Source organism: Rissa tridactyla, chromosome W, assembly GCF_028500815.1.
Source record: "Rissa tridactyla isolate bRisTri1 chromosome W, bRisTri1.patW.cur.20221130, whole genome shotgun sequence".
Lineage (NCBI taxonomy): Eukaryota > Metazoa > Chordata > Aves > Charadriiformes > Laridae > Rissa > Rissa tridactyla.
Genome location: NC_071496.1, coordinates 29,609,953 through 29,740,256, shown reverse-complemented (window position 1 = coordinate 29,740,256; position 130,304 = coordinate 29,609,953). Strand labels below are relative to the sequence as shown.

At 42.7% G+C, this 130,304-nt stretch overlaps 1 protein-coding gene and 1 non-coding gene across 3 annotated transcripts; both read right to left on the bottom strand.

Annotated features, from left to right (window-relative positions):
- Positions 1–48,713: 48,713 nt before the first annotated feature.
- On the bottom strand, positions 48,714–123,535 carry LOC128902071 (zinc finger RNA-binding protein-like). Of its 2 annotated transcripts, none has more exons than XM_054184418.1 (20): positions 123,439–123,535; positions 123,087–123,171; positions 90,329–90,611; positions 87,784–87,922; positions 86,806–87,024; positions 85,248–85,492; positions 84,051–84,242; positions 77,030–77,333; positions 75,865–76,058; positions 74,772–74,891; positions 73,657–73,802; positions 73,098–73,260; positions 71,264–71,469; positions 70,868–71,018; positions 69,262–69,403; positions 64,156–64,253; positions 63,236–63,331; positions 52,152–52,263; positions 51,960–52,057; positions 48,714–51,216 (listed from the first exon to the last, which is right to left on the bottom strand). In XM_054184418.1, exons 1-20 carry the CDS (start codon positions 123,473–123,475, stop codon positions 51,037–51,039), a joined length of 3,210 nt encoding a protein of 1,069 aa, XP_054040393.1. In that variant the 5' UTR covers positions 123,476–123,535; the 3' UTR covers positions 48,714–51,036. The 2 variants fall into 2 exon arrangements, with proteins under 2 accessions (XP_054040393.1, XP_054040394.1); XM_054184419.1 differs by having other exon boundaries at positions 77,042–77,333.
- Positions 96,238–96,374, bottom strand: LOC128902139 (small nucleolar RNA SNORA66). The gene has a single exon (XR_008463645.1). It is a non-coding gene; the product is annotated as a small nucleolar RNA SNORA66 (small nucleolar RNA).
- Positions 123,536–130,304: the final 6,769 nt, after the last annotated feature.

Sequence of the window (130,304 nt, the reverse complement as noted above, 5' to 3'; positions counted from 1 at the left end):
TTTTTAGCTACAAGACCGTGTCTGATTGCTAGTGCAGCCCCCCAGGAATATATCTTCATATATATAATCATTTACTAAGCTCAGGTGAGCATATGAGCTCTTAACAGTCTTGACTTTAAACTGAGTAAATGGAATCCCTCGGCTCTGCTGTCGATCTTTTCAAACCTTCACTCTGTCCCGGTTCTGGCGAGGATAGGGTTAATTTTCACAAGGAACTGGGATGGGACACATCCCTGTCGGCTGACCCAAACGGGTATTCGATACCACGTGACTCCAGTATTACTGTTGTTTTCCTGTTCCCTTTGCTGTTCCATTAAACTGCCTTTATTCTCAACCCACGAGTTATGCCTTTTTCTTCCGATTCTCCCCTATCCCGCTGCTGGGGAGGTGGGTGGGCGCGCACGAAAGACCGCATGGTTCTTTGTTGTCGGCTGGGGCTAAAGCACAAGCCCTTTTGAGCGTGGCATGCCAAAAAACTCAAAACTAATTATCAAGGCTAAATCCCAGAGGATCTGAATCACTCACACAAGTGTTTGCCAATTGTACCTCTTCTGTTTTGAGGCTTGCCAATTTATTCAGTCCACTGTGTGACATTCTGGGGTTTTTTGTCTTTCTATTTTTTTTTAATTAAAATGTTTTGCTGTACCAGCTTAAAAGTAACAGTGATGTTATATCCTTATCAAAGAAGCATTTGCATGAAGAAGAAATACCACAATAGCATTACAAGATCTGTTTTCTGGAAATGTATTTTCTGAGTAGTAATTATACTCAAATCTTTATTAATTTAGTCTTATACTCAGATGTTTTGCTGAGAATTATGATCAAGATGACAGGCATGTAATTAACCTGATGTCATAGTTTAACCCCAGCCAGCAACTAAGCACCACACAGCTGCTCACTCACTCCCCCCTGGTGGGATGGGGGAAAGGATCAGAAGAGTAAAAGTGAGAAAACACAGGGGTTGAGATAAAGAAAATTCAATAAGTGAAGTGAAAGCCACATACGCAAGCAAAACAAGGAATTTATTCACTACTTCCCATCAACAGGCAGGTGTTCAGCCATCTCCAGGAAAGCAGGGCTCCATCGCACCTATAACAGTTACTTGGGAAAACAACTGCCATAACTCCAGATATCTCCCCCTTCCTGCCTTCTTCCTCCAGCTTTATATGCTGAGCATGACATCATACCATATGGAATAGCCCTTTGGTCAGTTGGGGTCAGCTGTCTCAGCTGTGTCCCCTCCCAACTTCTTGTGCACCCCCAGCCTACTCGCTGGTGAGGCAGTGTGAGAAGCAGAAAAGGCTTTGATGCTGTGTAAGCACTGCTCAGCTGTAACTAAAACATCCCTGTTATAGTTAAATTTAAAATAAATCGAGTCCAAATTAGATTCAATAAATATTTATTGAGGTAGGAAGGCAAAAGCAGTGCTGGGTGGCCGGGGAGTCGCAGCTCCACCAAAGGCTCGCAAATTCAAGCAAGCTGAGCAGCTCTTTTTATCTTCACGGAGGTCATCTGTCTGTCAGATGACAGATCTGTCAGATGACAGATCTGTCTGTCAGATACTGAATATCTGTCACGGAGGACATCTTCGGTACGCCCCTCTGTAGCTTCTTGCTTGAGGTAGTTTAGATAAAATGTTGGTCACAGAATCAGCTCAAAACAATACATTCCGATAACATTGTGGTTAAGCTTTTTGTCAAACAGGAGTTCCCATGTTGGTGTAGCAAGATAACATTGTGGACATGTCTCTTCTGGTTAAACAGGGAGTTCTCAAGACTGCCACAATGGGTTCGTTCCTCTTGCTTAACTTGTTCGATCAGCAAATCACCTTTAGTTACTTATTACAATCCCCCCCTTCTTTTATTTATAAGTGATTTGCTGATCAGACCTAGACAATACCTCACAAGCTGCATCTAATTCAGGATTTTCGTTCGGTATAATTTTCATTGCCAGTTCTGATTGCTTCATCACCATTAGCTGCACTTTTTCTAACCTGCTTTCAACAAAGGTTACAAATTTATTAATGAAACAGGGTCCAAAAGTCAGAGCCAATAGCAACACCATGAGGGGTCCCGCCAAAGTAGAAATTAAGGTAGTCAGCCATGGTGACTGATTAAACCAAGATTCATTTTCTAAAGTCATGGTAATCAATACCATTAATAGGATGCCAGCTTTCATTTCCCCACTGTTTAGTACCTCTCTGCCTTCCTCGTCTACTCCTTTGCAGAGAGCAACGGGATATCAAGGTCTTCTCGGCAGCAGCAGATAGTCTTCAGGGGAATTTTGCTGTTATCCTGTCAATAATTTCCAAGGTCTAAAGAGTTAGTTATCTCTCAAATATATTTCCACCTATGTGGTTGTTGTGCCCGTTTCCAGGCGAATCTTATAGCACACTGTCTTAAAACTCTATACCAGTCTGTTTCATGTACTTCCCAAAGTTCAGGTACTGACAGTTCCCACCCACAAAATAATTTACGAATTTCCACTGGATCCTCTGGTCCCCTGGCACGTATCAAATCATTGCGACATTTCATACAGTAGGGTTGTCTCTTAAATGAAACACAGGACCAATCTCTATTACAATTTAGACATCGGCAAACAACCCAACATAAATGTCCGGAAGTAGGGTGTTTTAAGCAGGGTATTCCCCAGAGATCTCCTATTCCGGGTGATTCGGGTATCTCCGTCTCTGTTTCGCAACAAAATGGAAAAACCTGGGGAGTTCCTGTTAGTTTGTATAATCCACCCCCCCGTTTGGTCCGGTATCCTTTCTTCACTCCAAGGTGCAAAATATACCTTTCGTAGAGTATTTCCTGGTGGTATTCGGAACCATCGATATAAACTATCTCTTACTTCCCTTCTGGAGTGGTTCATTTACCGGTCTCGCTTTTCCTTATCTTTATTCTGTGATTCTGTGATTCTATTCGAAGATCTCCTGGTTCCAACGTCACAGTCCACTTCTCTGGGAAGATAGGTCCCTTAATTCTACTAGCGTGAGTCCATCCTTTTTCTGCTGTCCGTACAGCCGTATCTGTGGTAAGTAAAACAACAAAGGGTCCTTCCCAACGGGGTGTTAGGGAGGTTTCTTTCCAGGTTTTGATTAGTACCTGGTCTCCGGGCTGGATTCGGTGTATGGAAATGTCCAAGGGAGGTCTTTGTACTACCAAGCCCTTCTTTCTTAGTTCCTGTCTTCTTTTTGTAAGTTCTAAAATATATTCTGTTCAAAGTTTATCCTCGACTTTTGGGTGTTCCACTAATAACCCAAAGTCATAAGGCATTCCATACAACATTTCAAAGGGGGATATACCAGTATCTGTTCTTGGCTGAGTTCTAACGTAAAGCAAAGCCAATGGTAAACATTTAACCCAATTCATTTTTGTTTCCACCATAAGTTTGGTTAGGTGTTTCTTTATCTCCCCATTCATTCTTTCTACTTTCCCAGAACTCTGTGGGTGCCAGGGAGTATGGTATTCCCATTTTGTACCGAACAATTCAGTTGTCTCTTTAATTACTTTGGATGTGAAATGTGGACCTCGGTCTGAGTCAATTACCACAATAGTCCCATATCTTGGAATAATTTCTTCCAAGAGAATCTTAATAACTGTCTTTGCAGTAGCTCTTACCACCGGAAAGGCTTCTACAAAGTGCGTAAGGTGATCAACCAAGACCAATAAATACTGATATCTCCCCACCTTTGGCAATTCGGTAAAATCCACCTGTATTTTCTCAAAGGGTCTTTTAGCCAATTCACGACCTCCTTGAACCTTTTCCCTAAGTTGTCGTTTATTCACTTTGTGACAGGTTAAACATCCCTCTAAAATCCTTTTAGCTAGACCGTATATTCCGACACAGGCATAGTTTGTCTCAAACTGATCCACTAAAGCTTGAATTCCCCAATGAGTTTTATGGTGTAATTTATTCAGTATTCCCCGAGCTAATCCTTTTGGAAGAATTTCCCTGCCGTCTGGTAGCAGCCATTTATCGCCGTCTCTTTTTGCTCCAATTTGTTTTAGCTTATCCAATTCTTGGAGAGTGAAAGTTTTATCTAATTTTAGCCTTTCAGGTTCCTCTCTCAAGGTCTGAACCATTAATAATGCAGCCCGTTTTGCCTCCGCGTCGGCTAGATTGTTTCCTCTTACAGTATGGGTTAGTCCCTTCTGATGTCCTTTTACATGGACTATGGCTATCTTTAGTGGACCTCTTAATGCCTTTAAAACTTCTAAGATTAGCTTTTCATGGACTAATCCTTTTCCCTGGGTGTTAAGTAAGCCTCTCTCTTCCCAAATTTTTCCAAAAGTATGTACCACCCCAAAGGTATACTTTGAATCTGTATAAATAGTTCCAACTTTATTTTCTAAGAGCTTTAATGCCCTTAGCATAGCATATAACTCACACGCTTGTGCGGACCAGGCTTTACTTAATGGTCCTGATTCTTTTATCTTAAAAGTATACCCATCCACAATAGCATATCCTGATTTCCGTTGTCCTTCAACCACTCGTGAGGAGCCGTCCACAAATAATTTTTCTCCTTCGTCTAATTCATCGTCTTCTAAGTCCTCCCTTATTTTAGTCTGCAAATTTATTAGTTGGAGGCAGTCATGTGTCAAATCTTCTTTAGGTTCTCCGTATAAAAATTGGGCAGGATTCTGAATAGAAGTGGTTTCCATTTCTAGTCGAGGGGAGTTAATTAAAATTCCCTCATATTTTAGCAGTCGACTATCTGTAAGCCACTTATCAGCCCGTTGTTGCAATACTCCTCGAATGTTATGGGGGGTGTATACTTTTAGTTCACCTCCCAAGGTGACTTTTCCAACTTCTTCCACTACTAATGCAGTGGCCACTATTGCTTGCAAGCAGGTGGGCCACCCGCGGCTTACAGGATCCAGTACTTTAGAATAATATCTTACAGGCTTTCTCTGCCCTGCCCATCCTTGGGTCAGAACCCCATAAGCTGTCCCGTTATCTACATTGATAAAGAGTTGAAAGGGTTTACGGATATCGGGTAAACTGAGGACAGGTGCTTCTACCAGATCTCTTTTTATATTTTCCCAACGATTCTCATCTTCAGGGGACCATTTTACCAACCGTTTTTAGTTAATTTTTTCGTACAAGAATTTTACTTTACTGCTGTAATTTTCTATCCACTGTCGACAATACCCTAATAATCCCAATAACTGTCTTATCTGTCTTTTATTAGTGGGCGCTGTTAGAGACAAAATTCCTTTTACTCTTTCGGGATCTAATTTCTTGTGTCCCTTTATGAGCCAATGCCCCAAATATTTTACCTCTTCTTCAGTAAACTGTAATTTGGACTTAGAAACCTTTAATCCCTTGATGCCTAAAAAGTTCAATAATTTGATGCTCTCATTTCTGACTCCTTCTTGAGTTTTTCCAGCGATCAATAAATCATCCACGTATTGTATTAGAATTAGTCCCTGACGTAATTCATAAGATTCCAGTAACTGTTCCAGAGCTTGTCCAAACAAGTTCGGAGACTCTGTAAATCCCTGGGGCAAAACGGTCCACCGTAATTGTTGTTTTCTATGGGTCTTGGGGTTCTCCCACTCGAAAGCAAAATAGTCCCTACATTTTCCTTCTAAGGGACAAGCCCAAAAAGCATCTTTTAAATCTATAACACTATACCATTTATAATCTGGACTTAACTGATTAAGTATAGTGTGCGGGTCAGCCACCACAGGGAACCGGGTAATGGTTCGTTCATTTACGGCTCTCAGATCTTGTACTAAACGATAGGACCCATCCGGCTTCTTTACGGGCAATATGGGAGTATTGTGGGGAGACATACAGGGTTCCAAAAGCCCTTGGGCCAAAAGTCTCTCAATTACTGGCTGCAACCCTTCTCTCCCCTCTCTAGAGATGGGATACTGTTTTATCCTAATTGGCTGGTCTGGGTCTTTTATGGAGACCGTGATCGGTTTGATATTTAATTTTCCCACTGACCCTGTGCTATACCAAGTTTCTGGATTAATCTTGGCTTCATCTTCCGCAGTTAATAAGCATAATCTTACTTTTAATTTCTCTTGCTCTACTTCCAAATTGATTCCTAATTCCACCATCAGGTCTCGTCCCAAGAGGTTATACTCAGCTTCTGGGACCAATAAAAATGTTCCCACTCCATATTTATTTGGGGCTTCTATTGTTACATTCCTTATCAGGGGCACCTTAAAAGGTTCCCCCTTTGCACCAACTACTTGGAGTTTATCCTTTGATTCAACACATCCAGATGGTAACTTTTGGACTGTTGATCTTTCGGCACCCGAGTCCACAAGGAACTCAAACACTTCATGCTGAGGACCCAATTTCAATTTTATCAAGAGCTCGGTAACCTTAGGGGTCCCCAGCAAATAGAGCCCCTGACCCCCCTAATCTTCCTTAAAAATCTCCTCATCCTGCCTTCTTTTCCGACAATTTCTCTGTAGACGTCCCTTCTTGCGACAATAAAAACATTCTATGTCCTGCGAACTAAATCTTCTTCTTCTCGGTTCTACTGGGCCCTTCCGGGGACTTTCTCCTCTCCTGCCCTGATTTTGTCCTTCCCTCACAGCTGCCATCAGGATTCTGGCTTGTTTCTTCTGATTTTCTTCTTCCCTTCTCACATACACCTTCTGAGCTTCTCGTAATAATTCATCTAACCCCCTTCCCTGCCAGTCTTCTACTTTCTCTAACTTTTTCCTTATATCTGTCCAAGATTTTAGCTACAAATTGAGTTTTCAGCAGGGCTTGACCCACTTGGCTATCGGGGTCTAACCCAGAATATAGCTGTAAACTTTTTCTCAATCTTTCCAGCCATTCGGTGGGGGTTTCATCTTTCTTTTGTTGTTCATTAAAGGCCTTATTAATATTTTGCCCTCTGGGTACAGAATCTCTAATCCCCTGAATTATCATATCCCGGAGATCAATCATGTTATTTCTATGTGCGGGGTCTTGATTGTCCCAATTGGGCCGCTGTAAGGGCCATTTTACATCTCCGGCGGGACCATGCTGATGCCTCTGATCCCAATGCCTCATGCCTGCCGTTCTGATCATTCCTCGTTCTTCGTTTGTGAACAAGATCTTTAAAATAGACTCCATCTCGTCCCAAGTATAAATGTTAGGCCTGAGGAATTGATCAAAACGTTCTGCTACCCCTAATGGGTCCTCTAACAAGTGTCCCATTTCTTTCTTAAATTCCCTCACATCCCCGGAGCTGAGGGGTACAGATACAAATCCAACTCCGGGTTGTGGTCCCCCCATAGCAGTCTCCCTTAAGGGATACAATAAATTTCCTCCCTCCTTTCTCTAGTTTGACTTCTAGTTATTCTTCGATTAGAAGGAGGAGCCTCTTCCCCAGGTTCTGTGGGGGCTGTTGGAGGGAGATCTTGCTCAGGACCTTGCGGAGGGGGGACATAGGGTGGGGGAGACACTGGAGGTTCGTCTACATCCCACCTTTTCTTTCTATCATTTTTCTTTTCTTTTAATGGAAACAAATTAGCGGCCTGAGCCGTGCCCAGGATCCATAAAAAGGCGTATTCACTCTCCTCCTTATTAAATGGTCGTTTGTTGTTACCATATATGTTTAATTGTTGGCATATCCAATCCTCTAAGGATCCATGAATTGGCCAATATAAATCTTTTCTTATCTGTTTTCTTCCCCATACCTCCATACAATAATAGACCAATTTCTCCTTGGACTTCCCTTTTCGAGAAGGGGAACTATCCCAATATCTAATCATTAGGCCTAACGGGCTATCTTGGGGAATATCGGGGAGCCCACCCCCACCCCGTATCTCCTGCATGGAACCAGAAGTCCTACTTTTCTTCTGTCCCATCTTCCGAAAGTGCCTTCTTTCACTCAAAATTCACTCACTTCCCTCCGTTCGTGGCCTACGCCCTCGCGGACAATGGGAACCGCACTATTAGGAGGTCCACACTCACTTCGTCCGGTGGGCTACTAAGCCCAGTGGACGTCTCAGTCACTCGCACCCGGGTACCCAATCCCCGACCGAACGGAACCGCAATATACTTACTCACTCCCGAGTCTTCGTCCGGATCTTCGTGCACAAAAATTATGGGGAACTGCAGTATCTCCTTTCTCTTTTCTTTTTGCTTTCCTATCTCAGTTCGGAAAATCCAGGTGAGCTAAGTCGGAATCTCCTCCGGGACCATCCGAAGACGGGGCGCCCTCCCAGAGTTGAATTCCGAGTCGGCTGTCTGGATCTGAGTCACGGCACCAAATTTGTTATAGTTAAATTTAAAATAAATCGAGTCCAAATTAGATTCAATAGATATTTATTGAGGTAGGAAGGCAAAAGCAGCGCTGGGCGGCCGGGGAGTCGCAGCTCCACCAAAGGCTCGCAAATTCAAGCAAGCTGAGCAGCTCTTTTTATCTTCACGGAGGTCGGTTTCGACATCTTCCGTACGCCCCTCTGTAGCTTCTTGCTTGAGGTAGTTTAGATAAAATGTTGGTCACAGAATCAGCTCAAAGCAATACATTCTGATAACATTGTGGTTAAGCTTTTTGTCAAACAGGAGTTCCCATGTTGGTGTAGCAAGATAACATTGTGGACATGTCTCTTCTGGTTAAACAGGGAGTTCTCAAGACTGCCACAATGGGTTCGTTCCTCTTGCTTAACTTGTTCGATCAGCAAATCACCTTTAGTTACTTATTACAATCCCTATGTTACGAACACTGTTTTCAGCACAAACCCAAAACATAGCCCTGTGCTAGATACTGTGAGAAATGCTCCTTATCCAATAACCACGGCTCAGGCAGTGATTGATACGAAGCACGTTTTATTTAAACATTCTTGCAAGAAGGGGTGACCTAGCAGGTAGGCACACCTGAGGTCCCAAAGTAACTTCTTTTTATTCCCTATCCCCGGCCGAAGTTTCCCTCCCCTGTTTCCCCACTGGCTAGGTACTCCAGGGTTTACAGCCTATCCGATTCGCCTAAAACTACTCCCGTTCGCTCCGCCTCTGTTTACTTCTCCCCATCACCCCTCCTAAACCCCTTACTTCACCTGTTTCTTTCTTCCCTGTTTTGGTATTATTGCCCATGGTTGCTGGTCTCAGTTAAACGTTCATCCTCCCGTTAAACCACCGATCTGGCACGGACTGGTTTCTCCTTTGTCTAAGGGATGAGCATTCTTGCATGTCTCCTGATAAGCCTTTGTGTTGTTAATCATTCTCTAGCTACATCATTGCAGACTGGCCAAGTTGTTCCTCTGCAAAAACAATACTTAGATTTTTCTTACAATACTATGAAGAAGTTTAACTCTATCCCAGACAAAACCAGCACAGACTGCTCACTCAGCAACAGAGTACTCCTCCAGGCACTACTATTTTTGTTATGACCTGTATTCAGGTGCCTCCCTTGACTGCAAAGCAGAAAGCTTGAGAATATTGTCCTGTGAATATTTTCCCCTAGAGTTAAAACAAGCCAAATGTGGATTGATTTTCTTTGGGTTAATTCTGCACTGGATTATATCTGTGCAACACCATTTATGTTCAGTATTATAAAATTATATTATCTCTGGATCATTTCTATGTGATGGCTTTTTAAGAGACCTCACTGGCTATCACTTTACCATCCGTGCAAACATTTATTAATACATTTGATGCTAAAGAGCTGCTATTCAAACAGAAAGCTCTTCACAGGGGATTTGAAGGAAATCTACACTGCAGACCACGTTCTTAGTTCAAATTAAAGTAATAATTTGAATTGTTGGAACAAAGGACACTTAGGACATGTTACCTGCATAGCACAGATTGACAAGCATTTGAGCATCAAACACAACAGTCTCTGAGGCTAGCCAGTTATTTAAAAACATGTTGCTGTCCAGCTGAATAAGTATGTTTTCATAAGTACCGATTGCATTGTTAGGAGTTCATTAATGATCTATAAATATGTAAGAACTCCTTTTTAGCACCAAGCACAAGACTACCTGCACATGACTAAGTAAAGATGCACAATATCTAACTATGAGACACAAGGGTGTGTGACTATAGAGTGTCTCCAGTTTTTTAATACTAGTATTTGTAGTAACCACACAGTGAATTCAAACAGAGCAGAAACCTGACTAATAAAGAACTATCTGAAAACTCACAGCAAAGCAATAAATTTACAGTGAGCCTTGTACATCTACAGCACGCTCATGTTTTTGCCTTTTAGTGGCTTTATTTTTTCCTCCTTGAAAACTAAATTGAGGAAGAAGAAAGGTGATTTGGGGCTTCATTCATGAAGACAAAAAGAGCTAAAAAACAGCACCAGAAATACAGAGTATAGCTGGAAATGTTATATGTCTTTTTTCCTAGGAATCCTAGAATGGGGACAGGGGACTCACTAGACGAAAGCCTCACTGACTCCAGAGTCAACCGGCAGCTGAATACATTTTGCTGCATGCCCACACATAGACTCATAGAATATCTTGAGTTGGGAAGGACCCATAAGAATCATCCAGTCCAACTCCCTGCTCCTCGCAGGACTATCTAACACTAAACCATATGACTAAGAGCATCATCCAGACGCTCCTTGAACTCTGACAGGCTTAGTGCTGTGACCACTTCCCTGGGGAGCCTGTTCCAGTAACCGACCACCCTCTCAGTGAAGAACCTTTTCCTAATGTCCAATCTGAACTTCCCCTGACACAGCTTCATTCCATTTCCTCGTGTCCTGTTGCTGGTCACCAGAGAGGAGATCAGCACCTCCCCCTCTGCTGCCCCCATTGAGGAAGTTGTAGACTGCCATGAGGTCACCCCTCAGCCTTCTCTTCTCCAAGCTGAAGCAGCCAAGTGACTTCAGTCACTCCTCTTAAGTCTTGCCCTCGAGACCTTTCACCATCTTGGTCACCCTCCCCTGGGCACACTCTAATAGTTTGATGTCCTTCTTATATTGAGGCACCCAAAACCGCACACAGTACTCGAGGTGGGGCCACACCAGTGCAGTGTAGAGTGGGACAATCACCTCCCTCAACCAGCTAGCTATGCTGTGCTTGATGCACCCCAGGACACAGTTGGCCCTTTTTGCTGCCAGGGCACACTGCTAACTCATATTCAACTTGCCATCAACCCAGACCCCCAGATCTCTTTCCATGGGGCTGCTCTCCAGCCTCTTGTCCCCCAGTTTGTACGTATAACCAGGATTACCCCGTCCCAGGTGGAGAATCCAGCACTCGCTCTTGTTAAATTTCATACGGTTGGTGATTGCCCAGCTCTCCAGTCTATCCAGATCTCTCTGTAAGGCCTCTCTACCCTCGAGGGAGGCCACAGCTCCTCCTAATTTAGTACCATCAGCAAACTTAATTAATGTACATTTGATTCCTGCATCCAGATCATTTATAAAAACATTAAAGAGCACTGGCCCTAAAATTGAGCCCTGGGGAACCCCACTGGTGACTAGCTGCCAGCCTGATGTAACCCCATTTACTATAACTCGGAGCCCTACCCATCAGCCAATTGCTCACCCATCATATTATGGACTTGTCGAGCTGTGTGCTTGTTGTAGTAAAATTGATATTAACTATAAAAATGAAATGTAACGTGTAATCGAAGCAACCAAGGGAACCTGCTGCTGCTGCTAAAAGTCCTCTATACGGCCTCATCCCTATTTGATCATTTATAGAGAAATAGTTACTAGACATGATTTATCTAAGATTAGATTAAGCAACTAACTACTAGACAATGTAGCTTTGTTAATAAGCAGGATATTTCTATCAAGAGAGTGATGAACTGTAGGCCTGGTCAGCAAACCGAAAAAACCACCTGGAACTGCCCAGATTAGAGGAGAAGTAGGTAAAAGGTAATTTCGGCAGGGGGAGATCGCGACCACGGACTCATTGACCACCTACCCAAATGATACCACCTACTCAAAAGAGAACAATGGAAGAAGAAAACAGAGTCTGCGCGCTAATTTACATAGGAAGCAAAGAAATCTTGACCAATCATTGAAGAGAATAACAATGAATATGTATTAATTGTTAGAATATGTAATAATCAGTGTATAAAAAGGGAAATTTTTGAAACACACTGTTGACTCATGTTCAACTTGCCATCAACCCAAACCCCCAGATCTCTTTCTGTGGGGCTGCTCTCCAGCCTCTCATACCCCAGTTTGTATGTATAACCATGATTACCCCAGCAGCACTAGGAAAAAGCCAGTGAGTGACAAAAATAGTGCCCAAAAACCTGGCATGAGAAAAGCTCCCCAAAATACTTTTTTATACCTGGGAGGAAAAGGAAAGAAAGCGTAAAAGAGTGCTTGCTTTGCTTGTTCAATTATATAAACTGCTGTCTTGCTGGTGGCCACTTAATTTTGCATAATTATCTTTCTTTTTAAAGGTACTAAATTTTTGCAAAAGTTAGCTTTGAACAGAGCAGAAGCATCTTTCCTTTTCTCTTGAATCCATCTACCATTAGTTAAATTATAATTTTAAGCCAGGACATTGATACCTGTCTGCCTCAAAGCCTCATGCTAGTATAGTAACAGCAATGCATGGCAAATGACCATCAGATTGCTTTCCCGTGCTGATGCAGGTAATTGCAGGACTATCTACAAAACACAGCCTCCCTTTTGGGCCTCCCAAAAATCTGCCTCCAGCAGCTGATGGAAGTAGTTTGATGCTCACAATGATAAGCTTTGTCACTGAAGCCAGGATTAAAACTTCAGGACTCCAATAACTTCCCCAGGGAGGAGAGAGAAAAAGGGATTAGCAGCTAACGTATTGCCAGTCTCAAATTAAAATGGAAGTTAGAAACAAAAACTTAGTGGAGAAACCCAGCTGATAACTGTTAGTAGAAATAAATCCGGCAGCATAAGAGGGTGGCCCTGACATAGTCCAGGAATCTCCAATCAACACTGATGCATCTGCAAGGGAGGTCCTTGGCTACAGTGAGGAATGAGAGAAGTTGCATACCATATCAATATTTTCTCATGCATAGACAGTAAGTCAAGATCTGGTGTCCCTCAGGGGTCAATACTTGGACCAATTTTGTTCAATATATTCATTAATGACCTAGATGAGGGGACAGAGTGTATCCTCAGCAAGTTTGCTGATGATACCAAGCTGGGAGGGGTGGCCGACACTCCAGAGGGCCGTGCTGCCATCCAGCGTGACCTGGACAGGCTGGAGAGCTGGGCAAAGAAGAACCTAATGAGGTTCAACAAAAGCAAGTGTAAGGTCCTCCACCTGGGGAGGAAGAATGCCAAGCACCAGTATAGGTTAGGGGCGGACATGCTGGGAAGCAGCTCTGAGGAGAAGGACCTGGGGGTCCTGGTAGACAGCAAATTATCCATGAGCCAGCAGTGTGCCCTTGTTGCCAAGAAGGCCAATGGCATCCTGGGCTGCATAGGGAAGACTGTGGCCAGTAGGTCGAGGGAGGTCATTCTTCCCTTCTACTCTGCACTGGTGAGGCCACAACTGGAGTACTGTGTCCAGTTTTGGGCTTCCCAGTTCAAGAGGGACAGGGAACTACTGGAGCGAGTCCAGCGTAGGGCAACCAAGATGATTGTGGGACTGGAGCACCTCCCTTATGAGGAAAGGCTGAGAGAGCTGGGACTCTTTAGCCTGGAGAAGAGAAGGTTGAGGGGGGACCTGATTAATGTTTACAAGTATCTAAAGGGTGGGTTTAAGGAGGACGGAGCCAGGCTCTTTTCAATGGTTCCCAGCGACAGGACAAGGGGCAATGGGCACAAGCTAGAACATAGGAAGTTCCGTTCAAATACAGGGAAAAACTTCTTTACGGTGAGGGTGACAGAGCACTGGAACAGGCTGCCCAGGGAGGTTGTGGAGTCCCCTTCTCTGGAGATTTTCAAGACCCGCCTGGATGCAGCCCTGAGGGATGTGCTTTAGGCAACCCTGCTCTGGCAGGGGAGTTGGACTAGATGATCTCTAGAGGTCCCTTCCAACTCTGAAGATTCCGTGATTCCGTGATCTGTCTGGTTTATAAGTCATCTTTGGAAGATAAAATAAAACTCTTTCTGCTCTTGCTGAAATACAACAAATGACATCTAAGCTTTCCATATTTACACAGAATGTCATACTGATGAGTTGGCTATCTGTGTCAAGGTGCCCTACTTTGGTATGCATGGTCTTTTCTCACTAAATGTTTTCCCTAATGTTTACTTAGGTATCAGCTTAATTCTCTTTGCCAAAGGATAAAACAATGATTTTACTTAACAGCTACTATTTACAGTAGTAAATATTTACAGTAAATCCTTCACAGAGAAATTAAAGAAATTAAAAAATCCTTAAAAAAATCCCCCAAAACTTAAACTAGTCTCATTGTTCATATCCTACATTATGGAGCAGCAAATGCAACTCTTGTGCTTCTGCAGAACAAACATATGAGCAAAAGACACTTAAGCTTTTACTGGCCTTAAGCATCAAAACACACCTGTAGTTGAAATCCAGGGAGGTAATCTCTCACTGCTTACAGTAGGAGAGCAGGACCAGGCACTACGCCAAAGCAAAGAAAGCACTCCCTATCCTGGAAACATGGTCCCACTCTGAAACACAGCTCTGTAAAAAAAAAAATAAAAAAATAGGACTTTCCCCCTTCTTAAAATCAAATGGGCTCTGTTTCCCTAGCTGCAAACTCAGCCTGGAACTGGAGAACCAACTTGGCACTTCACCATCAGTCATAAACATCCTGCAGCCAAACCCAAAGCATTACTTACATCTGCACAACCCCCAGATTGTAAATTGGCCTCAACGATAAACATTATGTTTGAATACATGTTCACTAATCATTGTTAATATAAGGTTAATACAAGGTGCTAAAGTGTTTTTAACATCCTGTTTTCTGACAGAAGTTATTTCTGATGCTTCAAAAGGCCACATTGCTCTCAGCTATACTACTGCAACTGAACTAAAAACTTCAGCAAATAATTTTTGTGAAGGTGTACTCACAGCTGACAGTAGCAGGGACTTAATTTTGCCATTAATATCAGGAAATATGGCATGGAATATACAGGAGGACCAAAGCTGTATAGAAAGAAGATACCATTTTTACCACCTTCCATTAGTGAGACCATATTTGAAAAATTCTGTAGCACAGAAATAATTCTCAAATTTGAAAATACATAGATAGATAAAACTACTTCAAAGTAGACTTTTTTACTATGTCTCTTCATCACAGCTGATGAAAATAAAAAAACAATTAAAATTCCTAATTCTGCTCCATCTGCTGGTTTCCCTTCCACAGGGAGAGATCATTCTTGATTTGGGCAGTTGGCCAGCTCAGTCCAATACGTTACTCCAGTAAGGAATAAAGCATCTTTGATGCAGTTTGGTTTATTTACAAAATTATACAGCCCTGTTTCTTTGAGCACAGTATAAATGAAACAGCTGGAGACAGTTTCTTTAAACACAGCTCTTTCAGCCAGCACCCACAAGCCCTTTTGCAAGGCTTCTCCTACCATTTCTCCATAGAGTATTAAATAAGTATTAAATAAGTATTTTTATAATACTCAAATGAGTATTAAATAAGTAGAATGTGTTAAAAAGGGGGGGGGGGAGTAACCAATCAGTTTAGCAATGTGTGGCTGAAGCTTAGAAGAGAAAAGCAGGAATGCATCAGGAATCCAAAAATCATTTTCTGAGCAACAGTTGTTTTCAGATTACAAGTCAGAACATGATTTTTGTTTTTCAACAGCTGCACTCAATCAACTGCTTAATCACAGCCCAGGCAGCATGATGGTATTTAAAAACACTGCCAGTCCAAACCAAAGCACAGCTTAAGGAACAGCAGGCTTAAAGAGCATCAAAGTGTATTTGATGCTCATAGATTGGATGAGCTGTTTTTGTTTACTGTACCTTCTTACTATAGCAAACAGGTCAGTTCCAACGCAACTTTTCTTTAATCACCCTGTAAGGCTTCTATAGGCAACCTCAAACTAAAGCTGTTTTTTCTTTGGTTTGTTTTTTTTTTCTTTTTTCCCCACTCAAAAGCATTAAATAGCTGGAGTTAGCTGTGCATGTTATTTACAACGTTTCAGTTAGCTGCACATTAGATGTGGTTCCTAGGATTTATCTCTTTTTCAGCAACACGGCAGAGAGCTAGAGTTACTGCAGTTTCCACCTTTCACCTCATCTGCTGTAACTGAGGGTTGCCTATTGAAAAAGGCATCCTCAAATAATCTGCTCCTGTTGTTTCCCTTGCACCCCCATGGGGTGATTTGGATCAACAAGCTGATCTGATTAAAAACTAATCAACAAAAGCAAAATTGTGTATTTCTATAAAATCAGCTGACAGCTACATATGACTAATGGCAAAGATGGTGGGAGCATACTGCTGGGCAGTGCACAGCAGGACCCCCTTTGGTAGCCATTTGCAGTTGCCCCACATAGGATGTAACCCAAACCCTGCTGGCAGAACAGACCATCATTCTTTAGTTGCTCGTGACTCTTCAGTGCAGGCATCAGTACAGCAAAGTACTGAAAGATACAGGAGAGACCTTGCATTAGAAAATACAGTTTTGGATTATCACCCTGCTTTTTTTTTGATGCAGGTATCATTCATGAAAAATGCTGCACAATAGGCTTTTATTTATTCTATTATTACATGACAACTACCAGAGCTGCAATGCTCCATATTGACAGGGAAGTGAGGGACCTTGTACTTTGAAAAGCCCCATCCAACCTGGCCTTGAACACTTCCAGGGAAGGGGCATCCACAACTTCCCTGGGCAACCTGGGCCAGTGCCTCACCACTCTCATTGTAAAGAATGTCTTCCTAATATCTCATCTAAATCTCCCCTCTTTCAGTTTAAACCCATTACCCCTTGTCCTATCACTACACTCCCTGAGACAGAGCCCCTCCCCATCTCTCCTGTAGGCCCCCTTCAGGTACTGGAAGGCCGCTATAAGGTCTCCCCGGAGCCTTCTCTTCCCCAGGCTGAATAACCCCAACTCTCTCAGCCTGTCCTCATAGCAGAGGGGCTCCAGCCCTCTGATCATCTTCGTGGCCCTCCGCTGGACCCACTCCAACAGGTCCATGTCCTTCTTGTGCTGAGGACTCCAGAGCTGGGCACAGTACTCCAGATGGGGTCTCACCAGAGCAGAGTAGAGGGGGAGAATCACCTCCCTCGACCTGCTGGCCATGCTTCTTTTGATGCAGCCCAGGATGCTGTTGGCTTTCTGGGCTGCAAGCGCACGTTGCCTGCTCATGTTGAGTTTCTCATCCACCAGCACCCCCAAGTCCTTCTCCTCAGGGCTGCTCTCAAGCCATTCTCTGCCCAGCCTGTATTTGTGCCTGGGATTGCCCTGACCCAAATGCAGGACCTTGCACTTGGCCTGGTTGAACTTCATGAGGTTTGCACAGATCCACCTCTCAAGCCTGTCCAGGTCCCTCTGGATGGCATCCCATCCCTCGGGCATGTTGACTGCACCACACAGCTTGGTGTTATCGGCAAACTGACGGTGCACTCAATCTTACTGTCCATGTCGCTGACAAAGATGTTGAACAGCACTGGTCCCAATACCGACTCTTGAGGAACACCATGATACCCTTGTACTGTTAGATAACTAGTCCTGTTTCCATGCCTTGTAAGTAGTTCGCATCACAATTCAAGGATGTCATTTAATAAATCATGAATTTCCAGTATCAGCCCACACTATTTATGTTTAAAGCCCACAGAAGCAACAATGGTAAGTACTTAACCACAGTTTGGATCTCTCAATACAGAGTTCTAGAATAAATAGTTAAGATTTAGCTCTTTGAAAACTGGTGTTTGTTTCCCAGGCTACCTGTCTTTGCTTCCACCCTCTATAGGCCTTTTTGCTTTTGAGCTTGTCCAGGAGCTCCTTGATCATCCATGCAGGCCTCCTGGCATTTTTACCTGATGACTTCTTTCTTGGGATGCACTGCTCCTGGGCTTGGAGGAGGTGATCCTTGAATACTAACCAGCTCTCTTGGGCCTCTCTTCCCTCCAGTACTTTTTCCCACGGTACTCTGTGAAGCAGATCCCTCAAGAAGTCAGTTTGCTCTCCTGAAGTCCAGGGTAGTGAGCTTCATGATCACTGCAGCCAAGGCTACCCTTGAGATTGACATTCCCCACCAGCCCCTCCTTGTTGGTCAGGACAAGGTCCAGCATAGTTCCTCTCCTCGTTGGCTCCTCTACCATTTGAAGAAGAAAGTTGTCATCGACACATTCCAAGAACTTCCTGGATTTCTTATGCCCTGCTGTGTTGTCCTTCCAGCAGATATCGGGGTGGTTGAAGTCCCCCATGAGGACCAGGGTCTGCAAATGTGATGCTGCTCCTATCTGTCTGTGGAGGGCCTCATCTGCTCCGTCGTCCTGGTCAGGTGGCCTGTAGCAGACCCCTGCTGTAATGTCCCCTGCCCCTGTGTTCCCTTTAATCTTGACCCATAAGCTCTCCATTGGGTCTGCATCCATCCCCAGGTGGAGCTCCATGCACTCCAGCTGGTCATTGACATAGAGGGGAACACCCCCTCCTTGTCTTCCCAGCCTGTCCTTCCTGAAGAGCCTGTATCCCTCCATTCCAATGCTCCAATCACAAGAGCCATCCCACCACGTCTCTCTGATGCCAATAAGATCATAGCCCTGGAGGCGTGCGCACATCTCTAACTCCTCTTGCTTGTTTCCCATGCTACGTGCATTTGCGTAAAGGCACCTCAGCTGGGCGCCTGATGAAGCTGACCTACTAGCTGGAGTGGCTGCATTTCCTTCGTGCTGCTCTTCAGGTGGTCTTCCTTTGGGGTGTTTTATCTGTGACTCCCCCATTCCTATTGCCTCAGGAGCCCATGGCTCATCCCCATAAGACTTCGAGTGTGCTGCAGCGTACCCAGCACATCTCGGAGCAATAGGTTGAGGGCCTTCACTAGCGACCCATCCCTCAGACCTTGGAGCATCATCCCTTGGCTTGTCACGAGCAAGCCGGGTAATATCCCCCTCCCCCAACAAGCCTAGCTTAAAGCTCGGTCAATGAGCCCCGCTAGCTCATGAGCAAACACCCTCTTCCCCCTTGTAGAAAGATGAGCCCCATCTGATGCCAACAAGCCTGGTGCTGTGTAGGTCATCCCAAAAAACCCAAAACTGTGGCGGTGACACCAGCCACAGAGCCATCTATTGACAGACTGCACACGTCTGTTTCTTTCGGAGTCCCTGCCTGTAACTGGGACAAGGGAAGAAAAGATAACCTGCGCCCCAGATTTCAAAAGTTATTAGATATTAACAGGCAGTCTGGAGACTATATGGCCTGGTGTCACGGGCGGAGTGATTAACTTCACTCGTAAGAGAGCAGCAGTGAAGTATTTATTAATATAAAACAGCGATTTAACAAAGTCAGTAGTGAATGCGACAGTGTTTTACGAGATTCGATGCCAGGGCACACTTGGTTATTTACTGCACAGAGGCCAGGGTCAGACAAGCTGTCAGGGAGACCCTCCCGTTGAGTCACGAGGTTCAGAAAGGACCCCCTGGCTTTCTAAACTCCTTCTCAGAGAGGAGTCTAGGTGCGGCTGGATCCACTCCTAGTCCCAGACTTGGTCAACGGTTTGTGTCTAAAGGATTCTATATGCGCAATCAATCCTTATCTCACTCAGCTAAGATTTCAAAGTTTAGCATGCTATCAGTCACTTACCGAGAATCTGCTGCGGCAAGGAATCTCTCAGCCTCGAGGAGCAGAACCTTAAGCGAGCGTCCCCACTCAAGGGGAGATCCTGGCGTGCAGCCCGCTGCCGTGCAGGAGAGCTCAAAGGGCTCTTGGGCTGTCCGCTATTTATGGAGTAAGATAATTGACCTATAGTCATATTCCCATGGGAAAAGGATGTCTAGGCCCCCACTCCAGACAGTGTTTTGACTGTGTTGCCAGGCATCTGTTGTGTGAAAGGGGCCAAGCGGTTTTGGCAGAAAATAAACCCCCTTGCGTTCTAACACTCCTCACCGAGGTGGGAGGCCAGGTGCGGTAGGTTTAAATTCTGAGCGATGCCCAATTCACCACTATCAGTCCAGTCGCGTTTAATATGTATGAAACTGTTACGATTTGGATACACTAATAGTGGACTGCACCTTCAGTCTAGTCGTGCTCATGAACTAGCACGGCCACTCTCGAGTCTTTGGTCGCGTTCAGTGAGAAACCGAAACGACTAGCTACTGAAACAGTGCAGTTTATTTGAACAACAGATATACAGGTTCTTAGGATTGCCGGTGATAAATACACTGTCTGCAAAGCACGTGCAAATAAAGCTATTGTTAAGTACACAAAACGCGTGACAAAATTATAAACGGTACAGCCTGGCTATGAATGTAGGATAGAGAGTCTCTAGAGACATTTCTAAGTTTCCCGAGGAAGCACTCGGTGTAATCGAAGTCTTACCCAAAGGCGTCCCTATGCGGGGGGAAGAAAGGCTCAGCCCGTCGACTGATCCCGGAAATCGGCGATGGAATTCTTCGCGATGGTGTCTTCCCTGGCATCCCCTCTCTCTCGGGCTGTTTTTATACTATTTTTTTATCTTCAAAGTGGAGTTTGAGTGACTTTAGTCATACGCACTTTTATTATGATTAATGTACTCAAGGAGGAGTGGTCGCACCTCGGGGGCGGGTAGCCTCCGGGATGGAGGTGTGTTTTGGTACATTGTGGTGAGCAAAGTTCGCACAAAGGACAGCATTTCATCAACATTTGACAAAATGTTGGCTCGGGTAGCGTGTAGGCCGCTTATGTGTTCCGTAGTACCATCTCGTCCCCATATCTGCTATTCGTCACAAGGGAAGGCCATGGAACAAGCGTGTTCCGTTCCATCCCTCGTGTAGTTTCGCAAACAACCTTGTACAGGGAATCACAGATGTTGCATTCTTCGTGTGCCAGCTGTGGCTGTATTCTACCTCAGAAGCCTCTTGATTTTATGACTTTCCTTAATGTGTGAACAATGCTGTACTTTTGTATTCTTGGCCAATTTAGTAATTATTCCACACCATCCCCCAAAGTCCAGGTGCAACTCATCACACCTCCCACTGATGGCCACGGCTTGAGCAGGAGCTGGGGGGGGGGAGAGGAAGGGGGAAAAGGGGAGAGCACACTGCCACACCTGGCCAAGCCATATCCATTTACTTGGTCTCCCAGGAACCAAGATACTAAATTTGTCTTGTCCAGCAATTTAGTACCAATGACAAATCTATTAACTGCTGATACAGCACATGACTTAAGAGTAGAGAGAAGATGGAGGGAGAGAAGACCAAAGATGCTATGGTATGAGCAAGGGTAGGAAATGCTAGAAGAAAGGATGAAGTTGAGGGAACTGTGGTATGGCCAGACAAGACATCATGGGAAATCAGTCTTCATAGTTCTGCTGTTCACAAAATAAATTAACAAATGCACTTCCTAGGTAAATGTTATCTGCCTACTCTAAGCATCCAGGCAAAACATTAAGGGAAATACCTAGTTCATTTTACTGGATTACCGAAATGAAAAAAACCTGAGAAACCAAATGCCTGCTGGAAGCAGAGTAACAGGCTACAATCAAGCAACAGCATTTTACTGTTGAACAGAGTTTTCACATGAGGACAAGGCTTCACAGTAGTCCAAAGCACAGCAGCATCAAGCATCCCTTACCCATACAAACACTTGCCAAGATGTTAGCAGTCCTCTATTAAACTTGTTATGGAGGCTGGGAAGAGGTTAAAACTGACACTCTTTAAAGTCAAACCTACCTCCCAAGCAAGCCTCTCTGGGACTCAGAACTGTTTGCAGTCTCTACCACATTCTTCTAACACAGCCTGAACAGCTTAATTTCTACTCCCTTTGTATTCAACGTGGAGGTGCCCCTCTCCAAAAAATTGTTTCTCCAGATCAACTTTTCAAGTATGTACCAGGCAGTAAATAATGCATATGAAGTTTCCAGCTAAAGACTAGAATGAAGGTAATCTCTGGTGTGACAAAAGTAACCCATCATAAGACATCCACTACAGGAAGTATGCTACTACCTGCTGAAGAATTTATGCTTCCATACTTTGAGCATGAATAGAAAAAGCTTTAGCTGGAGCAAGAGATCAGGAGGCCAAGTTGGCTGGAAGTACCTTTATAAAGTACACATTTGCATTCCAATATGGTATACATCAATGGCTGAACATTTTCACTACAGTGAGTACAGTCTTAAATCAAAGCCAAGCAGTCAAAGTACACTCACTGATCTTTAGAAGAAGTGGGTGAGGCAGAGGCACACCTTGTGTTATAACATGACCTGGCCCTTCACAGCTTCTGCATAAGCTATTACTGTATGAGACTTCAAAAACAAGTATGTCACAGTCTTGTAACATTGTCTTTAGGAAATATCCAAAGTAGCATGATTTTTGAAGGTATGATATGTGCTACTGCTGTTTTCATGCAGATGTCAGTAACTTGTAATCTCTGGGAAAAAAAAATTAGATGTTTTTCATTTGTACAGTATGGTTTACTGTGACGATCTCCCAATCCATGCTCAATACACATTTGGTTTGAGAAATACTCTGCTGTAGTAATTTCAAGAAGTTGTTTAGTTTAATACTGTAAGAACAATGTTCTTACAACGAAGGGCAACGAAGGTGGTGAAGGGCCTGGAGAATAAATCTTATGAGGAGCGATTGAAGGAGCTGGGACTGTTTAGTTTGAGGAAGAGGAGGCTGAGGGGAGACCTCATCACTCTCTACAACTACTTGAAAGGACATTGTAGAGAGGTTGGTGCTGGTCTCTTCTCACAGGTAATTAGCGATAGAACAAGAGGGAATGGCTTCAAGCTGCAGCAGGGGAGGTTTAGGCTGGACATTAGGAAAAAGTTCTTCCCAGAAAGAGTGGTCAGACACTGGAATAGGCTGCCCAGGGAGGTGGTGGAGTCACCATCCCTGGATGTGTTTGAGACTCGTTTAGATGTGGTGTTAAGGGATGTGGTGTAGGGGAGAACTTTGTAGAGTGGAGATGATGGTTGGACTCGATGATCCCAAGGGTCTTTTCCAACCTAAATGATTCTATTATTCTATGAGTCTTATCACAAAGTCTTAACCTACAAATTGCCTTAGCAGATTATATTGGGCAAATAAATTATTCTTTGCCCTGGCACAGACTATTACAGTCACTTTCACAAATTCCTTTACAGCCGCGCATCCTGCTAGCGCCAAAGCCTCTTGCTGGCACCCGTACGGTGTTTGTAGATGGCTCAGGGACACGGTAAAGGCTTTTGACTTATTTCAACAGGAACCGTTAAATGTAGTGGCAGAATCTCAATATGTTACTGGCATTGTTGAAAGACTTGAAGGAGCATTTATAAAACAACTAGAGAACCAATTGTTATTTAGTCTCTTACTGCAATTAATGTTGCTTTTATGAAAAAGACAGTTTCCTTATTTTATTGTCCACATACACTCTCATAGCTGTTTACCTGGTCCTTTAACTGAGGGAAACACAGTTGCAGATTATCACACTTTGTTGGTAACAACTCCGAACATTATGCAGCAAGCTAAAACGTCGCATGATTTTTTTCATCAAAATGCGAAGGCATTGAGGAAGCAATTTTCTTTAACACAAGAAGCACATGATATTGTGCGAACTCGTGCCGATTGTCAGCAGCTGGCTCCTCTGCCATCATTTGCGGGGGTGAACCCGCGAGGGCTTACACCTGATGAACTTTGGCAATCCGATGTTACGCACATTATGGAATTTGGACATGTTTCAGTTGATTTGTTTTCTCACTTTGTTGTAGCTACTGCTCATACAGGAGAGAAGGCTCGTGATGTTATTCGACATTGGTTGCAATGCATTGCAGTCATGGGAGTACCGAAAACTATAAAAACTGATAATGGACCAGCTTATGTGTCCGCTAAAGTACAGGCCTTTTTACAGACATGGGGTATTAAACATGTCACCAGTATTCCCCATTCCCCGACTGGGCAAGCAATTGTGGAGCGTATGCATCATACTTTAAAAACCATGCTTGCTAAACAAAAAAGGGGGAATCCCGTAGGTATGACCCCTCAAGAGCGATTGTATAAAGCAACTCATGTTTTAAATTTTCTAAACATGTCGTCTTTGTCATCCACAGCAGTAGAGCGACATTTTGTAAGAACTGTTGAATGGCCTGAACAACCGAAGGTGTATTATAAGCACCTTAAGTCGGGGTGCATGCTAACCACAGATAATACTGCAACAAATAGAAGTTGTGAGCAAGAGAATTCTGTAATGATTTGTACTTCTCATCCGTATGTTTGCTTCGGCTCAAAATGCAAGTATACAAGAATGTAATCAATCTTATTGTGTAAATTTAACGCGAGTAAGGTATAAAACAGCAGTAATATGGACAGGGGATCGGCAAAATGCATTAAAAACACGTCTTTCTCTGTATTGGGATTGGGAGTACAACTCTCAAAGACTTTGTGTTACATCTCTCCCCTGGAATACGTTGCTACATGGCTGAGAAATGGTTAAACACCATCTCCAAGGTGCTTTTGACATGTCGTTGCAACAAAATATTCGTCCTTTACATGATCAGCTAAAAGCTCAAATACTAAAGATTCAAGACTTAATGAACCGCAATGCATTTGAAACATTACAAAAGGATTTCTCGTGGGTAAATCCAAAGAAATTGGCTTTCTGGGCTAAATTTAGGAATCTGGGTATTTATTGCCTTAGCAGGGTTCTTTTTGAATCTGTTTTTAATTGTGTTTAGTATATAACCTGCTAAGAGCGTCACAACGAGCAGAAGCACAAGTCATGGCGACCTTGTTAATAAATGGTCCGGTGTTAAACAAAAAAGGGGGAGATGTGGCAGATCTACGAGCAGAGGCCTGCGTACGGCCAAAGACCCAGTGAGCAGAGCACACAATAAACACAGAGCCAAGAGAACAGTTCATACCTTCAGTCCATCCTGTGACCACCATAGAACATTCCCAAATCTCGGACAAAGAATAGGGCTAAGTATTCTTCCTTCGCTAGGAACAGCGACAGCATTAATTATGTTGAATAAGATAGGGTGTTGGGCAAGTAAACAGATAAACCTTACAACTGAAATCATATCTAGCTTGCTTACTGATGCTGATAGCATTCGGCATGCTACGTTGCAAAATCGAGCGGCTATTGATTTTTGCTGTTAGCTCAGGGTCATGGATGTGAAGATTTTGAAGGTATGTGTTGTATGAACCTTTCCGACCACTCATCATCCATTCATAAGCAGTTACGGGAGCTGAAGGATAACATGTCCAAATTAAAAGTGGTCAAAAATGGTTTCGATGATTGGTTAAGCCCATGGGGTATAACGGGATGGTTATCAGACTTACTAAAGCAAGGTGTGGAATAATTACTAAATTGGCCAAAAATACAAAAATACAGCATTGTTCACACATTAAGGAAAGTCATAAAATCAAGAGGCTTCTGAGGTAGAATACAGCCGCAGCTAGCACATAAAGAATGCAATAGTTTAATACATATTAAATAGTTTATTATGCAATAGTTTAATACATATTAAACGTGATTGGACTGATAGTGCTGAATTGGGCATCACTCAGAATTTAAACCTAGCCGCACCTAGCCTCCCACCTCGGTGAGGAGTGTTAGAACGCAAGGGGGTTTATCTTCTGCCAAAACCACTTGGCCCCGTTTCTCGTAACAGAATTTGGCGTAGTCGGCAGGATTGCCATGTATAAACTGCTGCAAAAATATGATTGTGCCCCTTCCCAGGCTGGGAAGGAGTGGGCCCAAAAATTTTGGAAGGATGAAGAGAAAGTGGTGGAACGTATTGAAGAGTGTCGGGTTTCACAGAAACTCAGAGCGGGGAAAGGCAAGGGTGTGATTTGTGCTGTGTTAGGCACCTGTTTATCTTGTGCACAACAAGAAGCTAGAGAAACCCCTGCTCCTAATCTCATTTCAGCTGTAGAATATTGTCGTGGTTTAGCCTCAGACGGCAACAAAGAACCACGTGCCGCTCGCTCGCGCCTTCCTAATACAGGAAGAATCGTAAGAAAAGGCAAGACTCTTGGGTTGAGACAAAGGCAGTTTAACAGAACAGCAAAGGGAACAGGCAAACAACAACAACAACATGGATAGGGGAATATACAAACACGATTACGGAACCGCCGCTCCCCGACCGGACCCGGGACGCCCCAGCCCTCGACTTCCTGCCCCCTCCCCTGGCAGCTCAGGGTGGGCATGGCTCACATGGCATGGAATACCAGGAAAAATTAACCCTATCCCCACCGGAACCAGGACATTATCCACCCCTTATTCCATACCATCTATGCCATGCCCAGCAGGTTCCAATGGATTGCCACCACTTTCCCCTGTTATATATATATATATATATATACACACACACATATAATGCCCTTAGTTTATGGGCCATCCCTCCAAAGTGTCCGTTGAGTTCATTTAATACACGGCTTTGGGCTCCATCTGTTAGAACAGTCTCTCAGGGCAGGTGAGATGCTGGGTGGTGCTGGTCTGTTGCATGCTGTATTTTTTCGGAGCTTGTGACTGGTGCACCCGGTGTGGCTCATGCACGCCGTCCGTGGGCTGAAGATGTAGATCTTGAGGAAACTCCTGGGCGCCAGCTGCTGAGATCAGTTCTGATCCCATCATCCCTGTGCCTTACTTGTAGTACAACTGATAGCAATTATAGCAATGAGGACATATAGTGACAGGGTTACTTAGCAATTAACAGCACACAATCTGATTCATTGGCTATTCTCGCCCAAAATCAGATCCCCATGAGGTACACATCGGACTTCCCCATCCTTCCGCATCACCCACCAAGTGCACCCAGGTCCTTGGGCAAAAGCAATCCCACGGATGGGTTTGCCTTTGCCTGAGGCAGGACTAACCCAGACTGTCTTCCCTGACATATTCTTCATGTGCACTACGGGGACTTTATCCCCTTCTACGGTACGTGGAAGTTTTGATTGGGCAGGGCCAGCCCGATTGGTAGATCCCCTGGTGTTAACTAGCCAGGTAGCTTTTGCTAAATGTGTATCCCAGTGTTTTAAAGTCCCACCACCCATTGCTCTCAGTGTAGTTTTTAACAGCCCATTGTATCGTTCTGTCTTCCCAGAGGCTGGTGTGTGACAGGGGATGTGATACACCCACTCGATACCATGCTCTTTGGCCCAGGTGTCTATGAGGCTGTTTCGGAAATGAGTCCCGTTGTCCGTCTCAGTTCTCTCTGGGGTACCATGTCACTACAGGACTTGCTTTTCAAGGCCCAGGATAGTGTTCCGGGCAGTGGCATGGGGCACAGGGTATGTTTCCAGCCATCCAGTGGTTGCTTCCACCATTGTGAGCACATAGCGCTTGCCCTGACAGGTTTGTGGCAGTGTGATATAATCAATCTGCCAGGCCTCCCCATATTTGTATTTCAGCCATCGTCCTCCATACCAGAGAGGCTTCAAACGCTTGGCTTGCTTGATTGCAGCGCATGCCTCACATTCATGGATGACCTGTGCAATAGTGTCCATGGTCAAGTCCACCCCTCGGTCACGAGCCCATCTATATGTCGCATCTCTCCCTTGATGGCCTGAGGAGTCATGGGCCCACTGAGCTATGAATAGTTCACCCTTATGTTGCCAGTCCAGATCCACCTGAGCCACTCCAATCCTAGCAGCCCGATCCACCTGCTGGTTGTTCTGATGTTCCTCCGTGGCCCGATTCTTCGGTACGTGGGCATCTACATGGCGTACTTTCACAACCAGATTCTCTATCTGGGCAGCAATATCTTGCCATAGTTCAGCAGCCCAGATGGGTTTGCCTCTGTGCTGCCAGTTGCCCTGCTTCCACTGCTGTAGCCACCCCCACAGAGCATTTGCCACCCTCCATGAGTCAGTGTAGAGATCAAGTACTGGCCATTTTTCTTGCTCGGCAATGTCCAAAGCCAGCTGGATGGCTGTCACCTCTGCAAACTGGCTCGATTCACCTTGTCCTTCACTGGCTTCTGCAACCCGTCGTGTAGGACTCCACACAGCAGCCTTCCACTTTCCATGCTTTCCCACAATCCGGCAGGACCCATCAGTGAACAGGGCATATTTCTTCTCATTTTCTGGCAGTTTATTATATGGTGGGGCCTCTTCTGCACGCGTCACCTCCTCCTCTGGTGACATTCCGAAATCCTTGCCCTCTGGCCAGTCCATGATCACTTCCAGAATTCCTGGGCGACTGGGGTTTCCCATTCGAGTTCGCTGTGTGATCAGTGCAATCCACTTACTCCATGTAGCATCAGTTGCATGATGTGTGGTGGGGACCCTTTCTTTGAACATCCAACCCAGCACCGGCAGTCGAGGTGCTAAGAGGAGCTGTGCTTCTGTACCAACTACTTCCGAAGCAGCTCGAACCCCTTCATATGCTGCCAACATCTCTTTCTCTGTTGGAGTGTAGCGGGCTTCGGATCCTCTGCATCCCCGACTCCCAAACCCTAGGGGTCGACCTCGGGTCTCCCCTGGTGCTTTCTGCCAGAGGCTCCAGGTAGGGCCGTTCTCCCCGGCTGCAGTGTAGAGCACATTTTTAACATCTGGTCCTGCCCGGACTGGCCCCAGGGCCACTGCATGGACTATTTCCTGTTTGATTTGTTCAAAAGCTTGTCGTTGCTCAGGACCCCATTTAAAATCATTCTTCTTCCGGGTTACTTGATACAGAGGGCTTGCAATTAGACTGTAATCTGGGATATGCATTCTCCAAAAACCCACAATACCTAAGAAAGCCTGTGTTTCCTTTTCACTAGTTGGTGGAGACATAGCTGCTATTTTGTTGATCACATCCATTGGAATCTGATGGCGTCCATCTTGCCATTTTATTCCTAAAAACTGGATCTCCTGCGCAGGTCCCTTGACCTTACTTCGTTTTATGGCAAAACCAGCGTTCAGAAGGATTTGGACTATTTTACTCCCTTTCTCAAAAACTTCTTCTGCTGTGTTTCCCCATACAATGATGTCATCAATGTACTGCAGATGTTCTGGAGCTTCACCCTGTTCCAGTGCAGTCTGGACCAGTCCATGGCAAATGGTGGGGCTGTGTTTCCACCCCTGGGGCAGTCGATGCCAGGTGTACTGGACGCCCCTCCAAGTGAAAGCAAACTGTGGCCTGCACTCTGCTGCCAAAGGGATTGAGAAGAATGCATTGGCTATATCAGCTGTGGCATACCACTGGGCTGCCTTGGACTCCAGTTCATACTGCAGTTCTAGCATGTCCGGCACGGCAGCGCTCAGCGGTGGCGTGACTTCATTCAGGCCACGATAGTCTACAGTTAGCCTCCACTCTCCATTAGATTTTCACACCGGCCATATGGGACTGTTAAAGGGTGAGCGAGTCTTGCTGATCGCTCCTTGAACCTCTAGGTGACGAATCAGCTCATGGATGGGAATCAGAGAGTCTCGGTTAGTGCGATACTGCCGCCGATGCACCGTTGTGGTAGCAATTGGCACCTGTTGTTCTTTGACCCTCAACAACCCCACAACAGCAGAGTCCTCTGAGAGACCAGGCAAGGTAGACAACTGTTTAACTTCCTCCGTCTCCAAGGCAGCTATGCCAAAGGCCCACCGGTACCCTTTTGGGTCCTTAAAATACCCTCTCCTGAGGTAATCTATGCCAAGGATGCATGGAGCCTCTGGGCCAGTCACAATGGGGTGCTTTTGCCACTCATTCCCAGTTAGGCTCACTTCTGCCTCCAGTACAGTCAACTCTTGGGATCCCCCTGTCACCCCAGAAATACAAATGGGTTCTGCCCCTCTATAGCTTGATGGTATTAAAGTACACTGCGCACCCATGTCCACTAGAGCCTTATACTCCTGTGGGTCTGATGTGCCGGGCCATCGAATCCACACCATCCAATAAACCCGGTTGTCCCTTTCCTCCACCTGGCCGGAGGCAGGGCCCCCCTAATACTGGTCATAGTATCCATTACTCACTTCTTGCAGAAATGACTTGGAAGTTCCTTCAAGAGGATCAGAAGCAAGATCAGGCCTTCTGCTCTGTCTGGGGAACTGCCCCCTGGAAACTGGGGCGGCACTTTTCCTGGAGGGATCCCCTTTTGTGGTTGTCCTTCCTTGCAACTCCTGTACCCGTGTCCGCAGGATCGAAGTAGGTTGTCCATCCCACTTCCTCATGTCCTCTCCGTGGTCCCGCAGGTAGAACCACAGGGTGCCTCGTGGTGTGTACCCTCCGTACTCTCTCTCTCGAGTGGGGAAATGCCTGCTTCTAATAGCTGAGATGCTGGCCCGTGCAGGTGGAGAGTAGGACATATTCTCTTCAAGTTGCTGGACCTTCCGCGACAGTTTCTCCACAGCTGAGACAAGGGGGGAAGAGAGACTTTCTTCATATCGCTGGAGCCGGCCAGCTACCTCATCCACCGTTGGTCCCTCTTCACCTTTCCATTCCATTACTGCCAGGGAGTTGGCATATGACGGTGGTGCGCTCCGTACAAACTTCCGCCACATGGGCCTTGTGCATTGCACCTCATCAGGGTCTGTGGGTAAGTCTGCATTGTCCAAGTCATAATAAATCATCTCCCGCACGGCTAATTCTCTCAGGTACTGGATACCTCTTTCTATGGTGGTCCACTTGCTTGGCTGACATACAACATCCTCACTGAAGGGGTACCTCTCCCTCACGCCTGACAGGAGTCGTTTCCAGAGGCTGAGGGCTTGGGTCTTCTTCCCAATTGCCTTGTCAATGCTGCCTTCCCTAGACAGGGATCCCAGCTGCCTGGCCTCCCTGCCCTCTAATTCCAGGCTACTGGCCCCATTATCCCAGCACCGGAGCAGCCAGGTGACAATGTGCTTACCTGAAAGTCGGCTGAAATCTTTTCGCATATCCCGCAGCTCACTCAAGGATAGGGATCAAGTAATTATCTCTGGTTCTGCCTCTTCCTCCTGCTCTCGTGATGACCCTGGTTCATCATCATCTCTTACTAAGAGAACTGATTTCTTCGTGTACTTCTCCTTCTGTATGGGGGCAACTGATACTGGCACGGGTTGATTCCCTGGTTCAGTGGCAGTGGCTGCCGCGGGGGCTGCCGTAGCCGCGGGGGCTGCCGCGGGGGCTGCTGGTCTAGTTTCCATCTCTTCCCCTTGAGGGTGCTGCATAATTCTGAGCAGTGCCTGGTAGATACTGGCCAGGGCCCAGCACAGCGCGGTGAGTTGTGCCTCTCTAGAATAGCCACAGCATTTTCCCTTCAAATATTCTACCACTTTATCAGGGTCCTGTAATTGTTCAGGGGTGAAGTCCCAGACCATTGGAGGTGAGAAGTTCTCTAGGTACCTGCCCATGTTCTCCCACATGCCGTGCCACCCCTGACTATCCAGCCTCGGAGCAGATCTCTGGGTGGTAGTCTTAAATAGTCGCTTAACCCTAAACAAGACCTGGAACGTATTCAGGAGACATAGTACTAGGAACACGCTGGTTTGAGCATCCCAAGGATATTCAAAATTCTCAAAAGCTGTCATACCTGACCCGAAGGAGAAAAGGGAGGCAAAAGGGCTGGGGAAATTATTAACAAATTATGAGAGACGGTGTCCAATGTACGGACAGGACAGCAAAACCACATAAACACCCCAAAATAGCCGTCTGAACAGTGATGTTATCATATCATAAACAGATATCGCACAGGACAGCAGAATGATAATCCTCATCCCTCTTCCAGACATGGTAAACAGCATCGCAGGGAGTACATAAGCCATATAGGAATTTATGTAACACAGCCATGAGAACAAACCAAGCAACATGATGACCAGTGACTATTTACCTAAAAAACCAAAACCGTTTTTTCCACGTTCTAGTTGGATTCTGTCGTTATCTCAACCCTTCGAGCCCCACGTTGGGCGCCAAAAAGGACTGTCGTGGTTTAGCCTCAGACGGCAACAAAGAACCACGTGCCGCTCGCTCGCGCCTTCCTAATACAGGAAGAATCGTAAGAAAAGGCAGGAGTCTTGGGTTGAAACAAAGGCAGTTTAACAGAACAGCAAAGGGAACAGGCAAACAACAACCACCACCACAACCACCACCACAACCACCACCACAACAACACGGATAGGGGAATATACAAACGCGATTACGGAACCGCCGCTCCCCGGCCGGACCCGGGACGCCCCAGCCCACTTTTAAGCAGCAACTTCCTGCCCCCTCCCCCGGCAGCTCAGGGTGGGCGTGGCTCACATGGCATGGAATACCAGGAAAAATTAACCCTATCCCCGCCGGAACCAGGACAAATATGCAACTCTGAAATCGGAGAATGAGGTGCTGAAGTCATCATTAGCCTTGCAAAAGGAGACAGGAGAAAAATTAAGAACTCAAGTTGATAAGCTTGTGAGTGAGAATGAATGTTTAGGAAACAGGAATGCTCAACTTAAAATATTATTAGAAAGGGTGACTTGGCTCTTAGATAAAATGCAGCCCTCGACCCAGGTCCAACAGATTCCTAAGTTAATGTGTTATCCAAATTCCGGAACCCAGACCGGAGATTTTTTGTCTAATAGTGAGGATGACGAAGAAGATGAGGAGGAAAGGACTTTTACTTTGAAATCCCAAGTTTTTCCTTTACGTCCTCTGGTTAAAACTGAAACTGCGGTTGATGACGATGATGAAATTCACACCACTGTGCGTACCGTTCCATGGACACCAACCGAGTTAACAAAAATAAGGGAGAAATATTCGAGGCGACCAGAAGAGTCAGCTGTTGAGTATGTGTGGCGAGTTTCTTCTGAAGGGGGGGACAGAATTATGCTGAGTGAGGAAGAAGCAGGAGACTCTTGGGGACCAGGAGTGTTTTTAACCACTATGCCTGGGGATCATAATTATTCCCTGACTGCTCGAGCAGCCTATTGGGCAGGGGGTATGGATCCGCGAGAGAGGGGGGAGCCGTTAGAGATTAGAGCTACAGGCTACTCTGATCTGTTTGCGGCTGTACGGAAAGCAGCTTGTCTGCAAGCCATGTATGACAGAGAGGAATTTCGGAAATCCCCAATGTCAGCCGCTATCGACCCCGATCGATTAGCCCCTCTCATCCGTGGTCTTCCCGATTGCCTGAAACCGTTCCTTGTTCGCACTCAAGATCGTATACGGGATGCTCGGGGTGCTCATGGGCGGGGCCGTCGTCACTACATGCCCACCTGGAATGAATATGTACAGGAAATAGATCAATATGGGCGCCGAATGGGCTGGGCCAGCCTAACTAGCGAGAAATCCTCCGAACACCCCCGAAAGGTTCGCCAAGTCCGAACTCACACTAAAAACCCTAAATCGGAGGAAAGGTTTAAGCCTGATAAGGACCGAAATGAGTTGTGGCGTAAAGCCCTACAATTAGGGGTGCCCCGACAATTCTTGCACGGTGTCCCTACGGGAGATCTCCGTATGCTGGTCCAATCTCTAACTAGAAAGAATAATTCGGCTGGGGAGAAAAGTCTAACCAGAGAATCCCCAAGCCGTGAGAAAATTGTGCCTTCTGCACCGGAACGTAACTTGATTGATTTGACAGAGTCCCAGTCAAAAAACTCCTATCCCCGGGGAGGGCAGTGAGCCACCCTGTCCGGCGGGTACTAGCTATTCAATGGCTCTCTCATAAAGACTCCGAACCTATTATTGCCATTCCTGTTGGACCCCGGAAGATATTGGTAAATTTTATTATCGATACCGGAGCCCAAATGTCTGCAATCACTAACAAAACAGCACAACTTCTAGGTATAAATCCCACCCGACGCAGAGTCAACTTCGCAGGAATTGATGGTGTGGTAAAAACATGCCCCGTTGCAAAAATTAACCTCTGGTTGCCGGGAGAGCAGCGAATGACTAGGGCGGAAGTGTTAGTGGGTGCCTCGCGTACTAACCTCCTAGGATTTGACGTGCTGCGTGGGCGAATGTGGAAATTCCCAGATGGAACTGTGTGGAGTTTTGCAGGACGCGAAAAAGGATTAGACACAGTTAAACTGGGCCTATTAGAAACATCTATACCTTTGCCTCCCTCTAAAATCACTAACGTCTGGCAGTACCCACTGCCTGCAGCTGCACTTGCAGGAGCAGACGGGGTGGTATCAGATTTAGAAAAAAGAGACATCGTTAAGAGGACTCACTCGCCTTATAATTCACCGGTGTGGCCGGTAAAGAAACCAACCGGGCAATGGCGTTTCACAGTAGATTACCGAAAGTTAAACACCAACACTGCACCCCTGACCGCTGCGGTTCCGAATATCGTGGAAATTGTGACAATGATACAAGGAGCTGCCCATCCTTGGAGGGCTGCCTTAGATGTTAAAGACATGTTTTTTATGATTCCCCTCCTTGAGCAGGACAAAGTGCGGTTTGCATTCACGTGGAAAGGAGTCCAATATACCTTTAACCGACTTCCACAAGGATACAAACATTCCCCCACCATTGCTCATAATGCTTTAGCTAAAGTGCTATCAGAGATTCCTGTTTCACAGGGATGTATGGTATACCAATATATTGATGACATCCTAATAGGGGGAGAGAACCAAGAAAGTGTACAAGACATGATGCAAAACATCCGAAAAACATTACTCGATTTAGGATTGGAAATTCCAGACTCAAAGTGTCAGGGACCCGCACAGGAAGTTAAATTCCTGGGGGTCTGGTGGATTAAGGGAGCTGCTTCTGTCCCTCAGGATACCCTGAAAAAAATAGAGCATGGACAGAATCCATCCAGCGTGAAGGAGTTACAGCAAGTTCTGGGAACTTTAAGTTATTGGCGTAAACACATCCCTGGCTTTTCCATCATTGCTCGCCCCCTTTATTGTTTGCTCAAAAAGGGTAAATCCTGGGAGTGGACTGAACAACATACTAATGCTCTGGAATTGCTAATAAAAGAGCTAAGGTTATTCCAACAACTTGGCCCCATACATCCAACTGACCCTGTCCATGTAGAATGGGGGTTCAGTGAACATGGTTCCCATTGTAACTTATGGCAAAAGGGACCAGCAGGACCGGAGAGACCATTAGAATTTAGCTCTCACTCCTTCAATGATACTGAGAGCAGATATTCAGACCTGGAGAAGGGTTTACTGTCCCTAGTGCGAGCGTTGCAACGAACAGAGCAGATAAGGAGAGAACAGAGCGTGATTGTTCGGGGCCCTTTTCGTCTCCTAGATGTGGTCCGTAAAGGGACAGCACCACCAGCCGGCATTGCCCAGAAACCCACAGTTCGAAAGTGGTATGCTTATTTAGAAGGCATTAATGAAATCATGCCAGTCTCTGAAGGTAGTATCAAAGTATCCAAGCTCCAGAAGGATATAGATGGTGCCCTATTGTTCCAATCCCCACCAAACAGACCATCTCCGATCCAAGAAGCACCTCCTCTGAAGGAAGGCAGTGATATTACAGGAGTGTGGTTTACTGATGCGTCATCTCACCGTGAGAACAATAAGTGGAAATACAAAGCCGTAGCACTGGAAGTAGCAACGGGGGAAAGAGCAATTGAAACAGGAGAAGGTAGCGCACAAGTAGGGGAACTCAGAGCCGTCCTACTAGCTGCACAACATGGGGCCACCTCCATTTACACTGACTCATATGCTGTTTTTAAAGGAGCCACTGAATGGATAGGTCACTGGGCAGCCAACGATTGGCAGGTGAATAGAGTCCCGATTTGGGAGACAGATAGCTGGAAGCAACTGTTGGAAATAGGAGGACAGAGAACATTGCACATTGGTTGGGTAAAAGGCCATGATCGTTCGAGCTCGATCACTGCTCAATTCAACCAACAGGTAGATAGCCTCACGCGGCTGCAGCAAATTGACATTGTAGATGATGGTCGGGAATGGGAACGCTTACTCGAATGGTTACATGTTAAGCGTGGCCACACGGGCCGTGCTGACCTGTATCAGGAAGGTCTAGCCTGGGGGTGGCCTGTGTCGGTTAAGCTGTGTGAACAAGTAGTAACCGCCTGTTCACAATGTCGCCTACGACTCAATAAAGATCATCCAAGTAAGGTGCCTCCTTTACACATTCGGGACAAGAAAACATTGTGGCATTCATGGCAAATTGATTATATTGGGCCCTTGAGAACATCAGGTGAGAAAAGATACGTCCTAGTCGGAGCGGAGATTATCTCTGGCCTCACTATGGCCACCAGCTTCAAATCAGCTACTGGGGACAACACAGTGAAAGGCCTAAAAGGGTGGTTCAGCGCACTTCCCCTTCCTGAGGAAATCCAAAGTGATAACGGTTCACACTTTACCGCTTCGGTGGTACAAGACTGGGCCAAAGAAGAAGGGATTCGATGGGTATTTCATACTCCCTATTATCCTCAGGCTAATGGCATTGTTGAACGCACCAATGGATTGGTTAAGCGTTTTGCAAAAACTCATGAACCTGGTTGGCATTTGTGATTGGATGATGCCATCTATCAATTAAATAACAGATGGAGTGGAGACGGCTGTCCTAAAATGAAAGCTTTCTGTATATCTGCTAATATCATCACTCCAAAAGTTCCCAATGAACCGGGAAAATACCCCGGAAGATTTCACCCTGGGCAACCTGTGCTAGTGAAAATGCCTCAAATTGGCACAGTACCAATGGTGCTAGCTACTCCCCAAAACCCCCATGCATGGGAAGCCAAAGACTGTTCAGGGAAGATACACCGGATCAGCACCCGGTGGATCTCGCCCTCTTTTTAACCCCGTCGGTCGAATAAGACTGAGCAGATTTTCTTTTCCTTTGTGTCTTACAGGAACCTTGGATGAACTGTACGTGGACAGACGCATTGGCCTACGCTAACCTCGAGTGTCTCCAGGGAATCCTGACATTGATCCTGGCAATAATATTATTTTTGTTATGTATGGCCATCTGGAGGCCTAAATTTTAGAATGACGGATTGGCAGATGGAATTGATGCTATTCAGTTTTATCTTTTTACTCCCTGTTGTTTGTAGTCAAAGAGACCCAGAATGGCCGTGGTCTCAAGCTTATGTAAAACACAATGTGATGGCAGGAACAAAAAAAGGAAAATTGAGCCTGGCCACTGTAGTCCTACATGAAAATGAGGTGTTTTCAAAACATGAGTGGACCTGGAATAGCTGGTACCCAACCCTGAAAGGTAGGCCAAGAGAGGAAGTCCAAGTAGGATGTAGAATGATCAACAACTCAAACCATGAGAAGGCCACAAGAATAGAAATATCTCACCCTCAGAACCCACGCTCAATGACAACAAAACACTGTATCACTGATAAGGGAGATTGCTGGTATAATTTTACCCTCGTGGAACCCACTTTTGTAACCTGTCATTGGCAACAAGATGAAATAGCGCTGCTACTCGAACTCAAGATAGATATAGTCGAACCTGACTCAACTCCACAGACTAGTCTAGTTCCACTGCCACTATCTGAAACCCCCGACAATGACACCTTATTGAGCGGACTTAAGAATCTGCCCCTTGATGATGAGCTTTGGGATAATGCACTGTCACGATACACTGCAAGCACTGAGACACTAGAAAACATAAGGGATTTAAATCTCTCCACTCTGGTTATACAAGGAAGTGAAGTGTATTCCAGAGATAAATGGAGTTGGAAAGACTCACTCCAAATGGCTAAGCTTGAAGCCGCCCCAGGAAAGAAAATACAAATTAGCTGCCGAGTAATCAATGGGTCTGCTCACCTTAGACCAACTGTAATTAAAGCCATCCATGTAGACTCTACTAAACCGGACAAATATAACACTGATTGTTACAAAATTATAGAGCCAAACTCAGATTGCTGGCACAACTTCACCTTTATCAAACCTATCATAGTATATTGTATTTGGGGCTACAGGGGCACGGAATTGTTATTTGAATTGATGATTGACTCAAATACACCTGAACCTGTTGAAATGAACCCAAAACCTACACCCCCACAAACTCTCAAGGGTGTAGCTACTCAGCCCTCCATTAGTCTAACTCCTTACACCTTCAACATTGGCCCTTATGCCATTAAACACACAGGTCAACAACAGATACTGTTTAACCCAACATATTCCCTCAAACGAGTAGAATTGTCAATGCAGATTAATATCTCTGCGATCAAACCCACCTGCTCACCATTCCTGAGTACATCTTATGCAGGATGGTCAGCATGGTTACGCAGACGAACTCTTGCCACTTCACAACGACTGAAGAGGGATGTGACTGGTATCTTAGGAACAGGCCTGGGAGTCTTGAATAGTATAGATGCTGAGATACTTGCCAACAAACTAGTCACAACTACTAGTGATCTAGACAAATTAAAACATCCGCTACAGTCCTCTCGATCAGCATTGGGAAATCATCAATGGCTTTTATCGAATATATTGCCTCAGTGGGAAGAAACAGATGAAAAAGACCATCAGCTGATCACAAACGCACTCGGTACAACCCAAAACAATGTTTCCTTGGCTCTTAGTTGTATCCAAGCCCAACTGTGGATGCACTCTATGACAGCCGCAATCATAAGGGAAGGTGAAGAAGGCACCTTGCCCACCGAAATTCGAAAAGTAATATGGGATAATGCAATTGAGTTTGAGAGAAAATTTCAATCCTGGTGGTATCTGGTTAATTTCACCTACGATCCCACTGAGAGCAAGGCCACAGCTTTTGTCCTAACAATACGCAATGCCTCAGTATACAGCATATACCCAATCATCGCGCTGGGGTTGAATCACCAAGGAGCTCTACTCTATCCAACACAGCACAGAGTGTGGGCACAACAAAACGAGAATAAATGGCAAACTGTTGATGTTGACGCATGCGTTTCACGAGACCAACAAGGATTCATTTGTGAGAGTAATACTCTCAAGGCACAAGACATTTGTCTTGACACCAACCAGAATGTTTGTCATTTCGAGATACAACCTGATGAAACCCCAGAAACTGTGCTTGTATATATTGGGAAAGGGTGTGTTTGCATGAGGTCTCCCTGTACTCTTGTATTCGTGGATGACATAGCAGTAGATATAAGTAATAACTCAAATCTTTGTGTTTGTAACTTTACTAACATCATTGGATGTGACTTCAGTTATTCAGCTCCTGTTACGTCTTTTCAATTGCTACAATCTAATTACACATTGATTCGAGATTTGTTGCCTACCCCTATCGGAATGAATCTGTCACTAGTGAAGAAGTTGCTACAACACGATGAATTGAAGCGATTGTTGAAAGAGGCCCAAGAAAATGGACAAAGAACTCTGATTACTGTCCATCATGATGTACTGGAAAGGGTCAAGAGAGATGGGGGACATGAATGGTGGGACACCCTCTTTGGATGGTCACCAACAGCTACAGGACTTTTTAACAAGATGCTCCATCCTGTTGTCGTTTTACTAGTGCTCACTGTATTGTGCTTTGCTTTGACAATTGTTTTGTATATTAGACTTTGGATTATGATGAAAAGCTTAACTCGCTTAATCACCCCACAAGAAGTATTTGCACTTGATATCCCTCGCCACAAGAGGACATGTGATATTCCCCATCAGTATTGATTATCGTAGAGCTTGAGTGACTGTAGTCACAGGGTGGATTATGTGGAATAATTACTAAATTGGCCAAGAATACAAAAGTACAGCATTGTTCACACATTAAGGAAAGTCATAAAATCAAGAGGCTTCTGAGGTAGAATACAGCCACAGCTGGCACACAAAGAATGCCACATCTGCGATTCCCTGTACAAGGTTGTTTGCGAAACTACACGAGGGATGGAACGGAACGCGCTTGTTCCATGGCCTTCCCTTGTGACGAATAGCAGATATGGGGACGAGATGGTACTACGGAACACATAAGCGGCCTACACGCTACCCGAGCCAACATTTTGTCAAATGTTGATGAAATGCTGTCCTTTGTGCGAACTTTGCTCACCACAATGTACCAAAACACACCTCCATCCCGGAGGCTACCCGCCCCCGAGGTGCGACCACTCCTCCTTGAGTACATTAATCATAATAAAAGTGCGTATGACTAAAGTCACTCAAACTCCACTTTGAAGATAAAAAAATAGTATAAAAACAGCCCGAGAGAGAGGGGATGCCAGGGAAGACACCATCGCGAAGAATTCCATCGCCGATTTCCGGGATCAGTCGACGGGCTGAGCCTTTCTTCCCCCCGCATAGGGACGCCTTTGGGTAAGACTTCGATTACACCGAGTGCTTCCTCGGGAAACTTAGAAATGTCTCTAGAGACTCTCTATCCTACATTCATAGCCAGGCTGTACCGTTTATAATTTTGTCACGCGTTTTGTGTACTTAACAATAGCTTTATTTGCACGTGCTTTGCAGACAGTGTATTTATCACCGGCAATCCTAAGAACCTGTATATCTGTTGTTCAAATAAACTGCACTGTTTCAGTAGCTAGTCGTTTCGGTTTCTCACTGAACGCGACCAAAGACTGGAGAGTGGCCGTGCTAGTTCAGGAGCACGACTAGACTGAAGGTGCAGTCCACTATTAGTGTATCCAAATCGTAACAGTTTCATACATATTAAACGCGACTGGACTGATAGTGCTGAATTGGGCATCACTCAGAATTTAAACCTAGCCGCACCTGGCCTCCCACCTTGGTGAGGCGTATTAGAACGCAAGGGGGTTTATCTTCTGCCAAAACCACTTGGCCCCGTTTCACGTAACACAAGGGCTCATGCTATTGTTGGTTATATTATTATTGATTATGGTAGCCTCGTGTGTTCTCCGCAAAGTGACTGACATGATAGAAAATGCCATGCATAAGGTCTGGCTGGCTCAAGAAGAAAAAGGGAGTATTGTAGGAATGTGTCTGAGAGAAAATGGCCATGTGAGCCAGCCTCCCTACTATGAGAGATTAGATTAAGGGCAAAACAGGTGGTAGAAGATGGAATTAGTACATGGGAAAAACGGGAACTGAGAAGGTAGAAAACATGTTGTGCTAATGACTAAGCAATTGACTATGCGAATTCTTGTAACCAACCTGATGTGTGAACGAACTGCATGGACAGCGCGTGGACAGTGTAACTAGCTAATCAGAAATAAGCGAGTGGCGTGTACGGCTACAACACAGGGTATAAAAGATGATGATCTGTGCTTAATAAACGGCTTCTGTTGATTCACATTGGATCGTCTGGAGTCCAGTTATTTCTCCTCATGCAGAAACACAATAACAATGGTATTTACTCTACATTAGAAGTGTTCCCATGTTCAATTCCATATATATGTTTCTCCTCTATATAAACTTTTGATAAGTTATGTACAAATAAGACTTCCAACATTTGTTCTTCAATATAAATATGTAATCTTCATGACTGAAACATTACAATAGTTTGATCAAAAGTATAGAAAAAATCAATTTAATATTTTAATATTTTTTCTAATGGAAGTGTTTAAAAAACCCTTGAACCCAAATGACCTTAGAATGACAGACATTTCTTCCCCATAAAAATTCAGTGCTCATTCAACATGCAGAGTATTTTTGCATACATGAGTCACTTGAATTACAATAATAAAGTCTGAAGGACATGTGCTGGACAGCCCATTCTAGCAAGTGCTAGCTGTAAAATCATATGTATCACAGAAGAAAGTGTAAGTACTGGTACATTTTTAAACTCAAGTATTGTCCTTGCACTGCTAAGACTTAAGGCAATCAAGAGCCAAGAAGCTTCAGTTTGGTATAGAGTTACATTAAGCTCTCCCCTTTGAATCATAGAATCATAGGGTTGGAAGGGCCCTCTGGAGATCATCTAGACCAACCCCCCTGCCAGAGCAGGGTCACCCAGAGCAGGTTGCACAGGAACGCATCCAGACGGGTTTTGAATGTCTCCAGAGTTGGAGACTCCACCACCTCTCTGGGCAGCCTGTGCCAGGGCTCTGCCACCCTCAAAGTAAAGAAGTGCCTCCTCATGTTGGGATGGAACTTCCTATGCTCAAGTTTGTGCCCGTTACCTCTTGTCCTGTCACTGGGCACCACTGAGAAGAGCCTGGCCCCATCCTCCTGACACCCACCCTTTCAGTATTTATGAGCGTTGATAAGGTCCCCCCTCAGCCGTCTTTTTTCCAGACTGAAGAGACCCAAGTCCCTCAGCCTTTCTTCATAGGAGAGGTGTTCCAGTCCCCTCAGCATCTTGGTAGCCCTTTGCTGCACCCTCTCCAGCAGTTCCCTGTCCCTCTTGAACCGGGGAGCCCAGAACTGGACACAGTACCCCAGATGCAGCCTCACCAAGGCAGAGTAGAGGGGGAGGATGACCTCCCTCCACCTCCTGGCCACACTCTTCTTGATGCACCCCAGGATGCCATTGGCCTTCTTGGCCACGAGGGCACATTGCTGGCTCATGGTCATCCTGTTGTCCCCCAGGACTCCCAGGTCTCTTTCCACCGAGCTGCTCTCCAGCGGGTCAGCCCCCAACCTGTCCTGGTGCAGGGGGTTATTCCTCCCCAGGTGCAGCACCCTACACTTGCCCTTGTTGAATTTCAGAAGGTTCCTCTCTGCCCAACTCTCCAGCCTGGCCAGGTCTCTCTGGATGGCGGCACAGCCTTCTGCTGTGTCAGTCACCCCTCCCAGCTTTGTGTCATCAGCAAACTTGCTGAGGGTGCCCTCTATCCCCTCATCCAGGTCGTTGATGAGTATATTGAAGAGGACTGGGCCCAGTACTGACCCCTGGGGGACACCACTCGTCACTGACCTCCAACTAGACTCTGTGCCCCTAATCACGACCCTCCGAGCTCTGTCTTTCAGCCAGTTTTCAATCCCCCCCACTGTCCATTCATCTAACACACACTTCCTAAGCTTCCCTATGAGGATGCTGTGGGAGATGGTGTCAAAAGCCTTGCTGAAGTCAAGGTAGACCACATCCACTGCCCTCCCCTCATCTCTCCATCCAGTCATGGATGCCCCATTAATAATTTATTTTAACATATTAATTTGAGGTCTGCTGATAAATTTTTGCTATACATATTAACTACGATTCAGTGTGAAGTGACCCATTTTAATATACCTGACTACACTGAGCAAGTTAAGTTTAAGCAAGTTTCTCTACCACCTGAATTTTCTATCATGGACTTCTAAATTGGTATGAGAGCAGAGAAAATATTCAATGTCTACCCTCTCACTGTAACCAATCTTATGACTTGCCTCCATTCTTGGGGCATTCTAGAATTTAAGGGTTCAAATTAGATTTGCCATTCAAATAATATTCAACTTTACAAAGGACAATTATTTGCAGTAAAAATACTCTGTGTATGTTTATATATACAGTAGATCAAAGTCAACAGGCATTTCTTTATGGCTTTTTTCACTGAGGTACTGTTATAACATCCAGCATTAGGATGCAAGTGTTCATATGGTATGAACACCACATTCATAAGCTGTACCAACTCATGACAAGTGGCAAAAGACTGCAAATCCAACTTCACTGTAGGATTACAGGAAAGAGAAAAAAGAAAAAAAGTCTTCCCTTCTATGTGGAGGGTTTCAGTGCAAGCCACAGAAAGCTTCAAAGGCAATTGGCATAAATGGGGAAGTCAGAATGAAAATCTCACTCTAAAAGGAGAAAAAAATACTCAATGCAAATTAGAGTCTCACAGTTGGGCTATTTCTTGCAATTAACAGAAACATTTGTGACTTAATATTCCAAGGGAGCAAGGGCATATAGCACAGCAGCCACACAATAAGACTTGAAATGTGTAGTTAAGCTCTTGCATCTGATCCTTAAGCTAAGCACATGCACATGCTTAGAGCAGCCAAGCTGCTATTATAATAACACACAAGGTGAAGTTCTGCAAGCTGAAAGATGAACGCTGTCAGAAAAGATGAGGTTGACAAGCACATGACTTCAGTTGATGCTGCAGTAGACAGAAAAACCCTGGTGACCACAAGTTTATTCCTCAGCTGTAAAAAGCTTATTTTTAAATGCACATTTAGTTGCGACCTTCCCCTATTTATTTTACATGGGGGGAAAGCAGATGCATTAACAGTTCCTAGTCACAGTACTTTCAATCCTAGCATTCTTAACGTAAGGGGAAGAGGGTTTATGTTAAAATAATGATTGTTGCTATATGTATTTACTATACCACTTTTACATCAGAAGAGAATGTTGGGTGTTTTTTTTCAACAAAGTTTCCATATGGCTATTCCAGCCTAGACTTTTGTTTTTATTACACCTATGCTAAAAATGTGTTTCTGCAATAAATACTGTAGAGAGTGAAATGGAAGTTCAGAATATGCTCAGTTAATCATGGCAAATAGTTCTTTACAACCAAATTATTTTTTAACCTCACAAACCCATTTAACAGGCTGCAGATGCTTGAGCAAGTTCCTTATATTAGGATACAGCACAACATTTAAAACTCAGCTTAGCCACATACAATTCATACTTTATGATATAAACTTTATGACATATCACCACTTAAATCAATAAATTTGTCATCCCTCTTGAACAAGTCATCTTCATCTTCCAAGTCTTTCCAGGTGCTAGTGGGTAAAGCTGGTTTGACAGTCTCTTAAGTAAAGTAAATGCAAAGAAGGATGACAAACAGGCAGAATTTCTCAGCACTGGAACAGCATGTACATCTCTGGAAATAGCTTGACTATCTTCTTCATCCATTTTCACTCCATCAAGTCCAAAATCTTGGCAGCTGTGGCTACTGTACCAACCACCATCAAGCTGGGCCTCAGGAATCCATCGTAAATACTATTGTGCCCAGACTTTGATTTCAGGGCCATCAATGCGAGGCAACAGAAGACTGTGATAGTCAACAGGTTTACTATGCCAGCTATCATAAGATTCCCTGAAGCTATTAGGAGGTTCATCTGAATAATTTATGAACTTGCTAATTCTTTTACCCAGAATGTTTTTAATTAAATGATCTGTTTCCTCCCTGAAAAATCCTCTCTTCAGGGAAGATTTTGTTTGCATCAATGGCAGAGAAAGTTGCCATTGATGCTTTAAGAGGAAAGAAGAGAAAAATATACTGAGAAAAATTTGATAGGACTTTAGAAAACATCTTAAAAGAAAAACATAACTTGTATTCAGAAAATACTTACAAGCAACAAAGTCACTTTAAACACAGTCACTGCTTTGTTATATAGTCTAAAAACTGTTACTCTTCAATGGCTAATACACCAAATACTTCACACAGCATAATTAGCATTCCAAGATACCTTCCCAGCACTGTAACTATAGCAACAAAGTAACAATGAATAAAGCATTTTTCTTTGAAAAAGGAGAATTCTTTGCATGCATTCAAGTATTACAGACTTCCATGTTTAGTTTAAGCTAGCCACACAAATCAAGAAGCACTTGATTTACAAGTTTTTATCCAATGGTTCCTCCTTGCTTTCTACCATGTAGGAGTTCCCTGATTAATGCTGTAGATCATACGGACAGCGTCTCACTTGAGAATGCTTTGTACAGAACAGAATTTGACCAACAAAACAGGGATATTACAATCAAAAAAAGGCTACCCCAAACAAAACTCTTCTTACTGAATTTCTGCTACTTTCCAGGAATGAGGGGGCCTACAGGAGAGATGGGGAGGGACTCTTTATCAGGGAGTGTAGTGATAGGATGAGGGGTAACGGTTTTAAACTGAAAGAGGGGAGATTTAGACTAGATACAAGGAAGAAATTTTTTCTGCAATGAGGGTGGTGAGACACTGGAACAGGTTGCCCAGAGAGGTGGGAGATGCCCCATCCCTGGGAACATTCCAGGTCAGATTGGACAGGGCTCTGAGCAACCTGCTCTAGTTGAAGATGTCCCTGCTGACTGCAGGGGGGTTGGACTAGATGACCTTTAAAGGTCCCTTCCAACCCAACACATTCTATGATTCTAAAAGGTATGCACACACCCCAATTACACTCAAGACAAAATTAGGGAGGCAATTATAACCCTGTTATGTATTTCAGTTAGATACTCCATAGAACAACAAAATAAATTTGCTTCAAACATGTCAGTGCAAGTCATCTGGATGGTAAGTCCCATGAAGAAGTTATCACTACACTTACACAAAAGCACAAAATAAAAACAAACAAAAAAATTAAGTTCATAGCTATGCACAGCAACTGTAAAACAGTGATTTATAACCGAGGTGGGTGCAAATTGTATTCTTAAGACCCTGGTGAGTCTGAGGTGTACATATATTTTGTCAATTAAAACTTTGCACCAATGCTTCCACTGTAAGTACATTTGAAGTATGACTGAGTTGTGCAAAATATATTTATAATTTCAAAAATACAAGTTAAGCAGCACATATCTTACTTTGAGTTGTGCAGTTTTCCATTGACTTTTATCTGGTTTTGGCTTCTCTGCATAAAGAGGGTTGTTCAGGAAATACTGGGCCTTGGGGTCAAACTGCACAGACCAGTCCCACACAGTAAGAAATCTGAAAGGACTGCTTTGTGTCTTGAAGCTTTCACCAGTCTGCCAAAACAAACAGGTCACAGTTAAGACTGCTAGAAAGGAATTCTGACCAAGTCAAGGTAAAATTAAGAAATTGGCTTTTCACAGAAGAGGCCACAGAGTTGCAGCAACACTCATGATTTCTATTGAATAGCTGAACAACATTATTAGATGCAAACAAGTACAGACATGAAGGCCATCTATATAGTATTCTCTGTAACTTCAGACAGTATTTCATTTCAGCAGTGCAATTAGACAGCACCAAGAATGCCTTTCACAGTTGAAAATGCAACTAAATAATCTGAGGAAAAAAACCAGAGTTTTGAAAACTGGGCAGTAGATACACACTTGAATTCTTCAAAGTACAGGGGGCAGGACTGGAATAAACCTCTCCAAACTTCAAAAGTTAACTGCAGGTATGCAGTGCTACCAGTTAAAATTTTATGATCAGCACTAGTGAAGATCACAGCCTTACTTTTTTTATTTATTTATTTTTAATTTTTTTTTTTTTAGACTCTGTGCAGCCTTGCAGCCCTCCGCTGGACTCTCTCCAGTAGTTCCCTGTCCCTCTTGAACTGGGGAGCCCAAAACTGGACACAGTACTCCAGTTGCGGCCTCACCAGTGCAGAGTAGAGGGGGAGAATGACCTCCCTCGACCTACTGGCCACAGTCTTCCCTATGCAGCCCAGGATGCCATTGGCCTTCTTGGCGACAAGGGCACACTGCTGGCTCATGGATAATTTGCTGTCTACCAGGACCCCCAGGTCCTTCTCCTCAGAGCTGCTTCCCAGCATGTCCGCCCCTAACCTATACTGGTGTTTGGCATTCTTCCTTCCCAGGTGCAGGACCCTACACTTGCTTTTGTTGAACCTCAGTAGGTTCTTCTTTGCCCAGCTCTCCAGCCTGTCCAGGTCACGCTGGATGGCAGCACGGCCCTCTGGAGTGTCGGCCACCCCTCCCAGCTTGGTATCATCAGCAAACTTGCTGAGGATACACTCTGTCCCCTCATCCAAGTCATTAATGAATATACTGAACAAAATTGGACCGAGTATTGACCCCTGAGGGACACCACTGGTTACAGGCCTCCAACTGGACTCTGTGCCGCTGATCACAACCCTCTGGGTTCTGTCACTCAGCCAGCTCTCGATCCACCTCACTGTCACCTCGTCTAGCCCATACTTCCTCAGCTTCCTAATGAGGATGTTATGGGGGACAGTGTCAAAAGCCTTGCTAAGGTCAAGGTAGATGACATCTACGGCTCTCCCCTCATCCAGCCAACCCGTTATAACATCATAGAAAGCTATCAGATTGGTCAGGCATGATTTGCCCTTGGTAAATCCATGCTGACCACTTCCAATAACTTCCTGTTCCTCTATGTGTTTGGAGACGACATCCAGAATGAGTCGCTCCATTACCTTCCCAGGGACAGAGGTGAGACTAACCGGCCTGTAGTTCCCTGGGTCCTCCTTCTTGCCTTTTTTGAAGATTGGAGTGATGTCAGCCTTCCTCCAGTCCTCAGGCACCTCTCCTGTTCCCCATGACCTTGCAAAGACGATGGAGAGTGGTCTAGCAATAGACCACTTTATACCGAGCATGATGCATATGGGATGGAATGCTATCAGCCCCATTATCCCAGCATCGGAGCAACCAGGAGACAAGTGTCTCACCATCATTACAGCTAAAATCCTTTCTCATATTTTGCAGATCCTTCATAGAGAAGTATTTAATGATTACCTCTGTATCTGATTCCTCCTCCTGGGCTGTCACAGGAGCCTCTCCCTTATCATCTTTTGAAGAACTCTTTCCTTGATCTTCATCAGAAGAGTCAGAACCAATGTATTCCCATACTTTTTCAGTACTGATTTGGGGAGGAGCTGATGATGATTCACTAACTGTAAATGAAGTCCCATCCCATGAGTGATGAGTCCTCATCACTCTCTACAACTACTTGAAAGGCCACTGTAGAGAGGTTGGTGCTGGTCTCTTCTCACAGGTAATTAGCGATAGAACAAGAGGGAATGGCTTCAAGCTGCAGCAGGGGAGGTTTAGGCTGGACATTAGGAAAAAGTTCTTCCCAGAAAGAGTGGTCAGACACTGGAATAGGCTGCCCAGGGAGGTGGTGGAGTCACCATCCCTGGATGTGTTTGAGAGTCGTTTAGATGTGGTGTTAAGGGATATGGTGTAAGGGAGAACTTTGTAGAGTGGGGTTGATGGTTGGACTCGATGATCCCAAGGGTCTTTTCCAACCTAAATGATTCTATGATTCTATGATCTCCTTATCTCTTCCTCTCCTCTCTTTGGAGAGAGGGAGGGGAGGGCCATCTGTCATTCTGATTGGCCATTCCAGTCAAACCACGACAATAGCCCATTAAAATGGGCAGGAAAAACAGAAACAAACTGCAAATTCACTCTTCACCACACAGCGCAAAAACCATGGTCACAGCTTCATATTTAATGTGGAATCACTTTAAGTATACAGTAGTTCAAAAGATCCAGAAACTGGTTAAGAGTTAAAAGCCAGTAGAACAAAAATACAGGACATCCAAAATATATCTTTGACCTTTTTAATCCTAAATTTTAGGGTCACATGTCTGAATAGACAAGTTTGCTTTATGAGGAAAGAAACTTTGGTATGGATTTGAACTAGCCACATAAATAGCACCTGTAGCTTTCAAAATAAATAGTATATGGCTAACTAGACACCATGGCAGCAAGATATCCTCTTAAAAAAAAAAGACTAAGAATCATAGACTGAATCATAGAATGTGTTGGGTTGGAAGGGACCTTTAAAGGTCATCTAGTCCAACCCCCCTGCAGTCAGCAGGGACAACCCATGCCTCCAAGGGAGAACAAGCACATGATTGGAGCTAGGCATCAGGGCTGGACAACAGAATTACAATTACAATTGAATTACAATTACAACAGAATTACAATTACAAAAATGTAATCTTTCTTTTAAAGTAATTTTAAAGCACATGTTAATTATTGTATTTCTGATGCTGAAATTGATAAGAAATGTTTCCTACAATGAGAAAGCATTCCTTCTATTTGCTAATAACCACTCCTTTTAAAATTGCACTGATACTTGAAGAACACTTAAAATTTTTCTTTGACTCCCTCTATTTTTCTAAAATATTGTATTTTTATTCCACAGGTCCATGCTGTTAGCAGTAGGTGTTACAAACAAAAACATCCCCCTACTCCAAGAGCTATTTATTAAAAAGGTCAAAGATAAATTCAGCCTCAAAATGTAACAAAAGGGGTTTTTTAATAAATTGTACCAGAAATAACAAATGATCTTTTTAATATGTGATACTCTCCTACAGCCATTGATAAAGTAGTTACCAGAATGTTAGTCTATGTTAATCTGTGCGGTTTATGGGTTTTCAACAAAACATAATACACATTGAACAGAATGAGTGAAACTTCAGTTTCCAGTGTATATTGAATTTTAGTCATTTAATACATTTTAGTTTTTATTTGTGTATTCCACTGTAGTGCTGTGACAACAAATCACACCTATGTACCAGAGCATACACCAACAATATGATGTAACTGTACTACACCACTGCTATATTTAGCTTTTTGAAAGAGACATAAGCATACACTATGGCCACATCAAATAATTTTCTGTTGTGGTTGCCCCCCCTTCTTCAATAACCTTCACTTTTTCAGTAATACTTCACTTTTTAAAATTTGAATTATTGAAAAAAATCACAGAAAGTTTATACAGGAATAGCTATAAGGAATAACCTCACAGGCACTGATATGACAAATGTTTATTTTAAGGGCTGAGAGACGTTAATCTCATATCGACAAAGTTGACTGAAAAGAATGACTAACTGTCTAAATGGGAAATGCCAGCTTCTGCTTGTAATATTGAGAAAAGTAATTCAGAAAGTTATTTTTTGGCCTTACTATGTCACAAAGTCAATCATACAAAGACCTAGGCATTTAACCGAAAATGATAGTTTTAAAAGCCCTTCTATTAGAAACAAAAACATCATGCAAAGCTTTGATCAATTATGCAGCTGCTTTAAAACTGTTGCAAGCCAGTATATATTAGCTTTTATACTGCTAATGCACAATTAACAGCAAACTTGATTAGATTAACACAAAATTGTCTTAATTACACTGTTATATCACACTAAGGAGACAAATGCCACAAGACTGGCAAAAACATTTAATTCTGAGTACTCAAATGGCAGGATAATTGTGTTGTAACCCCTTCACATTTAGGGAAAAAAACCCACCATAACCCTGCAGTCTCGCTTTACAAAATAAAGTTCTGTAAAATATTAATTGGGAGGGGAACAGTTTATACTATCTAACACAAAGTAACTTATACAACTAGTATCAAAGGCAAACAAAAAAACTTCCAAATAAAAAGTCAAAATACACATAGTAACAGAAGTACAAACGCTGCATTAAATACAATCAAGATAAGAAAATGCACTTGATAAAAAAAGACAAAAAAAGAAATTAAAGTTAGCAATGCATTTAAAGAAAATGCAATGAGGAAAAAACATCAAACTGTTTTTTCCAATGACAACAGAGTTTCCATTTGCAGTCTTTCCATCCATAATTTGTCTGATACAGTACATCCATTAAAATATTCAGAATCTCACAGAAGAGCTAGGTTGTTCTCTTCCAAATCTAATTACCGAGTTGGTTTTGGATATTTTAAACAGACATTATTATGTCCGTTTAAAAGCAAGGCAACAAATGGACTTTTTATCACCTTCGATCTTAGCACTAATGACAAACATTTTTAAAAGTTATCATAATCTTTTTTGTCTTTTTTTCCCTCTGCCTCAAATCCATCTACCCCATCACTGTCCCTTCTCCTTTTACGATTATTATGGATGTTGAAGCGTTGATTCATCTGTGGTAACGGATCCATTCCTAAAACTTTGTGTATTTGACGGAATGCAAGGAGTCTCAGTGCAAACTAGACAAAGGGTAGAAAGAAGATATTTCTGTTAGAAACAAATGTCAGCTTTGAGTACTTTGTCAAACAATTAATGAAGAACATTAGTGGTGTATATTATCCTTAGCTCTTATTATTCCCTCTTCCTTCCCCCAACAAAGTCAACACAATAAAATGTGTATGTCACATTTGCTGCTTCTGTACAAAGTACATCATCTTAGCTTAAAAATAAGATACATGTGTTTTAGCTGCTGGACTTGCACTGAAGCAGCCAAGGCTTGTCACAGGTCCCATTACGCATTAGTAATCTTTAGCAAAAGGATCAAATGAAGAAGTAGGGGCAGTAACCTCTTAAGCTGCAAGCATGAATAGTCAATACTGTAAGTGGATAGAGTAAATATTAAAAATTAAACTTACACAGATTTATTTATAAAATATTAAATGCCAATGTAATTTAAATCTATTAACATACTGCTGTAGAGTGAGCATCTTTACAGATATATATAGATGGGAGTGCATCAAACTTTTCAGGAAAATATGTTAATTTTAGTGCCAAACTGAACACTATTATACATCCTCTGTTGTGACATTTTCATTGCCTAGCTTAAGATTGATCATCTGAAAGATCAGACTATATTCTAAGAAAGGAAAATTCATGTCCACCATATAGCTCTATTTAAAAAAACAAACCACACCAAACCTACCACACCCCACCCAGAAAAACAGCCATCAAATTTAGTTACTTCACACATACTTTTCCTTACCTGCGCACTTGAAGTAATATCCTCTCGTTGCTGATCTGTCATTACAGCAAGTGTATCAAAAGGATGTTTCTCACAAGGGTCCAGAAGGCCAGGACCACCTACAACGGTTAGGCTAATTAGTATTTCAAACAAGATTACAGATTTTACATTAGTTAAGCATAAGTACACAGACACTGATCAAATGCAACTTACCTTTAAGGATAATTCCTGAAGATATACACTCAAAAACTCTTCTCAGTGCATCCCCAGGACTCTGTGGTCCAGTAGCACTGCTAATTGCTTTTTCCACAAGCAACTCCATAGCCTAGACCAACAATAAGAAAATCCAGCCAATTTAGAAGATTGATTAAAACAAAACCAAAAAAGCTACTACTGTTGTTCAATACAGAACTTTTGATACTGGAATTTTTAAGAACTTTACACATCACAGAATGTTTTCAGTTAAAATGGAAAAAATCAGATATTTTATAACAACGAATAAAAAGAAAGCTGCTGCAAGATTTACATTGAGTACTGATACTGATATGCTGCTTCTCATCACAAGTTATCCAAAGGTTTTGTAGAAATTTATACAGTAGTAGCCAACATATGCATGTAGGCAACTTGTCCAGACATTTTTTGAGAGAGCATGAACCATGGTGGGTCACCATGTTTCACAACAACCCCATGCATCGCTACAGGCTTGGGGAAGCGTGGCTGGAGAGCTGCCTGGCTCTGGGCAATCCTGCTTTAGCAGGGGAGTTGGACTAGATGATCTGTAGAGGTCCCTTCCAACTCTGAAGTTTCTGTGATTCTGTGAAAAGCTGAGGGATCAAAAGGTCAGCTCTCTTTCTTCAATGGCTGGCGTCCGAGGAAGACCCTGTCTGTTCATCTGCCTTTGATCCCAATCCGAGCATTCCTGACTCCAGATCAGCCCCATTATCCCAGCATCAAGCAAGCTAAAAGGTTAAAACCTTTGTGGTATGGGGGATGACGGCTGAAATATAAGTATGGGGAGGCCTGGCAAACTGACTACATCACACTCCCTCAAACCCACCAGGGTAAGTGCTATCTGCTTGCTATGGTAGAAGGAAGCACCGGATGGTTGGAAACCTACGCCGTGCCCCATGCTGCTGCCCAGAATACCATCCTGGGCCTTGAAAGGCAAGTCTCGTGGCGACACGGTACTCCAGAAGGAACTGAGTCAGACAGTGGGACTCATTTCAAAAACAGTCTTATAAGTAATTGGGCAAAAGAACATGGCATTGAGTGGGTATAGCAGATCCCCTGTCATGCACCAGCTTCTGGGAAAATTGAACGGTACAATGGACTATTAAAAACCACCCTGAAAGCAATGGGGGGTGGATCCTTCAAAAATTGGGACAAGCCTTTAGCACAAGCTACCTGGTTAGTTAACACCAGGGGATCCATCAATCGAGCTGGTCCTGCTCAGTCAGACCTTTTACATGCAGTAGAAGGGGATAAAGTCCCTGTGGTGCATGAAAGGGATATGTTAGGGAAAACCGTTTGCGCTTTTCCTGCCTCAGGCAAAGGCAAACCCATTTGTGGGACTGTGTTTGCTCAAGGGCCTGGATGTACTTGGTGGGTGATGCTGGAGAATGGAGAAGCTCAATGTGTGCCTCAAGGAAATCTAACCCTTGGTGAGAATACTCAGTTCTGAGCTATATGATGTCAATTGTTATATGATACTAACAGTGTTCTATAAGTGTTTTTCAGGATAACATAGTGGTGATGAAACCTGAGCTAGCTTCATCAAGTGGTGTCCAGCCAACTCTTCAGGATGGACATGCTACCTGTGGACACAGACCACAATGAATTTCATATCATCTTTTCTGCCCTCAGAGTCTGCTATGATAGATGAAAACCTGTAATTACGAACTAAATGAACTTTGGTGTATATAGATAAATCATAAATGAGAGATCTATGTATCTATATATATGTATATATTTGATGGATAAGAAGTGACAGTAATCTGAGCATGACACAAATGGTATGGAATAAGGGGTGGAATGTCCTGGTTTGAGGTAAAACAGAACCAATTCTCTGTTTTGTAGTTTTACTTTTTAGCTGGGCCTCTTCGAACTGACCAAAGTCTGAAATTAACAGCATATTGTTCAGACACTGTTCACTCTCAGAGTGATAAGACCTGATTATACCAAGGAATGGTATGCACAGAGGCTCTTGCTTAGACTTATTGCTATAACAACCAAGGTCAGCTCACTTCATTTGCCCCGTTAGAGGGTCGGAAGCGGAGCAGTGCAGAGGGGTCCCACCTGCGGGGAGGAGCGGACAGGACAGGTGACCCAAAACTGACCAACAGGGCATTCCATCCCATCTGCCCCATGCTCAGTATAAAAGCTGAGGGAGCAAAGGGTCAGCTCTCTTCCTTCAATGGCTGACGTCCAAGGAGGACCCTGTTTGTTTGTCTGCTTTTGATCCCGATCCGAGCATTCCTGACTCCAGATGCGGAATCCTGCTCCTGTCTGTCGCTGACTCCAGTCTGGGACTTTCCCTGTGCCTGCTGGTGACGCGATCGTCATCCTGGGAGCTGGATACGGGTTTGTATATATTGTATACTTTTTTCCTTTAATTTTTATTATTTTATTATTATTTACTATTTCCTTATTTATTATTATTTTCATTACAGTAGTTTAGTTCTTTTTCTAAACTTGTAAATCTCGTCGAGTCACAAGGTCTCGCTTGTGTCTAGAGATCCAGCCGTGGTTGCTACCCGGTCAAAGGTGGCTGTTAAAAAAACTGTGGGCACCCAGACAGAGGCCCCACGCAAACATATGGGCCTCCAGGCCTCTGGCTGCAAAGAGTGCCGGAGCCTGGCACTCGCCATGGAGGGCAGCAGAGACAACACCCGTGTCAGATGTGAACAGGTAAATGATCTGCTCATTCTGGTGGCTGAGTTGAAGGAAGAAGTGGAGAGGTTGAGGAGTATGAGAGAATGCGAGAGGGAGAGTGACTGGTGGACCCGCTCCCGGAGAGAGAGGGAACAGGGTGAGGCCCCACACAAGTCAGAGGACCCCCTCCCCTCTCATCACCAGGCAATAGGAGGGGATCGCAGAGACGAGGGGGAATGGAAACCGGTCCCTGCGCGGGGAAGCAGGAGAATGCCCTCCCGGCCCCTCCCACCTTCCCAGTTACCTTTGCAGAACAGATATGAAGCCCTGCAGGAGGAACTGGCTGTTGGAGAGGAGGATGATACACCCAGGCCAGGAACGTCAGAAAGACCAAGTCGCCATGGACCCAGCATCACAGCTGGCTCCAAAAGGAAAAGCAGACGGGTCATTGTGGTGGGTGACTCTCTACTGAGGGGGGCGGAGGGGCCAATATGCCGTCCAGACCCACTTCACAGGGAAGTCTGCGGCCTCCCTGGGGCATGGGTCAGGGATGTGTTGGACAAACTTCCTGCCCTAGTAAACTCCTCTGACTACTACCCCCTCTTAGTATTTCAGGTGGGTACTGATGAAGTGGGTAGAAGGAGCCCAAAATCAGTTAAAAGAGATTTTAGAGCCTTGGGGTGGCAGCTTAAGGGATCAGGAATGCAAGTTGTGTTCTCCTCTACCCCTTCAGTGGCAATCATGAATGAGGAAATTAACAGGAAGAGGCATCAGGTCAACTTGTGGCTCCGGGACTGGTGTTATCAGCAGGGCTTTGGGTTTTTTGATCACAGGCTGCTATAGGAGTCACCTGGCCTGCTGGTGGCAGGTGGGATGCACCTGTCCCAGAAGGGGAAAAGAATTTTGGGGCAGGAGTTAGCAAGGCTCATTGACAGGGCTTTAAACTAGATATGAGGGGGGAAGGGGAGATAACTGAGCCTGTCAGGACTAAACCCAAGGGAGGCATGCCAGGGCTTGAAGGATGGTGGACTAGCGAGGACTCTCACTCTGCCATTCCATTTGAGAGAAGGGATAGATGTTTAGAAATCATGGAAGCACCTGGGAGGGGTCTGGTGGGAAATGGGGCCCACACTCACAAAAAGGTGCTGGAGTCACTGGCACATCTGAAGTGCATCTCTACCAATGCACGCAGTATGCGCAACAAACAGGGGGAGCTTGAAGCCATGATGCACCAGGGAAACTATGACATAGTGGCTATCACAGAAACGTGGTGGGATGCCTCACACGACTGGAGTGCCACAATCGATGGCTACAAGCTCTTCAGGAGGGACAGACAGGAAAGGAGAGGCGGTGGAGTGGCCCTGTATGTTAGAGAATGCTATGAGAGCTCGGAAATTAAGTATACTGATGATGGGGTGGAGAGTGTTTGGATTAGGTTAAGGGCCGATAAAGCTGATATCGCTGTGGGAGTCTGCTATAGACCTCCCAACCAAAGCAGTGAGGCAGATGAAGCTTTCTATAAGCAGCTGGGGGAAATCTCGCGGTCACTTGCCATTGTTCTTGTGGGGGACTTCAACCTCCCAGATATCTGCTGGGAATACAACACAGCAGAGAGGGAACAATCCAGGAGGTTCCTGGAATGTGTGGAAGATACCAGCTGTGTGAGGAAGTTAAGTGAGCCGACCAGGGAAGGTGCCCTCCTGGACTTGCCTCTTGTGACCAGGGAAGAACTTGTGGGGCAAGTAAAGGTTGGTGGCCATCTAGGGCACAGTGATCATGAGATGATCGAATTTCTGATTCTTGGGGAAACAAGGAGAGGGGTTAGTAAAACTGCCACCTTAGACTTCCGGAGGGCAAACTTTGACCTGTTCAGAAGACTGCTTGACAAAGTCCCTTGGGAGGCTGCCCTGAAGGATATAGGAGCCCAGGAAGGCTGGACGTACTTCAAGAGAGAAGTCTTAAAGGCACAGGAGGAGGCTGTCCCCGTGTGCCGAAAAACAAGTAGGCGGGGAAGGAGACCGGCCTGGCCAAATAGGGACCTTTGGCTGGACCTCCAGAACAAAAGGGGAGTCTATGACCTTTGGAAGAGGGGGCAGGTCTCTCATGAAGACTATAAGGATATAGCGAAGCTATGCAGGGAGAAAATTAGGAGAGCCAAAGCGCAGCTAGAGCTCAACCTAGCCACAGCCATTAAGGATAACAAAAAATGTTTCTATAAATTCATTAACAACAAAAGGAGGGTTAGGGAAAATCTCCCTCCCTTACTGGATGCAGAGGGAAACATAGTCACAAAGGATGAGGAAAAGGCTGAGGTGCTCAACGCCTACTTTGCCTCAGTCTTTAGCAGTGGAACGAGCTGTTCGCTGGGCACGCAGCCTCATGAGCTGGGAGACAGGGAGGGGAAGCTGAACGAGGTCATCACAATTAAAGAGGAAGTGATCAGTGACCTGCTACGCCGCTTGGATGCCCACAAGTCTATGGGACCAGATGGGTTACATCCAAGAGTGCTGAAAGAGTTGGCAGACGTGCTTGCCAAGCCACTTTCCATGATCTACCTGAAGTCATGGCTAACTGGGGAGGTCCCAATGGCCTGGAGGGTAGCAAACGTAGCACCCATCTACAAGAAAGGCAGAAAGGAGGATCCAGGAAACTATAGGCCTGTCAGTCTGACCTCGGGAGCAGGGAAGGTCATGGAGCAGATCATCTTGAGTGCCATTACGAGTCATACAATGGACAAGCAGGGGATCAGGCCTAGTCAGCATGGGTTTATGAAAGGCAGGTCCTGCCTGACGAACCTGATCTCCTTCTATGACAAGATGACCCGATTATTGGACGAGGGAAAGGCTGTGGACATTGTCTACCTAGACTTTCGAAAAGCATTTGACACTGTCCCCCATAGAATTCTCATGGGAAAACTGGCGGCTCATGGCCTGGATGAGCATACGATCTGCTGGATCAAGCACTGGCTGGATGGGCGGTCCCAAAGAGTGGTGGCCAATGGAGTTAAATCCAGCTGGCGGCCGGTCACAAGGGGTGTCCCCCAGGGCTTGGTGTTGGGACCATTTCTGTTTAACATCTTTATTGATGACCTTGAGAAGGACATAGAGTGTATCATCAGCAAGTTTGCAGATGACACAAAGCTAAGCGGGAGTGTTGATCTGCATGAGGATAGGGAGGCTCTACAGAGAGACTTGGATAGATTGGACCGATGGGCCAACGCTAACAGGATGAGCTTCAACAAGGCCAAGTGCCGGGTCCTGCACTTGGGCCACAACAACCCCACGCATCGCTACAGGCTTGGGGCAGTGTGGCTGGAGAGCTGCCTGGCAGAAAAGGACCTGGGGGTTCTAATTGACAAGCAGCTGAGCATGAGCCAGCAGTGTGCCCAGGTGGCCAAGAGGGCCAATGCCATCCTGGCTTGTATTAGAAATAGTGTGACCAGCAGAAGGAGGGAGGTGATTGTCCCCCTGTACTCAGCACTGGTGAGGCCACACCTTGAGTATTGCGTCCAGTTCTGGGCACCTCAATACGAGAGAGATCTCAAGGTGCTGGAGCGAGTGCAGAGGAGGGCAACGAAGCTGGTGAAGGGCCTGCAGAATAAATCTTACGAGGAGCGATTGAAGGAGCTGGGACTGTTTAGTTTGAGGAAGAGGAGGCTGAGGGGAGACCTCATCACTCTCTACAACTACTTGAAAGGACACTGTAGAGAGGTTGGTGCTGGTCTCTTCTCACAGGTAATTAGCGATAGAACAAGAGGGAATGGCTTCAAGCTGCAGCAGGGGAGGTTTAGGCTGGACATTAGGAAAAAATTCTTCCCAGAAAGAGTGGTCAGACACTGGAATTAGGCTGCCCAGGGAGGTGGTGGAGTCACCATCCCTGGATGTGTTTGAGAGTCATTTAGATGTGGTGTTAAGGGATATGGTGTAGGGGAGACCTTTGTAGAATGGGGTTGATGGTTGGACTCGATGATCCCAAGCGTCTTTTCCAACCTAAATGATCTTATGATTCTATGACCAGAATCTGTCAGCCACACAGTATGAAATAATGAATTTGATACATCTAATGAAATTAACAGAATCATAGAATCTTCATGGTTGGAAAGGACCTTCGAGATCATCGAGTCCAACCATACGCACACAAAAAAAACCCCCTACAATCTCTGCCACTAGAGCATGCCCTGAAGCACCACATCTAGACGTTTCTTAAACACCTCTAGGGATGGGGACTCAACCCCCTCCCTGGGCAGGCTGTTCCAGCGCCTGACCACTCTTGCAGTAAAGTAATTCTTCCTGATATCTAACCTAAACCTCCCCTGCCGCAGCTTCAGACCATTTCCTCTGGTCCCGTCATTATTCGCCTGGGAGAAGAGGCCACCACCCACCTCTCTCCACCCTCCTTTCAGGTAGTTGTGGAGGGCAATGAGGTCTCCCCTCAGCCTCCTCTTCTCCAAGCTAAACATGCCCAGCTCCCTCGGCCTCTCCTCATATGCCCTGGTCTCCAGACCCCTCTCCAGCCTGGTAGCTCTCCTCTGGACATGCTCCAGCACCTCAATGTCCCTCTTGTACAGCGGGGCCCAGACCTGAACACAGCACTCGAGGTGAGGCCTCACCAGTGCCCAGTACAGAGGCACCATCACTTCCCTGCTCCTGCTGGCCACGCTGTTCCTGATACAAGCCAGAATGCTGTTGGCCTTCTTGGCCCCCTGGGCACACTGCTGGCTCATGTTAAGCTGGCCGTCCACCAGCACCCCCAGGTCCTTTTCTGCCGGGCAGCTTTCCAGCCACTCTGCCCCAAGCCTGTAGCGCTGCTTGGGGTTGTTGTGACCGAAATGCAGGACCCGGCACTTGGCCTTATTAAACCTCACACAGTTGGCCTTGGCCCATGGATCCAGCCTGTCCAGGTCCCTCTGTAGAGCCTTCCTACCCTCAAGCCGATCAACACTCCCACCTAGTTTGGTGTCGTCTGCAGACTTACTGAGGGTGCACTCAATCCCCTCATCCAGATCATTGATAAAGATATTAAACAAAACCGGCCCCAAAACCGAGCCCTGAGGGACACCACTGGTGACCGGCCACCAAGAGGATTTCACCCCATTAATCCCAACTCTGGGCACGGCCATCCAGCCAGTTTTTAACCCAGCGAAGAGTACGCTTGTCTGTGCCATGATTCGCCAGCTTCTCCAGGAGAATGCTGTGGGGGACGGTGTCAAAGGCCTTACCAAAGTCCAGATAGACAACGTCCACAGCCTTCCGCGCGTCCAGAAGGTGGGTCACATGGTCACAGAAGGAGATCAGGTTGGTTAAGCAGGACCTCCCTTTCCTAAACCCGTGCTGGCTGGCCCTGATCCCTTGGCTGCCCTGCACTTGCCGTGAGAGCTCACTCGAGATGATCCTCTCCATGATCTTCCCTGGTACCGAGGTCAGGCTGACAGGCCTGTAGTTCCCCGGATCCTCCTTCCGACCCTTCTTGTAGATGGGCGTCACATTAGCCACCCTCCAGTCATCTGGTACCTCCCCTGTTGACCAAGACTGTTGATAAATGATGGAGAGGGGCTTGGTGAGCTCTCCCGCCAGCTCCCTGAGTACTCTTGGGTGAATCCCATCCGGCCCCATAGACTTATGTGCGTCTAGGTGCAGAAGCAGATCATTGACTACTTCCTCCTGGATTATGGGTGGGTTGTTCTGCTCTCCATCCTTATCTTCCAGCTCCGGAGGCTGAACCCCCTGGGGACAGCTGGTCTGACTATTGAAGACGGAGGCAAAGAAGGCATTCAGTATCTCAGCCTTCGCCTCGTCCTTGGTTGCAACTTTCCCCCCCGGCATCCAGTAAGGGATGGAGATTCCCCCTGGCTCTCTTTCTGTTGATGTATTTATAAAAGCTTTTTTTCTTGTCCTTAATGTTAGTGGCCAAGTTGAGCTCCAGCTGGGCTTTTGCCTTCCTAATTTTCTCTCTGTATAACCTAACGAGATCTCTGTACTCCCCCTGAGTTGCCTGTCCCTTCTTCCAAAGGTGGTAAGCCCTCCTTTTATTCCTAAGTCCCATCAGAAGTTCCTTATTCATCCAGGCTGGCCATTTTCCCCGCCCTTTAGACTTGCGACACTTGGGGACAGCCTGCTCCTGGGCCTTTAAGGTTTCCTTCTTGAAGGGCGTCCAGCCTTCCTGGACCCCTTTGCCCTTCAGGGCTGTCTCCCAAGGGACTCTCTCAACCAGTGTCCTGAAACAGGATGCTACAGAGAAATTATTTTTTATACAAGAATACAGAAACTTAAAGCATCAAAAATTTAATGACCTTTTAACGTTTAAGTGGTTACTAGGTTCTTCATTTTAGCAAAACTGAAGTTCACAGCAAGTTTTTTCCTCGATATAGGCTAACAGCAACTCAGATGCTAAACAAGTGTAAAAAAACCTTGATGATAAATAGGTTTTCTAAAATTTACACAGTATTTGTTATTAGTTAAAATGGTTTAAATGATTATCTGTATTTTAAATATTGGTTTTTTCTGTGAATATTTCCATTGTTTACTTTTATTAGACTCTATTTTTTCCAGAAAAGCCTATAAAAGATATTTGCAAAAGTGAAGAATAACTTTTCCTTAGCTTTTTCAGAATTAAACGGATGTTTCAATACCTCCTGCAATACCAAAGGCAAAAGGGAATTATGATGCCTTGGTGTTTATGTGCATGAAAGGCTGTATTTCAAGTTTGGGGAGAAAAAAAAGAAATCAACTTTGAATATTAGTTTCTTCTAACTTGTAGGAACTTGACAAAATCCTTCTAATTTAGTTTTTATTTTTAGGTATATAAAGAGACTGATACTAATGTCTGTGTTTAGACTTCCTAATATTTTCTATTATTACAACTATTTAGGCTCTTTTTGAAAAGCTCTGGCATCTCTTTGGCTTGTAACAGGCTTCTAGCATACGGGTCAGGAGAAGTTCTGTATCCAGAAAAATACATTTCTTTCATCTAAAAAATTTCATCTGTGACTGTCAGAGATTACATATATTTAAAATTACTGTTTTCATTCTGTCATTGTTTTTGTCAGTAAGACTTTGCCAACAGGCCAAAAGAACAACTGACTACACAAGAGTTCAATGTTGATTCATGTCACTGGCAATGCATCAGGTACCACGAGCAAGTCAGGAAGCCCTTTTGGAGAGAACTGAGACACAGCTAGGCCTGATAAATTGCTTCATACCTCTCTTCCCTTCTGGCTGTGCCTTAGAACAGATATTATGAGAAATAAGAAACAACATTCCTTGTTCTTCATCTGTGTGCCTGCTGTGTGTTGCAATAGTTCTAAGGATGATTTTCTAAAAGCATGCCAGGGTTTATTCTTTGGAAACTCAGTATCATAGTGATATTGAGGGCACTTACATACTACTTAGCTTCTTTTAAGCTATATTTGTACAGTGCATCTTTCATGAAGTGTAGCACAGAAACTGGAACTATATTTATTTTTTTTTTACTTTAAATATTTAAAAAACAGAAATAATTGCTCCATATTTTTCCAGAAACAACAAATATTATCAGAAGTAATTTAATAACATTTTCTGCAAGCTTAGTACAGTTGTAAAACATTTCTAATTGAAATAATCCCAACTACTGTAACTGTCTTGACAATGTTAGCGCTCTTCCTGCAAAAACTGAAAAGTCTACATTAGGAAGCAGCATGGTGCAACGGGATTTGGTCTGTGAAACAAAACAGAGCTGAGTTTACCTCCACATATATATGTTTCAGAGATTTTGTTTCAGACTAACTTTGTCCAGTCCACAGATTATCAGTTAATATTTGGAGCACAGGTTGCACTCCTGGAGAGCATCATTTAAGATAGTCAATGTAAAAGGAATGCTCCAAGAACACTTGGCTGCAAGAATTGAGAGAGGTAACTGGGTACAACCTAGATATCTGTTTCTAAGTGACACTGATTAAAATGCTAATGGTGACACCTCCACAGACTTGTACTGTGGTATTTCATCTTGCAGGAATTACTGTGATTTATTCTTTCAAGTAGCCTTTCTGTTATCACAGAGCTATCTGGGCACAGCTGACATTGTTTTCAATCAGTTTCAGTAAAGTCCAAGCAATTCAGAGTAGGTGGTTAGAAAAAAAAAAGATTATTTTATACAGAGTAAAGGAAAAAATGCTAAAATATAGAATAAGAACGCTACCCACAAAGAATTAAAAAGAACAAGAAAATTCAGTTGGGGAAAAAAAAACAACCTCCAAATGACAAAACCTCAGAAAATTAGTTTTAGATGGAATCTGGGTCATTTTGGGGAGGGGTGACCCCAAAAGCTCCAAAAAAATCCCCTACATTACTCCTTGAAAAAGTCTACATTTTAAAACTGTAGTAACGCTTTCCTGTGCTTTACTTGCAGTACCATGTGCATTAAAAAGACTCATTCAAAAGAACATTACTCACCCAGCTTGGAAAATCAGACCAAGTTGGAACCCGTTGACAGAGGTCACGAAGAATACGTATGATAACCACACAGGACTGCAGACCATTAGCTCTAGCCTTGAGAGCAATACAAAATCAAATTAATTAATCTCAGCACCTACAGCAAATAGGACTTGTTGAAAGACTAAAACACCACTGTTCAATGGCAGCTCAGATACAAGACTGAAACAAATCATTCTACAACTTTATTTCATGAGCTGCCATTTACAGCAGTATTTTATACAGGGTTAGTAATTTACGGTGGTAGAAGTCAAAGTGCACAAGTTATACAAGAATAATATTTCTTGATCCCCTATACACTTTGACCTATGTTCACTTGTAACAATAAATACAGAATCTTTCTATATTAGAAATAAAAAGAATAAAGTAAAGGTCTAAGAAATAGGTATAGAGACTGAAAGGTCAAGAGAATCTGTTTGGTTTCTTTACTGTGCCTTTGCCAGAATGCAAAGTCACTAAACCAAACAGTTGCTTCTCGCCTTTCATTCCCTACACTTAATACACTTAAAGAAATAGGAAAAAAAGTCTTAAATCTAAACACAAAGCTTTAAACACATATTCCATTATTTAAAGCAAAGTTAATCTGCAGCCTTATGGAATATATAACAAATATACAACATATGATCACCCCAAGTGAGTCAAGCTTTCAACATTGCCTTCTCAATGACCAGAAAAAAAAAAAATCATGTCAAATGAGCAGTAACTTGCATGAAGCAGTTCTTCCATACTCAACCTTCTATGTTTAAATTTGGGGACCAGAAAAATATTAAGTATTATTAGCATGAACAATGCTGAGTGTTTTCACACAGTTAAACATTTATATTGCAACTGAATTAATCTCTCATAAGGCTACAAGAAGAAAGTAAAATGATGTTCCGAACCTGGAACCACTTAGCGTGGCGTAGAGCAGCCAGAGCGTCAAGGCATTTTTGCCTGTCCAAGACGTCCGGTGGGTCTTTCACCATACCCGAGGTTACATCTAAAATGGATTGAATTGGCAAAATGCAGTGAGGAATGGGTGTTTGACCAGGTGAGCAAGACAATTCCTTAAAGTAGCTTCAATGTCACACATGCCATCTAAAGTTTAAACACTTGAACAACAAATGTAAATGTTCAATAAAAGCCATTCGATTAGGATTAGTGCATCAACCCAGTATGAAGATCAAGGACATATTATACTTTATCTCTCAGGTTATTTTCAAATGCATTGCAGACTATGCAATGCATAGTACTTCTTTATTTAAGCTAACACTGGAAAAACACATATCCCCAAAATTAAATACTGAAGGAAGGATGGTTGGACACAGTGCACCAGCACAGAGAACACAAGACAGAAGGAACACAAAAATCCACTTTAACCAAGTAGAAACATTCAAACTTAGTTTCTTGTAAATTTTAACAGCCATGTGTTATTTGGGTTCTACTCTTTAAAAGAAAAACTAAGTATAAAAAAAAAGTCTTAAAAGCATTAGATGTTTAGCAATGGTGTTATTTTTATCATACCTTAAACTTAAAATGAAAATGATTTTGCTTTAAAAAAACTGACTATAGGAATGTGAAACGCTCTTCAGTATTAGAGTTCCATTACTTTCTAGTACCCTCTCTCTTACTCATATAAATAAATTCCTCAGCCCATGATATATGATATACCATGATATATGATATATACCATGATATATGATATATCATGAATGATATAAATATCATTTAGGATGCAAGGAAGGATCTGAAAAGGGACTGCTTTACTTAAGATTCAGCGAGAAAAAGAAAAGCAAGGAATAGTTTAAAAAACAAAGCAGAATGTCTGAAAGACAAAGAAAATATAGTAGATCTTGTATATTTAAATGTTCAGAAAAGGATTAAGTAATTTACTAAGCTGATTGCTTTGTTACCAAAAAGGAAAAGACCACAAGGCTCTTTTGGAAGTGCTTTAATCAATGAAACTGGAACCACTGAACAATATGAAATGGTATCTTTGGGTTACTTAAAAATTGTAGGGATATAATGCAATGATCAGCTTTAAAAGGTCTTTGTTTTACTAATTATGAAAATGGCTATTGTGACTAGTGGCAAAGTATATTGGTAGCATAACTGGTGATACACCAGATAAGAGGAAAGAAAAAGCCCTCACTCAATGGCACTCATTTCGCAGGAGCTGGCTGTATGGAACAATATAGTTTACTCCAGCAAGATATAAGTAAGGTAAGGTAAGGTAAGTCTGAGAATAAAATTTTATATATATATATATAAAAAATTTTTTGAGTCTCATGAAACACGCCAGCAAGGAGAACAGCAAGGAGAAGCTTCCAGGGATGCTGCAGAGAGACAGCTCTGAAACCATCTATTTATACACAAATGTAAAATAAATAGTAGGATACTTTACTATACAGAGAACTAAAAAGCCATGAATTAACATGGTGTTACAACTTTGCAATATAATAAATTTAATCTGAAGTACTACATCCAGATTTGGGCATTTTTTTATAGGACAATCCCATTGCTCTGCACAGGGCTAAAAGGGAGAGGATTTCAAAATAAGAACAAAGCTGAGAAGGATATAGGTATCTTCTCACACAGATATTCAAACTTATGGACTATATGTTAAAGCGGAAAGAAGAAAAGCTGCACTAACAAGGGATTTACAGAGCAAATGAAGACATTTAAAATAGTATTTTATTTAACACAAAAAAACCCCCCAAAAATATACAAGAGAGGTGCCAGGTAAGATAACTGATGAAACAAGTACAACTTGGATATAAAAGACAAGGAGTACATTTAGAGAAAATCCACAGCAGGAAAAAAGAGGCAAAGTAAGGTCGAGAAATTAAAAATAAAAATATGGGTCTGTTTGGTCTAGTAGCCTAATCAGTCAATTTTTTACATTCTTCTAAAAAAATATGCAATTAGATGACACTGTGCAAACTTTTATCACAATAATTCACTACATAATTTGAAACCCCAATTACTTCTAGCTCTGAAAAACTTCCATTTGGAAAATAATTTTACCAAAAAGAATTACAGTTTAAGTGCACAGAAGAGAATCTTACTCAGTGCTGGAAATGTCAATATAAAATGTGCTACTAAGATATTATATGAATACCCTTGAAACTTAAAAAGACTAAATCAGAAGTTGCAAGGCACCTATTGCACTGAGAATACATTGACTGAAAAAATGTATCAAGGAAACTCTTGTAATACTTAATCTGTGGATTTTTGCATCTGTTTCACATTTCAGGATTAACCCCTTTAAAACTATTTAACTAAATTCAGATGCCTAACCTACCACTCTGTTAAGCTAAGACAAAACCCCGAAATTAATTTACAAAACACAAGCACCAATTCTTATCCTATATAATTTAATTTATTACTAGCCTAAATATAAGGGGTTAATCTTCAGTTAGACATGCTGTGTCCACACTACCTCTTCATTAAAAGTTAACAGGTATATCAATTTTGGTAAGTTTTATTATGTGAAATACATTTTACCCAGTCAAGTATTTCAAGACTAGTGTGAACACTGCTTAATTCTAGAAGAGACACAAAGACAAAAAGAAAAAACCCACACAAAGTAACAGTAGATGCTAGGACTATGCATCCAAACCCCCTCCTTTGTCAAGCATGGCAGGTGTGACACTGAGCTTTAGAAAACCTTGGTCAAAAATCCTTCCGATGTCTTGGCAGCAACCCCTGACAGGAATCAAGTCCCTCTGCTAGAGGCTTTGGACCAGGGCTGTTAGCTAAGGATAAAAAAAGACACACGCACACACATATATGCTTTTATAAGTATGTCCACTTTGCTGAAGGAAAGATTCCAGAGCAAGGGCACTTTGAATATATCAGATTCGGTAAACTGTCAAATGCACAATACTGTAAGGAACAGTAGTTATGCAGTTAACAATTTTATTTCACACTGTATTTTTTTTTAGCCTTTTATCATGTAATGGGATTATTACACATCAAACATTATTCTACTCCATGTGCAAGTCTCAGTCTTGTTTTTACTCAAACTGGTTCTTCTGGTAAAGCCTTCCTTATCACCTGAACTAGCTCCCCAAGCAGGCTAAAAAAAAAAAAAATAATGAAAACTTTAAGCCATCATAAGACACAGAGCATGAGAAGCTGCAGTAAGAAAAAACACACACACATACTAATACTCTGCAGCAAATAAACAGCAGTCTTCATAATAAGGCCTTCTTTGCTGCAATTCAGTCTTCCATTTGCTCTAGTTTCAAAAGTGAACTTTTCTGCACATCCATTTTATACTGCTCAGTGTCTTGAAGAGAAATCTAACTTGATTTTGCAGTACTGCATTCAGCAGTGAATAAACTCACAATGATCATTTTAACTCAAGCGTGGGTCAGACAAAAATACAGATTTGTTTCCTTTAGGTGGCATAAATTAAGGGATTGATAGTAATTTGAAATTTATTTTCTTTTTAGTCTACATCATAGAATTTTAGGTCAGAAAACTGAAATTGAGTATTGTGGCAGTAATCAATATTGCACTTTTGCACAGCACATTAAGAAATAAACATGGTGCTTAAGGTTAACTTCATTTAATGTAATTTAATAATCAAATCTTTTAAGTTAAAGTATTATTTATGAACTTAAATAATATATGAAGTCTGATTCAGCACAGACAAACCAAAAGTCGTGTTACACTTAGATTGTCATAAAACAAGTAGAATTGGTTGGGTGTGACAGTACATGTAGAAAGCTTTTATAGCTAGGAATAATATGCACAGCTTAAAAATCATGTACAAAGCACTCTCAAAGACTCTTCAGAAGTCATCCAAACTAGAGAACATATCTTGAATTTTTTCTTTCTGATTATGTAGGATGACTTTGTTAACACAGCTTGCTTACAATGCACTTGCCATAGCTACAGAACATTTACTAATGCAATATAAAAACCTCAAGTATTTTAGAGGACATATAATGATGAGATGAAATAAAAAAGCCTCTGTGGCTTATATAAATATGTATATACACAAGTACATGTATACATACACACATACAATTTTTTTAAACCTGCATGAGAAGTGTTAAGATAGCCTCAGATTTCCTATCTTTAAGTTCACTGTCAAACACCAGAACCCTGCTTGCCATGAATTCTTTCAACTATGAAAATACAGGATTAAAAGGAAACAAAAGTTAATTTTATCTGACCCGTAAACTGAAAGAACCAATGTCATGCAGACACTAATCATGCTTGTTGGCTTAAAAGCTTTTGGAGCTTTGAAAGTGTTACAGAACAGACCCTAAAGCAACACTGCTGGCACCAGAGAAACTGTGAACTTCAGAAATGTAATTTGATTTACAAGCTCCACCTTCTGCTTCAGCTCAATGACAAAGTCATTTCTTATCGTACTAGTCTGGGTTTTCCAGTTGGATAGAAGACTGATTGTAACACCAGGAGCCTAAATATACTCAAAAAGCACTCCAGACCAAAAAGCAACCTCAGAGAGCTGGAAAAAAATCGCATTGTCTTTTAAAGTTAGAAGCACTGTTACCATCAAAAATATTATAAAAGTGCATTTTAAGTGGTGCTGCTATTTGGAATGTGTAAGTGATGGTAATACTAATACAGTTTAAACCCAAAAATCTGTGATTTTTCTAAAACCATACAATCTTCCTCTTAAGGCAAGACTGCTCTAGAAAGCCAGTTTATAGCCGCTTACTATAAAATACTTAGTTTTCCACATAATTTTATAAGAGGGAAAGAAAGAGTCAAGTTTGTACCTTTTCCAGAAAGCTGAGGTTGGACATAAAGTTCGAATTTTTAAAAATTAAATAAACGCATCATATAAGCATTTATTTTAACCAACTGCTCTCTACTGAGACTGGTTGTTGAAAAACAAGGTTTTGATTAAATACATTAGTTGTGCCAGCATGTTGCCTTCTAGGACCTTAATGCCATCTTAAGCAGAATAAACAAACATATAAAAACAGGGGAGAAAGAAGTAACATCTTTAACAACTTCCCAACCTCCATCCCTCATGTTCTCCTCCCGAATGACTGGAGATGTCAGTGTGATAGTAACTTGCATTTTGGGTTCCACACATGAATTTAAAATTATTGCTGCTTCTGGGACTGCACACTTGATATCGTATTTCTCAGGACTTATTACCTAAATATCAAGAAAGAGAAATTTCTATTAGCATGTGGCCAAGAAAAGTATGGGGAAGAAAATGGATTTCAACATAGTCTTTTTAATAGAAAGACATAAATGCAATATAATTATATGAAGCAGATACCTCTGTATTCAAAGAAACAGCAGTATACACAATTAAGATATATATCTATATATATGAACTTGCATACTGTTTCCAAATCATTAATGAAAATATACAGCAGTCACCAAGCACACAAAAGAAAAAAACTACCCATAAAGGAAATTTATATACAATGTAAATTACATAACAAGAATCTTGACAGTGTTTGAGATAAAGAAAAGCCTTGGTGCCACTTAAAATGCCAGTTGGATATGTTTCTCATTGGAACATAGGAGCCTTTAAAAAGCACAAAGATGCAGTGGTTCTTCTTCGAGCTCGCAATTACAGGATGGGTACTGCTAGGCACATTCTATACTTGGCTGTCACAACATCCTCTGATGAGAGAGCAAAGGGCAAGTTAAACATCAGGGAAAAAATGTAAGAGTAACAAAGTTGCTTCTTGCAACTAGATTTAATAATTCTAAGTACCCCCAAAAGGAAGCTGTAGGTACCTCTATCACCTTCTTCCACAAACTAGAGGGAGAAGCAACTTCTCCACAAAGCCAGACCAAGATGTGCAGTTTTTAATTTTTTTCCTGTTCTGTTATTTCAAACAAGAGCAAACCCAAGAGTATTTTCTAATTAATCTGATCCTGCTAATGCTTCTACCATGCCACTGATTCTGCTGAGCATTTTACCAGACTGCATTGAAATACTAACGCTATGACAAGCATTCTATAATGATGGTGGACAGGCTTTGTTCAGTAGAGCGCACTGGAGCTAAAGACTTTATTCTGTACTTTCATTTCTTGTAGAAATACAGCAAATGGTTTATATGAATTCTGCTGAATGGTCTAAGACTGCATGTACTTTATTTTTTTTTAAGTGCCAAATTAAAAAAAAAACAACCAAAACCAAACATAAGACTTCGTTAACTAATCGTGGGACTACAAAGCACTGACACACACAAATTGGAAACAAGACATAAGTACAAACAGACTGGCATTAATGGAGAACTTTGACCTTCAGGCAGTGCAAGCTTCCTGTAACGCTGCACAAATTACCTCTGTTGCTGCTGGTAACTGGATAACAGTCTTTCTTCTGCTCATTTCTATTTCCCAGTTAAATGAAATCTATTAAATGATGATTGGTAGTACACTGCTAGCATAAACACCTAGATACTTGTATGGACACGATATACAGAAAGCAAAACATGCAGCATAGTCCCTGCATTCAGACAGAAACACTCAAAAAATTAAAAGAAACTGAACCTGAACTATGAAATGCAGCACAGTCAGCCCTGCAGACATTTGACTTGAGGACAGATTTTTACAGTATCTTTACAATAATTCAAATCCAAAAATCTAAATTCTACTTACTGCAAGTTGTTTGGGAAGACTTTCAGCAATACGACTGAGTAACATCTTTGAAGGCTTCTCAGCACATAATAAAACAAGATTGACATTTCGGTCTCCATGGAGTAGCAAACCTTTAGCCAAAACGCCTACCCGTAAAACTCCTTTCAAAGCTCTGTGAATTATAGTTAAAAGTTGCATTTAAAATAATATAAAACCCATAAAACTAATCCTGAAGATATAAAAGTGAAATAAAATAGGAGTATTCCATATACTCTTGAGGCCACAGAGACATATGCTGTATCAAAACCCAAAGAAAACAGAAACCCTGGAAGCACTGATAACAGTGCAAGTGAAAACCATAAAATGATTTCAGAAACAAGTGATGAAATTCTTAAAAAACAATAAGAAAAAAAATACCTGTCTTTACTGCCATCTTTTTTGTCATCTCCCTCTTTGCTCTTGCTTTTTTCATGGTCAGTCATATTGTCAGAAACAAGTTTCAAAGCACGCTCAGTAATAGAAACAATTTTTTGGACTGCTTGAAGTTCCTCCTCTGTTGGATATATAGCTGCATGTTTGGTCATCACATAGCGATCATCAGAAGAGTCAGGGCGGCGCAGAGGCTAAACAGACGAAAAAACACATTTCTGAAATTTGAGTATGCTTCCAAGTTCACAGATAACATGTGACCAAAAACCAAACATGTGGTTAAATAAGAGAATATTCAAATCTCAAATCATTGAAATGTAACAAAACATGAACTGAAGTGTCCTTAACAACTTACACTGGTCACAATCAATCATGTCTGAAAAAATATGAAATGCATCAAAAATAAACAAATTATGAAATCCCAGGATCAAAAGTACCCCCACAACATAAACATCTATTGTCTTTCTGTTAACTGGAAAATACTTGCATACTGCTGCAAAATAAAGTATCCATGATTGCTTTTCATAGAATCACAGAAGAATTCAAATAGGAAGGGACCTCAGGAGGTCCTCTAGTCCAACCTCCTGTGCAAACCATAGTCAGCTATAAGACCATATCATGTTGCTCAGGGCTTTATCCAGTCGGTTCTTGAAAATTGACAAAGATAGAAGCTGCACAATGTCTGTGTGAAAAAAAATTAAAATATTCCTGTATTCAGTCTGAACCTCTTTTATCTCAGACTAGGTTGTCTTTATAATGCACAGGTATTAGAAGGCTATTACATCCCACTGAAGCTCTCTCTTCTCCAGGGTGAACAAACCCAGATCCCTCAAGTCTCTCCTCACAGGGCACGCGCTCCAGACCCCTGACCATCCCAGTAGCCCCATACTGAACCCTTTCTTGTACTGGAAAGCCCAAAACTGAATGCAGTATTGCAGTTTGGGTCTAATGAAAGCTGATCACTTTCCTTTATCTACTGATTATGCTCCTGTTAATATCACTCAGGATGCTGTTGGCCTCCCTTGCTGCCAGGGCACACAGTTGGCTCGTGTTCAACTTGCTATCTGCCAAGAACCCCAGGTCCCTTTCAGCAGGGCCGCTACACAGCCTGTCACTCCCCAGCCCCTCGGTGCAAGGGGTTATACCTTCCCAAGTGCAGCATTAAGCATTTGTCCTTGCAGAATTCTATAATGTTCCTGTTGGTCCATTCCTCCAGTCTGCCTAGGTTGCTCTGGATGGCAGCCCTGCCCTCAAAGGTATCAACTGTTCTCCCCACCCCAAACCAACTCATTTTCGTGTCAGCTGCAAACCTGATGAGTGTGTACTCACTCCATCATCTTTCAGATCATTGATAAGGTGTTAATGAGACAAATCCCAGGATAAACTCATGTGGTACTGCACTTGTTACTGACCTCCAGGTAGAGTACGACCCACCACTAACCACCTGGATCTGATGATCCAACCACTTTTTATCCATACATTTGTCCACAATTAGATAAATAAAGTATAATGCAATTAAATAAAATAAAAAGTAGTACACAAATTCAGTGTGACTTGTATTTCAGAAGAATCAATATTTGTCTTCAAGGCACCCTTTCATCATATAAGTGGATTTATTTTGGAAGACAGGTCCATTTATTTTGGAAGACAGGTCCATCTACACAGTTTCATTAGCATATGATTTTCTCTTCACTTTTCCAAATCCTTTATTAAGAAACACTGGAGACAATTCAAGTAGCACTGAATAATTTAGCTTTTAACTGTGCCTCCTGGCAAGTATGATTTCTTTTCCCCGCCTTCCCCCTCAAGTTAAGAAACTCACAGCTGGTCCTTGGGGCTGAGGAGGCATTCCTGGTCTAACTCCCAGCAGGCCTAGAGGTCCCGGAGGACCATGAGGATATCCTCCATCTGGTATTCTGCGACGGTCATCCCAGTGATGCTGCTCTTCCTCCATTCTCCTCCAGTACATGTCCTCTTCATATCGCCTGAAGTGCATCAATCAAAGTGTTCTCTTTATATAGCAGTAAATACTTCCAACCATTATAAATAAATTCTTGGATGTCCTCACTCACTAACCCATTTCTAGTAGTCATGAGCAAACACCAGTGAACTCCAGAGGGTAACTAAAATGAATGGTTATTTTGAAAGTGGGCCTGAATTTATAGCAAATAATTCTAGTAAGTCTACATTCTTCTGAGGGACTGAACACTAACAAACAAAAACAAATAAAAACCCCAGAGGGATAATGACAACTTAATTTAAAACAAGACAGAACAGAGTTCCCAAAGCAAGTATTCAAAATAAGTAACTACAGAAACAGTTAGTTTTAGGTAATCTGATTGCAGCTTTGTCTCATTCATTGATGAAACAGAATGCATTACCTCATTTCCATCCTCCACCGTTCTTCCTCTTCTCGTCTTCTCCAGTATTCTTCTTTCTGCATCTGTTTCCTCATCTTTTCTTCTTGAATTTTTCTTGCTCGAATACTGGGCTTTACTTCTACTTGTAAGTCTGGGTTTACTTTTTTCTAGTTCAGAAAAATAATGAATGAAATGTTGGTTTGCCTCTTGTCATCTCAAAGTTACAGAGGAGTTCTGACATGTTTAACACACACTACTAGTCTATGATAAAATGCAGTTTTAGAACTGTACTGAATGAATAGTTGAAGAAGAAAAATCTGTGGCGAGTATTTTAAAGGAAAGAAATAGCAACTTATTACAAATAGCATGAATTCCTTCTTCAACTATATGAGAACAAAGCAATTTAAGATTAAAATGTTACATGAAATACTAAGTAATTTGCTGCTCATTCTGTAGCAGGATGACTACTCTGTAGCCTGAAAAAAACATTTCATCTTAACTACAGTGTGCTTCCTGATACCCTGTTCCTCAAAGGTCCCTCATACAGGAGCATAATCATGAGTTACTGAATACATTTTTCTGGCAATTTTTTCTCTTCTTTCATCCCTTTCATGATTATGTAGACCCACTGTATCTCTTGTGACCACAGTAGATTCTTCCTATATAATCTTATAATAATCAAAACGCACACCATATGTTAGTATAGGTGTGTCTCCATTCATGACTAAAAAGTCTGCAACACTCGTTTCTCAAACATCTCCACAAAGGGTTTATGTGGTTTATCCTGCCAAAAAACATTGAGCACTACTATTTTACACTATTTGGAATTCATGGTAAACAACATAAAGCACCTACTGTTGCTTGCATATGTTGTACAATATTTTAATGTTGCAAAGGCTGCCTGAAAGCATTGTTCAAAATGTTTAAAAAAACAAAACCCAAACCAAAATGCAGTTTCACAGTCTGCATTACAACTTTAAAGACTATACTCCCTAAGAAATATATTTCTCTAGCTTTTTTTATATGCTGTTTACTCACAGTACCTACTTTTGACTATTCTTTAAATGTAAGAACATGTAATCAGTCAGCTGACATCTGGTGGATTTTCAGAGAGAAGCATTAGCATTTCTACTAACCTTATACTGAAGTCTGTGCCGCCTCCCTTTTAAGTGCATCTCCTTGGCATTAGGATCATTAAAACTGCATTCACAAAGTTTACAGTGAAAGCGGATCACCTTTCCTTCATCATTTCTTACCTGGAAAATAAAGTTTAACACATTTGTCTTTTTTTTTTTTTTTTAAACAAAGCTGATGTAAAAATCAATCTAATTCAGTGACACTGGATAATTTCTACCCATCTCAAAACACGCTAAAAAGTTCACACAGTAACTGAAAGAAAGCAAAATAGAACTTTTAATTCCGACAGACACACCATTGTGTTTGGTAATGAACAAAGAACAGCTTGGCAGAAAAGGACCTGGGGGGTCCTGGTGAACACCAAGTTGAACATGGGCCAGCAATGTGCCCTTGCAGCAAAGAAGGCAAATGGCATCCTGGGCTGCATTAGACAAAGTATTGCCAGCAGGTCAAGGGAGCTGATCCTTCCTCTCTAACCCAGCACTGGTGAGGCCACACCTGGAGTCCTGTGTCCAGTTCTGGGCTCCCTAGTGCAAGAGAGACATGGACGTACTGGAGAGAGCCCGATGAAAGGCCACAAAGATGATGAAGAGACTGGAGCATCTCTCCTATGAGGAAAGGCTGAGAGAGCTGGGACTGTTTAGCCTGGAGAAGAGAAGGCTCAGGGGGATCTTATTAAAGTATACAAATACCCAGAGGGAGGGTGCAAAGAGGACAGAGACAGGCTCTTTTCAGTTTTCAGTGGTGCCCAGTGACAGGATCAGAGGCAACGGGCACAAACTGAAACACAGGAGGTTCCTTCTAAACATCAGGAAACACTTTTTTTTTTCTTTTTTTTTTACTGTGAGGGTGACTGAGCACTGGCACAGGTTGCCCAGGGAACTTGTGGAGTCTCCCTCCTTGGAGATATTCAAAAGCTGTCTGGACATGATCCTGGGCAACTGGCTCTAGGTGGCCCTGCTTGAGCAGGGGGGTTGGACCAGATGACTTCCAGAGGTCCCTTCCAACTTCAGCCATTCTGTGATTGTTTCACGTTGAATAATTTTTTCACTAAAATAGTTTAAAAAATAATCAAAATTTTCATATCAATACCTCTTCCACATAGTCATGGCCCACTGGCTGGACATCACTTTGCAAGACAGCAAGAGTCGTAGGAGTCACTGGTTCAGCTGCTGTGTCTGGTTTTACATCCTGTGTTTGTACTGTAGAAGCAGTTGTTGTTTTAACACTTTCAGCTGATTTCATTTCTTCCGGTTTACTTCCTGTTGTCTGAAGCTTATTACCACCTAGAAATCAAAAAAGTTAAATCGTTAACTTTCATAAAATGAGAATATGATTACACATGATATGCAAACTGAAGACTTTATTTGCAAGTATCAATGTTCTGGCCAAAGCATTATCAGTCTCTTAAAATTAGTTAAACCTTAAACATATTTTAAATACAATTAAAGGTTGGTTGTTTTTTTGAAGTTTAACAAAAAGTTATTTAAACACTTATTTTTTTAGTTTAGTTTAGCTTAGTTTAGTTAGTAGTTAGTTTTAGTTTAGCAAGAAAACCTTTTGCTTTATATAGTTGCAATTTTCATCGTTCATTTTCATGCTTTTTCAAAAGAGAGAGGACTAAATGGGAACAACTCAGCGAATATATTTCAATCATCTTTTTTTTGGTCAGATTTTTTTTTTTGTAAATGGATCCAAAAAAGTACTTCAAAACCTTATAACGTTTTTACTAACAAAGGTAGTATACTCTCAGTGTTGCAACTGCATAGGTCTTTCCTTCAAGAGCAGGATAGCTTACTGTTGAACAACTGCTTCCTATCTCTAAATGTCTGTCATGCTTATTTCAAAAGTTTCCACTGTTAGATTTCCAGTGTCACAAGGATGTTTCAGTTGCTCAGTTGTCAACTACCAACCTACTGCAGGTTGCCTTAACAGCCGAGGCTGTAAACTGAAATTAGGACCAACTGGACTATAAACTGCAATACTTCAACAGCTACTACATAAGAAACCAAAGGTGGGAGGCTTCTTATGAAGGTGGGAGAAGCCTCCAAGGGAGGTCAGGTAGAGACAACAGGGCAGAAAACACCGGAAATTGTGAAGCAAAACTTTTATATACGTGCTTATTTTCACCTATCAGTAATTCTCTTGAACACAACAGAGTTACTCATGCATAAAGTTAACTAAATACATTCATATTTGTTGCACTAAGATCTTTAAAAAAATATAGAATAGGTTAGGTTTCAAAATAAAGACTGACTTCTGTACTTGCCAACAAAGTTTATTTTCGGTGTAGATATTTTCTTTACAGCTATATTAGCAGCAGTTGAAGATGTTTTGTTGTTGGGTGCTGTGTTAAGTGGTGTGTTTGCTGTGGGAGTAAGAATTTTCACCGCAGAGGATGCAACAGAGGAGTTCACAGTGCTGCTGCTGCTAGTTGCTATATTTGAAGCAGAGGCAGTTGGTTTGGAAGCAGATGTGGATGTTGAGGAAGTAGCTTGGGTAACCACATTAGGTTCAGTTGAAGGAATGGGTTTGCCAAGTTTTGTGTGCAACTTTACTACCTATAAGAATAAAGAGAAATTCATAATATGATCTCACTGGGATAGCTATAAAAAATGAACTTGTTATAGGTTATGGAAGCTTTATCAGAAACATCAATATCACTAAAAAAACCCTCTAAAAAGTTATTGCTTCTTCACAAAAAGTGATCTCGGGGGGAGGGGAAGGACATGTAAAAGTTCTTGTCATCTGTAACAAGGAAGTAGTTAATAGCTATCTCAGATTGCTTATTTCCATTAGAAATTCAGACATTTACTCCAAAAGCTGTGTAGACTGGAACAGAAAGCCAATAAACTCACAAGCCAGTAAAACTCAAGGAAACATTTTACTCAAACTGTTTCAATGTGACTGTTTTGTTGCCTAGTTGCCTTTTATTCTCCCTCCAAAAATTGTAGTACATTGAACTATTTTGGTTCCAAAAAATATTTGTAAATAGAGGTTATTTAATTCAGATTCAACAACGCTGTCTCTTTTGATCACTACATTTTAAGAGTATTTATATTGAAAGACTTTCCAGGTTATCTAGCAAAACTGAAGATATTCCTTAGGCAAAGGGGGTTTTGTTTTGGTTTGGTTTGGTTTTTGTTTGGGTTTTTTTTTTAAGCACGTCTGCAGAGACAGTTAAGGAGGATGCAAGAGGCATATTTCAGAACTCTTTAGTATCTCATAGAAAGTCAAGAGGTACGTGCTTATTCTTAGAAGTAATAAGCAGAGGCCTTTTCGCAACATGCTTGAGAGAGAATAATACTTCTTTTTGGTACAGCTGACCATCACCTGAAAAAGCAATGCATGTAGTCCATAAGAACAAAACATGCAAAATGAAAACTAAAGACTGGATTTGAAAGTAGCAGTAGAAGAACCCCCCCAAAACATCAAAACAAATCTGCTAGACATGCCTTTAATGCAAACACATGTACATAATCATGATATGCACACAACTGTATACATACACTTTAGGGTTTTGTTCTTATTTTTTAAGCATGTTCCCCATCAGAATACAAACATATTGATGTCACATAATACTATAAATTTAAGTTCAAGTAACTCTTCAAAATTACTTTTTTCCAGTAGAATGCACAAGATTCTTCAGTGTACCAAAGAAATAGAGTCCTTTTAGGTTGTCATCAGTGTAAAAATGAAATATCAATTAGCGTTAGTTCATGACTATCTACGAGGAAGAGAAAGCAACATCCAAATATAAAAGATAATATATACCATACTCCATATACCTATGGAGTTACTGGGCACAACTCAAAAATGTAATGGCTCAACTTAATAATGAAAGAAAGAATACCAGGCAAGTCTATCTAAATTATAATTTTTGTTCTTGTACTAACAAAAAAAAATATTGGGAAATGGTTTTAAATTTGCTATGAGATTTATTTATTTTAATAGGAATGATGTTACTGATGCCACTTGTACAGTGTTCTGAGATACAAAGAGCTATAAAAGCTGAATATTAATAATGTATCTGTTGCTGACATTAACCTTGCCAGAGTTATGAGGAAAAGGTTATGGGCAGAGTTATGGGCACAGGTTGCCCAGGGAACTTGTGGAGTCTCCCTCCTTGGAGATATTCAAAAGCTGTCTGGACATGATCCTGGGCAACTGGCTCTAGGTGGCCCTGCTTGAGTGGGATTGGACCCCCAAATGACCCTCCCTTCCAACCTCAGCCATTCTTTGATTCTGTGATTTTGACAGGGAAAATGTTAGTAGCTGGTACTTTTTCAGGCAGACGTAACATCTCAAGCTCAGTTCTTTTTGTCTTGCATTATCATTGTGAATGTGACTGTTAACTAGACTTGAATAAAATCAATGTTTTGATAATGAAGGAAGCAGTATCAGCATTGAACTGTCCATTGTGTGCAACTGAGTAAAGAGAGGTAGATACGGAGCATATATTTGCATCACTGTTACAGACACTTGCAGTTATGTTGTGATGTACAGTAAGGAAAACATTGCAGAATGTGATTGGATTTCAATCAGGTAGTGAGACTAAATGTGAAGATGAACAAAGCAGTAAGGGTGTATTGAAAACAAAACATGAGGATATTCATCTTTGAGTTATTGATAGTATATGGTTTAGCTATCCATTAGCAATTGGTATTTTTTGTTTTTAATGGAATGACGTGAGGATGCTTTTAGAAACAAGAAGAATGGAAACTCAAAAATTACTACAGAGAACTCTTTTTTTTTTTTTTAAGTCCATGTGTAGTTGAGCCACAGAATATGTTACCAGGAAGAGAGGATTGCACATGTGCGTGCCTTCAGGTCTAGTGAATTGCATTACAAATGTTCTGTTCACAAAGTTATAATAATAGGAAATAATTTTCATTAAAGTTCTAAAAAGATAAATTCAGTCTTCAAAATTTTATGCCTATAGTGAGTAACAGGCTCTAGAAAAACAGAAGTCTCTTCTAAAATACAACTTACTGTAGTGCGATATTTCATCTCACCATTTTATGCTGTTTATTGTCAAGTGTGTTTAGGAGAAAAAAGCTAATTTGATTATTTATTTATTTAATAATTATTTTTGTTTTGTTTTTACTTTACTCTGCCCAGGTTCCATTAAAACATCTGAAACTTCATCTGAGCAGTTACTCAGTAGTGCCTCTTCCTAGGTTAGAAACTGAAGCAGCAGCAGATCATAGTGCTTCTTTCAGTTTTTGGAGAGTTAGGTCATACTTGTTTCAGTCTTCATATCCCTGAAAGAAAAACTGCAAAATTGTATTTTTTGCTATTCTGATACTAATAGAGTATTCTATGAAACTTTGAGAAATCTAGCAGTTAGGTCTCAACAAGTATGGTTTCCTTAATGCTAAAATGTTCAAGTATTCCTAACAGTTAGAATTTGAGAAATAAGGGCTTAATTGGGGGGGGGCGGTTTTGGTTTGTTTTGTGTTTTTTTTTAGTTCAAGTCATTTGTATTTTAAAAATTATTTTTAAGAGTAGCTTAAGTGTTGTGCTAAGCTAGCCTGGAAATGACTTCTGCATTTGCATGCAAAAAAAACCTGCAAGGAATATGTTTTAGAAGCTGTCATTTCTGAGGAAGCTGGTAGTTTGGGTAGAGACAAAATTGGTTTTAGTCCTGATCATAACTCTATATCAAAATAGCACTCTTCAGAAAAATAAAAAAAAAATTAAATGTCCTTTGCCTCTAGGGAAGAGAGTTTTCAGTGTTCATTGCCCTAAACGGAGCTGGAATAGCAGCAGTGTTAATGTGTGTGTTGGTTGTTAGTACAGAGATGCACTGGAGATAAGCATTTTTATATTCCTTCAGCTTATGTGCACATGATTTACAATTCATTTTTGTTTTTAAATTAAATCAGTCAGTGTGATGAAAAGTGAGGTTTATAGGGAATCTTTTCTGTGCTTTCCTCTCTATATACCTTTTATGTGCTATATATCTTATATGGAAATAGGCTGCGTTTTTCTGAAAGTGTATTCCTCTGACAATAATTGCTACAGATACCTTATTAAGTTTCTTAATGCATGACTTATTCCACAAATATCCTAATGTGGAAAATAAAATATCTTACAATCTTAAGTCACCTGAAGTTATTACCTGGCAAAATAGATAACATTATATCAAAGTGTTGCATTTTCTTGATATTGTTAATGTGCGATAAATAAATAAAGCTTTCTACCTTCAATTTTTTTACTAGAAAAGGCCGATAGCTGGAAATGAAAAAGGACAAGAACAAAGTGTTCTCCAGAAGATAATTTAGTATTTGTTTCTTAAATTTAAATGCTCTTAATTCTCTGTCATTCTTGGGCTGATAAATCACAGGAAATCCAGACCTTCTATCAGTTTCACTATATAAAAGTAACCAACAAGTGAGGATTCTGCTACTTTATATTTAATTATAATACAAGTTCTCATCTACTTTTTTTTTTTTGTGGAAGAGTGTTGCTCATTTGCAAATCTATATTAAATAGCTATTTATATTAGACAAACCTGTATGGTTTTGGAACTCTGGAAAACAATGTTTTGCTAAGTGGACACCAATACTTCATTAATTGCTATTGATCAGCGCTTTCTTCCTCCTAGCCAGCTTCTGACTTTAAATCATTTTAGGTGTGCTGCCATCTTTTTTCACTTTGGAAGGCCATAAAAACCACTGCTACAGTTACCTTGTTGAAGATCTTTGTGCAGTTCAGAAAAGATTTTTTAATTGCTTCTTGAATATTTGGGGTTTTGAAAAGGGGAATAAAAATTATTAACAGAAATGTGAAATAATTAATCTAGTTATTTTAATAACTAATGTGGAGTAGTGATGGCTGACACCTTCTTTTTGAAAGCTTGTTCTCAGGGTGTGGACTTTTTGTTGCTGGAGTTTTACTAAAACTTAGCCAAATGTAAGTGTTCAGGCTGGACTTTTCCAGGCTAAATATCTACCTAGAATTATACTTTTTTTTAAAGCTATACTATAGTTGAATTTATTTTTAAGCAAAACCATGTGGTGTAGAATTGGGCAGGGAGATCTTAATAACTCTTTGATGCCTTAGTGTTTTGGAATGGGGACTTAGAGCTTGCAAACGGGAAAAAGATTTTTACATGTTATATAGTTTCAGAATCACAGTTCTGTGCGTATACAGCAATATTAAACATTGATACCATGAAAGTAGCAGCAGTGTTAGTCTTATGTCCAGCTTGCAAAATATCAAATCAAAACATGCACCTGTCTTGGGAAAAATTCATTTCACTTGATGAAAGGAGTTTTGTACACCAGACAACAATGTGGACAAGGCTAATTTTTGCTGTGGCCTTTGCTCTGGGATGAATTCTGCAAGACTGTGAGCTAGTGTGGCCCTTCACTCCCCAGGAAATCAGATTGACATGGAATTGGAGATTAGTGTCAAGAAAGATACACGGTCACAGCTCACTGCAGTCAACCTTATCTAGGAGGTTTAATATCATAGTGGTATTTCATAATATGTGGCACTTTTTCTGATACTAATGCATCAGAAAGATTAGTATTATCCATCATTAATGTCAGTAGAAATTAGTATAGTTGTTATTCAAAGATTTGAGTCAAACATGTTTTACAAAAAATACTTTTCTCATGCACTGTGGTACAATAATTGTGTGTAAAGAATTAATTCTCTTGATCTTGAGGTTCCTTAGGTAAGATGTGGAGGATGAGAGCAAGCTAGGTATACGCTGGGGTGTAAAACTTTTGGATAGAAGCAAGTTTATTTGGGAGGAAGGAAGCAAAGAGCATGGGGAAATAGAGATATGCATGTAGCAGTTTAGGGCAGGTAGAGAGAGACAAAAAACATTAGGTAAGGTGCTGGAAACGGCCTTCTGTAGTTGACTGAAACACCTACAGAACCTGGAACAGAACAATTGAGTGCAACATGTAGACTGTAAACTGACTGTGGCTGGGGTAGTGAAAACACAGTGCAATAGAAATCTGAGCCGTGAGATGGGTATCGAAGAACGTGTGTTGTTCCTAGAAAATAGAAATTAAGGTGAGTTTGGTGGGGAAGCACTGTTACTATTATGATCAGCTAAAGAAATAGGTGTGGTATGAATAAAATACATTATTCTTGAATGAAAATCTCTGGCAGAAGAGGTATTATTAGAGCAGTGCAGCAGAGTAAGATTTGAAGCTGCCATGTCCTTTGCCTGTAACTTCTTAAATCAAAGAATGGTGTTTATTTTGATAGTAAGTTAAAACACTGTAAGAATTGCAATATGAAGTTACCTTGAATTGAATGTTCACAAACTGTTCACAAGGTTAGAACAGATGACCTCCAAATCTTTGTTTCAGTCTAAATTATTCTGTGATTTTTAAGCTCCGCCTAGTTAGTAAAGCCACTTGAACTGCATATCGTTTCATATGAAGAGTGCTAGAATTCCTTGAACTCAAAGATGCTAATAAGGATATTAGAATTTATTTTGGGGAAGATAAGAATTACCCTACAAAGAAAACTCGCTAAGTTACCACGCTAAATATCTACCTCTTTTTTTTGTGGAAGAATGTTGCTCATTTGCAAATCTATAATATCTGTAAAATCTGTAATATCTAAACACACACTCTACACTGCCATTTCACTTACTATTATATGGCCAAATTTAAAACATAGGTCACAGGGGTTCACAGTGCAGCCTGCAGTCTTTATTCCACAATGTCCACCTAACTGCACCCAGACAGTAGGGAAAGCATGCTTACCAAAACTCTTCCAAACATACTCATTATAAAGTCTACTACAGGCCATTGTTGCTTGTTCCTATATGCCAATTTTTTTGCAAGAAATACCAAAAAGTGATGCATAATAGTCCTGTCCCCTGGCACTGACTCAGCTTACAGTGTTTCAAAGTGCACCGAGAGGTTCACAACACCAGACAAATAAGAAGAATTTCAAGAAAAGTCTTGAAAAGAGTTAGAGGGCACAAGCATGCTACTGTATGTCCCCATTGACGCTTTTCCCCATCTTACTCTAGACCTTCTTCCTACGATTTACATACTTTCCCCAATACATCCTCTTCTCATTGATGCTGTGGCAATATTTTTTGTCCCTTTCTCACAATGATGCCCTTCTAATAGTGAGCTTAAGGATAAGTTTGAAACAAAAAGCAGAATTAAACGTCTTTAAACAAAATAATTAAAGTTATATTGTTTCTGCATATTTTCTCCTCTCTAAGATGAGAAAAAATGATGGGAAGAAATACACAACTGACTTGTATAATAAAGAGAAGAGAAAGTTCTTACTTTCTGATGCTTGGCTCCACGGATATGGGCAGCATAAGCATCTGCTCCTGTACAAGACACATCACAAAGCTCACAGCGCAACTGATTCTGAGTTCCACGAGCAGAAGTGCTGCTGTTATTTGTGTTCTGAGAAGCTTTTAATGCTGCTTCTTTCTTTTTGTGTTTCTGGCCTTCTAAGTGTTCTTTATAAGTCTGTTTAAATAAACAATACACACACAATAATCCGTCTTTGTACTGCTCGTTCGTCATTCATGTGAATACATGTAATATAGAACATAGCATAAACCACATAACTTTGTATGAGAAATACTTCCTACACTGAACATTTCTTCCATATGACATACTCTAAGGCATAAGCAGGCCACTTCTAAGACCAAGAAATTTTCTTCACCACCAGGATTCCACTTTTAGGTAATACAATATGGTCTTTTCTCCTCTACCTTCTCACTTCCTCAATCAAATACTGGTCAACAGACATTACCATGGAAAGTTTGATAAGATCAGAAAACCGCATCTCAGTTGCGGTTTCCTGCATTGCATTGAGTTATTCTTTATTTTGAATTTTCCCCAAACTGCAAGACCACAGTTATTAAATGTATTCAGAGAACTAAAAAAATAAATTCAAAAGAAGGTAGCACATAAATAAAGCTGTGCTGAAAATGAAATGCAGAAGTTGCTATTTGTTCCTATACCAACACTGGCAATCTATAGAGCAGACATGGTGGGAAATAGTGACAAATTTACCTAAAGAGTAAGAACTGTTTTGCCAAACACACACACAAACACTCTGCATGAATTGATATCTACTTTTTATGCACTTGTACCCACTGTGAAACTAAACTGGTATGCTGGAATACAATGAAGAATAAATTTTCAGGCTTACCATTCACAAAGTTTTGAAAAAAGTATTTTCTAAGAAGTTTGCCATGTTAAAAAAGCAAATCAAATTCAAAGTTTAGAATACTTCTGGAGTCCAAAGCACAGCTGAAGCTTCTCTGTACAAGCTAAGGGGATGCATCTTTTTGTCTTCTCATAGGACCTCTTTCTATAATAGCACACATTTTCATTTAATTATTCCTTTAGTAAAAGTATAGAATCAGGTCTTTAAAGATTAACAAATATTCTTAAAGGGGTCATTTTTTTAGCTGAAAAAATTATGACTAAAGTGTATGGCAGAATATTATATAATACAGGTACCTGTGGTCCAGCACAGCTGATCTTACAAACATCACAGTAGTGGATCTGGGGTGGTTTGGGAGGTTGCTTTGGTTTCAGTTGCTTATTTTGGAATGGTGCCTTTTTAGTAAAGGTGGTCCCTGTCCAAGCAGCTGTTGCAGCAGCAGCAGCTGCTGCCACTGCCTGTTTCTGTTGCTGCTGCTGCTGCTGGTAATAGGATGATGCAGCTGAATACACTGCAGCTTCATAGCCGGAATAAGAGGCACCTCAAAGACCAAAATAAAATAAATGTTACATCACTGTACATCATGTATCAGTTGAATAATACACTAATTCCAAGCATGTTGCACAACAGAGTTGGGGGGGTGTGTGAAGGGCAGGATTATAAACAATTTACTAAGATCCTGTTAGGCGGTCTGAATATTTCTTGATGTTTGACAGTACACAAATACATAGCATACCACTTGTATCAGAAAGATATTTGATTTTAGACAAATCTTTACAGACACACAGTTATGTTAGATATATCAAAGCATCCCTAAAGAATATGTGAAATTTCCTGGTACATCTGGTAAGACCAAATATGATGTAACAAGAATTTTAATAAAAGATTTATCAAAGGGCACTTGAAGTAAGCAGTCTTCCAGAACCAGATTTATTGTTCAAGTTCCAAAATGAAAAGGAGGACAGACATTATGTAGAGGAAGGGGGAAAAAAAACTAAGATAAAAGACAGAATGGCTAGTGCTATTACATTCTATTTCACTGATTTAAATTGGTTTAGTGCAGAGAAGCTGCTTGCCTGCTAAAACCTCTGCAGCACACCCTGTCTACACACTCCTTGATTTCTAGTATCAAAGTTGAATAAATCAAGGAAACTGGGCTTTCATACCTTTGAGCCAGTTTTCCCATAAACTTTCTACATCTACCGGTTCAACTATTTACTGGTTTCAACTATTTTTCTGATCAGGCTCTGTTTCAAAGAAGTCTTAAAATCCCTTTTTAAACAGAAAACAAAACAAAAAGTTCAAGGTAGCTATAATATGACAGTTGATTACCATCTGGCCATAAAATTAATGTCTTTTCATGTTTAACTACTTTTTGGATTTCTAATGTTTGAAGGAAAGTCTTTTTTTTTAGCACCCATTCTCCTCCCATTTTAGGTCAAGACAACCCAAACTTACAAGATTTATATTGGACTGCCTCTCCCTGTCTCTGTAACTGCTGTTTGATGGCAGCATGCTCCCAATTTCCCTGGGTTATATTTGTGTGGATGAGTTTTCTTATTTTTTCTATCCCTCATCTTTTCTCTCCAAACCTTACATTAAGTCACAAAACACCGTGCATGTAACAATGCCAATGCTTTGTATATTCTCACATGTAACAAAATAGGCATATACAAACATCAAATCTCTTTTAAAGATACATCAAAATATTTTGCCCTTATTATGATTTAACTGGTTGATACTTCTCAGTAGACTATGGTGTAACTGAACACAAACTGCTAAAATTCTGAGTATTTAAATCCTCTCCTGTAACAACTGCAAAGATCCCAGCAACATAATATGCAAAATTCTTACCAGAGTAAGTAACTGCTGTTGTACTGTACGTTGCACTTTGAGTATAGGATGGAACAACAGTAGCTGCAGCTGCTATTGGCTGCACAGTAGAGGATACCGGATATATAGAAAATGTAGTCGTTGCTGGACTTGGGGTTGCAGGTTTTATAGCTGTCACTTGTCGTGTTTGCTGGGCTTGGGTATACTGAGTTGCCCCTTGGCTATATCCCGCTTTTGGAGCTAATTAGGATAGAAAATAGAAGTGTACAAACATTGATATGTTTTAGTTGAATGAAATGCAAACCATATTAAGTGATACTTAATGATATACTGGGGAATAAAAACATAACAAGTTTTTTGTTTTAGTTTGGTTGGTTTTTTGCTTTTTTGTTTTGCTTTGTTTTTACTGTAATGGTTATGCATCACCTAACATATATCACACAACTGTTTAATCGTGTCACAGCTCACACTAGTAAGCCTCAGATTTAGTTTTGTATTTTTAACTGTGCTGCCATGCTTTTAAACAACTTTCCAGTTCAATGGTTTTTTACTAGAGTATATTAAAACAAAGTGCATCTAAACTTTCCTATTATTCCTAATTATAGTAAAAAAAGTAAATAGGATTTATGCTTTGCAGCATTCATGATACCAATAATTAAAGAACTACATACATTAACTAAAGAATTAAAAAAAAGTCTAACCAAGTTATCATCTGAACCCGCCCTTGATTTTTTGAGCCTACTTCAGCAAAAAAGTTTTCCTAGAAGTATGTTTTGAGTATATTTAATAACAATCCAAATCTTAAAGATAGTTACTTATGGCAATATCACAATAATGTTCAAGTTCTAGGTGCAGCAAGTTTTTCTACACATTGACAGTCAAAACTAGAAAAAAAATTAAAAATCTAGATAATGTGAAATATTCAAAGACAGACTTTTAAGGTATTAAAGTAGTACACAGATTGTGTATAATGACAGGAGTTTAAATCATGCCACCCACCTGTCTGGTAGTACGATTCAGCTACTGAAGGTTGAGGCTGGGCAGCAGCAGCCACAGCAGTTGCTGTTGGTTGTTGATAGTATTGTTTGCTGTCATAAGCTACAGCTGGGGCAGTAGATCGAACATAAGAATAGGAATCCTAAAAATTCAAAAAAGAAAAACCAGCAAATTTCTCCTTAAGTATATATCTGGAGTAATAAAAATCATTAACAGAGTCAAAGAATTTTCTTCAATTCTACTAAAGTAGAATTAAAAAAAATTTTACAGATACACTATATACTAATATATGCATTAAAGAAATTTAAGTTTACAGACGCTTCAGGCCTGAAGACAACCCTGATGGTCTTTTTCAGACTTAATATAGGAATTATCTCATGCTATTAAATCACTTTCCATTACAAATTATTTTTGTTACCGAAAAGGAACTATTCTCACTATTTTTTCATAATGATTTTATCAGATTACATTCCTGTAACATATGAAGGAAAAAAACACCACAGATCTCCACAAACCACAATAAATTCACAAATTTACAAGCATGACCCTTTATTGTCTTTAAAAATCCCATCATCAACAATACTTTTCAAGCCTTCTTTACTTTTTGGTGTATCAATTATTCCATTGGAGAACCATATCTAGTTTATTAAGGCAAGGCAAGTAGCCCATTTGAAGCCTCCAGAACTCAGGAGATGGTTAGTAAGCTTAGAAGGGGAGGGCTTGGAAGACACTATATGCATGTACATATATTCTCCCATCCTCATCATATTTATGGTAAAGTGTAAAGAATTGATCAACTGAGGGGTAGCAAGGCACAAACTACATTAGCTGAAATGAACTAATGTATACAATTTATTTTTATTTCAAAGAAATAGAATAAAATCTCTTTTCCATCCAACCTGTGTACAGTAGAATTATTTTTCTTTAGTTTATGAGACCCTTTTCTGTCTGAATGCATCTAATAACTGACTAGTTTAATTACCTTGCAATTATGAGTAAATATGCTACTGGAAAGACTCCTACGTTTCGATTCATTACCATATGTAACAAATTACAAAAGCCATGCAAAGGAATTTATAACATACAGCAACAATAGAGTCCTTTTCAACAAACAAAAATACTAATTAAAATCTAGATAATGCCTTGATAACTTTAGGACTAAAAAGTTAAATAATTGTTACAAGGGGCATACTATTTCAGTGTCCGCTGTCTCATAGTAAATGCACATTTTAACTATGAGACACGTCGTAAGAGTTTGATAATTCTTGTGCATAAACACACCAGCCTAGAAATATCCACTGAAGACTGAATAACAAATGCTAACGTATCAAAAAAGCTGATAAAAATACAAATAAAGCTCGCATTTCCAATGGGAAACTACCTGGCCACATAAAACCCTTCATCTTTCTGCATCTAAGCTGTCTGATTGAAACCAATGGGCTAGGGTTACTGATGTGCATATATGCTTGCATTGTGTGAATCTAGACAGACAGGAAAAACTGCAACTTCTCACTCTTTCTTAAAAACTGAATAGGAATAAACACTTATGTTAGATAAGTCCCAAGATAACCTCTACAGACTGAAATCTTCCAACTGTAAAACTGATGCAGCACTCTGATTTGTACTGCTAAATTTCTTTATTCCTGAACTGAAGAGGAATACAAGTCACTGACAGGATGTTGTTTCATATGACATTTAAGCCAGTGTAAGAATGGGAAGTTGTCTAAAGTACCATCACATCTCTCCTCACAGCCCTACATGATCCCACCTCCAACCTCCATCTCTTGCATTGGCATCATGACTGTGCAGAACCAAAGAAATTCTGCAGAAGCCTGTCAAACCTGTGGAAAGCTGCTACTCCTTTTTCGGTTGGATAGTTTTCTGTGGAATCCTTATCCTGAACTGACCCACCCAAATGCCGACAACTGCTAGATTCAATGCAAGGAAGTGTCAGCAAAGGTCAGGGCAAGATGAAAACAGACAACAGCTCCCTTTTGCAGAAGCCTGTAGCCACACAAGCTTAGGCAGTGGTCTCACAAAGGGTACCCCAAACCTACCCAAAGGGTAGTTCCTCTCCTAAGGTAATCTTCTATCCTCTTACGTTTGGTACTAGAGCTCCTGTGGCACCCAGGAATCCAACAAGGGAACTATTTCTATCGCCTGCTGAAAATTTTTATTGGAACATTTTTTTCATCTAAATCAGTTCCATGACCCAGTTTACTGCGTGCCACTTGAACATTTAGGCTATCTGAGACAAGTATTTCAGCAGTAGTTCCCAAAATCATTTGGAGATAAATGTCAATTCAATGCTTATTGTGTGAACATCTAAATCTTAGCTCCTGCTGATAATCTTCTATATGCACCATATGAGACTACAGCCACTTCACATTCTATCAGTTTTAGCTACTAAGTAATTTGAGTTGCATTCAAACTGTGATTCATGGAAAAGAAATAAATACAAATATCATCCCATTCTCTTACACAAACAGGCCTCTTCCTTTTAACATATCATTTAAAAATCACACAAGTGATTTTTTTTTAAACGCACCTGGTAATTCTGTGTAGTGACAGGTGGTGGTGGTGGTGGTGCTTCTTGTTGCCTCTGTGTATAACCATAATCTGTAGCTGTGTGCGCTGTAGGATAGCCTCCATAAGCAGCAGCTGTTGCAGCAGCTGCAACAGCTACTGGAGCAGGCCTGGCTACTGCAACTGTAGCTGCTGCTGGAGCATAGGCTGCAGTAACGGTGTGCGCAGCAACCGGTGCCTGGTGGACAGTGTAGCTAGCAACTGTAGTTGGATGGGAATAGGCTACACCTGAAGCAGGCTGCTGGCTATATTGGAAAAAGACAGTAATTCAATAATTAGATTAATTCAACATAGTAAGCTAATGCCTAAACATTTCAAAATCCCATATTTGATTAATACTTGTCTGTTCTACAAAAAGACCTGGAGCAGCTATCATACACTTTAATGGCTTTTATTACCTCTCTTCCACCCCCATTAAAAAGGCTGTGGATGTAGACATATCATGCAGGTGATGACTTTCTTCTTAGTGGGGGGGTTGTGTTCCACTGCTTGAAAAGAACCCAAGTCTTTCATTCAAAATAATATAGAAGTCTTACACTGTTAGCTTTTCATGACTGGTAAGTTTTTAAGTGTTTTAGTAGTTCTTCAATAAAACTGACATACCTGTCAAATTAAGAAAAATACTACTTTTCTGTGAGATCTCATTACTGACCTGCACTTGCATGATGTTTTCCAGTAAATCATATTAAAGTAATGAGATTTTAAAGACTTCTGTGAAAATTAGCTCAGAACTCCTAAATTTAAGGCAGACACTTTAAATACACATCTCTGATAAGGGACTTTTCCCATAAAAATTTAGAATTATAAAAGCTAGCCCCACTCACTCATACAGAAGTCCACTGCCTCACAACATAAAGCATCAAAAGAACAGTCAGATCGAGCAAGACAACTGCTACCAGAGCTCTGGCAATCTTCCAGGCACATGCTGAGACTAACCTGCTTCTCTTAAATTTGCAGGTAGGATATTAATATGTGGCTATTTACTAAGAATGAGTAAATATTAACAGCGGAAATAAAAAATTATAGCTTCAAAGACTTAATTATTTGAACTGAAACTAATATTATTGTCCAATATTGAACTATAACTGCGCATTATGATTAAAAGCCTATGGCAGTTATTTTTATATTTAAACAAATAAAGTGAAATAGGCAAAATATCACTATCTGGAACAATGATATGAAATGGGGATTGAGTGATTATTCTGAAATTTTTAGTACACTTCCTGCACTGCTTTTCAATAATATTTAAGAATCTCTGCAGGGTTTCACATCTCCATAGCACTATTAAAAGATAATTCAAAACCAATTCCATACCTATCAAGGAGGTAGTATCTCCTATTTTTTAGAAGAAAACAGAAAAATGATATCTCACTTGAAGCAAACATACTCAGTGGCAAAGTGGAACTGCAGCATGGTTATGCTCAAAACCAAAAGGAACAAGAAGTTACAGTATTTTTTTCCTAAAGATTGCAAAATTCTCTCTGACATAACTATCAGAAACAAAGCACCTTTTAAATATAGATACTATTATTTTTGCAAAAGACATTTCCATAACTCCCTTGTGTGTTTTTTTTTAACATAAACTGATTTTGTCTTTTTAATTACAGCAAAACCCATTAACTTCAATATATTAAAAAACTCCCAACACATTCTTATAGCACAATCACACAGAGAAAATGTTATTATCATTGGACTTATATGCTTGGACTCCACCTTCTTCCCATCTTAGGCTCCTGATTGCTTAAAAGACCACTTGCATTCCATTCAAATTTAATTCAGTTGTGAGTTGTACTCACAATTATGTTTCATTTTATTTTCAGCTTCTTAGCATAACAGTGGAAGGAAAAGACCTGAACCACTCTGGTTGAAACAATTCCTCCTACTTGATGTATATAGGCAGTTTCTCCGTTCTGTAAGTTTAAGGTGAGAAATCAGACTCCATCAGAAAATTCAAGATGACAATTTTATGATGGTAAAAGTGAATGACAATCTATAAAATTAGGCTGCATTATCTACATATCTAACAGTACAGAAGTGTAAAATATTCAAAAGTTCTGAGGTAATTCACATTATCAAATGTATCTACTAAAAATACATTAAATTGAGAAAACAGGCAGCAGACTATTTAACTCAGACTGCACTTGAACTCATCAACAGTCTAATACTGCCAACAAGGAAAAGTCTTGCTCCATCCTATCCCCTCTCTTATTCTTCCCTCCTCCCATATACCAAACCTGGATATGCCATCCTATTCCATCCCTAGTGCTAGTTCTGCTACTTGTCAAGCTATTCAATGTACTGATTGAACTCATTAATCTAGCAGAAAACTATGAGAATTTTTTTTTTGCTGAGATCATTTTCTAACATGGCAGAAATATTAGAAACATCGGTGCTCACAAAACAGTCTGCTGAGTGCCAGAACCCACATAAGTATTACGTATTAAACTAGGTTTGATGGGGGATGGGGACGAAACCAGGATCACAAAAGTGGTGCCTGGGAGCAACATAGCAGTGCTCATGGGTATAAGTGATAGCAAGGTCTTGCAGCCTGTCTCAGCGATGGTGGGGGATAGTGAATTGTGTGGCAGCATAGACACAAGGAGTAGTGATAATTTGGTAACTACAGTAGTGTCCGAGAATGATCAGGTGCAAATCAGGGCCTGTCCCCCCAAGAAAGTGGCAGGACAATTAACCCAACTGAAGTGCATCTACACTAATGCACGCAGCATGGGGAATAAGCAGGACGAGCTGGAGGCCATCGTGCAGCAGGGAAACTATGATGTGGTTGCCATCACGGAAACGTGGTGGGAAGACACACACAAGTGGAGTGCTGTAATTGATGGCTACCAGCTTTTCAGAAGAGATAGGCAAGGGAAGAGAGGTGGTGGGGTGGCCCTCTATGTTAGGGGCGGTTTTGAATGTCTAGAACTCAACAGTGTGAATGACAGTGTTGAGTGTGTATGGATAAAAATCAAGGGGAAGGCCAACAAGGCAGATATCGTGATGGGAGTTTGTTATAGACCCCCTAATCAGGATGTAGAAACCGATGAAGTATTCTATAAGCGGCTGGCAGAGGTCTCGCGATCATCTGCCCTTGTTCTTGTGGGGGATTTCAACTTCCCGGATGTCCGCTGGGAATACTACACAGCAGAGAGGGAACAGTCCCGGAGGTTCCTGGAGTGTGTGGAAGACAACTTCCTAACACAGCTGGTGAAGGAACCTACTAGGGGAAGTGCCCTACTGGACCTACTGTTTGTTAACAGAGAAGGTCTTGTGGGGGATGTAAAGGTTGGAGGTCATCTTGGGCAGAGTGACCATGAAATGATAGAGTTTTCAATTCTTGGTGAAGGGAGGCGGGGAGCCAGCAGAACTGCCACCGTGGATTTCCAAAGGGCAGACTTTATCCTGTTTAGGAGCATGGTTGAGAGTGTCCCTTGGGAGGCAGTTTTGAAGAGCAAAGGTGCCCAGGAAAGCTGGTCATACTTCAAGCAGGTGCTCTTAGAAGCACAGGTGAAGGCCATCCCCATGTCCCGAAAGACGAGCCGACGGGGAAGAAGGCCAGCCTGGCTAAATAGAGAGCTTTGGCTGGACCTCAGGAAAAAAAGGAAGGCTTACATTCTCTGGAAAAGGGGCTTAGCAACTTATGAGGATTATCAAGATATAACAAAGCTATGCAGGGGGAAGATTAGAAGGGCCAAAGCTCAATCAGAACTCAGCTTGGCCACTGCAGTTAAAGACAACAAGAAGAGATTTTTCCAGTATATCAACAGAAAAAGGAAAACTAGGGAAAATATAGGTCCACTGATGAATGAGACGGGTGCCCTAGTGGTGGAAGACACAGAGAAGGCAGAGTTACTGAATGCCTTCTTTTCTTCGGTCTTCACTGATAAAGCCGTCCCTCACGCATCCCATACCCTGGAGGCAAGGGGGAAGGTCTGGAGAGAGGAAGATTTTCCCTTAGTTGAGGAGGACCGGGTCAGAGACCACTTGGCCAAGCTGGACATTCATAAATCCATGGGCCCTGACGGGATGCACCCGCGAGTGCTGAGAGAGCTGGCAGATGTTATCGCTAGACCGCTCTCCATTGTCTTTGCAAGGTCATGGGGAACAGGAGAGGTGCCTGAGGACTGGAGGAAGGCTGACATCACTCCAATCTTCAAAAAAGGCAAGAAGGAGGACCCAGGGAACTACAGGCCGGTTAGTCTCACCTCTGTCCCTGGGAAGGTAATGGAGCGACTCATTCTGGATGTCGTCTCCAAACACATAGAGGAACAGGAAGTTATTGGAAGTGGTCAGCATGGATTTACCAAGGGCAAATCATGCCTGACCAATCTGATAGCTTTCTATGATGTTGTAACGGGTTGGCTGGATGAGGGGAGAGCCGTAGATGTCATCTACCTTGACTTTAGCAAGGCTTTTGACACTGTCTCCCATAACATCCTCATTAGGAAGCTGAGGAAGTATGGGCTAGACGAGGTGACAGTGAGGTGGATCGAGAGCTGGCTGAGTGACAGAACCCAGAGGGTTGTGATCAGCGGCACAGAGTCCAGTTGGAGGCCTGTAACCAGTGGTGTCCCTCAGGGGTCAATACTTGGACCAATTTTGTTCAATATAGTCATTAATGACCTAGATGAGGGGACAGAATGTATCCTCAGCAAGTTTGCTGATGATACCAAGCTGGGAGGGGTGGCCGACACTCCAGAGGGCCGTGCTGCCATCCAGCGTGACCTGGACAGGCTGGAGAGCTGGGCAGAGAAGAACCTACTGAGGTTCAACAAAAGCAAGTGTAGGGTCCTGCACCTGGGAAGGAAGAATGCCAAACACCAGTATAGGTTAGGGGCGGACATGCTGGGAAGCAGCTCTGAGGAGAAGGACCTGGGGGTCCTGGTAGACAGCAAATTATCCATGAGCCAGCAGTGTGCCCTTGTCGCCAAGAAGGCCAATGGCATCCTGGGCTGCATAGGGAAGACTGTGGCCAGTAGGTCGAGGGAGGTCATTCTCCCCCTCTACTCTGCACTGGTGAGGCCGCAACTGGAGTACTGTGTCCAGTTTTGGGCTCCCCAGTTCAAGAGGGACAGGGAACTACTGGAGAGAGTCCAGCGTAGGGCAACCAAGATGATTGTGGGACTGGAGCACCTCCCTTATGAGGAAAGGCTGAAAGAGCTGGGACTCTTTAGCCTGGAGAAGAGAAGGTTGAGGGGGGACCTGATTAATGTTTACAAGTACCTAAAGGGTGGGTTTAAGGAGGACGGAGCCAGGCTCTTTTCAATGGTTCCCAGCGACAGGACAAGGGGCAATGGGCACAAGCTAGAACATAGGAAGTTCCGTTCAAATACAGGGAAAAACTTCTTTACGGTGAGGGTGACAGAGCACTGGAACAGGCTGCCCAGGGAGGTTGTGGAGTCCCCTTCTCTGGAGATTTTCAAGACCCGCCTGGATGCAGCCCCGAGGGATGTGCTTTAGGCAACCCTGCTCTAGCAGGGGAGTGGGACTAGATGATCTCTAGAGGTCCCTTCCAACTCTGAAGATTCCGTGATTCCGTGATTCCGTATGGAAGCAGGGGTAAAAAAATGGGAGGGAGAGAAAGAACAGGGACCTGTCCAGGAAGCATTAATTTGGCTTTTCAAGTTTCATGAAACCGTGCCTAAGTTACTATTACAAAATACAATACAGTGTTCACAACACACTATGAGGTAACAATCAGTTTATCAAAGAAAATGCTTTTGTTCTCAGAATATGTATGATTAGAGTTTCCTGACAGTTTTCAGTATTTATTACCGTGAAAAGATTGTGATCATTATGAGCAGGACTATTAACAAGATTCTGCTACAGACAGTTTCATTTCTGCTGTGCTATTTTTTTATCAAACTTCCTTATCATGGTATAGAATGAACAGCCCCAATCATTTGCTTTCTAAGGCTAATATAGTTCTATGACCACGTTTACTTTAGCAAACCTGTTTCCCTTGCTTCTGCAACATCATGCAGAGCTAGTGATCAAGTATGTAAGACTACAAGAAAAATATTCTAGAATTGACTGTTTCTTCCTTTTTAAAAGTTATGTTACGCTATGTTACAGAAATTCACAACATCATCTTTTCTAAATTTGTGATGTTTCTTTTTCGCCCCATGGTCTTACTGAGAACCTTTAAACATTAAGATGACCAGACACTTTCATGTAATTAATTTACATCAAAAGATTTTTGTGCCGATTTAATTTAACTTACAAGAGTTTTTAATCCTTGTTTGGTGATTAGTGTCTCATCACATTTGCTGAGATGAAATTAACTCCTCCCAGACTATTTTGCCAGACTCCCTATTCCACTGATCTTTCTTGCAGTTGTTCTTTGCACCTATCCTAGTATTATCTACTCTTCTTTCGTGACTACAGATGGCAAGAACTGTATGCATCATTTCAGATGAAGTTTCAGCTGTGCTACCCACTCTGCTCCAGACTTTCTTTCCAGTCTAGCTTCCTCAGAGCAGCTTCTTGTAAACTTACCTGTGTATTGACACTATTTCCCTCACATCAAATATCACAACACACCATACTAATATAAACACAAAGTAAGACTCAAGACCAATCCCTAGGGTATTCCACTGCAATTATTCCTATTTGATAATCACTCTTCTAATTCTACTAACCACCTCTACAAGCTCCTTCTCTACAATTCTTTTACTAGTATCTACCCTAAGTCATAATTTTCTATACTGCACCCCATCAAGTATTTCAACTTAATCCCAAAAAATAAGACGCCAAAAGACTTAAAAAATCTTAAGCTTAAAAAATCTTAAGCTCAAAAATCACAGAATAATTTAGACTGAAACAAAGATTTAGAGGTCATCTGTTCTAACCTTGTGCTCAAAGCACAGCTAATTTCAAAGTTACATTAGGTTTCTCAGGGTTTTGTGTCCAGTCAGGTTCCAATCATCTCCAAGAATGGAGATTGCAAGACTGCTCTAGACAACCTGTTCCAGTGTCTGAGCACCCTCACTGTCAAGAATTTTTTCCTTAGTTTATAAATGATTCAGTTTCAAAAGCAAACGAGTTCTAGACCAAAATTTACTTAAGGCAAACCCAGTTTGTGAACATTCAATTCAAGGTAACTTCATATTGCAATTCTTACAGTGTTTTAACTTACTATCAAAATAAACACCATTCTTTGATTTAAGAAGTTACAGGCAAAGGACATGGCAGCTTCAAATCTTACTCTGCTGCACTGCTCTAATAATACCTCTTCTGCCAGAGATTTTCATTCAAGAATAATGTATTTTATTCATACCACACCTATTTCTTTAGCTGATCATAATAGTAACAGTGCTTCCCCACCAAACTCACCTTAATTTCTATTTTCTAGGAACAACACACGTTCTTCGATACCCATCTCACGGCTCAGATTTCTATTGCACTGTGTTTTCACTACCCCAGCCACAGTCAGTTTACAGTCTACATGTTGCACTCAATTGTTCTGTTCCAGGTTCTGTAGGTGTTTCAGTCAACTACAGAAGGCCGTTTCCAGCACCTTACCTAATGTTTTTTGTCTCTCTCTACCTGCCCTAAACTGCTACATGCATATCTCTATTTCCCCATGCTCTTTGCTTCCTTCCTCCCAAATAAACTTGCTTCTATCCAAAAGTTTTACACCCCAGCGTATACCTAGCTTGCTCTCATCCTCCACATCTTACCTAAGGAACCTCAAGATCAAGAGAATTAATTCTTTACACACAATTATTGTACCACAGTGCATGAGAAAAGTATTTTTTGTAAAACATGTTTGACTCAAATCTTTGAATAACAACTATACTAATTTCTACTGACATTAATGATGGATAATACTAATCTTTCTGATGCATTAGTATCAGAAAAAGTGCCACATATTATGAAATACCACTATGATATTAAACCTCCTAGATAAGGTTGACTGCAGTGAGCTGTGACCGTGTATCTTTCTTGACACTAATCTCCAATTCCATGTCAATCTGATTTCCTGGGGAGTGAAGGGCCACACTAGCTCACAGTCTTGCAGAATTCATCCCAGAGCAAAGGCCACAGCAAAAATTAGCCTTGTCCACATTGTTGTCTGGTGTACAAAACTCCTTTCATCAAGTGAAATGAATTTTTCCCAAGACAGGTGCATGTTTTGATTTGATATTTTGCAAGCTGGACATAAGACTAACACTGCTGCTACTTTCATGGTATCAATGTTTAATATTGCTGTATACGCACAGAACTGTGATTCTGAAACTATATAACATGTAAAAATCTTTTTCCCGTTTGCAAGCTCTAAGTCCCCATTCCAAAACACTAAGGCATCAAAGAGTTATTAAGATCTCCCTGCCCAATTCTACACCACATGGTTTTGCTTAAAAATAAATTCAACTATAGTATAGCTTTAAAAAAAAGTATAATTCTAGGTAGATATTTAGCCTGGAAAAGTCCAGCCTGAACACTTACATTTGGCTAAGTTTTAGTAAAACTCCAGCAACAAAAAGTCCACACCCTGAGAACAAGCTTTCAAAAAGAAGGTGTCAGCCATCACTACTCCACATTAGTTATTAAAATAACTAGATTAATTATTTCACATTTCTGTTAATAATTTTTATTCCCCTTTTCAAAACCCCAAATATTCAAGAAGCAATTAAAAAATCTTTTCTGAACTGCACAAAGATCTTCAACAAGGTAACTGTAGCAGTGGTTTTTATGGCCTTCCAAAGTGAAAAAAGATGGCAGCACACCTAAAATGATTTAAAGTCAGAAGCTGGCTAGGAGGAAGAAAGCGCTGATCAATAGCAATTAATGAAGTATTGGTGTCCACTTAGCAAAACATTGTTTTCCAGAGTTCCAAAACCATACAGGTTTGTCTAATATAAATAGCTATTTAATATAGATTTGCAAATGAGCAACACTCTTCCACAAAAAAAAAAAAGTAGATGAGAACTTGTATTATAATTAAATATAAAGTAGCAGAATCCTCACTTGTTGGTTACTTTTATATAGTGAAACTGATAGAAGGTCTGGATTTCCTGTGATTTATCAGCCCAAGAATGACAGAGAATTAAGAGCATTTAAATTTAAGAAACAAATACTAAATTATCTTCTGGAGAACACTTTGTTCTTGTCCTTTTTCATTTCCAGCTATCGGCCTTTTCTAGTAAAAAAATTGAAGGTAGAAAGCTTTATTTATTTATCGCACATTAACAATATCAAGAAAATGCAACACTTTGATATAATGTTATCTATTTTGCCAGGTAATAACTTCAGGTGACTTAAGATTGTAAGATATTTTATTTTCCACATTAGGATATTTGTGGAATAAGTCATGCATTAAGAAACTTAATAAGGTATCTGTAGCAATTATTGTCAGAGGAATACACTTTCAGAAAAACGCAGCCTATTTCCATATAAGATATATAGCACATAAAAGGTATATAGAGAGGAAAGCACAGAAAAGATTCCCTATAAACCTCACTTTTCATCACACTGACTGATTTAATTTAAAAACAAAAATGAATTGTAAATCATGTGCACATAAGCTGAAGGAATATAAAAATGCTTATCTCCAGTGCATCTCTGTACTAACAACCAACACACACATTAACACTGCTGCTATTCCAGCTCCGTTTAGGGCAATGAACACTGAAAACTCTCTTCCCTAGAGGCAAAGGACATTTAATTTTTTTTTTATTTTTCTGAAGAGTGCTATTTTGATATAGAGTTATGATCAGGACTAAAACCAATTTTGTCTCTACCCAAACTACCAGCTTCCTCAGAAATGACAGCTTCTAAAACATATTCCTTGCAGGTTTTTTTTGCATGCAAATGCAGAAGTCATTTCCAGGCTAGCTTAGCACAACACTTAAGCTACTCTTAAAAATAATTTTTAAAATACAAATGACTTGAACTAAAAAAAAACACAAAACAAACCAAAACCGCCCCCCCCCAATTAAGCCCTTATTTCTCAAATTCTAACTGTTAGGAATACTTGAACATTTTAGCATTAAGGAAACCATACTTGTTGAGACCTAACTGCTAGATTTCTCAAAGTTTCATAGAATACTCTATTAGTATCAGAATAGCAAAAAATACAATTTTGCAGTTTTTCTTTCAGGGATATGAAGACTGAAACAAGTATGACCTAACTCTCCAAAAACTGAAAGAAGCACTATGATCTGCTGCTGCTTCAGTTTCTAACCTAGGAAGAGGCACTACTGAGTAACTGCTCAGATGAAGTTTCAGATGTTTTAATGGAACCTGGGCAGAGTAAAGTAAAAACAAAACAAAAATAATTATTAAATAAATAAATAATCAAATTAGCTTTTTTCTCCTAAACACACTTGACAATAAACAGCATAAAATGGTGAGATGAAATATCGCACTACAGTAAGTTGTATTTTAGAAGAGACTTCTGTTTTTCTAGAGCCTGTTACTCACTATAGGCATAAAATTTTGAAGACTGAATTTATCTTTTTAGAACTTTAATGAAAATTATTTCCTATTATTATAACTTTGTGAACAGAACATTTGTAATGCAATTCACTAGACCTGAAGGCACGCACATGTGCAATCCTCTCTTCCTGGTAACATATTCTGTGGCTCAACTACACATGGACTTAAAAAAAAAAAAAAGAGTTCTCTGTAGTAATTTTTGAGTTTCCATTCTTCTTGTTTCTAAAAGCATCCTCACGTCATTCCATTAAAAACAAAAAATACCAATTGCTAATGGATAGCTAAACCATATACTATCAATAACTCAAAGATGAATATCCTCATGTTTTGTTTTCAATACACCCTTACTGCTTTGTTCATCTTCACATTTAGTCTCACTACCTGATTGAAATCCAATCACATTCTGCAATGTTTTCCTTACTGTACATCACAACATAACTGCAAGTGTCTGTAACAGTGATGCAAATATATGCTCCGTATCTACCTCTCTTTACTCAGTTGCACACAATGGACAGTTCAATGCTGATACTGCTTCCTTCATTATCAAAACATTGATTTTATTCAAGTCTAGTTAACAGTCACATTCACAATGATAATGCAAGACAAAAAGAACTGAGCTTGAGATGTTACGTCTGCCTGAAAAAGTACCAGCTACTAACATTTTCCCTGTCAAAATCACAGAATCAAAGAATGGCTGAGGTTGGAAGGGAGGGTCATTTGGGGGTCCAATCCCACTCAAGCAGGGCCACCTAGAGCCAGTTGCCCAGGATCATGTCCAGACAGCTTTTGAATATCTCCAAGGAGGGAGACTCCACAAGTTCCCTGGGCAACCTGTGCCCATAACTCTGCCCATAACCTTTTCCTCATAACTCTGGCAAGGTTAATGTCAGCAACAGATACATTATTAATATTCAGCTTTTATAGCTCTTTGTATCTCAGAACACTGTACAAGTGGCATCAGTAACATCATTCCTATTAAAATAAATAAATCTCATAGCAAATTTAAAACCATTTCCCAATATTTTTTTTTGTTAGTACAAGAACAAAAATTATAATTTAGATAGACTTGCCTGGTATTCTTTCTTTCATTATTAAGTTGAGCCATTACATTTTTGAGTTGTGCCCAGTAACTCCATAGGTATATGGAGTATGGTATATATTATCTTTTATATTTGGATGTTGCTTTCTCTTCCTCGTAGATAGTCATGAACTAACGCTAATTGATATTTCATTTTTACACTGATGACAACCTAAAAGGACTCTATTTCTTTGGTACACTGAAGAATCTTGTGCATTCTACTGGAAAAAAGTAATTTTGAAGAGTTACTTGAACTTAAATTTATAGTATTATGTGACATCAATATGTTTGTATTCTGATGGGGAACATGCTTAAAAAATAAGAACAAAACCCTAAAGTGTATGTATACAGTTGTGTGCATATCATGATTATGTACATGTGTTTGCATTAAAGGCATGTCTAGCAGATTTGTTTTGATGTTTTGGGGGGGTTCTTCTACTGCTACTTTCAAATCCAGTCTTTAGTTTTCATTTTGCATGTTTTGTTCTTATGGACTACATGCATTGCTTTTTCAGGTGATGGTCAGCTGTACCAAAAAGAAGTATTATTCTCTCTCAAGCATGTTGCGAAAAGGCCTCTGCTTATTACTTCTAAGAATAAGCACGTACCTCTTGACTTTCTATGAGATACTAAAGAGTTCTGAAATATGCCTCTTGCATCCTCCTTAACTGTCTCTGCAGACGTGCTTAAAAAAAAAACCCAAACAAAAACCAAACCAAACCAAAACAAAACCCCCTTTGCCTAAGGAATATCTTCAGTTTTGCTAGATAACCTGGAAAGTCTTTCAATATAAATACTCTTAAAATGTAGTGATCAAAAGAGACAGCGTTGTTGAATCTGAATTAAATAACCTCTATTTACAAATATTTTTTGGAACCAAAATAGTTCAATGTACTACAATTTTTGGAGGGAGAATAAAAGGCAACTAGGCAACAAAACAGTCACATTGAAACAGTTTGAGTAAAATGTTTCCTTGAGTTTTACTGGCTTGTGAGTTTATTGGCTTTCTGTTCCAGTCTACACAGCTTTTGGAGTAAATGTCTGAATTTCTAATGGAAATAAGCAATCTGAGATAGCTATTAACTACTTCCTTGTTACAGATGACAAGAACTTTTACATGTCCTTCCCCTCCCCCCGAGATCACTTTTTGTGAAGAAGCAATAACTTTTTAGAGGGTTTTTTTAGTGATATTGATGTTTCTGATAAAGCTTCCATAACCTATAACAAGTTCATTTTTTATAGCTATCCCAGTGAGATCATATTATGAATTTCTCTTTATTCTTATAGGTAGTAAAGTTGCACACAAAACTTGGCAAACCCATTCCTTCAACTGAACCTAATGTGGTTACCCAAGCTACTTCCTCAACATCCACATCTGCTTCCAAACCAACTGCCTCTGCTTCAAATATAGCAACTAGCAGCAGCAGCACTGTGAACTCCTCTGTTGCATCCTCTGCGGTGAAAATTCTTACTCCCACAGCAAACACACCACTTAACACAGCACCCAACAACAAAACATCTTCAACTGCTGCTAATATAGCTGTAAAGAAAATATCTACACCGAAAATAAACTTTGTTGGCAAGTACAGAAGTCAGTCTTTATTTTGAAACCTAACCTATTCTATATTTTTTTAAAGATCTTAGTGCAACAAATATGAATGTATTTAGTTAACTTTATGCATGAGTAACTCTGTTGTGTTCAAGAGAATTACTGATAGGTGAAAATAAGCACGTATATAAAAGTTTTGCTTCACAATTTCCGGTGTTTTCTGCCCTGTTGTCTCTACCTGACCTCCCTTGGAGGCTTCTCCCACCTTCATAAGAAGCCTCCCACCTTTGGTTTCTTATGTAGTAGCTGTTGAAGTATTGCAGTTTATAGTCCAGTTGGTCCTAATTTCAGTTTACAGCCTCGGCTGTTAAGGCAACCTGCAGTAGGTTGGTAGTTGACAACTGAGCAACTGAAACATCCTTGTGACACTGGAAATCTAACAGTGGAAACTTTTGAAATAAGCATGACAGACATTTAGAGATAGGAAGCAGTTGTTCAACAGTAAGCTATCCTGCTCTTGAAGGAAAGACCTATGCAGTTGCAACACTGAGAGTATACTACCTTTGTTAGTAAAAACGTTATAAGGTTTTGAAGTACTTTTTTGGATCCATTTACAAAAAAAAAAATCTGACCAAAAAAAAGATGATTGAAATATATTCGCTGAGTTGTTCCCATTTAGTCCTCTCTCTTTTGAAAAAGCATGAAAATGAACGATGAAAATTGCAACTATATAAAGCAAAAGGTTTTCTTGCTAAACTAAAACTAACTACTAACTAAACTAAGCTAAACTAAACTAAAAAAATAAGTGTTTAAATAACTTTTTGTTAAACTTCAAAAAAACAACCAACCTTTAATTGTATTTAAAATATGTTTAAGGTTTAACTAATTTTAAGAGACTGATAATGCTTTGGCCAGAACATTGATACTTGCAAATAAAGTCTTCAGTTTGCATATCATGTGTAATCATATTCTCATTTTATGAAAGTTAACGATTTAACTTTTTTGATTTCTAGGTGGTAATAAGCTTCAGACAACAGGAAGTAAACCGGAAGAAATGAAATCAGCTGAAAGTGTTAAAACAACAACTGCTTCTACAGTACAAACACAGGATGTAAAACCAGACACAGCAGCTGAACCAGTGACTCCTACGACTCTTGCTGTCTTGCAAAGTGATGTCCAGCCAGTGGGCCATGACTATGTGGAAGAGGTATTGATATGAAAATTTTGATTATTTTTTAAACTATTTTAGTGAAAAAATTATTCAACGTGAAACAATCACAGAATGGCTGAAGTTGGAAGGGACCTCTGGAAGTCATCTGGTCCAACCCCCCTGCTCAAGCAGGGCCACCTAGAGCCAGTTGCCCAGGATCATGTCCAGACAGCTTTTGAATATCTCCAAGGAGGGAGACTCCACAAGTTCCCTGGGCAACCTGTGCCAGTGCTCAGTCACCCTCACAGTAAAAAAAAAAGAAAAAAAAAAGTGTTTCCTGATGTTTAGAAGGAACCTCCTGTGTTTCAGTTTGTGCCCGTTGCCTCTGATCCTGTCACTGGGCACCACTGAAAACTGAAAAGAGCCTGTCTCTGTCCTCTTTGCACCCTCCCTCTGGGTATTTGTATACTTTAATAAGATCCCCCTGAGCCTTCTCTTCTCCAGGCTAAACAGTCCCAGCTCTCTCAGCCTTTCCTCATAGGAGAGATGCTCCAGTCTCTTCATCATCTTTGTGGCCTTTCATCGGGCTCTCTCCAGTACGTCCATGTCTCTCTTGCACTAGGGAGCCCAGAACTGGACACAGGACTCCAGGTGTGGCCTCACCAGTGCTGGGTTAGAGAGGAAGGATCAGCTCCCTTGACCTGCTGGCAATACTTTGTCTAATGCAGCCCAGGATGCCATTTGCCTTCTTTGCTGCAAGGGCACATTGCTGGCCCATGTTCAACTTGGTGTTCACCAGGACCCCCCAGGTCCTTTTCTGCCAAGCTGCTTTCCAGATGGGTGGCCCCCAGCATGTATTGGTACATGGAGTTGTTCCTCCCCAGGTGCAGGACTTTGCACTTACTTCCCCCTGTTGAACTTCATGAGGTTCCTGTCAGCCCATTTCTCCAGCCTGTTGAGATTTCTCTCTGGATGGCAGCACAACCCTCTGGCACATCAGCCACTGCTCCCAGTTTTGTGTCATCAGCAAACTTGCTGAGGGTACACTCTGCTCCATCATCCAGATCATTAATGAAGATCTTAAACAGAAAATATGCTAAAATTGGCAAGTACTCTATAAAAGGAAATAAACTTCACTAGTATGGAAAACCATATCCAGTTCTTAAAACATTCTGTATTTCCTGCCTTAAGCTACTACTTTGCTTTTCTAGGTACCAATAATGTAACTACACTTTAACCTACCATTGTTACATTTAAGTAGCAGACAAAATTTTACACATAATTTAACACCCTAGAGTTAAACCTACACCCATTGTGGGAAAGCAATGGAAGATCGCGAGGAGGACTGTAAATACGCTCAAGTGACTCGCACCTGGGGTGCTGGGAAACACATATATCACACTAATTGTTATTCAGTCTCGGGTGCTTGCAAGGAAAACACTTGCACTTAGATACTGTAAGTCTGTGATGGACTCAGGGACACCTTATCTAGCCGCTTGAGAATCCTGGCCCGTTGTGGAAGAAGATCAAAGCACAGTGGGAAAACTATGCCTGCTTGAACCCTTGAAATACCAGAGAGAACAGGGAGTCTGCACGCGCTCTTGCTCACGAGGACTCTCTCGCTGCCAAGGACTCTTGCTAACAAGAACTCTCTCTCGCGCCGTGGTGCCCGCGGTCCCTGCTTGTGTGCCTCTGCCCGGGTGTTGCTTCAGAGATTCCCTGGTCTGTGAGGTATCGAGATTAAACTTGTTCTTTGCCTTTCATCCGTGGTGTGTGGTTGTTCCTGCGTCCTGCCTGCATCGGCTCGCACACCCATCAATCCATTTTGAGGTTACAACTACAAAGGGGGTAACTAGACCATTAACAGAAAAGTTTCCCCAAGTGCTTGGTTCCTAAAGACATGAGCCTATTGCAAATTTAAACTAGTTGGCAGACTTCCCTCCTAAAAATGACAAATGCTCCTCTGCTTAGCAAGGCACCTTTTCTCTCCAATTATCACCACCTCCTCTGTCTCCCCATCATTAGTCAACTGCAATACTGGCATACAGCCCACGTTAAAAACCCAGAGCCCCTTATTGCCTTTCAAATGTTGTCATATTTCCTCTGAGAGTGAGACCTCACTAATTTGAAAATAAGCCAATCAAAATCTTTTTTATAAACAGTAGTAACTTACTGGAGGCTTCTTGTGTACATTAAATAAGCTAGAACAGCATGTTTAAGATAGCACTTAAGACTAGCATAGATTGAACAAAGGAGAAACAGCACCATGCAGCTCAATCATATTCAGTGAAGCCCCTTTTGCTAAAAATGCATATCCTTTAAGATGTGATGCAACTCAAGATAGCATGGGCACAAAATTAAAGGAAAGAAAGCATTTGGAGTTTTTACACTATGATATATGTACATCTATCCTATAAAACAACTATGATTACTTCCATTCCCCGTGCATTTTAGAATGGGTTGCGTATAACACAATACTGTAAGATGATACTCGCCAAGGGACAGCTCCGGTGCAGGTATGTCTGCAAGGGAGTGGGAGTTCACAGCAAAAAAAAGGGGCTTTTCCTGAGCTTTCCGGAGACAGGGAAAGGCCGGGAAAGCGCAGGCAACCCGCGAGAGCTGGCAGCCCACACGAGGGTTGCTGACGAGGCGGAGGCGGGGCCAGCAGTAACGGCGCCCACCCCACTCCCACAAAAGGCGGCCTCAGAGAGCACAGCGACTAGAGCGGGCAAACGTAGCGTGGTGCGGCAGTTTGTGTGGAAGGGCGCTGAAGGGCTGTGCCAGCTTGCCCAGGGAGCTATGGTATCCACCCGGCAGAAGGCCTTGACCTCCCCAAACTGCACCCAGCAGGATTCCCAGATGGAGCTCTCATGGGAGCACACTGCCACCCAGGTGTCAGGCTGCAGGGTGTGCCCTACCCTTATGCCAGTATCACATGGCAACAGAGAGCATGTCTATAGGAGATGTGCCCAGGTAGAGGAAATCCTTCATCTAGTGACAGAGCTCCAGGAGGAGGTAAGTAGATTGAGAACCATCAGGGAGCATGAGAGGGAGATAGACTGCTGGAGTCACAGCCTACCTCCCCTGAACCAGGCCCAACAGGCAGACAAGGCACATGATGCAGAGGATTCCCTGTCCTCTCTCTGCCTGGCTGAACAAGGTAACTTAGAGGATAGGGGGCTGTGGGAACAAGTACCCTTACAAAATAGGTATGAGGCTCTGCAAGGGGAACCCAATCATGCCAAGGAAGATGATTCAATGTCCACAGAGGTGTTGCCAAGGTTAAGTCAAACTACACCTTGCATCAAAACATCTTCAGTTAAGAAAAAAAGATGGGTCATTGTTGTAGGTGACTCCATCCTGAAGGGAGCAGAAGGCCTGATGTGCAGACCAGACCCACTTCTCAGGGAAGTCTGCTGCCTCCATGGGGCCTGGGTTAAAGATATAAAAAGAAAACTTCCCTCCCTGGTAAGCCCTTCAGATTACTACCCGCTACTAATTTTTCAGACAGGCAAAGGTGATCTGTTAACAAGAAACCTGAGGGCGATCAAGACAGACTTCCAGGCCTTGGGACGACTGGTTAAGGGGTCAGGAGTGCAAGTAGTGTCCTCCTCTGTCATTCCAGTCACAGGGAAGGATGAGGGAAGCAACAAGAAGAGCCAGCAGATCAATACCTGGCTCCGAGCCTGGTGTCAGTGGCAGAACCTTGGTTTTTTTGATCATGGGTTGGTTTACACAACATCAGGCCTGCTGGAGATTGATGGGGTACACCTGTCTCAAAGGGGGAAAAGGATCCTTGCACAGGAGTTGGCAGGGCTCATCAAACAGTCTTTAAACTAGATTTGAAGGAGGAAGGGGATGAAACCAGGCTCTTTAGAAGTAAGCCTGGGGGTGGTATGACAATGTCTGTGGGACGGGATACTAGCGAGGTCCCTTGGTCTGCTGACTCAGTGAAGGCAGGGGATGGAGATTCATGCAGCAGCAGAGACGTGAGGGTCATTGATGGGTTAGAAACTACGGCTGCGCCTGGGAATGGTCAGGTAGAAGTTAAGGCTTCTCCCAACAAAAAGGTGGCAGGACCAGGACCAGTAGCCCAGCTGAAGTGCTTCTACACTAATGCACGCAGCATGGGCAACAAACAGGAGGAGCTGGAAGCCATTATGCAGCAGGAAAGCTATGATGTAGTTGCCATCATGGAAACATGGTGGGATGGCTCGCACGACTGGAGTGCTGCATTAGATGGCTACAAACTCTTCAGGAGGGACAGGCAAGGAAGGAGAGGAGGTGGGGTGGCCCTGTATGTTAGGGAGTGTTATGAATGTCAAGAGCTTAATGATGGTGACAATAGGGTTGAGTGTTTATGGGTAAGAATCAGGGGGAGGGCCAACAAGGCAGATCTCATGGTGGGAGTCTGTTATAGACCCCCCAACCAGGATGTAGGAGTAGATGAAATATTCTACAAGCAGCTGGGAGAAGTCTCAAGATCACTGGCCCTTGTCCTGGTGGGAGACTTCAACCTACCAGATATCAGCTGGGAACACAATACAGCTGAGAGGGAACAGTCCAGGAGGATCCTGGAGTGTGTTGGGGAAAACTTCCTGACGCAGCTGGTGAGGGAGCCAACTAGGGAAGGAGCCCTGCTGGACCTGCTGTTTGTGAACAGAGAAGGACTTGTGGGGGATGTGACAGTTGGAGGCCGTCTTGGGCATAGTGACCATGAAATGATAGGTTTTTTTCAATTCTCAGAGAAGCAAGGAGGGGGGTCAGCAGAACTGCCACCATGGACTTCCGGAGGGCAGACTTTGGTCTTTTCAGGAGCCTGCTTGACAGAGTCCCTTGGGAGGCAGTCCTGAAGGGCAAAGGAGTCCAGGAAGGCTGGACGCTCTTCAAGAAGGAAGTCTTAAAGGCGCAGGAGCAGGCTGTCCCCATGTGCTGAAAAATGAGCTGTCAGGGGAAAAAGACCAGCCTGGCTGAACAGAGAGAGATGGATACAACTCAGGGAAAAAAGGAGAGTTTATGGCCTTTGGAAGAAGGGGCAGGCCACTCATGAGGCCTACAAAGATGTTGTGAGGCTATGTAGGGAGAAAATTAGAAAGGCCAAAGCCCAACTAGAACTTAACCTGGCTTTGGATGTTAAGAACAATAAGAAAAGTTTCTATAAATACATTAGTAATAAAAGGAGGACTGAGGAGAATCTCCATCCTTTATCACATGAAGGCAGTAACATGGTGACAAAGGATGAGGACAAGGCTGAGGTACTTAATGCCGCCTTTGCCTCAGTCTTTAGTAGTAGAGTCGGTTGTTCCCTGAGTACCCAGCCCCCTGAGCTAGCAGATAGGGGCGGGGAGCGGAAGCCCCCGCAATCCAGAGGGAGATGGTGAGGGACCTGCTCCAACACCTGGACATGCACAAGTCTATGGGGCCGGATGGGATCCACCTGAGGGTACTGAGGGAGCTGGCGGAAGTGCTCACCGAGCCACTTTTCATCATTTACCAGCAGTCCTGGCTAATCAGGGAGGTCCCAGTTGACTGGCATCTAGCAAATATGACGCCCATTCACAAGAAGGACCAGAAGGAGAATCCAGGGAACTACAGGCCTGTCAGCCTGACCTCGGTGCCTGGGAAGGTCATGGAACAGATCATCCTGAGTGCCATCACACGGCACATGCAGGACAACCAGGCGATCAGGCCCAGTCAGCATGGGTTCATGAAAGGCAGGTCCTGCTTGACAAACCTGATCTCCTTCTATGACAGGGTGACCCGCTTGGTGGATGAGGGAAAGGCTGTGGATGTTGTTTGCCTGGACTTTAGTAAAGCCTTTGACATGGTTTCCCACAGCATCCTCCTGGAGAAACTGGCTGCCCATGGCTTGGATGGGAGTACTCTTTGCTGGGTTAAAAACTGGCTGGAGGGCCGGGCCCAGAGAGTGGTGGTGAATGGAGTCCAATCCAGTTGGCGGCCGGTCTCGAGTGGTGTTCCCCAGGGCTCGGTATTGGGGCTGGTTCTGTTTAATATCTTGATCAATGATCTGGAGGAGGGGATCGAGTGCACCCTCAGTAAGTTTGCAGATGACACCAAGTTGGGTGGGAGTGTTGATCTGCTTGAGGGTAGGAAGGCTCTACAGAGGGATCTGGACAGGCTGGATCGATGGGCCGAGGCCAATGGTATGAGGTTCAACATGGCCAAGTGCCGGGTCCTGCACTTGGGTCACACTCAACCCCATGCAGCGCTACAGGCTTGGGGCAGAGTGGCTGGAGAGCTGCCTGGCAGAAAAGGACCTGGGGGTGTTGGTCGACTGCCAGCTGACTATGAGCCAGCAGTGTGCCCAGGCGGCCAACAGCATCCTGGCCTGTATCAGGAATAGCGTGGCCAGCAGGGAAGTGATTGTCTCCCCGTACTGGGCACTGGTGAGGCCCCACCTCGAGTACTGTGTCCAGTTTTGGGCCACTCACCGCAAAAAAGACCTTGAGGTGCTGGAGCGGGTCCAGAGAAGGGCAACAGAGCTGGTGGGGGGTCTGGAAAACAGGTCTTATGAGGAGCGGCTGAGGGAGCTGGGGTTGTTTAGCCTGGAGAAGAGGAGGCTGAGGGGAGACCTTATTGCTCTCTACAACTACCTGAAAGGAGGGTGTAGAGAGGTGGGGATTGGTCTCTCCTCCCAAGTAACAGGCCATAGGACAAGAGGAAACAGACTCAAGTTGCACTGGGGAGGTTTAAACTGGATATTAGAAAAAACTTTTACACTGAAAGGGTTATCAAGTGTTGGAACAGGCTGCTCAGGGAAGTGGTTGAGTCACCTTCCAACCTTGGCAATTCTATGAATAAATGTTTTTCTTAACAGAAGTTAAGTCTAGTGGCACACTTTCACTTTAGAATAAGCTTTAAGTCCTACTCAGTACTGTCCCTATCTTCCTCTTGCCCACCACAGAATCATAGAATTGCCTAGGTTGGAAGGGACCTTTCAGATCATCGAGTCCAACCATCAACCTAACACTGACAAAAACCAGCACTAAACCATATCTCTGAGCACTATGTCTACCTGTCTTTTAAATAACTCCTCTTGTCCTATTGCCTGTTACCTGGGAGGAGAGACCAACCCCTGCCTCGCTACAGCCTCCTTTCAGGTAGTTGTAGAGAGCAATAAGGTCTCCCCTCAGCCTCCTCTTCTCCAGGCTAAACAACCCCAGCTCCCTCAGCCGCTCCTCATAAGACCTATTCTCCAGACCCCCCACCAGCTTCCTTGCCCTTCTCTGGACCTGTGCCAGCACCTCAAGGTCTTTTTTGTGGTGAGGGGCCCAAAACTGGACACAGTATCTGCAAACTTACTGAGGGTGCACTCAGTCCCCTCGTCCAGATCATTGATAAAGATATTGAAGAGCACTTGCCCCAATACTGAGCCCTGCGGAACACCACTTGTGACTGGCCCTACAGCCAGTTTTTTTACCTAGCGAAGAGTACTCATGTCCAAGCCATGGGCAGACAGTTTCTCCAGGAGAAGTACAAGTCTGTATTATGTTTAGTGATACTTTAGGCTTGAGCTAGTAGGCCTGTGTGGATTACAGCCCTAACATCTCAGAAAGACTGAATACTTTTGAAATAACTACCTAAACGGAGGGGGGTGGGGGTGGGGAAGGAGCAGGAAGTAGCTGCTTGGAGGGGGCTGGGGCGTCCTGGGTCTGGTGGGTGAGCAGGGGTTCTGTAATCGTGTTTGTATATTCCTCTGTCCGTGTTATTGTCGTTGTTTGCCTGTTCCCTCTGCTGTTCTGTTAAACTGCCTTTGTCTCAACCCAAGAGTCTTGCCTTTTTCTTCTGATTCTTCCCATATTGGGAAGGCCCGAGCGAGCGGCACGTGGTTCTTTGTTGCCGTCTGAGGCCAAACCACGACAGTCCTTTTTGGCGCCCAACGTGGGGCTCGAAGGGTTGAGATAATGACAGAATCCAACTAGAGCTTGGAAAAACAAATTTTGGTGTGTGCATTTATAGTATTAGGTAAATAGTCGCTGGTCACCATGTTGCTTGGTTTGTTCTCATGGCTGGGTTATGTGAATTCCTATATGGCTTATGTACTCCCCGCAATGATGTTTGTTACTTCTGGGAGAGGGATGAGGCTTATCATTCTGCTGTCCTGTGCGATATCGGCTTATGAGATGATAACATCACTTGTTAGACAGTTACTTTGGGGCTTTTATGTGGTGTTGCTGTCCTGTCCGTACCTTGGGCACCGTCTCTCAGAATTTATTAATAATTACACCCAGTCTGTGGGGGAAACAAGGGAGGACACTTTCCCCAGGTCTTTGGCCTCCCTTTTCTCCTTCGGGTCAGGTATGACAGCTTTTGAGAATTTTGAATATCCTTGGGAAGCTCAAACCAGCCTGGTCCTAGTGTTATGTCTGCTGAATGTGTTCCAGGTCTTGTTTAGGGTTAAACAGCTATTTAAGACTACCACCCGGAGATCTGCCCCGAGGCTGGATAGTCAGGGGTGGCATGGCATGTGGGAGAACATGGGCAGGTACCTAGAGAACTTCTCACCTCCAATGGTCTGGGACTTCACCCCTGAACAATTACAGGACCCTGATAAAGTGGTAGAATATTTGAAGGGGAAATGCTGTGGCTGCTCCAGAGAGGCACAACTCACCGCGCTGTGCTGGGCCCTGGCCAGTATCTACCAGGCACTGCTCAGTGTTATGCAGCACCCTCAGGGGGAAGAGATGGAAACCAGACCGGTGGCCACTCCAACTCCTGCAGCAGCCACTGCCGCTGAACCAGGGAACCAACCCGTGACGGTATCAGTCGCCCCCATACAGAAGGAGAAGTACACGAAGAAATCAGTTCGCTTAGTAAGGGATGATGATGAACCAGGGCCATCAAAAGAACAGGAGGAAGAGGCAGAACCAGAGATAATTACTCGATCCCTATCCTTGAGTGAGCTGCAGGATATGCGAAAAGATTTCAGCCGACTTTCAGGCGAGCACATTGTCACCTGGCTGCTCCGGTGCTGGGATAATGGGGCCAGTAGCCTGGAATTAGAGGGCAGGGAGGCCAGGCAGCTGGGATCCCTGTCTAGGGAAGGCAGCATTGACAAGGCAATTGGGAAGAAGACCCAAGCCCTCAGCCTCTGGAAACGACTCCTGTCAGGCGTGAGGGAGAGGTACCCCTTCAGTGAGGATGTTGTATGTCACCCAAGCAAGTGGACCACCATGGAAAGAGGTATCCAGTACCTGAGAGAATTAGCCGTGCGGGAGATGATTTATTATGACTTGGACAATGCAGACTTACCCACAGACCCCGATGAGGTGCAGTGCACAAGGCCCATGTGGCGGAAGTTTGTACGGAGCGCACCACTGTCATATGCCAACTCCCTGGCAGTAATGGAATGGAAAGGTGAAGAGGGACCAACGGTGGATGAGGTGCAAAGTCCTACACTTCAGTTAGGACAATCCTTATTATCTTTCATGAGACCCTACCTGGAGTACTGTGTCCAGTTCTGGAGTCCTCAGCACAAGAAGGACATAAACCTGTTGGAGCAGGTCCAGCGGAGGGCCACAAAGATGATCCGAGGGCTGGAGCGCCTCTCCTACAAAGACAGGCTGAAAGAGCTGGGGTATAAGGCTCTAGTGGACACGGGTGCACAGTGTACCCTAATACCATCAAGCTATAGAGGGGCAGAACCCATCTGTATTGCTGGGGTGACAGGGGGATCCCAAGAGTTGACTGTACTGGAGGCGGAAGTGAGCCTAACTGGGAATGAGCGGCAAAAGCACCCCATTGTGACTGGCCCAGAGGCTCCATGCATCCTTGGCATAGATTACCTCAGGAGAGGGCATTTTAAGGACCCAAAAGGGTACCGGTGGGCCTTTGGCATAGCTGCCTTGGAGATGGAGGAAGTTAAACAGTTGTCTACCTTGCCTGGTCTCTCAGAGGACTCTGCTGTTGTGGGGTTGTTGAGGGTCAAAGAACAACAGGTGCCAATTGCTACCACAACGGTGCATCGGCGGCAGTATCGCACTAACCGAGACTCTCTGATTCCCATCCATGAGCTGATTCGTCACCTAGAGGTTCAAGGAGTGATCAGCAAGACTCGCTCCCCCTTTAACAGTCCCATATGGCCGGTGCAAAAATCTAATGGAGAGTGGAGGCTAACTGTAGACTATCGTGGCCTGAATGAAGTCACGCCACCGCTGAGTGCTGCCGTGCCGGACATGCTAGAACTGCAGTATGAACTGGAGTCCAAGGCAGCCCAGTGGTATGCCACAGCTGATATAGCCAATGCATTCTTCTCAATCCCTTTGGCAGCAGAGTGCAGGCCACAGTTTGCTTTCACCTGGAGGGGCGTCCAGTACACCTGGCATCGACTGCCCCAGGGGTGGAAACACAGCCCCACCATTTGCCATGGACTGGTCCAGACTGCACTGGAACAGGGTGAAGCTCCAGAACATCTGCAATACATTGATGACATCATTGTATGGGGCAACACAGCAGAAGAAGTTTTTGAGAAAGGGAGTAAAATAGTCCGAATCCTTCTGAGAGCCAGTGTTGCCATAAAACGAAGTAAGGTCAAGGGACCTGCGCAGGAGATCCAGTTCTCAGGAATAAAATGGCAAGATGGACGCCGTCAGATTCCAATGGATGTGATCAACAAAATAGCAGCTATGTCTCCACCAACTAGTGAAAAGGAAACACAAGCCTTCTTAGGCATTGTGGGTTTTTGGAGGGTGCATATCCCAGATTACACTCTGATTGTAAGCCCTCTGTATCAAGTGACCCGGAAGAAGAAGGACTTTAAATGGGGTCCTGAGCAACGACAAGCTTTTGAACAAATCAAACAGGAAACAGTCCATGCAGTGGCCCTGGGGCCAGTCCGGGCAGGACCAGATGTTAAAAATGTGCTCTACACCCCAGCCGGGGAGAACGGCCCTACCTGGAGCCTCTGGCAGAAAGCACCAGGGGAGACCCGAGGTGGACCCCTAGGGTTTGGGAGTCGGGGATGCAGAGGATCCGAAGCCCGCTACACTCCAACAGAGAAAGAGATGTTGGCAGCATATGAAGGGGTTCGAGCTGCTTCGGAAGTGGTTGGCACAGAAGCACAGCTCCTCTTAGCACCTCGACTGCCGGTGCTGGGCTGGATGGTCAAAGAAAGGGTCCCCACCACACATCATGCAACTGATGCTACATGGAGTAAGTGGATTGCACTGATCACACAGCGAACTCGAATGGGAAACCCCAGTCGCCCAGGAATTCTGGAAGTGATCATGGACTGGCCAGAAGGCAAGGATTGCGGAATGTCACCAGAGGAGGAGGTGACGTGTGCAGAAGAGGCCCCACCATATAATAAACTGCCAGAAAATGAGAAGAAATATGCCCTGTTCACTGATGGGTCCTGCCGCATTGTGGGAAAGCATGGAAAGTGGAAGGCTGCTGTGTGGAGTCCTACACGACGGGTTGCAGAAGCCAGTGAGGGACAGGGTGAATCGAGCCAGTTTGCAGAGGTGACAGCCATCCAGCTGGCTTTGGACATTGCTGAGCGAGAAAAATGGCCAGTACTTGATCTCTACACTGACTCATGGAGGGTGGCAAATGCTCTGTGGGGATGGTTACAGCAGTGGAAGCAGGGCAACTGGCAGCACAGAGGCAAACCCATCTGGGCTGCTGAACTATGGCAAGATATTGCTGCCCAGATAGAGAATCTGGTTGTGAAAGTACCTCATGTAGATGCCCACGTACCAAAGAATCGGGCCACGGAGGAACATCAGAACAACCAGCAGGTGGATCGGGCCGCTAGGATTGGAGTGGCTCAGGTGGATCTGGACTGGCAACATAAGGGTGAACTATTCATAGCTCGGTGGGCCCATGACTCCTCAGGCCATCAAGGAAGAGATGCGACATATAGATGGGCTCGTGACCGAGGGGTGGACCTGACCATGGACACTATTGCACAGGTCATCCATGAATGTGAGACATGCGCTGCAATCAAGCAAGCCAAGCGTTTGAAGCCTCTCTGGTATGGAGGACAATGGATGAAATATAAATATGGGGAGGCCTGGCAGATTGATTATATCACGCTGCCACAAACCCGTCAAGGCAAGCGCCCTGTGCTCACAATGGTGGAAGCAACCACTGGATGGCTGGAAACATACCCTGTGCCCCATGCCACTGCCCGGAACACTATCCTGGGCCTTGAAAAGCAAGTCCTGTGGCGACATGGTACCCCAGAGAGAATTGAGTCGGACAACGGGACTCATTTCCGAAACAGCCTCATAGACACCTGGGCCAAAGAGCATGGCATTGAGTGGGTGTATCACATCCCCTGTCACGCACCAGCCTCTGGGAAGACAGAACGATACAATGGGCTGTTAAAAACTACACTGAGAGCAATGGGTGGTGGGAGTTTAAAACACTGGGATGCACATTTAGCAAAGGCTACCTGGCTAGTTAACACCAGGGGATCTACCAATCGGGCTGGCCCTGCCCAATCAAAACTTCCACGTACCGTAGAAGGGGATAAAGTCCCCGTAGTGCACATGAAGAATATGTCAGGGAAGACAGTCTGGGTCAGTCCTGCCTCGGGCAAAGGCAAACCCATCCGTGGGATTGCTTTTGCCCAAGGACCTGGGTACACTTGGTGGGTGATGTGGAAGGAGGGGGATCTGATTTTGGGTGAGAATAGCCAATGAATCAATTTGTGTTGTTAATTGCTAAGTAACCCTGTCACTATATGTCCTCATTGCTATAATTGCTATCAGCTGTACTACAGTAAGACTCACCCAAATTAAGGACAGATGGACTTTGATGAAAAAATTGAGCAAAGCACAGGGGTGATGGGATCAGAACTGACCTCAGCAGCTGGTGCCCAGCAACTTCCTCAAGATCTACATCTTCAGCCCATGGACTGTGTGCATGAGCCACACCGGGTGCACCAGTCACAAGCTCCGAAAATACAGCATGCAACAGGCCAGCACCACCCAGCATCTCACCTGCCCTGAGAGACTGTTCTAACAGATGGAGCCCAAAGCCACGGATTAAATGAACTCAACAGACACTTTGGAGGGATGGCCCATAAACTAAGGGCATTATGTAGATGTGTGTGTGTATATATATATGTGTATGTATATATACACACATGACAGGGGAAAGTGATGGCAATTCATTGGAACCTGTAAGATCTGGGCATGACATTGATGGTATGGAATAAGGGGTGGATAATATCCTGGTTCCAGCAGGGACACAGGTATTCTATCCCATGTGAGCCATGCCCCCTCTGAGCTGGGGTGGGGGGAGGGAGAAGGAGCAGGAACTCACTCCTTGGAGAAGGCTCAGTCATCTGGGGTCTAGTCTGTGAGCAGCAATTCTATAATTGTGTGTGTGCATTCCTCTATCCATGTTGTTGTTTTCTTGTTCCCTTTGCTGTTCTGTTAAACTACCTTTGTCTCAACCCACGAATTTTGCCTTTTTTTCTTCCCATATTGGGGAAGCCTGAGAGAGCAGCAAGTGGTTCTTTGTTGCTGTCTGAGGCCAAACCATGACAGACATGCACTGAAGACAAAAATAAAGTTAATTAGAAGTACTAGCAAATGTGAAAAAACACTCTACCCCTAAACAATTCTCACTAGCCCACTTATCTATCCACAGGATTTCACCTTCCTTTCCTGTTTTGTACCAGTCTCAAATATCCTGTAACATCACAGACCACACTTGAATGCCAAACTAGCTATAATTGCAGTAGTTCAGATCCATAACCTAAACTCACAGATGCTGTGATTGGCTCTGGACCCTAACTGCTACACTTGCCTTTATCTGTGAAGGCCCAAACCACAACAGTAATATTCCTGCTACTTGATAGCAATTGAAAGTTAACAAATCATTCTTAATTACCCAAGAATCTCTTATCTGTGACCTGTCTCATTAGAGAAGGGACACAGTATGAACATTACTAAGATGAAACTCAGACACTCAAAGATTGTTCATCTTAACAGAAACCAAAATCTTAACACAAGACCACCACATTTGCACACTTCTCTGTCCAAGCATTTCTTAACGTTCCTATCTCTCCTTCACCATCCCCACATTTCAGTCAGCCAACTTTAAAATAAAAGTATAACTATGTCTCTTCTCCAGTACTGAATCAAGAATGCCAGTTGTTTTGGTTGTTTTTTTGAAAGACAAGACAATATTCAGTTGTTCATTTCAGACTGAATATACACACAGTGATTCAGATGGCCTACAGAACACACATGCATGCACATACACACACAGTAGAGAGGACAAATATCACCAAATTCCACATTTATTTCAGGCTCCTTAATAGATGGATTAATACAATTACTTAAATAAGTAACAGATGAGTTTTGCATTGCATGCAGGTTTATAAGCTTAGGCCCCAATACTGCCACTAGCAGAAAGTAGAAAGGTATTGCAATATTCAGAGACATTTCCATGATTTAATGCTTCTCTCATTAAGTTATGATGTTATTACTGGGTAGTACACACAAAGAATTTTGAGCAGGGCAGTGGGAAATTTTATGCAGTGACAACACTGAAAGGAACAAGAATGCTTCTAACTCATTATTTACAGGTTTAAAGGGCACTTAGCTCTTTTGCTGCCTTTGATTAAATATGAAACAAGTTAAGATTTCAAGTGTGCTTTATGAAAACTAGTATTTATGAGCTAATAAAACCAGACATCTATTCCCTTTCTTATCTAGTCAATTCAGGGAACTATACTGCTTACACTGTTACAACAGTAAATACATTGTCAACTCCTGCACACACTACTAATGAATTTCCCAAATCCAAGATCTAACATTTGAGCAGCTACCAATCTGGCCTTTATAACTGCTTCAAATATTAGTATTTAATGTTAAGACTATATTCCTTGGACAAATTTTAATTTATCCTTCATATGAAGGATGAGGGAGTATTTAAATGATCCAACATGGCTACATACAAACTGGAATCACAAGACAGCACGGTGATTTCTATGCCAATAATAGCTTCATTTTCTTTTAAACTGTTGATTTTAAGCAGCTATTTCCTTGAACCCAATAGTTCCAATACATTTTCCCTTCACTACTATTAATGCAAATTAGAATATTGTCATTTTGAGAAACTGGAATTCCAACAGGGTTTATACTGGTCTACAAGAAGTCTGGAATTAAATATGGAAAACCTTTACTACAAGCACCTTTCAAATATTTAGTATAGCAGATTTTTCTGCTTTGAAATTATTTATCAGAAACTATTTACTCTCCTCTTTCTGATACAAAGTTGTTTTTGCTTTTTTCTTCTGCACGTCTCCAGATGAAGATTTACATTTCATACTTTGAGATATTCCAAGAAAGGCTTGTATCCTAAAAAGAAGTGCACAGATTTTTTGCACTTAGCTGAAGTGCTGAAATCAACAGGATTCTACATATTATCATTAGGGAGCACTGACTGAGATTCCTTTAAAGTTGAAGCCTAAAGTTCTCCCAGTGCACCAGAATTTCTGACAGCCATTTTGTCAAGAGATAACAAAAAAAAAAAAAAATGTATCTAATAATGTGATTATTATGAAAGTTTCTGTTACTTGCTATAAAAACTACAGCACCGGGACTTCTAAAACACATACCAAAAAATTAAGGTCTTCAGTTTCAAGTGTCTGATTTGCTCTCCTAAAACAACTTGCTATTTTGACCAACTTTTTTTAAAGTCTGTGGATTAGTTCTGTGGTCAGAATTTAATTTTTTTTTGTAGATTTATGATACTCACCTATGTATTAACTGCGCAGATAAACATCCATTCGTATTCTCTATTATCCTAGTTTCTAATGACACAGGAATTTTGTTATTCTATAAACTGTTACTTTGAATACTGGTAACACTCTTAGAGGACTTGTTGCAATATTAAATCTTTTATTATCTTCCCCTGCCACCACCATCTCTTTCTCAAATATACTGGGGTGGAATATACATTTTGTAGAACTCCATAAACAAGCTACTAAGGACCTGACAAACCTGCTTCATGAAGGTAAGCTCCCTTTTAGACATTTAAGCGACTCCTATGTTCTGCTCAAAATATTAAATTCATTCTTATTAAAGGGCTGCTTAAACACCGATTGCTGTGTCTCTTCACTTTCAGATGTGGTAAATATACAAACCATTTATAGGATGCAGAGTCTTTTACTGATACATAAATGAAATAATATCTTGTGCTTGTGATAGCAAAAGAAAAAGCTTCTTTCAATCAGTTTTTCCATTTTCTCAAGAATACATTTAGGATTAACTGTAAAAACAGTTTTGAACTTGAACTTTATTCCAATTATACGTTTTTATATTCAAAAGGAAATTTCAAACGAGTTGTTCAGGTTCTTAAGTCTATAGACACCCTCAGCTCCACAATAAAAGGAATAATTTAAAAAAATTAATCTCCACTTCAAAATTACAGATATATGGATCTCAGTTTATTATTCACTTAAAGATTGTTTATTTACTTACAAAAAAAAAATTCCTCTATGCTATTTAGGAACTCCTTCATACCCCATTGTTATGGTTTGAGAAACCCCATAACAATTTATTGTCGTTTAGACAATAATTCTATCACCCGATGACCCCTCCCCACCTGGGAAGGGGAATCGGGGAAAACAAGGAAACACGAGGGTTGAAATATAAATAGATTTAATAGGATAAGACCAAATAATTAACAATAATACTAAAGAACCAGTATTGATCCCAATACTAATAAGATATACAACAAGAATTATACTCAGCCAATTATACCAGCAGGAAGCTGTGCACTCCCAGCAGTGGACAGCAAATGTCGGACACTGTGAGTGCTACAGCTTCAGGAGGAAGGGAAGGCCTCAGGGGTCTGGCACCGGGGCAAAAAGTTCTCTGGACCACCACCATCAAGGGAGAGAGACTGTGCAGCAAAACTTTCTAATTTATATCGAATGTGACATTCATGGTATGAAGTAATCCTGTTGGCCAGCCTGGGTCAAGTGCCCAGGTCTTGCTCCTCCTCATCCCTGCACCTGGCAAGGCTTGAAAACACCAAGACCTTGAATCCCACATAGCCTAGCTGGCTATAAAGTAAATATTTTCACGAATTCAGACACTGGAGTCTTCTAAAAGTGCAGTTTTCCCAAGCATTAGAAGAGAAGTTAGTCCTGTGTTGCTCAACCCAGGACACCCATGATGACCCAGTTTCAAATTTCACTCTAACTGTCAAGTAAAACATAAACATACTGTGAGCACCTAATCTTAAAAGAACAAGACGACAAACTAAGTTTAATCCACCCCTTTAACTATTATACATTGGAGTAAATGAAAATTAATGTAACATGTCCATTTCCAGGAAAGAACAGATAGGGAGTCATTCCAAGACCCCCCATAAAACTATATTCCTGAAACTGTCAGGTATGCAATTTTGATTAGCTAGTTAACAGTAGTATACATCTGCATTCATTTGTTAATAACCCCTAATATATTTACTTTATTCTTCTGCTTTTCCCATTAACCAAGACTTAGGAGTCAAGGAAGTTCTTTATTACAGATTTATGAAACAAATAATGTAGATTTAAATGTGGACTCCAATAAAAGCAAAAAATGTGAAGATCTTCCTGATTGTATCTGTTTTTTGCCAAATCAAGTAATCTGATTTCAGAACAAGTGAGATAATAGGTGCTACCAATTACTAACACTCTGATACACAATTTGGATGCACAAAAAGTACAAAGATACAAAGATTTAAGGCAGTATGTCTATACAAGGTATACAGTTACAGACCCCTGAACTCCACTGTAAGACCTGCTCCTAGTCTTAGACATCTAAGTAGGAAGCCTTTTTAAAAGATGCCTGACCCCAAAAGTACCTTCTCTACTTTCTGAGTGACATTAATTATAACATTGCTTCAGTGGAATGAGACAGTCTTCTGCATTTTCTGGTGCTTCAGCTCTTCCCTTACTATCCAGTCTCCCATAGGTTGGGTTGATGTAATTTTAACCTATGTTAAAAAGGATTCCGTCCTCCCACACTGACATAGGGGGAGGCAAAAACTTGGGAAGCAAACCCCATCTTCCCTGAAGCTGAAGAAGGACCCGGGGCAGCGGACCATAACTCGCTGGTGTTGTTGAATGCAAGTGGCCATTTTAATTTAAGGGCCTCGGGACTTGATGCTGACGCTGATTCTCCTCCTCCGTGGTGCCCAGCTCCACCTCCCCACCCTCACACAACTGGGAATACGGGGAGGCCTTTACCAGGAAGATAAGAAAACACACCCACGGGCGGGACAGACAAACAGAAGGGTCCCAAGCACAACCATCCCGGAGGAGCGGGGTGCAGAAGAGGCCCCCACACGGTGCGGGGGATGGGAGGAGTCCCAAGAACTCACCCCCAAGGGGGCGGAGAGATCCCAGTCAGTGACACGGGACCGGAGGCGAAGAGGGGAAGGGTGGCTCCGGGCCCGGACAGCGGGAGGGGCAGGGCAGGGTAGGGTAGGATAGGGTAGGGAGAGGTCGCGGCGGTTACCTATACTGGGCAGCAGCCCCGCTATGGGTGAAACCAAAGTAGTTGCCGGTGGCCATTTTGGCATCTTCTCCCAGCCGGCTGGGCACTGTGGCGACGATAACCAAGAGGCGGCGGCAGTCAGGGCCATGACAGGAGGCCCGGCAGGAGGAGGGAGGAGGCGGAGTGGGGGGGAGGGGAAGAGAAGGGGAGAGACAGAAAAAGCGCACGAGCGCCAGGTCAGACACGGCGCCTCAGGATCCCCCTCCCCGTTCCCCCACCCTGCGCGCGGGCCGCATCCCCTCCCCCTCACCGCCGCCCCCCCCCCCCCCCCCACGTGCAGGGACACACATAAACACCGAGCGCCGTTACTTACCATAGGTGAACGAAACTACCGGGCATATAGGAATCATGAGTCCAAACGGGCGGCAGCAGCAACAACAGCGGCGACTAAACTCTCACCCCCTCCTCCCCCCTCCTCACCGCCGCGCTCGCTCCCTTCCCCCACACACACCTACGGCAACAACGGCGGAGTGCAGCCGGGCCGGAGCCGTGCGCACATACGAGCCGTGCGAGGGGCCGATGGGAGTTGTAGTCCGACCCATGATTACGTTCCCACCCCCCGGACGCAGAAGAATGCGCTTGGTGCTGCGGGAGCCGCCGCCACGCTTGAGGCGCGAATCCTCATGTGCGCATGCGCGGGATGTTCAAAGACTCCTGGGAGCTGTAGTCCATCTCCACAAGGCCCAGGCACAAGGGAGAGCTGTTCTCAGAGTGCGCTACACGTACCGCCCGGCTGTCCCCTTCCTCCGTCCATTACGCCATGTTTTGCATCTACAGCCACACCGCACCTGTACCCGTGGTCTCATATTGCAAAGATAGGGTCGGTTTCTCATTCTTGCCTGCAAAGACACAACACACCACAGTAAGTAGTTCGAGTAACAGAAATCTAGGTGAAACAGGTCACCACCACACTTGCCACATACTGGTGTTTGTCCCCACACATGTACTGCACATGTCAGTATTTACCAGCTTTCCCACACAAGCACGTTGTCAGCTGTGTGAGAAATGCTCCTTATCCAATAACAACGGCTCAGGCAGTGAACGATACGAAGCACATTTTATTTGAACATTCTTGCAAGAAGGGGTGACCTAGCAAGTAGGCACACTTCCAGTTCTTGAAACACACCTTTTTATTCCCTAATCCCGGCCGAATTTTTCCCTCCCCTGTTTCCCATTGGTTAGGTACTCCAGGGTTCACAGTCTGTCCGAGGCGCCTAAAATTCTTCCCGCATGTCCTGCCTCTGTTTACTTCTCCTTATGCTACACCTAAAGGGATTGTCTGACTAGTTTATTTCTTTCCTTTTTGGTAAAAGATTGCTCAGTGTCATTAGCCCTGGTTAAATGTTTGACTACCCTTCTAGACACTAATCCAGTAGGAATCAGTTTGTCCTTTTGTCTGTGTGATAAGAGATGTTCTACAAGCCTTTGCTGGAGCCTCTTTGTCTTAGTCATTCCCTTATCGTGTCACCTCTGATGGAAACGGCTTTTCTCCTCTGCAAAAGCAATACCGGCCTTTCTTACAGCTGACAACTGACATATGCAACAGGTACCTAGTCAGCACTCTTGGAAGGCCACAGAGCTAGAAGGCAGACCTGCAGCTAGCACACATGTGCAGAGTTCACAGCAAGACCTAGGACTTGCCTAACCTTGCAACAAGTTTTAGATTCACCTGGGCCCTGGGTGGGGTGCACCACCACATATGAGAAGAGCAACATAGCTGTCATCCAGCTAAAGCCACATGCACATTGTCTGACTTGCCCCCAAGGCATCACAGCTATTGCACATCCACAAATAAATTGTGCAATAGTTCCCATGTGCTTATTGTACATGTGAGGTAAAGCCTCATCCATACAGGGCCCATTAATCTGAAGTTTCTAAAAACCAGCAGTCCATCAGACTGCTCCTAAGAACTGTTGGGCAGTATATTACAGTCAGTGTAGTAAGCACTCCCATTCAAAGTGACTGAATTTGCATATGTTCCCCATAACCCTGTGACCGAGAGAAGACGACTTCACTGAGAGGTTCAAATTAACAATTTATTTGGACTTCACTCACGGGTCCGATACGCCACTATTGCAAGTTCTCATGGATACAATGGAAGAATGCACCATTGCAATTTAAGGGGAAAAGAACAAAAACAATTCACAGAATACGCTATTACCGCCTAACAGCTGATCCCGAAAAGTAACAACACAAACCACCAGCGTGCTAGATATGAATACCTTAAACGAGTGCATGCTAGACATCATACGTATGTTATTAAATCACTTACCCTCTCTCTCGGATAAGGCCACTCAATCCCGGGAAGTTACCTTGCACAGCATCCTGGACAAGGGAGGGGGGGGGCAGAATCTCCTACAGGCCAGCTGTATCTTTGGAAGATTCCCCGTTTTTCTCCCCAAAACTTTGGACTTAAATATCCTTTTTTCCGGGACTGTGCTTGAATGGATTACGCTATCTGGGATGGTTATCTCCGTGGTTTGATGGCCCCCCAGATAGCAATGTTTATTTTGTGATGTCTGGTCTCACACTCACTGAATAGTGGTGGGACTTGACTCAGGGCATTTTCTTTGTTAAAGGTACCATTCGGGTTTCGGTTCTGATTGTAATGCAGTGTTGAGACCACCCCGGGCTGAGCCATTTCCACAGCTCCCCCCCCCCAGTTATCTCTGCATAGACAGGGATCAATAAGCTGAGCCATTTCCACAGCTCCCCCCCCCCCAGTTATCTCTGCATAGACAGGGATCAATAAGCTGAGCCATTTCCACAGCTCCCCCCCCCAGTTATCTCTGCATAGACAGGGATCAATAAGCTGAGCCATTTCCACAGCTCCCCCCCCCAGTTATCTCTGCATAGACAGGGATCAATAAGCTGAGCCATTTCCACAGCTCCCCCCCCCAGTTATCTCTGCATAGACAGGGATCAATAAGCGTCTGCCGAGGCGAGATGGAGCTGAGTCGAATGACAACCCCCTGCATCTCACCTCTTGTGTTCTGAAACCGGTTTAGCCAGGTGCTCCCATTCATTCCACCCGGTGACCTGAGTCACAGTTCCACCACAGACATCTCCTCTTCGGCCAATGTGTCTGTATAATTTTCATCTGAGTACTTAAGTAGATCCAGGTATTCCCCAGTTTCCAGGTGAACCCTTACCTGAGAGACAGATTTTACAATAATTCTCTTAACACAACTAATGGCAATGCATACTATAATAATGCAAATTATCATAACAATCAATGTTTGCAACAAGTTAGTTATCCATCCAGTAAATACCCATCCTATTTTACCAAAAATGTTTCCCAACCAAGTGTCCTTTATTTGCTCCTGTAGCTCATGTGTCGCTTCAGCTATCTTCATCTTCTGGAGGTTTTCCCAAAGAGGTAGTGACACATTAGGAATTGTAACACAGCATTCTTCTTGTTCATGGTTTGCTTTTAAGTATCCACACACTCCTTGTTCTTTGAGCAGTATCATATCTAGCACGAGTCGGTTTTGCAGTGCAACTTTTGAGATCGTTTGCACTTGGGTATTGAGGAATTCAAAATCATTATTACAAAAAGGCCTTACAATCACAGCCAGATACAATACCTATTAAAACTTAGATTTACAACAACAACAAAAAATTATCCTTATCAAAACAAACATACAAAGATCAGAAGAAAGGAAAAAGAGAAAAAAAACCAAACCAAACCAAACCAAAACAAAAACTTCTGGTCCACATTCAAGTTCTACACAGCTTGTCCATTCCATGCAAGTGCAGTTCATACTTCAGGTCAATACATCTTAGGTCTCCACCCCGTCGTACTCCTTATTCCTCCTTTTGTTGGGGCACACCTGCAAGCAAAATGGAAAAGTGCTGCTCAACCGTATATATGATCGGCAATGAGTCAGTTAGAAAGTTGGTATAATCCACCTACTACTTATTTGATGTATGCGGTCAGAGTTATCTTTTGCTTCCCATGCATATGGTCCCCTTGGATTAATCAATGTCAGGGGCACAACTCCAATATGAGGTAATTTGACCATTACTGGTTGGCCAGAATGCAATTGTATGGGGGACTTGCCAAATCTATGTGGTTTCTTGGATATCATTTCTCCAGTAGGACAAAATGCTTTTATCTTTGCATTTCCATTTTCACCCCATCTGTTATTAACAGTATATACTGCTTCAGATAATCTCAAGTTCCAATTTGATGCATGGACCTTTGCGAATCTTTTAATTAATCCATTGATCCGTTCTACCATTCCATTTGCCTGGGAGTAATAAGGGATATGGAAGACCCAGTCAATACCTTCCCCTTTTGCCCATTCCTGGATGATGGTTGCGGTGAAGTGTGAACCATTATCACTTTGGATGGCAGAAGGCATAGGTAAAATACTAAGCCATTCCTTTAGCACTCGAACCATCCATTCTCCAGAAGCTGTTGTGGTAGCAGTGGCTTGGGTCAATCCTGACACCACCTCTACACCTACAAGGATATATCTATATTGATTGGACGCTTTAAGTGGCCCAATATAATCAATTTGCCAAGTTTGCCAGAGTGTTTTCCCTGCCCTGATATGTAAAGGCAGGACTTGATTTGGATGATTCATTTTTAATCGCAGGCGACACTGTGGACAGTGTGTTATTGTCCTTTCACAGCTGGCCAGTGTAGCTGGCCACCCTCTGGCTTGGCATTCCTTATACAGATCAGCCTTCCCAGTGTGGCCACGCCTTTCATGTAGCCATTCCCTTAACCTTACCCACTCCTGTGCATCCAGACTCTCATCCACTTCTAATGTATGTATGTGGGTGAGGCAGTCAACTTTATTATTCCAGTGGGCAACCTCAGTTATAGCCTTATCATGCGCCTTTACCCAGCCTATTTGTAGTGTCTTTTCCTTTCCCACTTCCAATAACTGCTTCCCGTCCTCTGTTCTCCACACTGGCACCCGATTGACTTGCCAATCATTAGTTTCCCAATGTCCTATCCATTCTGTTGCCCCTTTGAACACTGCGTAGGAGTTGGTATATATAGTTTGAGCTCCATGTTTCGCAGCTAACAATACAGCCTGTAGCTCCCCTACTTGGGCACTACCTTCTCCTTTCTCAAACTCAGTTCTTCCCGTTTTTATCTCTAGAGCTACTGCTGTATATTGCCAGATCCAGGCTTTGCGAGCTGCAGAAGCATCTGTAAACCATACGCCTGTTTGGTCTGATTCACCTGTAAAAGGGGGTGCTTCTAAAATAGGTGATGGTCTGTTAGGTTTGACTAACATAGAAAGGTCTGCATTAACATCCTTTTGTAATTTAGATGTTTTTACTGGTCCTTTGACGGAGAGACATGCAGCCGTCCAGGCGACAGGCTGCATGGAATGTCTGTCACTCTGGCAGGAGGACAGCAAAGACAGTGCCTGTGTGCGCTGCAACCAGGTGAATGATCTGCTCGGCCTGGTGGCTGAGCTTAAGGAGGAAGTGGAAAGACTGAGGAGCATTCGGGAGTGTGAAAGGGAGATTGATTGGTGGAGCCACACCCTGCCATCCTTAGGGAAAAAGCAGCAGGAGGAGGCTCCATGAGAGGCAGAGGATCCCCTGCCCTCTTGTCACCAGGCAGAAGGAGGGGAACTGGGAGAGGATGGGGGAGAATGGAAGCAGGTACCTGCTCGGGGCAGCACGAGAGCCCCCTCCAGACCCCCCATCCCCCCCCAGGTGCCCGTACAGAACAGATATGGGCCTCTGGAGATAGATGAGGAGGGAACTAAGGATGCTGATAAAGCCCCATCCAGGGAGTCGCCAAAGCAGCCAGCTCCACGCATTAAGACTGCTTCTGTGAAGAGCAGGAGGAGGGCAATAGTCATAGGGGGTTCCATTCTGAGGGGAACTGAGGGTCCCATATGCAGGCCGGACCCTTCCCACAGGGAGGTCTGCTGCCTCCCTGGGGCCCGTGTTAGGGATGTAGCCAGGAAGCTTCCTGGCCTGATATGGCCCTCAGATTACTACCCTCTTTTGATCTTACAGGCAGACAGTGAGGAGCTGGAGAGTAGAAGTCTGAGGGCAATGAAGAAAGACTTCAGGGCCTTGGGACGGCTTGTCAAGGGTTCAGGAGCACAAATTGTGTTCTCCTCTGCCCTTCCAGCTTTGGGGACTGACGAATGGGTGAACAAGAAAATCAGACAGATCAACACCTGGCTCCGAAACTGGTGCTACGAGCAGGGCTTTGGGTTCTGTGATCATAGTTTGATGCGCAGGACAGTGGGCCTGCTCGCTAAGAATGGGGAAACCCTGTCCCAAAAGGGGAAAAGGTACTAGGCCAAGAGTTAGCAAGGCTCATGGACAGGGCTTTAAACTAGTATCGAAGGGGGAAGGGGATAAAACCAGGCCCACTAGTAACGAGCCTAGGGATAAAGGGCCAAGGATGGGGGTGAAACCGGTGGCCCAGCTCAAGTGCATCTACACGAATGCACGTAGCATGGGCAGCAAACGGGATGAGCTGGAAGCCATTGTGCAGCAGGACAGCTATGATGTAGTGGCCATCAGGGAAACGTGGTGGGATGACTGTCACGACTGGAATGCTGCGATGAATGGCTATAAGCTCTTCAGAAGGGACAGGCAAGGGAGGAGAGGCGGGGGTGTGGCTCTGTACATTAGGGAATGTTTTGATTGTATGGAGTGATTCCAGTGATGATAAAGTCGAGTGTTTATGGGTAAGGATGAAGGGGAAGGCAAATAAGGGAGATGTTGTGCTGGGAGTATGCTAGAGACCACCCGGCCAGGATGAGGACACAGATGAAGTATTCTATAAGTGGCTGGCTGAAGTCTCGCAGTCGCCAGCCCTTGTTCTGCTTGGGGACTTCAACCTGCCGGGTATCTGCTGGAAATACAACACAGCAGAGAGCAGGCAGGCTAGGAGGTTCCTCGAGTGCATGGAAGAGAACTTCCTGACACAACTGGTAGGGGAGCCTACCGGGGGAGGTGCCTCGCTAGACCTACTGGTCACAAACAGAGAAGGACTAGTGGGAGATGTGGTGGTCGGAGGCTGTCTTGGGCTTAGTGATCATGAAATGGTCAAGTTTTCAATTGGCAGCGATGTAAGGAGGGGGGTTAGCAAAACCTCCACCTTGGTCTTCCGGAGGGTGGACTTTGGCTTGTTCAGGACACTGGTTGAGAGAGTCCCTTGGGAGACAGTCCTGAAGGGCAAAG

Bases quoted from the DNA above. Each gene is read 5' to 3' on its own strand.
- LOC128902071 (XM_054184418.1), bottom strand. From the start codon at position 123,475: ATGATTCCTATATGCCCGGTAGTTTCGTTCACCTATG. The intron at 123,172-123,438 runs GTAAGTAACGGC...TCGTCGCCACAG, and splicing joins GGTAGTTTCGTTCACCTATG to TGCCCAGCCGGCTGGGAGAA. The intron at 73,261-73,656 runs GTAATGCATTCT...GATGCACTTCAG, and splicing joins CGGTGGAGGATGGAAATGAG to GCGATATGAAGAGGACATGT.